This window comes from Fistularia commersonii, chromosome 4 (assembly GCF_037954325.1).
Source record: "Fistularia commersonii isolate RoL2024-O1a breed Wild chromosome 4, RoL_Fcom_v1.0, whole genome shotgun sequence".
Lineage (NCBI taxonomy): Eukaryota > Metazoa > Chordata > Actinopteri > Syngnathiformes > Fistulariidae > Fistularia > Fistularia commersonii.
In genome coordinates, this window is record NC_141287.1 from 10197496 (window position 1) to 10341674 (window position 144179).

The following is a 144179-nucleotide window of genomic DNA, read 5'->3' on the forward strand; positions in this document are numbered from 1 at the left end:
AGCCCCATTCACACCCACACACTGCTACCCCAATGCACACACACACACACACACACACACATCCACAAAAATACAACATCAAAGAGCCGACACCACTGAGGGATTACTTCAGCCACACACTGGTTCCTCAATCCGGGTCTGTGCCTCCTGTGGAACCCCCCTCTCGATTGGTTGCACTTGGTACGGTCCAAGCATTCCTGCCAAGTAGCTTTCACACATGGAGGCAAAGCTTGTCTCAAGCAATTGCTGACAAGCTACAAACAAGACAACCTCCCTTTTCCCTCTCTCACCCTTTTCCTCTCCCTCGTTCCCCTGCAACCCAGCTCTGCTTCATTTCCAGCGGCCCTCACTCTCTACGCCCTCCACGCTCTTCATCCCCTAGTCTTTCTCCTCCTCTCTCCTTTCTCCTTCTCCCCCTCACCACCCCCTCTCTGAGAATGTGGGGGCCCCTCTAGCATAAATTGTCAGCTGTTCCTGGGCGTACTCTCCATGGCTCCCTAAACTCACATAAGCCTACATATACAGTTGCTGGTGCTCCGAGGGTAACCCAAGTAAGCTGCGTTGGTTATGGGTCTGAAAAAGTATACTGAGGCCCCCAAATAATGCTGCGGCACGAAGGCACCGAGACTCTAAATGCACTGCAACAGATCCAGAGGCTTTTGTGAGCTTTTTTTTTTTTTCAGGCCAGCTCATCAGATTGTACCGGTTATTTCATCTCACTTTATTGCTCATCACTTTCCGCAGGTTCATTTATTCAAAGATCAATAGAGCGGGGTCACTTCATTTTGACCTTTTGAGTTTAGAATGCTTGAACCCTGATTGTCAATCCTTTTTTGAGCCATTTTTTCATGAAAAGTGCATGCTTTTAGGGATAATTAAAAGTAACCATCATTAGGGTAATTAGTATTTTCATGTCTTGCCAGAAGTATTGTGAATCCACTGGCAGAGGTAGAAGTGCCTTGATGCAGAGTGCTTTCCAGTGCCAAGCCTGACCCCTCAATAAGCTTTATTCAGGATCCGGACCAAATCCTAATCGTTGATGGAATTATCATGGCAAAAATGGCCATGGTTTTTCACAAAAGCCCATAAATTGTTTTGGGAAATGAATACAAATGACGATAGAGACGCTGAGAAACATTTAATGAATCTGACCAAAATTGAATAGCTTCTTCCTCAGTGTTCCTCTTCCCGTACGGGCAGCCAAGGAGGACAGATAACGTAGCCTCCTTGGTGGAAACACTGATCACAACCTTCTCATTTTTCTCTGGTGCTCACATACCACTCATTGGGGGGTTGCTCAAGAAGTAATGGTTGATATGGCTGGAACCATTTTACGTTCTTGCTCTATTGTTACTGAGCAGCTGTGGTCATCTACTAGTAGAGTCTGCCATCTAGCAGCTGATTTTGGTACTACTGTCATAGCCACGCACAACTCAAATATTGTGTTCGAATCAAGTCAATTTTGAAATGACCTAACTTCTGAATTCAGGAATCTGGAACTTATGCACTAGGGCCATTTTTACCTGAAACAAAATCGAATATTTCTGCAATTCTGGTTCAATTTTATCAGCCGTTCATTTCAGCCGTTGAATGTCAGAAGTTTGAAAACATTTCCCCACTCTGAGTTGGGAGCAAAGTTAGCCTCAATCAGATGGGAATTAAATGAACATATACTGCATGATAACTTCCACAACTTCCCATATACTATGCTGTGAGACTACTGATTCCACATTTGGCACATTTTCAAATTAGACAGTTTGACCAAAATAACTAATAGCCCTTCAAATATAAAGAAGATGCAACAGACTGATATGTGCTGATGTGTTGCAATAGCCATATATTTCAATAAATCAGAAAAAAACAGAACGACAGCACGATGGCACAATGGTTAGCGTTTCGACCTCACAGCACGAAGGACCCTAGTTTGATTCCGACAAGGGGACCTTTCTTTGTGGAGTTTTCCCTGTGTCCGCGTGGGTTTCCTCCGGGTTCTCCAGTTTCCTTGCACATTCCAAATAAATGCAGCAGGTCAATTGGAAAAAAATTGGGAAAATTGCCCCAAATGAGTGAGTGAGCGAATGTTGTCTGTCTTTGTATATGGCCCTGCGATTGACTGGTGATCAGTCCAGGGTGTACCCTGCCCCCTGATGACGGCTGGGATAGGTAGGCTCCAGTGACCCTGAGTGCAGGATAAGTGGCAGATGATGGATTGATGTTAAAACCCAGGAACAGATTTCATGGCAATTTTCTATGTAATTCGATCGTGATCGTCAGTTGGATCTTCTGAAAAGCACCTCCCAATTGAGTGACATTTTCTACTTGATCACACCTGAGAGATTCCTATTGTACTCTTATCTCTCTCCCTCTACCCACAAATTCATTTATATCACAGGTGGCCTTTCTGTGTGGAATTTGCATTTACCCCCCCCCCGTCTGCATGGGATCCGTCCGGGTTCTTTGGATTCCTTCCACAGTTCAAAAACATGCAGCAGGCTATTTGGCGAACCTAAATGAAGTGAATGGTTATTTGTGTCAATATGTGGCCCTGTGATCGACTGGCGACCTGCTCAGGGTGAACCCCACCTTTCGCGCAATGGCAGCAGGGATTGGTTTCCAGTCCCCCCCTGCAACCCTGAGTGCGGGATACCCGGCATAGAAAATGTTTGCAAACATTTCTCCTTTGCCATAATTCATTTCCTGCAGCGTATTAATCTGTTCACAGGATTTCTTTTTCAAATATGAGACATCACAGACCCAAAGGTGTCACATGTCATTTAAAAAAAGGGGATTGGCCTTTTGCAGGCAGGCATATGCATTTATTTAAATGCTGTTTCAACAATATGTCACCTTAGGTGTTGGCTACAGCTATTTTGGTGCACTTATTTGCTCATACAGATATTGAGGTATGTGAATAACTGGAGAATCTCTGCACCTAGAAGTTTGCAACAATGTGAGATAAGCTATCTTATGTGTATCACCTCCAAAGATATTAACCCGACTGCTGTATGTATGGATGGACATTATTTGGTTTACATACAAGTATGTTGGAAAATCATGCTGTGGTTTTTCTAGGTTGTTGGAGAGTGGTGGGTAGGGCACACTAAATGGAGAGTGGATATGACTGAAAATCATCCGAGGGAATAATTGCGATGTTTGACACCAGGGCGAGTTTGTGTCACATTGTATACCATTTGTTGATCAACCTGATGAAGCTTCTCTGCATGACAGTCCTCATGTTCCAGGATGTGAACACAGTCCCTGCAGGCTAAAACCTTCTCAGCCTCTTTATTCAACAGATGTGATCCGATTTAGCATCCACAGCATGTCTTGGATAAGCATTGTGGTGTTTACTCTAGTGAGTTTCTTAAAAAGGCTGTATGGCCTAAATTGCACTTTTTAGGTGTTAGCTAATTGGGTTCAGCTTATGTGAGGTAAGGCCCATTAGCCAATCCCTTTTCAAAAACCTTGGTGGATATTGAATATGAGTGAATAATACTCTACAAGTCATCCCTATATGATCATGCATGCTTAAGTGTACTGTACTGTCTTAAATCAAACACAAATCTCAAAACATTTTCTCTTATATCTATTCCTGTGGGAATGGTTTTGAGAACATATCGAGGGTAGTTAAAAATCTAATTGTTTCGTTTTAATAGCTCTTTTCCCTCCTGCCTGCAGTCCAATTGTACAATACGTTGTTCCACTAAGTGATGTCTAATGTTAGAAAGGTCATCTGTCAAGATGTCTGCCTTCCTCCAATTAGACATTTGTTTAACGGTGCTCAGCAGAATTTTTTTTTTAATCAAAACAGAAACAGCTCTCTCCAGAAATCATGGTCTTGCTAGTCAAGATTATTGAATCTTAGATGAAAGCACTTTCATACCATGAGAAGTTGGACAAGTAGAATCACCTGCTTTATCCTACTCAGGGTCGCGGGGGGATGCTTGAGCTTGTCCCGACTACCATCGGGCAAGGGGTGGAGTACACCCTGGACTGGTTGCCAGTCAAGTGCAGGGCCACATATAGAGACAGACAAACTTTCACTCTCTCATTCACACATCTGGGCAATTTTTCCAATGACCCTGCTGGATGTTTTTGGACTGTGGGATTAAAACCGGAGAACCCCGGAGGAAACACAGGGGGCAGACACAGGGGGAACATGCAGACTCCACACAGAAGGGTCCCCCGTCGAACTGAGTCTGTTTAACAATTTGCTAGACAATACAGAGAAGGGCAAGTTCTCTGAATTAAATAATTTTCCGACTAAATGTTTTATATATTACAACAGCAGCTTGTAAAACCGTAATAGCTTTTTGCTATTACGATCAAACAAAAACATCACCCGCTAGCCAAGATTTATAGAATAGTCCAAGCTCCCTTTTTATATCCTTGACATTCATTATGCTTAGTATGACCAGTATATAAATTGTTAAAGTAAAGCAAACTTGGAGGATATAAAAGGCAAAATTTTATTCAGTCTTAACAGATAGCAAGACAGCTCATTATTTTAAAAATGTGAAACATAAACATCTCTTCATGTGCACACATTGCATTTATTCAGTAGGGGGGTAATTCGAAATGGAACAAGATGGATGACACATCTGGATTAAAGTGGGAGAAGAGATCAGTAAAATACCTGTGATGAGGCAGTTGCATTCATAACTATTTAGAAATTCACATTACAAATGAGATATTTCCCTTTTTATAATTGGCAACCATAGAAAAGAGACTACAAATGGGCTGCAAATATGCATGCAGTGGTGTCGCAACAGTCACACCCTCCTCCCCCAACACATGAATTATGGGGGACTAGCAGTACGAAGGGGGGGAGGGGGGCAGACTCATCAAGTAATTTAAAAGTTAGCACACCAAAGACAAAGACCCACTGACACACCCAAAGGACAGTCGTGATCCCCAAACACACCCTATTTCAAGTACTCCCTCCAGCTCTTGTCTCACTTCTTCAAGTATTCCCGCCATGGACTCTTAACTATCAAATTCTCACCAGCTCTTAGGTTTACAACATAAGCTAAAATATAAGTGCACTCAAAATTAATATATACATAGAAAAATTATAACAATAAGTAGTAAGAGTTATAGCAATAACTTTACATTTCATTTTATTCTATTCACAACTGTGATGAGAAATCACTTTATACCGTGGCATCTCATTCCCCGCCCCCTGAGAGTAATGTTCAAGTTTAACCTTATATTGGTACGGACACACAAACAGAATCATTAACCTTAGTTTGATTATTTAAATAATTTAGAATTAGAAATAATTGATTCGAATTAGAGGAATTACACCTTCCCACTGACTGTTGTGCTTGTGTGTGACGGATCCATTATGTACAAGCTGCTGACGATCATGTGCCTCTTTCTTCAGTCTGTTTGCTGGTGTCAGACTCTCAGCCTTCATACTGAAAAAGGAAAGCAATGTTATGACAAATAAATAAATAATGCAGTATATATTTTCATTTCATGCGACTATTTAGCACAATATCATTTGCAGTGCACTGTAAGGCATCCACAGATTCTTTTTGAGCAAAGTATTCATTCCCACCATGGATTTCCACTAGTATTAAAAACCTCCAAGTGTTTACAGACCATCTAAAACAATTACGAATTCATTTTTAGCATCTATTCTTTGCCCATTTTGTCAATAAATCTAAAAAGTATTGACTTTGAAAAGGCATAAAAACTCCAAATGCTAAACTTGGACATTGTTTATTTGTAAACACTATACAATTGTAGCTTTTATGGTACTTTATATATACATTTCAGGTAACTGGATAGAAGATGGACATATTGCTGACAACAAGATTAAACATTTACTTTTTGTAAATATAGAACAGCCTTATAGAGCACAACTTTCACCTGCCTTAGTCTCTCTGGTGAAGAATATCCTTCGGATGGTGAACTTGGCTCAAGAACCGGCAACAATACAGCTCTTGCATTTATACAACTTGGGATCATGGGTGCGAATGTGATTTCGTACATTCCTTAGTCGAAAGAAGGTCTTGCTGCAGAGCTAAAAAGCACACAGCAGTTAAGACAAAATGTGAATAGCATAATGGTAAGGATGCACCTGTTGAACAGTGGTCCGAGCAAGATTACGTGTTCTTCAATAAAAGAGAACAAAACTAAATGAAAAACATCATAACCAATGTTTAAGAATACTATATTTTCTGATACTTGAGAAAGGGATTTTGTTGCTAGAGTGTGTGTTGATATGAAAATCATTAATGTGAGAGAGCTATTGAGAGCAAAATCTTTTTTTCCTTTTGGCTCATCCCGTCAGAGTCACCATAGCAAATCAACCTCCTCCAACTAACCCTATTCTACATATCCTCATCTCTTTGATCCTCCACTACGCCTAAAGCCTGGCCATTCCAATCCCAGTATCATTGTACAAATATATTCGCTATCCCACCTCTGTATATGACCAAATCGTCTGTGCCTGGCCTCTTTGACCTTATCTCCTATTGAGAGCAAAATACTGTACAGTTAATGCAGTCTATTTGAAAATCATGACTTAGTCAGTGATATGCAGTCTAGTACACTACCGGTTGGTATCAAAAATAGCCACGATGGGCCAATGTAGTTCTGAAGACTTGATGCTTTTAATTATCTTCGCTATGCGAATTGTAATTAGTTGGGTGAAAAGGGAACTTTAAGTATTTTCCATCATTGTGGCTCACTCTCAACATACTCAATACAATATAATCCATAATCAATGCACAAGCTGTCAACTAGCAAGCTGACCAATATGCTATGACATAGTTACATAGCTGTGCTGAGAGTGTACAAGATTAGGTTTGGAAGACACTCTGCAGGACAAACTACATCTTGTCTGTACTCTGGCATCATGTGGTCCATACAAACTGAAGACATAGCTAAGACCCTGGATATTAAAAATTAATTTCTGCCCTGTATACACAGCATAAGTTCAATCACAGCCAAAGTATGATGTTACACATGACAAAAAAAAAGAAAATACTGATAGACTACCCATAAGAATGAAAAACTCAAGATATCTTTTCTATCTCTTAGTCTCCAGAGTTATGCGAGTCTGGATTAGCCTTTAGGAAAGTTGCTGCTTACCGGACACGGCCAGTGCTTGCCCTCAATGTGCCTGAGGCGATGCATGATTAGAGCATCACAGTCTTTGTAGGTGGCAGAGCACTCTAGACAGGCGTGGGCTACCTTTGGGACTTTAGGGGCCTGACTACGTGGTCCTCGAAGTTGCTTTAGTCTTGCTCTACGAACAGAGTCCAACACCATGCAGCTTCTGCTACTAACAGGGAGGTGATTTCCTTGCAGCTGTAAATTCATGACAAATAGATCATCAGATCAGATGCGTATTTACTCACTCTTTGTGGGTGCAAATATCAAAGTATTTATCTCATGTAAATGTAAGTAGGACTGTTTTAAACATAAGTGAGCAAAAAGAAACAGGTAAATACACATCAAATGTAGTAGTAGCCCACATTATGTATGCTAATTTCAACTCCCGCAACAGAATGTTCTGAGACACTAGCCATATATCTACCTATAGCTATAGCTACCTTTGGAATGGGTTGCTTTGCCTTTACTCCTCTCGATTTGGTCAGATGAAGAGTAATGTTTCTTTGAACCCGGTTTTGGCTCACACTCCTCTCCTCCCTCTCCCTCTTCACCACAGGCATCGTGGGTGGTGGCACTCTGGCTCTCAGAATCCTCTGGTTGGATTCTCCTACTGCGAATGCATCCCCAACTTGTGACACCGAGCGTGTCAGACAAATATCCACACTCTCCTCCTCTTTCTTTAGTCCGGCTATAGGTGGGCCTGCTGGCCGACAGAAGCTAAACAGAAAGCCTGAGTCTAGTAATTTAATGGGAGGTTTGCTCTGGCGCTTGCCCAGGTCTGGTGAGGGAGGATCAGGATAAGGTCCACCAACTGGCACAGGATCAGCAGGCTCCTCTTTAATTACTTTGTACAAAGGATGGTCGTAGATGGACTGTAGAGGATCATGCTCTGATAAGTGAAGCCCGTGAGCTTCATTTACCTTTACTTTCTGCATAGTATCCACAACCTCCCTCAGCTCCTTTCTCCCTTGCTCTTTATGCTTGCATTTGGTCTGCCTGGCTTCTTTTGCACTACCTTGCCTGAGCTTGTTCTTCAATGCTGGTCTGCTACTGTTGTAACGCAATGTTCTTACTGTCTCCACAGTACTATTATTTTTGGCTTGTTTCCTCTGTGAAGATGTAGATCTATGGGCAGTGTGGCTCTGGCACCTGTTTGATGGAAGACGGGGGGCTGTGACTGAGTATTCAATGGGTTCTGCCTTTATCCTTACTGTTTTCCGCACAACATTTTTGTTGGCGTTGCGTCGTGAAGGACGCTGTTGTGGGAGATGGACAGTGTCATTCCTCCTCACTGATCTTCTGAGTTCCCTTCCCCCATAGCCAGACCTTGATGAAGCCTGGAATAGATCTGGTAAAACTACTTCACTTCGCATGCACCTGTCACTGGGAGGGACACGTTGAGCGGCCGTCTTTTTTCTCTTCTGTGTCACTTTCTGTGTATCCAGAGGACCACCGAGTTTAGCCCTCAGTGATTTGTTGAGGAGGAGACTGTTAACAGGGTTAGTGAGTGGAAGTGATAGTGTAACAGCCCCATATGGGAGTGCTGGGGAGGTGGAGCGGGGTTTTCTTCTCTTGGTTAGTGAGTAGTTGTTAGCCTTCAGCTTCCTGAGTCGTTTTTTCTGTCTCCATCCAATCAGATCATCTGGTCTGGGGAGTAGAGCTGTCCTCTGTAAGCCCAGAACATTCATCAGTTTATACTTCTCCTGTGCTCTAGCATAATCCTCTTCATCCTCTGCAACCTCTTCAACTTCCTGCTTCACCCGAGCAGAGCTACAAACCCCACCAGGCCTTGATCTGGAGGTGCACGAGTTCCGAGAGACAGGCTTCGATTTTGGTTTTCGGCGAGGACTTTCTGGCATCGGCAGCAATCTCTGAACTTTCTGGGCTGCTCCAGGAGTGGAGCGGAGAAGACGGGTGTGTGATGTAGATATAGGTGAGTAACTTGGTGATTGTGGGTTAGCGATGGCATTTCTAGGGGCAATGCCCTTCTTGGAGGAAGGACATTTAAAGTCCATGAGCTTCATCCTATTTGATGGACTCAGAGGGAGGCCATTTTGGCCTCCAGGTTTTGTCACTCTTCGCAAATTGTGACTTGGACTTTCTGTCAAAGACTCATCTGTGTCATCCAGTGTTAGAGAGAAATCACCAAGAATACTGGTTTCTAATTCTAAGCCCTTTTTTCTTCTGCTTTCCCTATGCTGACAATAATGCTTATGGCGTACATCGGTCTGGGCTAAAGTTAAGTCCCTGCAATGACTGATGTTCTGTTCTTGCTCTTTAATGAGAGCAGAGCAGGCTTCCACTGCTGGCCACATGCCAAGGTGGCGGGCCATAGTCAAAACCTCAGGTAGGTCTTCCCGACGAACACAAAGGGTAGAGGAGTAGGAGAAATTCAGGAGAGACAAAAGGCTCTCCTCACTGAAACCTGAAGGGGAAAAAAAAACACGTCATTATTAGATATGCTGTATCCTGATGGGTCAGAATACTGGTTAACTGGACTGAAAAGGGATCAAAGCAACTTGGAGAACAACTAGACTAGAAGAAGTGGCATACGAATATAGCAGTTGAAAACTAAAAGGAACCTATGATAATTACTTATGATAATCACAGTTGACAACACAAAACAAACATTTAAATTAATGAGTTGAAAACTGGTTTCTTGGTCAAATACATTGCATTGTATTGGACTTGTTACAAGTGAGGATCGGTCTAATAAACATTTTGATATAAATTAAAACCATTATTCGTCTTTCTTTAATGGAAGTCAGCTCAAAATCAACTCTCTTTAAATTGAAGATGGGGTAGAAAACTTTCATTCAATACCACAATGAGGCAAATTTACAAACTAGTCAAAGCCAATATCTTATATAACTGGGAAATTTTGGAGCCTCCACAAAGCTAACTAACACACTATTGTAAACAGCAACACCAATACACTCTTGTGGACTTGCTTTTAAGAAAATCTAAACTTCAAGTCCACCGGTGGCCGGGCATTGTCATTTTATTTTTGACCAATTCAAACTATGATAATGGAATTTATGTGTATAATTTTGGATAATGTACCAGTAAAATTTAAACTATTACATTATCTGAAAAAATGAAACACAGACAAGAGCTTAGATGATGGGTGAAATGGGTGGAAACAGAGTCTATGAATCATCCCGTCAGCTGTTTCTTGACACTGCCGCTACCTGCATTTACATTTTTTTACATCACACTACATCATCAATTAAACACTGAGGTATGAATTCGGCTAAAGGTGGAACATACATAATTTGTAATGTAGTTTAGATTATTCAGTTCATAAACTCAGAACTGAAGAAACCTCTCTGATGAGGGGTGAAACATCCTCAAGTAAAGAAATTCAAGTCCAGCTACCATGACAAGAAGATTACGACAAGAATTCACCATGACCTGGATGACTGAGAACCTCCAAAGACATAGTTAAGCTTAGTCTACATTGAACCGTTGCCTATTTTTCAACATTTTATGTTTAATTTGTCTGTCTGCTGAATACTCTAAGTTACTCGTACTTTTCCAAATGCTCCCATGCATTAATATGTATTGCACTGGTGTAACTTGCATTGATTTTTGCACCTTATTACTATAAACATGGTTGTTTAAGCCAGCATTGCTCATGAAGCGATGGGTGTTCTAAATTGTCTGATTTTCTGATTGTTATATACTATTTGCATGTACAGTACTTTCGAGTTGACTTTCTGATGACAAAAACTTACTATGCGTTTTCCAACTTTCCAAAACGATTAGATGATATGAAACAAGCTAATTGAGAAATAGAGCCTCCTTTTACCACAGAGGTATGACAAATCAATTGATTTACCATGTTTAAATTTCTGTAAAGCACAACTGTGGCATACACTAATAGATCTACTCTTCAACCTAGACACTTTAATCAAGAATTGTAGGTGTCTGCTCTTAGGAATGACTGAATCAGAGGGACAGAACATGTTAGATGCTTTGGAGATCAGGTCTGAGAAGCCAGATTGAGATGGTTTGGTCATGTGCAGAGGAGGGACAGTGAACGCATCGGCACAAGAATGCCGAGGTTGGAACTACCAGGCTGGAGGCCGAGGGGAAGACCAAAGAGAAGATTTAAGGATGCGGTGAAAGACATGAAGTTAGTTTGTGCAAGAGAAAAGGATACAGAGAAAAATGTTAGTTGGAGATTGATTCGCTGTGGCCCTGTTCCCTGAAGGCAAAAGCCAAAAGGACAAGGAGAAAAAGGTGTCTTCTCTTACCAGTGAGATCTATGTCTGCTTTCATACTGGAGTCCATCTCTGTGAAGATTTCCTGGAAGTGATCACTAACGGCAGCCAGCACAGCCCTGTGTGCTGAGTAGGACTGACCGTTTGTCCGCAGAGTGATGTCACAAAACATCCCTGCCTCCCTCTGACTCCTCAGCTTCCTTAGCACCTCAGCACTGTGTGACACTATTGTCTTGGTGACACATCCTTTGCCACCAGTCTCCTGAAAAGAAAAACAGAATAGCTGTGCTTGTTATTAAAACAGCAAACGTGAGAAGGCAGAGGACGTGAGAAGTGTGAGAGCAAGATGAAGTGACAGTGAACAAGTGTAAACTCAAAGGTGTGACCTGAGGAACGTTTTGACTCAATAACAATAAAAAAAAAAACATGAGGTTAAAGGAGAAAACAAGAAGAAAATTAAAAGGCTCATGAGACATTATTACTTTGCACCCTTACTTGTGTTTTCTTGCTGAACTGGCTCTGGCATTCTGTGCAGCCCTGAACAAAGTCTCTGATCTGGAAATACATCCCTGCGAAAACATTAATGATTTCATCACCCAGTTGCTGACAAAACACACAGGTTGGAAATTTTACCAATAATTCTCAAAAGTCCTGGAGTTGAGACATAGAGCGAAGGTCTCAAAGGAGTGGGTCAAAAATCAGAACAAATTACTAAGATCTTTATTAAACTAATTCTTTTCCATCAAATCTAAAATATTTGTTCTTACAAAATAATGTATTGATTACCATTGGAAAGTGTGATCATTATGATACACAGCAATTGCATTTCTGAAAAAACAAAACCAACTCTATTGTCATATGTAAATACTGGTAACGGAATTTCTATTCGATCACAGAAGGTCATTCACCAAGACAATACTGTCCACCCTGTCAGTTTGAAAAGAAGTAACAGGGTTCATACCATCCCACCAATAGTTTTCAGCCACACATTTGTAAGTCTCCTCTAGAGAGAGATGGTGCTGGCCAGGCCGTCGCCGGTGAAAAGTGGATATGGCCTCATGCCTCCGGTCCTCATCTAAAACCTCCCGGTAGTTGATGAAGCCCCTTTCCAGCTTCTTGCGATACAGGAGCCCGTCGATGACCTCAAAGTTGGGTGAAAATCGTGTAGGGGATCCACGGCCTGTCGAGCTCCCGACTGATTCCGTCCATCTAGCTCGGTCTTCATCAACATTCCGGCGATGCTTGGAGCGGCAAACCGTTTCTGCGTAATGTGCCTTGATGTGAGCGCAATCGCCGGCCATTTCAACCGGCTTTACTATTCCAGATCTAGCGCGTTAACTTCGGCCTGTGTATCAGGAGCGTCTTCCCGGCCGAAGTTATCAACACCCCCACTCGTGCTCGACCTGGTGCGGCGTGGAAGTTGTGCGTCGCGGCGGGTAGCCGAACTTCAGCTACCGCCTGGATACAAAGTCCACGTGATTGTTGTGACAGGAGGGAGCTGACCCCTGACCCGGACGGCCGTCCTAGCACTCACTCTGACACGATGCTAGTGGCCTGACGTATCACATGAGGCGGCAACGGCGCCGGTTCGTTTAAGTCGCCCGTTTAACACAAATGGATTGTACATCTAAACAGACACTACAGCAGAAAGTCACCATCACGGGAGCTAGCAGCATTCCAGCTTCGTAACCTAGCTGTCAATGCAGGCATCACTTTTCATTGCCAAACAGTTATGGCGACCATTCTCATTCAATTAACGTCATTAGTATTTCTGTTTGACAATTTTTTTTTTTAAATACCATCGAGATGAAAAATCCTGCCACTTCTGTCGTCATGCAACATTAACAGAAATGTTTGCCTGCCCATCCAAATGTAAATAAAAAATGCAGCCCGTGTAAAGTCCCCAGTTTCACGCCACCGCGTTAGCAAGCTTCGCCGGCAAGCTCGTATCCTTAGCCGTCCTTTTATCATCGAATTCATGGGCCGGGAGTGGCCTGCGGAGCCTGGTGGCGGCGGGCAGCTTCGGCTCTGGCGTTAACTTGAGATTTCTTTTCGCCAACTCGAGTCGGAAGCAACATGATGACGCAGCTATCAGCTCAGCATCGCTACTTCAACGACCTAAAAGCGAGGTTGCCTCGCCAGCAGCGAAAATTGTCGCAAATTACCACCGGGTCTCCTCGAAAGTGGGTTAACAACCTCCAGCCGGAAACTCGACGTAGTTAATTCCGCCGTAATTGCAGCAAATTCCAGTCTAGTGGTCAAATAATCCAAAAATTTAAACTCGCAACCTTCTATTTGTTGCTGGTCAACAGCCTAACTGAGCCAACTCTTCCCCGCCTTCATACAAAGGCCATTAGGAGAAGCTTTAAAGAGCCACGGTCAGGCGGGATATGATTGGCTGAGCGTGCTGTCACTCACTTTGCTAGTTTCTTCATAGCTTCAAGTTGGGTTGCCTGCACACGAAACCAATGTACTAGAATTTGGTTCAATTGTAAGTCAAGTGAAACATGAAACATGAAACACGAAAAGGATTTTAATCCAGCGTGAATGCAGTTTAAGAGTGACCAACATTTGCCCCCTCCGCCATTTACCCTAAATATACCAATAAATAACGTTGTATGTTCTAATGTATGCTGCCCCCATCAATGATGGCAAATGTACTAATTTAATGGCTCATAATTGCGTTTTTACAAGTGTTGGAGCACTTTAATTAAAAAAAAGAAAAAAGTATAATAAAGCAAAACAAAAAAACTTTACGTGCCAATCTTATTTTAGAGACAAAAATTAAAATATCTGAATCCTATGTGTAGTCAATTAAATTAAAATAGCGGCACATTTCTAATTGTTTTTTTTTTACCTTTGACTTCAAGACGTCAAATTTCAGATAGCTTTGGTAAAATATGCTTCATCATCAGTTTTTATGCAGAAATAGATACATTTTAATATGATGCTGCTTAGAAGGGTAAAAATAAGATAAAATGCTTGAAACATTTATACATTCTGCATACAGTGATCTGGGATTAGTTGTTCTTTTAATGCCAGATTTTGGTATTTTAAAATAAACATGCAATCAATTCTTACTTTAAACATTGGCAAACTTAAAATCTTAAAAGATTTATCTGAATATCTTAGGCCCAATACATATTGTAAATTATCTCTAAAGTGTAGTCTTGATTGGTACCAGAGGGCAGCATTCGGAGTGTCATTTGTAGAGGCAAACTTTTTTGAAACTGCTAACATTGCTGTCTGCATAAATGAAAAGCAGCTGGAGAAAGAGGGGGGGAAAACATTCTTTTGGTGTCCGTCAAAACATAAAAACCTCTGTATTTTCTTATTACTTCATTTTTTAAAAGTAATTCTTCATATGAATTGTTGTTACATTGGCCTTATATGTCATCTATAAACTGATTAACATGGTTTCTAAGGTGACATTATGAAAAGTATCTCGTGGAACCATTTCTTAAAAACTGACTTAGGAGCTGCTTGTAACTAAACACACATGAATCCTCAATTGATATGTTAACAACTAACACATGTATTTTTAAGAAAACAACTTTTATTAAAGAATGAAAGAGGTCTTTTTTTAAAAGTTTAATTTTTAAATTTCATAAGTTGCACTAAACAATAAGTGCATTTTGCTTTCGATAACGCTCACTTTTTCATGTTACAGGGTATTTTTCTCTTTGGACCAATATCTAAGTATTAGAATGCAAAACGATATATCAATACACAATATCAATGATCATACAGCTATTAAACGTACAAAAGTCAAACAAAATAATAAAAAAAAACATTCAAGGATTTAGACTGTGTTTCTTTTTTTGTACAATGCCATATGCAACTGTTTTTAGTATACACTAATCCTGGGTAAGGCTACTCTTTGCTGTGGTGTCCGTGGTCTTTTGGCGTTTGGACTCTGGAGGCTGGCAGAGTGGGTCAGAGGGAGGAGATGGACGTTCTGGTGGACAGGAAATAAAAACTTTAGTGATTGTGAAATTGCTAAACCAATGTCTTATGTTCATATCAACAAACATACAAACAGAAGAGGGAGACTACAGAAAGTGATTTGTGTATTTAATTGAAAATTGGGTCAATTTGTCTAAATCTGATTTAAGATCTTATTAGCATGAAGCAGGATGGAAAAGGTGGAGAAGAGTATCAGGGTTATTATGTGATAGACGATTATGAAGCTGTTGAGGTTCTCTTTGGGAGTGATGAGGATGGATAGGATCAGGAATATGTCTATCAGAGGGACAGCACATACTAGATATTTTGGATATATGGTCAGAGAAGCCAGACTGAGATGGTTTGGTCATGTACAGAGGAGGGACAGTGAATATATTGGTAGAAGGATGCTGGGATTGGAACTGTCAGGCAGGAGGTCCAGAGAAAGACCAAAGAGAATATTTATGGATGCTGTGAAAGAGGACATCAAGTTCGTTGGTGTGAGATAAGAGGATATAGAGAATAAAGTTAGATGGAGGAGGTTGATTCACTGTGGCGATCCCTGAAGGGAAAAGCTGAGAGTGAAAGAAGATGCAGCGTGAATGTGACTGACAGCAGACATAAGTCCCAATCTTTATCATTTGTGAATCAGCACAGGAATGACTGAAGTCCTGACTCATTTGTACTTGAATCTGAACTTGTCAAAGATTTTTGGTTTTGTTGATTTTGGTAACAGACCTTAATAATTAGGGTTGCTTTCCAACAAGCTGCTTTTCTCATGATAAGGTTACAATAAAACTAAATATGCCCTTTTTAAAATAAATGTTTCCCCCTATATCTTGACATAACAAATACATGATTTTAATTGCTACTTATTTTGGTTTGTGTATCTCGCCATATCCAACTTTGGATGTCAGTGGTATTGTAGACATCGAGACAATTCTCTTGGGCAAATCCTTGTCTCACTCAGTGCAATGTAAGCTCAGCACCAACAAGACAGACTAAATATAACTGAATGTTTCAGATCAGCTGATTATACTGCTTTCATGAGGGCCGTGGTTTGGACTAAACACTTGACTGACACCTCTGTCAAATTACCATCTATTTTAATGCGTTATGCATGAGACACATGGATACATTCAATTTGCTGTGAGTTGGAAATCTCAAGCCCCAATACGATTTCTGACTACAAACTACTCATAGGTAGAAAAAGACAATAAATGAATTGATGATTTTTTCTTTGTTTCATTTTGTCCGGCTCTTATAAATTTTGGTTTGTTCAGCACTTTATAATTTTAATTATTGATAGAATTAAGTAATAAGCTAGGGACCTGACCATTATTCGCTTGGTATGAAGCTACTGCTGCTGGTCAGTCTTCTAATGTTATACTCACAAGTTAGATAGGTCAACAAAACCTTGAGTCATAATTGGTAAGTTTACATGAAAATTAATAATAATAATAATACATGGGATTTTTATAGCGCTTTTCATGACACTCAAAGACGCTTCACAAGTAAAAAAAAAAAAAATTTAAACTAAGTCCTGTGGGTGTCACATCTGTGATATCCTTATGGCCAAAGACCTTGTGTAAAAGGGAACCTCAGTGTAAAGAGACCTCAGTGTAAAAAGGGAAATGAAGAGTATAGTTAAAGAAAATACAGTAATTGGCTCATAAATAGCAATCTCAGTGATATAGGAATTGAAGGTGTAATTAACTAAATTGTAAAGACATGAAAAACACAATAAAACAAGAAGTAGATGCACACTGATCATCTTAAACAAGGATGAAACATTTTGCAGGCAGTATCATGTTTTTCTACTATTTTGTAATGAATGAAGGAGTTCTGATACGATTTGGCCTTCACTGACCATGTTTGGCCTTCTCAGTGGATAAGGGAGCAGGGAAGAGTGCACCGGTAGGATGAGCAGCAACAGGAGTTAAACACACTCGCCTGAAAACAGAGGGGAGAGAAAAAAAAAAAAAAGAGAGAAAAAAAAAAAAAAAAAAAAAGAGTACCAGCAGAAGAGTTACAAATATTAACTATAAAATCAGAACCTTCTTTTGTTTTTGCCAAGTGTACTTTATAAGACCAGTCGAGGCAGACCTCTCTAGATATGTTACAAAGCAAAGACAAAAGCTTTAGCAGACATGCTATTGTCTACAAGCCGTCTGCCAGAGTGATTACTATTTTATAGTCAGTGGGGGGTCCAACGGATCCCCCAAACCAGACAAGGCTTTGTTATCAGGGCAAGAACTGAACAAATCTAAACCAACAAAAATCTTGTGAGCCTGTTGATGGTATTTTAGTTTTCCCTCATCTTATAACATTGCATTTTTTTTTTCAGAAAAACAAGTTTACACATTTTACAACAGAGACATAATACTTTGTGAGAATCTCTGTGAGCTGAGGTAATACTTCAGCCACTAAGGAGGGGAAGCTGGTAGATGCAGAATGGGTTGCTCAGCTTGACTACTTTCAAAACATTATTCAAATTATTCCAGCATTTTCATTGCATCACATGCAGCTTTGTTTGAGAGTGCACACTCACAGACACTGGTCATTACACTCCAAACATCTCCAAATCATCTCAATTACAGACTTAATAGGTAACAAATGAATGCAAAGAAATTTAGATGTAGGATTTGCTTGAATATATTTTTTGACAATCCCCATTACTTTTATAGTTTAACACATGGCCATTTTAACAAAGGTGGTGACCATATCCTGTTGGTCCTTTTTGACCATGTCTTTACTGTCTTGACTCCCTGTTACATAAGCTAACCCAATGCGATTTCACAAATCCCTTTCAGTAGTCAAACCAAACACTAACCCTCTCCATCTCAATTAGTTTTCTGAGGTGTATTGCATCAAGTTATCTCGGCTTACATTTAGCACTTGTAAGTATCTTTTACTATTAGTAAGAAGCCCTTAGCTGCACTGATTATCATTACCAGCATTTAGGTGGTTCAATTACCGATCTATAATTATATCTATCCATCTGATACTCCCAAAATGGCGTTAAAAAGTACCAACTGAATATAGCAAAAACATAAGAAATCTGTTCATAGGCTCATTTACATTTGAGGGTCCATATAAAATCAACTGTCTTAATTGCGAAGCACAATATACACGTAAATACAAAAAATATCAGTGAGTTTTTGATGTGGAAAACATCAATCAGTTAAAACTATTTCTAAAAAAACTTCCTCAAATGTGAGCACTTTGTGGTTTTAATTTTACTATCACAATGAATTTGCCATAGCTTGGTTTTTAGTTCTTTGGGTTTCCCAAGGCTTCAAAAATCTATCCATCTCTGTGACTATAAGCAGACTTCGTATCCAGTGTCCAATAACTGGATTCCATTTACAATATCTCACGTATCATTACCTGGGAGTGGGTCCCTTTGGAGTAGTTGCACCCTTAGGAGTCGTGGGCCCAGGAGTGTTTGCGCTGTTAGAGGCTTTAGGGATAGACGGACTAAGGCATGACAATGGTTTAGATGAGCTGTTTGGAGTAACTGGGGTAACACGGGCCTGGGGAGTTGAGGGGGCGCTTGAGCTTCCTGATTTAGGGGTCTCAGGAATGGTTTTCTTTGGGGTAGTGGACTTGCCCCAGGCCTCAAGGGTATTAAGGGTGATCTTGCGGGGCTTAGGTTTAGACATAGGCCTGGGGGTGCTCTTTTTCTCTGGAGATGTGACAGTGGAGGTATCTTTAGCAGAGTCGTTGTGGGATATGGTGGTGGAAGCTGAGTTTGATTGCTGCGACACAGGAGACGAGGTCCTTGCTGCTGATGACTTTTTACCCTTTTTTTCAACACCACTGTTTGGGGTAAAGATCTCTAATATAGGAGGCTCCTTCAATGGCGTGCCTAGCTCCCCAGGAGAGAAGGACAAGAAGGTGCAGTACCCGTCAGTTGAGGACACAGCGAGGAAGGAACCGTCTCCGGACCTAAACAGGACAGAGACAATAGGAAGAACGTCATTCTGTGCAATATGAAAATACAACATGGCTAAAACTAAAAGGAATAGCTATTTTTATTGATACACACAGATGTCTTATATGTAGATAAATGAAATAAGTTGATACAATAAGATTTATCTAATTAAGGGAGGAAAACACCCTGAATGCACATACTTTGTATACTGAAATCTGTATTACAGTTTTCTGAGGGATTTCTGATCATTGATAAAGTAAACTCAGACAGAGAGTAGCATAACTTTATGCTAGCTGAGTTTTGTCTCACAAAGTATATAAGAACCTGACCCAACCAGCAGATTTAAGAATGCGAAAACAGCTTCCTGTTGAGGAAACAGGTTTTGTGCTCGACCAAAACAAGAATGTACAACATTACAGTAGAATACTGCCAGGCACACAGGTGGGTCCAAGTACAAACGCAGTTTTAACAATGTGGGCACCAGGCAATAGAATGATAACTGAGTGAGTCTGAAACTAGTAGTAACAGTAACAAAGTAACAGAGGACTGGCACGGGTGCTTTCATAATACAAGCCATACAACCACTGTAGAATTGTTGTGTAGCTGTTTTTAATTCTCATTCCTGAAATGTTCTGTGCAAAGCATTATACCTATTCAAATATTATGCTCCAGTAATCATTGCAAGTTTCTAAATTGCAAAGCTAAAGAGTGATACAATAGACTACAAGTATGCCTATTTACCATGTGAGGTCACTCAGTGTGTGATAATGAATGTTGGACACCAGGCCAAAAGGAAGGGTCTGTTGTGTGTCATACAAGATGACTGAGTCCTCAGATGCCACTGCAAACACCATACGATATGGCAACTGGAATAAGTTAGGGAGAGTCTCGATAGAACCATCTGTGATGAAAAAGGAGGGAAATTTTAGTGGACAGCAAAAGGACTGTCATAAAAGGAGAGGAGATTATCTCTGCCTTCATTTTCATCACCATTATTTTTATTAACTATGAAACATTTGAACTTGCCTTCTCCCTTTTTGGTCCTTAATTCAAAGTAAATAGGACAGCAGCGTACTGCCAAGGTAGCTTTAGATGGGAATGGCAAGTGGGCTATTGGCCTAAAAGACACAGGAAGATTATTTTGTACATCAATAAGCACTGTTTAAGATAATCATTCGAACACAACTTATGAGGCATATGAAAGAATTTACCGCTTGAGACCCTTCCTTGAAAACATGTATGTGGTATTCATTGTGTTTTCACCTATCTCCACGCACCCAGCTGCAGAAAAAAATATATAAATCATAAAAAAAGAGACGAAGGAACAATCAATGTATCTCCCAAAACAAATGTAAGTTACAAACACCATAGTGAATATGCAATGTATGCAGGATATGCATATGCAAGATACCTGGGACGAGAAGGAAAGACCCATCTGGTGTGAATGACAAGCGCCGAAAGAACGACCTCATACTATCGTCATGAAACATTCTGTGCTGCTTGACCTTCAAAATTAGAGAAATACAGTGTTGAGAACAACTATGTGAAAAGGTTTCTTTTCTACATGTCATTTTTATTACAATTTTACTGTAACAAACAGTAAGAAAAGTGTTTGGGAAATGTCAAGGACAAGAGACTTCTAAAACATACTCATCTTTTTGGTTTCATTTTAACAGCTCCGTAGCTCAATAAATGGCACTTTAATGAGTGAACTGAAATCACTTAATGTATGAGGTAAAGTTCTTTGTACTGGAAAGTAACATGCAGAGGTAAGGATTTAACTAGACTGCTGTTTCTCTGCTACTAAACAGATTCATCTTCATATAGATTACAGGCAGTGCATCTGTGAGTACATAATGAAGCAAGTGCGATCATATCTAGCTGGTTATATATCTTGATAAAATGAAAAATGATAATGCTGTATTGTTACTTCTTCAAACATTGACTTCTGGTGACTTGCATTCTGACTTTACAGCACAAACAATTAAACTGACCTCTCCCTCTGTAGTTGACCCAGAGCTCATCTTACTTATGCAGAAGACCTTCTTCTTAGTCTGAGTGCTGAACACACGCATCACCCTAAAATATTGAAAAGGAAATCAGCATCTTGTTGATTCACAAGACGTTTGCCATTAAAGAATAGTGCTATGCAGATTAAGCAAATATCAGTTCACAATATAAAATTTGTATATACCTGTCACAGCTAAGTGTGGCAACATATTGTCCCAGGGGATCCCAGGTTACCCCCTGAACGTAGCTTTTATGATCATTTAAGATACACAGTTTGTTTCCTAAAAACACAGAGGCAGCAATTAACATATCTTAAGTCTTGATATACACTTAAATGTACCACATTATGTGCAGCTTTAGCAAACCTTTGTTGATATCCCACATAATTGCAGTGTTGTCTACAGAACCAGAGACCAAGAAGTTTCCATCCTGGGTCCAGCTGATATCATATACATCTGCGATGTGGCCCCTAAAACAAGTTGCATTAATTTTTTTGTGTAAAAGTCCAAAAACAAAGAATGACAAGGCACTTGTCTCGCACTGAGCCTTCGGAAAGTGGTTAAAGTCTCATAAAATGACAGACAAATATAACATCATTAGCTGTTTATAAAAACAACACATTTTCTTCTTCAATTGTCTGACAACAATTGAAAAGGTTTTTTTAGAAAGCTTGAGAAAAAGTTGAGTGTCCACAGGGGACCTTTTGCTTTTTTCTCTCTTTTGCACCTATTTCTATGCATTTTAACAGTTTCACCTCATAGCAATCCATTAAAGGCAAGTAAAAGGAAAACTGACTGAAAAGTTTCAGGCAAACTGGACAGAAGTTGTAAGATAAACAAGTAAGGCCGTAGCTGCTTTTTTGCACCTTAATGTCTTGACGACAGACCAGCTTTCTTTATTGAGCTGAGCATCTTCATCCTCTTGAAATACAGGAACCAGCTCTGGCTCCTTGTTATCATTGAGTTTCCACATGAGAATCGCTGCATCTGTGCAAAAACAAAAATTAGGACAGAGATTCTTAACTGACTACCTTAAAACCTAGATACTGTGCATCTTTTTGATTTGAGGACAGAATTATTAGTTTGGTGCAGGAGGAAGAGCAATCTTCTTTGCTATCGAACATTCCAGATTCAATTCCCAGCTCCTCCTAGTGTGTCAAAGTGTTGTTGAGCAAGACACTGAACCTCTAACTGCTCCCCTGGCGCTGGTGGATGGTAGCCCACCAGCGCTCATGGTTCATCCATAATGGGTTAATTGAAGAGAGGGAATTTCTCCACAAGAGATTAATAAAGGATAAATTATAATAAAAATGATGAGCGACATACCATCTCCTCCAGAGGCGAGAAGCTCTCCATTTGGGCAGAAGCGCACAACGTTGACAGACTTGGTGTGTCTAGCCAGATTAGATAGCAACTCTACAACCGCCTTCCCATCAGGGCCCATGTCTACCCGCCACAGCTGCAAATAAAATCCAAGCATTTAATAAAACATTCAATAAAAGTGCTCTGCTGACAACCACATAAAGCAAAATAAATGCCAAATTATGTATTTTGCAAAGGAACTGATTTAAAATTTGTTTTGGAAATGCTAGTTTTCAGACTTTAGGATTGAGGCTCTGTGAAATCTAGGAAATTTCTATCTTTCTATATTCAGTTATATGACTGACAAAATGATGAAGAGTAAAATAATGCACAGCACCACAATGGCCTAGAAAGATGTGTTGACACAGCTGTAGCTCTAGCAGTGTGCTTGGTGCAACTGTTTGCAGACTGTTTTCGTTCATCACTGGGGATTCAAAATGATTTTTACATCAAGTAACTGATTTAGAGAGTTAGAATTGCAAGCTGCCCAATACTGTTATATTTAAAAAAAATGCACAGGTTATCTTCTACTTTCTTTTAACCAGGGCCCTGAATTAAACAAATGTAAAAAATAATTACTGGCCTTTTAATAGACATTGCCAATTAGCAGTAGAGGAAGAGATTTGCTGAATTTTTGTTGCAGATGTCAGACCTACCCCTTTTCATAGGCAAATACAGAAAGTAATGCAAGAGTGCATATACTATATATATATATTCAAAGAACTTCCTTTCAATGCAAGGTAAACAAAATAGTTGACATAAGAAACTTAAGGTCCAGAATAATTCGTTTGAGGAAATTTCTATTTCTGTAAGTCTACTAAGGCCAGTGTGTGCCCTGAAAAATGTCACCTGGGCTGTCCAAAAAAACACAAACAACAGATCAGAGGTACAATGACTTACGCGCAGAGAGCATCAATGCAGTGTAACTACGTGGTCTATAAGAGCCTGAACCAGAATAAGCGTTACGACTGTTTTTTGGTTATTACAAAGATTCTGCGATCGGCCTGGGGCCCCTGTGCACTCACTCGGACGGTCGTGTCGACTCCAGCTGTGGCAAGACGGTGGCCGCGTCCGTCACCGTTGTGCTGGAAGTCCAAGCTATAGACTGGCTCCTTGTTGTGCCATGCAATCTCACACGTTACCACCTTCATCTTATGACCTCAAGACGGCAGAAAGGCAATACTTTAATCGAAGATAATTTATAGGGTTCTCTCTACGGGGGGAAACTCGGACACTATAATCTTAACTGAGCTGTGTCTGGATAGCAAGACGTAGCATGAAATTTAGCAAGGCTTGTATGGAGCTAATGCTAATGTTACGGCAAAAAGGTAGGGTTGAACGTGGTAGTTGAATGTACGTTAAAATATAAAAAAATAGTCAAAACATATTAGAGTTTTAATGAATTATTCGAAAACGAGTCTGGGCCTTTTACCTGCTGCTGTTTAGTTGAAGGAACGACTATTTTCCCGCGTACGTCTTCCTACAAAACCTCCGGTCCAGTGAACTATTCTGATTGGACGATGATCCGGAAGAGGCGGGGACTAGTGGCCAAAACGCTTTACGTCACAAACGCGTCTCTCTTGATTTTAAGCCATTACCCTGATTGTAGAAAAATGCTCCCCGAATTTTACCTTCTTTATGAACGATTTTGAATTATAAAAAAAAAAATCCTTAAAACTTATGGAAAAATCCCAAAATTAAAAAATATACGACTGAATCAAAAAATACACAAAAAACACAAAACGTATGTGGCTCATATTCCTGTAGATCCACCGAGTTAACTACATAATGTATTCCCCTTTCCATTTATTTATTTCTATTTTTACTTTTCTATTGTTATTAGTGATTAAAGTTATTGGTTAAAGTTATTAAAGTTAATTGATTGCATACAAAATGAATGTCCTCATGTTACCTCATGCCGGTTTATATAATTGACGTTCGATTATATTTAGCCACTGTTTGTGGCAATATGTGCTCAATAAAAAATATTAAAAATAAATAAATAAATAAAAAACGTCAATACCCTGATTCCTCTTTTAACGTTTCTTTTATTCAATTGTGTTTGTGTGTGTGTGTGTGTGTGCGTGTGTGCGCGCGCATTTTTGTACAAATGTTCAACAATTAATTACTAATTATAATTACTTATAATTACTATAATTACTTATTAATTGAATTCACTTCTTTCCCCATAGCTGAAGCTAAAATGGTACCATGGGCCTACATCTTGAAAATGATTACTGTAGCCATGCACTGAAAGAAAGAAGATAGAAATGCCTTTATTGTCACATACAGCTAAACATAGATCACAAGATCCATGAAATTTGCATTTTGGTGCAGCTGCATTTATTTTGTTAGAGGGATTCAAATTTGAAAATTATTTCTCCACAGTTTAATAAATCTATGTGTAGTTGATAGGGGAATGTTACTTGTGTTGTTGTTGGAATATTCCTCTAGAAGGAAAGATTGGCCTAGTGATATAATTCCTGAAAACAAAGGATGATGGAGAACATTAGGAGTTGACATGTTGTAAGTGACGCTCCTCGGACTCTGTAATAAACCACATAAGTGTGACTTCGTCGTTAACATTCTGTTGTATGAGAGACAAGAAAGTACATCTGGTGACGAGGATAAAACCAAAACAGTTGCGTCAAGAATAAACATCCTGTGGTTAAGCAAACCCAGTGACATATTCTGGGAGACGGTAACATGACATGCACCAGTGACATGTAATAGATGAACCTATGGTGAAAGACATTAGGAAGAAGTCATGCTATTTAGAGAAAAGTACCGTTTCTGTGTGCAGGACAGTCCATGGTGTCTGGATGGAGGTACAAGCATTTAAGTGCTAGAACTGAGAAAAAAAAAAAACAATCTGCTCATCATATAAGTGAAACTCCAGGGAATAAGTCAAGTGATGAAGAAGAGCCAAACTGAACAGAAACAAAAACAGCTAGAGTAGACCCCATTACCAGACAGCTTAGCATAAATGAAAACATTGTTACTTTGAAGTGGACATTGGCTGGAGTGTAAGATTTCTGTCTAAAGGAAGCCGGACTTTGAATAAAGTGCAGCAGATGTGCTTTCATGGAAACGGAAAAAGAGTTCCTAGGACACCAGGTTGACGCCTCTAGGTTGCATCGGCTACCACATAAAGTCAAAGCCATACTGGAATAAACAGCACCAACCAATGTCGCTGAACTTTGAGCATTTCTGGGTTTGCTCAACTACTAAAGTCAATTCCTGGCCAATCTGCCAACCATCTTTACATGTGCTGATGAGAGAGGAAAGCTAATGGAAACGTGGGGCAGAAGAACAAAGAGCTTTTGAAGAATCAAGACAACCCTTGCAGTTATGTGAGATGCTTGTAAATTGTGACAGCCAGAAAGATCCGATCTTGTCCTGTTATGCGTCTCCATATGGAGTAAGCACGGTGTTGGTGCATCGTATGCCCAATGGACACGAGAGACTCGTCAGTTTTATGTCAAGGACATTGACCACTGCAGAAGCAAACTATATGCAATTAGACAAGGAAGGCCTCGCTGTCATGTTTACGTTTTCATAAAATCTGTATGGAAGGATGTTTGTCATTTGCACCAATCACACACCCTTGCCATCACTCTTCAGCGAGATGAAAGCTGTGCCTCAAATGGCATCCCCTCGTATTTAGCACTTGGCAGTGACCTTGCCAGTGTATGATTATGAAATCATTTCCATATGATGTAAAGACCACGGCAACGCTAATGCCTTGAGTCAGCTCCCTCTGCCTCATTAACCTGCGAAGGAAGAGCAGGAGGAACGAGTGATGATCGATAAAGGGCCCCTCTTCTTAGCATTGGAAAGCAGAGTGGCCGAATTCAACCAAAATGGCTGGCCACGTCCAGACCCAGATCCAGCATTCCAACCATATGCTTTAAGAAAAACCGAGCTAAGTGTGCATGATGGTTGTGTACTGTGGGGCTCTTGGGTGATGGTGCTGTCTTTGAGATGGGAAGCATCGTTACAATAGCTACAACATGATCACATTGGTGGAACAAGAACAAAAGCTTTAGGGTAGAGTTATTTCTGGAGGCCAAAGTTAGCTGCAGACATTGAGGCTATAGTCAAAAGATGTGCCACATACCAAGAACGCCATAACTCACCAGCTCCAGTACCACTTCACCCATGGGAGTAGCTTAGCAGACCGTGGCAAAGACTTCATACTGATTATGCAGGGCCATTTATGGGACAAATATTTTTGATCATAGTTGATGTCCATTCCAAATGGGTGGATGTTTACCCAGTAACCATTTCGACATCTACCCTCACAACCGAATGATTATAGAGGAGTGTTAGCAATCATAGAATACCAGAATATTGTGTGCAGAATCCAAAGAATTTATGCAAAGAAAAGGAATCGAGCACATCACCTCTGCACCTTATCATGCTTCATCCAATGGCTACGCTGAGTGCACAGTGCAGGCATTCTAGGCAATGATGAAGAAGGCCTATGAGGGAAGCATCAACACCAAAGTTTCAAGAGTGCTGTTTTTTATTGTATCGAACCAGGGTCCATCACGGGGCAGTTAGGAAGTTAAGATCCAAGATTTCCAGGGTCATAACCAAAACCACAGTCTCCTTTCTATTACAAGGTCATGCTGGGAGATAGCAACATTATGCAGAAATGTGAGCCAGATACAGGCAAGACCTGGAAACAATGATGTGACAAAACCAAAGATCAGAGAGCCTTTAGGACTGTGGCCAGCAGCAAAAGGAGCACCTTCAAGAATACCAGGCCAGAGTAAAGCAGCTGTGTTCCAGAGATATTTGAACTCCTCCACTTGGGGCAGAACCTCTGCAAAAACCAGAAAAGTTTTTGCTACTTTTTTCATTGCTGGAATATTCCTTCGGGGGGGGGGGCAGCGATAGAGACTGAAACTGATGGGCGATTGAACACATTAGTAGTCAACAGGATCAGTTTTATTTTAAAGCAGTTGTTTTCTTGAACACAATTAGACAATTTTCCAGGTATGGCTATGTATTTTTCAGTTTGTTTGAAAAATACAGATATGAAGAGGAATTCATCAACTTCGATAATAAGATCTAAAGCCATTGAAAGATGGCTTACAGATCTTAGAATTAAGAGGATGTATTTCATGTCATATTGTTTATTATAATTTCTTGCCCTGTCTTGTAAAATACATTTTATGAAAAAAAAAAAATGAACACTTACAAAAAAGGAATCTGATACTTAATGGGAAAATAGTAATAACAAATTAAATGTATGACAAACCCATTTAAATGATAATTTTTTTGCACTGATTATATTTATGACGATTAAGAACTGTTAGGTACCATTGCAAGGCTTGCTTTCTCCTTCTTTTTTTTAAGAGACGTGTTGGTCAGCCTACACTTACTCCAAAAAAATCAAATGACCATGATTAAAAGATTGTCATCAGAGAAGTATGAAGGACTTTTTTTTGTGGTTAATTGTGGAGGGTAACGTTGAGGTGTTTTAATTAGTTTCAAGCATGACAAAACTCATAAAATTTACTGCATATACATTTCAGTTGTAAATCTGAAAGATAATACACCCTCAAATAACCACTACAAAAAATTTCACTCATGAGACTGAATTATTTTTGCACCAGTCGAGTTTCACAGGTCCAGCAGAGAGCACCTGTTCCAGTATCTCATCGATTACATTGCATTGGAAATTCACTTGGCCGAGATCCAGATCAGGCATGCAGGTGATGAGAATACGCCCGACATTCTGACGCAGCTCAATCAAACTGGGAGAGAGAGAAATAGAAGAGAACCTCAAATGTATATTGCCATTGTTTTGTATAATTGAGTATAAATAACACAAGGGGATATGCATCAATAATTTTGAGATAAAATACTAAGTAATTTATAAACCTTGTCAATGTTTCAGAAATTGTCGAAGACGTAGCTGTCTCATCAAACTCTGCTGGATTTGCTTCTTGAATGTCATTGTTTCTCACATTCGCTGTATTTTCTCCTTGTTCTTCCCTCTGCTGTTGTTTCAACCTGAGCTCTTCACACTGGGATGTAAGGTTTGCTTTTTCCTCCTCCAGACGAGCAACCTGGTTGGGAAGCAGAGAAGAAAACCACAGGAGAAAAGGAAAAGAATCCACAACAATCAGAAAAAAAATCTCATCGAGCAATTCAATTAAATTCATAGTGTCATCTTTTCTTTCTATGCAGCATCAGTGAGTTCGTCCATGAAGAACCAGCTGTACTAACTATCCATTAGCTAATAGTCATCATTTGAGAGATGTATTAGAGTAAGCCCCAAAAAGCTAAGGTCAATTGCTTCTGGAAGTATGTGTATCAAAAAATAGGTATGCATCTAAAATCCAGAAACATCATTACATTTTTTCAAATCATTTTTAACACATGGGGACTTTACATATCATTGTATATAAGAACATATTGAAAAGGACTTGCTTTTGCTGATTGTCAAAGGCAGATAGGAAAGGCAGAAAGCAGTAATGCACAAGGAGCCTTTTCACTACGAGATCAAAATAAATCTGTACCTCATTTGGTTCTCACCTTGGCATACAGTTTATCCATCTCCGTGTTTCTTCGTTCCTGTTGCCTGATAATATGGTCAACTTCAAGTGCAATCTCATCTGTGTCATTTTCCACAATGTGAGAAGTACTCCGTCCATTCCTATATGCGGCAAGTGAAGCCTCTTTGTCCTGAATCAGCTCAGCAACTTTCTGATTGGCCTTCTCAAACAGACTTTTGTAGTCTCTCTCCTCTGTTTCTACTGTCTGGCAGGCTTGGTGAGAGGTTTCCTTCTGTACACGTATGAGAAACTTATCCCCAAGATTTCCCAGCTGATTATTCTGTAGCTTGGCCTGCTCTTTAAGTGAATCTCTTTTGAGAGCTACGGTCTGTATGAGCTCCACTTGCAAGTCTTGCTCTGCTTGGACCATTTTACAAGGGTGATGTGGCAATGAACCTGCCTCGAAAAAAACATCTGCATAGGAAGGCCCAACTTCTTCATCACCATTGAGATAAGGATTGATTTCATTCTGTTGTATTTGGTTCTCACTGTGGGGGTACCTGTTGATTTCTTGTTTAAATGAGCTTTGATCAGTATTTATACTTGCATCTGAAATATGTTTTTTGCCAGTTGTGTTCGATGTACTATTCCCCACTCCTTCAATTTCACCTTGGTTGATTACTTTCTCTGTCATTTCTTCCTTAACCGAAGGAACATCGGTCTGGGTAGTAGTGCTGGTCATCTTTAAAGGCTGGGCAGGTAAGTAACTACATCCAGTCTCAGGTAAACCCAAAGAGACTTTTGCCACAGTATTTGTTTCAGAGATGTCATCTACATCACTGTTAGAATCCAACTCCTGACTTATTACAGAATCAATTTTGTCTTCCTCAATATTCACTGTATTTAAATTAAGCCCATGAGTTTTTGCCTTGGGGGTGCTGCAAGTCTCAAAGGTGTAAAGGTCGTCATCTGTTTCGTCGTCTTCTTCTGGAGGGACTGGGGAGGCGACAACAGCTTTGGGGAATAGGACTTCTAATTCTGCTGATGAAGTTCCATCTGATGTCTCTTGATGGGGGCCACTGACCTTTGCTTTTTTGTGTGTTCTTTGTGGGTTACCAGGATGTGTTCTTTTTCCACTAAAGTGTACACAAAACAATGTTAATAAACATGTTAAACCTAGAAGCATGGATATTATAAAAAGACAGTCCACTCTCTGATATCTCCAGGAAAATCTTGAGAGGTGGATGTATGTTCTGGAAAGGGGAGGAATGATGGTTAGTCACAAGATAGAATATATGTGTGGGAATGAGAGGAACACAGGTGGAACGGTGAGGCTACAAGGAGTACAGATCGAGATGTTGGAGCGCTTCAAGTACTTAGGGCCAACAGTCCAGAGCAACGCAGAGTGTGGAAAAGTGGTAGAGAAACAGGTTCAAGCAGGTTGGAATGGGTGGAGAAATGTGTCAGGGGTACTATTTTGATAGAAGACTAGAATGAGCCAGAATGAAAGGAAAGGTGTACAAGACAGTCGTGAGACCAGCGATGCTGTGTGGTGTAGAAACAGTGACAATGTCCAAAAGACAGAAGGCAGAGCTGGAGGTCGCAGAGATGAAGATGTTGAGGTTCTCTTTGGGAGTGACCAGGATGGATAGGATCAAGAATAAGTCCATCGGCGGGACAGCACATATTAGATGTTTTGGAGAGAAGGTCAGAGAAACCAGACTGGGATGCTTTGGTCATGTACAGAGAAGGGATTGTGAAAATATTGGTACAAGGATGTTGTGGTATGAACTGCCAGGCAGGAGGTCTAGAGGAAGGACAAGGAGAAGATTTATGGAAGTAGTGAGAGAGGATATGAAGTTAGCTGATATGAGAGAGGAGGATACAGAGAATGTGGTTAGATGGAAAAGGTTGAAGGTTGCGGTGGTGACCCCTGAAGGGAAAACTAAATGGAAAAGAAGAAGTCTCTATGGTATCTCCAAAATGATACAGTAAGGGGGATTCACTTGACATTTTTTCTTATTTTGGAATAAACAGACCCTTTTAAACAAATAGTGGAAAAAAATTTTAATCTAACCTCTTGTATGTTGACAGAGAGTATATTTCAGAAATAACTGGCAGACCATTGGTGGTTATGGGGCTGCAGTCTGTAGAGGGAGACATTTGTTATTGCTTTTATTGCTCAAACTTAGCTCGCTGTCACACAAACATACACACATACATATCACCTGCTTCTGAAAAGATGGAAGCTGGGGTTGGAGTTCTGGGAGTCGAAGGGGACTGGGCAGGCTTAAGAAAAATGGAAAAAAAAAATTATTAAGAGAATTTTATTTGAGACTTGGCTTTGTTTTGAGCGATTCCTTTTTTTGAACATACATTTCAAACAATAACATGTATTTTTATCATCACAAGCAAAAAAAAAAACACCCATTACTGTATAACAAATCAATTAAGCCACTACATTAATCCATCTTATCTTTGTCAAATACACACTGATTGATGGTGTTGGTTTCGACCTCCCTGCTGTTGGAGCTGCTCATTCTGCCTGGCAAGTTGCTGCTTTTCGTGAGTCCTTTGAGCTTCCTCGATCTAAAAAACATTTCAAATCCAAAGAATGACCAAAGAGAGAGGATCAGGTGACAATCATGGTGTGGCCATACCTGTCTTTGCTTTTCTTGCTTCTTATCTTCTCTCTTTCTGTGTATGCAACAGTGAGAAACATAAATATGAATTAATTGTTTTATGCTGCAAATACTGAAGCTAATATATTCTCTACATATACAAGATGCATTTTTAAGATTAATACATTCTATATATACCAACAATGAAAATTTTAGACCCCACTGTGAATTGACCTGACTGTACATATGTATACGTACACACACACACACACACACACACACACACACACACACACACACACACACACACACACACACACACACACACATACACACACATACACACACATACACACACACACACACACACACACACACACACACATTGTATATGTTTGTCCATTTCCTCTCATTGCCTTCACTATCTCACAGGCCACTTTACTCATTTGAGATACTACTTATTTAAATTGCACTTTGTATCATGTCCATTACCTGTTGTCCAGGCATGCTTCATCTTAATGTCCGTAGGGTCCCTGTGCAATTTAATACCGGAGCCAAATTTTTTCTATGTATTAAGATACTCCACCACGAAAGTGGATTCTGAATTTGGTTTTGATCCAAAAAGAAGAAGCATGTTTTTAAAGTAAATAGAACCCACTTTTGTTTGTAGGTTTTTTGGTATGAAGTTTGATCCTCATCCTCAGGCTCCTCAGGTACAAGGCAGCTCCTGGTAACACAAAGTTTAAAAAAGTAAGGTGCCTCTTTCATCCAAATGGCTTTAATAGAAGCAGCAAAGGGCTCTGTTTCCATCTTGTGAATCTGTGTATGGGTTATCATTGCAATACTATCTGGGTCAGCTATGACCAAAGAGAAAGTTAAGTGGACTGGCTGGTGATTTTTTTGACACTATAATGTTTAAACTGCAAGATGGAGTCACCAAATTTGAGAATTATGTAGTTAAACTCAGTCTAAGGTTGATGATAGTAGCTGTCCAAACTACAAGCACCAAAAACTCAACTGGTGATACAGCGATAACTGCAAACTTGTAAAATTGACGTGCCATTCTCCTGTAGTCAAGATGTGTCTATTCTGGTGGTCAGTCACTATTTATTTGTGAATATTCATGGCTACGAACTTAAATTCATTTGGCACAAATCTATAACATATAGTATGTGTTGAGTATGGGTTTCTGGTTTTGCCAGTCTTCTTCAGAGTCGGTGGTTTGCAGGCCCAACATACAGCAATACCATTTTTTATTGATCTATGTCTGAAAATAGTAGTACTCCAAGCACATTAAATAATTTTCACAATAACTGAAAAGGAAAAAAGGAGATGAGGCAGCAGTGTGGTGTGTGTTGTTCATGGTCTTTTTCTGCAATACATTAAAATTGAAAGTACTGGTACTCATAACATTGTAAAAGCAATCTGTGCAAAGCAGCTGCTACCTTCGACATGTTTCAGGTTGGAACATATTGAACATAATTTTTAACGTCTTGATGGTGGGATTGTTCTTTTGCACTTTTCAAATCATCAAGTCATCAAAAGATTTAGGCAGTTTTACTAATAATTTAAGAGGACCAGTCATAAACCACACTGTTCAGCATTTAACTGCAAATAAAATTCTGTAACTTAATGTTGATGATGCAAAAGTCCTTGGTGTGCAATTATGATTACTGCTTTAATAGTATAAATGATACTACACAAGAAATAGTTTTAATTATATATTTGTAATTTGGGATTTATGGGTATGTCGTCCTGTTATAATGATATATATCTAATATAAGATGGACTTTATTGATCCCACGACGAGGAAATTCATTTGTTGAAGGACAATCGGATGCTTAGCTCACCTGAATTGGGGATCAGGATTCAGGTAGCAGGACCATTTCTCTGGCAGCTTGTCGCAGTCAATTTCATCTGGGAGTTTGCGCCAGGACAAACAGTCATCACACTGCACCCAGTTCTGATCTGGTTTCCTGTTTACATTCAGACAAAAACTGTCAAACTACTGTTACATATTTTTGTAAAATAAGATGATTAGGCAATACATAACAGGCAAAGTACTAACGAAGTATCTTCCACCGCTTCAGCACGGTTTGGATCCTCTTTACTTTTTGTGTAACGGATTTCATTCCAATATTCCTCAAGTTTGATCCCCAAACTGGTCATGGTTTTCCTGCAAATTGAGCTATTTAGCTTTTTTGGTTTTCAGACAACATTCAGACCAAAGAAAGACTACAACCTGTACTTGTCATTCTCCATAAAGTTCTGTTTGTTGTGGGTAGGATCCAGAAAGTTACATTCTATGACTCCAATGACTCCAACACCTTTGTTGTTGGCCTGTTGAGTGAATGAGATTCGATAATCATCTTCAATTCCACATACCATGAAAGAGATGGTTCAAAATGAACTCACCTTGAGCTGGCAGCCTACACGTTCATAAGCTTTTATGAGGCGATTCTTGTGATACATCATAATGCCATAATGGTCTTTGTTTTTTGTGTTATAACCAAAAGTAATGGGAATTCCTCTGGACTACAATGACACTTAAGGAAAATAGAAACAGCTCAGACAAAAACACTTGGAATGCCTTTTATACAAAAATCACTACCTCCCACATGTAAAAGTGCTTCTCATGAAAGGATACCAGAAAAAGGGGCTTGTAGCTGTCCTTTCTAGTTTGAGCCAGACACTTTGTGATAAGCAGTGTTTTCACCTTTTGACCACGTATGATGATTTTCATCCGAGGCTTCAGGTACAGTATACAACAATATGCCTGCAACCATTGAAAACACTTAAAAAGAGGAGGCAATTTCAAGTAATATCTAATACAAAGTATACATATATAAAATTGTATTTGGAAAGAAAAAAACAAGAGTTAAATGCAATTGGTTCAGCTTCACCAATTAAAAAAGAGCTATATGTTGATATAAAGAGATGCCAACAGAATACTTAGGGTTCTTCCTCCGTTCAATAATAAGATTTAACACGGTATGGGATCATGATATAATTTTTGCCGTATAACTAGTCCTTGCCTGTGTTGCTCTCGGGTTAAAGGTATGCAAGAATATTTCTTTATGTTTTCAAAGAAAACTTGCAACAGGAAATAAAAGGTATTCACCTATACAAGTTTACAACTGACAATTTTAATTTTCTAGGCCGTAGAATATACATTACGCCAGTCTAAATCCATTCTGTTGCAAATAAAGATTTAGGTCTGGGTCTTAAAAAGGATGCAGTCAGCTAGTTCCCATCATTTACTTAGTTTATGGTTACCCCGTAGCTGCCCCATCGCCTCACCAGCACGAAGCCTTGATTTGCTATTTGCTTAGAGAACTGGTTCTTGTCATGCAAGACAAGAGAGGGGGGCTGCAAGCGTGTCTCACTACTCACAGTAAATCCCAGAAAAGGCCTCAATAGTGTAATTTTCCCACTACTGCAGAAATCACATTCGACTTGTTCACAAGTTCAAAGGTGAAAATATTAAGATAATCCTTTCTTAGTACCAAAGCTGGAAAACAGCCCCTTTATTCTCCAGAAAGACTGATTAGTGGAGCAAATTATTGGCTAGACATTCAATTTTGATTGATCTTTAATTATAAAAATTAGATTCTTATGTGCAACAATTTGTATAAATATGCATTCAATACCCGCAGTGAGTAATGACTTTCAGGAATGTGCATTTCACTTTTTTGCTTAGTTTGAGGAGTCTGTATCGTGGCATCACAGATGTCAGTGGCAAGTTGGATATCATACTTGTCCGTCTGAAAGTCAAATTCTGGTCCAAATAATGTCCTGTTGAATAAAAATGTTTAAAAAAAAAATCAATTGTTTGCTGCTGACAGAGACAAATACATGGTTGTATCACATTTAAAAAGACACTTCACTATCACATATCAAATAATGAGAAAAATAAGGCAATTTCATTAGATTAATTATATACTCCAGGAGTTTCAGAGACCAAACATGTAAATGCAAAATCATAATAATGTTTTGTTATGCCCAGCCTCATAATAGGATCTTTGACTGATGAACATTGTTTTTAATACAAACACAATAAAATCAGTTGTGCACATATATTTCATATGTGCACATCGTTGTGCACATATATCCCCCCCCCCCCACACACACACACACACATATACACACAAAAGAGAGAGAAATCACAACTATCTGACCTGCGAAGATTCCAGATGATGATCCGTGTGCCAGTTTTTTTTGTGTGTGACATTGAAGTGATTACATCGATTTCAGTTTGCAGTTCCTGCACAGACTTAAAGGGAGAATGGCACAGAATGTCCTGCAGACTGGCTCTGTATTCCTCTTTTACAAAGAGTAAAATGGACATCAAGGAAATATTATTGAGATTATATGTGTATTAAATGTCGATTTGTGACATATGTCAGTTGTAATTCAAGATGTCTAGCTAAATGTAAATTAAAATTAATCAATAATGAATGACTCGATCCAAACTCTTTTTTTTAGAAAATATAAGATTGTAAATAAGATTCCTTACATGAATTCTTGAGATTCATTATTTTCTCTCTAAGTGTAAGATTTTCTTTATAAATGAAGCTGCTTTCACTTTTGTAGTTAAAGGATATAGTCATTTGCTTCTGTTTTCTCAAAGCAGGCAATAGGTACAAGGATTTGCTGGGCATGTATATTTTCCAGGTAGGTCTGAGAGAGCAACCCAACACATGCGGTGTCCTTTGACTTGGAAAAGACGATGGCGTCTTTGCCAAGACGCATCGACCCAGACTTGAAACCATTGCCGTAGACACCGATGGGCTGAATGCCATTTACAGCAGTCTTGTCACTGTAACCAAAGCTAGAGAAGTACATAGTTTTTGTGAGTTAGTGACACATTTCATGGTTGTAACTAGCCAAGGTATCATGGCAACCATATCTATAACTTGTATTTAGTGACTGCGCAATCTTCCGATCATTCTAATACCAAGGATGACTCTGCAATGTAATCAATAATCTCAAACGTCGACCAACAGATCCCTTTACCTGAGCATTTTATGCATCTTTTCATGATCCAGACCATTTCCATCATCCATGAAAGTCAGACAATCTTTGTCTTTCATTATCGTATTATCAATCCAGAATTTGGTGGCTCTGACATCTGGGTCGATGGCGTTGTCTTTCAAGAGAAATAGACAGACTCATATATCCAAAGAATGTATGTTCATTGCACTGAAACATTTCCAAGCTGGATTGATTTAGAACATGTACAAACAGCTACAGAGAAGGAATTTAACAGAACACAAAAAAGAAATTGTAGATTCATTGTTGTTTTATTGCTTTTTAAGATACATTTAGTGGGATTTACATTTACCTTAGTCTTTTATTGAAGAAAAGACAACCCAATTTAGACAATCTTGTGGATAAAAGATAGTCTTGCTACATACATTTGAGCAATTTGCAATTCCAGTGTTAAGTGTTAATTCTGGTAATTCAACAAGAAACTGGTCTCAGTCCTATACAAAGGGCCACAGGATTAAATAGTCCCTTGATTCTGATTACATAAAAGAAGGCCCAAACATTGCAAAGTCTTTTCACATTATAATGTCAGAGCATATGGCTCTCTGAGTTTAAGATGGATTACATGAAAATACTGTTTCATTCATTTCTGCATGGTTTAGTTGCTTTGGCAGGGCTGTGTAAAGCGGTTTTTTGGTAAACCGAAATAAAACTTGTGTTTCTCCGACACTGAACATCATGATGATGACTTACCTATGAGCTCTGCAATGGCACTGAAGGGCCAGGTGTGGCTGGTAGAATTGCTATGAAGGTATTTGGGACAAAGCTACAAAGGGAGCAAATTAGGACATTTGTTATACTCTGCATGCAGTAGATACTCATGATGATTAAACAAAAACCTTCCAAGACAAATAGTTTGTGGGGGATGACTATGTTGAAGGCAGAGCAGTAGTCCACAAAGAGCATCCTAATGTCGGAGTCTTTGTTTTCAAGGTGTGAGAGCGAGTAATGGAGGGTGGTGGCTAAGGGTTTGTGCTCTTACCCATCTTAGTCAACTCAAAGTTACTTTTTAGGTAAAAAAACATTTGACCAGTGACAGAGCTATGTTACCATTTGAGGTAAACCGATCAAGGAAGACATTAACATTCTCCGAATGACCTCCAGGCAGATCATGGTGCCTGTTTGATGTCAAAATATTTTTACATAATCAAGATGGCGTCAACAGAATAATCTTTTACATGATCATTTTTGACAAGTTTAATTAACTTAATCAAGACTTTAACTTAGTTTAATGTTTTAACAATAACTTAATAATTCATAAATAATCTAGATTTAGTTTATTCTAGAGTATGTTTCACTTCTCATCCAAGAGCCTTCTTTGGTGTCAGTTGACCTATGGGAGGTTTCCAGGAAATACTGTAACTGCTGGGGTTGGAGTTGGACAAAGCTTCAAGTTAAAGAGGGCTTATGATGTTAGTGAGTGAAATGATTTACAAAAGAAACTCATTATTTCCCATATGTAGCCTCAGCCAAACTGCTACTTAATAAAGGGAAGCATCCATGGATAGTTATCATATCTTTTTATTTTTAAAAAGTAGTAGATTTTACTGATCTTCTATGATATGACTCAGGGGAACCTGCTCTTATTTCTTGTAGAAAACCCTATTTTTTGTTCGTTTTTGGTCAATTATGGGCTGCTTAAAAGAAGGGAATGCATAATTGTGTGTTACTTCTTTTCTTCAGCACAGTAAATCATCTGCCTCTATCAAACCTCATCTTGCGCACCCTCTTCTTTTACAACATCTAAGTTCATGTGCTCATCTACTACATCTAGAAGTCTCCTGTTTGGTCTTCTTTAAGGCCTCCTGCCTGGCAATTTCAACCTCAGCATCCTTCTATCAATATATTTACTATCTCTCCTCATAACTCATTTATTAAACATTAGCAAACATTACCCCATTCCAATCTGCTTGCAAATGTGTCTCTATTTCTCACACTCCCCATTGCTCTGGACTGTTAACCCCACAGTAAGTACAGAAAATCCTCCATCTCCTTCATCTACTCCCTGGAACCTCTACATTCAATAAGGGTCCCTCTAGTTACAATATATGATTCTGTTCTGCTGTATATAATCTTCATTCCCTTCCTTTCCAAGGCCTATCTCCAACTGTCTAGATTTTCTTCCACCTACTCCCCGCTTTCTCTACAGTTCACAATGTCATCTGCAAGCATCTTAGCCCATGGAGACTTCTGTCTAACCTCATCTGTAAACCTGTCCATCACCATAGCAAAGAACCACCTCCACCTAACAGTCCTCTGTCACCCCTATGGCACATTTCACCCCTGTTTTACAAGTGTCAGACATGTCCTGCACCACTCGAACACACGTCTCTGCCACTCCAGATTTCTTCATACAGTGCCACAGTTCATGTCATGTGCTTTTTCTAAATCTAAAAATGCATAGTGCCCGCTGACATTATCTGTGCTTTTCTATCAACAATTTCAAAAGCAAGGACTGCATCTGTAGTAAGCCTACTCTTTGTGGCATGAAACCATTAAAATGTTACTTCCACTCCACTTCCACCAGAAAGGAAGGGCGCGTGCCCATGAATCGTTATGATACGTAGGACTGTGTGTAGGTGCTCTTGTATTCCCTGTCAATGTGACATTGAGATATGCACATCGAATACAGTAAGTTGTTACATTACATTACATTACATTACATTGCATTTGGCAGACTCTTTTATTCAAAGCGACTTACAATAGAGGACATAGGGACTGCAAATACACTTGCAAATACACGATGCACAGGAAATGTACAGAACAGTAAGCTTGGGTTAGTGAGGGTTTTTTTTTTTTTGACAGACACACAAACGTACACACACACACACACACACACACACACACACACACACACACACACACACACACACACACACACACACACACACACACACACACACTGCATAGCCTAACTTGCTGCCAACCTGATCTGGGGCATCAGCACAGTAAAAAGTCCTGAAAGAGAAACGTTTTTACCTATTGTTAAGGTTTATAATGACAGTGATGGGCTTTTAAAGTTTCACAGCAGTAGCCCTTGTGGTCAAACCTGTTACTCAGTAATGGAAATAAAACTCTCTTGTTCAGAAGGCAAAATTGTTTAGTACTTGTGTGAATAAAACACCATTAGAATTTGATGAATTGACTGTAGGTGTAAAACAGTATGTGCCCATGCTTTCAATGAGGCGCTGGAGTTTTATTACGGACCAAAAATAAAACTGCCAAACTGCCAGGCAGCAAGATCACCCATTGCAAAACCAACACAAGCAAAGCTACTTTGGTAATATGTGGTAGTCAACCACTTTTTTAAAGGCCCTAGGCAATGGCAGTATTTTTTTGCATCATTTTGCACCAAGTTGTGCTGTAGAGTTTTCAGGCCAAGGCGTAAAGCTGGAAGGGACAGTAGATTAGCCGAGCCCCAACACTTCACTGATCTTTCATCTGCAAATCTGTCAATTGCAGCAAAATGTCTAACAGCTTGAGAAATTAACAAATGTTTAACAATGAGTCGAGTTGAAGAAGGCCCCGGGGTTACGGCAGAGTTGAGTACGTAGAGCTTTACTCTTCATGAAGATCAGCAGCCTGAGCTCTCCCACAGAACAACAATTTCAACAATTTCCTTCGGGATAAATAAAGATATTCTTATTATTATTCTTAGAACAACTGGGTTCACAATATCCCAACACTTTTCTTTATACACGTCATGGGTCAGTGTGGTGTTTTCCTCTGACCAATGAGCATCTGGACACAGCTTTTTTTCTGTTTTAGGTGTTTTCTGCTCGTGTTATGTCCATCTCTCCTTGACCGCTACTATTCTGAACCTCAGTCATATTGGTATCAACTTATTTTGGGTTTGGCTGCTATTATAATGGGTTCAGCTCCTGAGAACTATTGACCATCATATCAAATTTGATAAACATGTTACCCTTGTTGCGGTCAGATTTTTTAATAGCGTCTTCTTCTTTTCTTACTATTGTAGAATAAGAAAATTACCATCATCATTCTTAACCTGTAACCTGTAACCCTATACATCGTATCCTCTCTCCCACCAACTAAGATGACCTTCTCTCCAAAACATCTAACATGTGCTGCCCCTGGATTCATTTCCGATCCTATCCATCCTTGCCACACCCAAAGAGGACCATAACATCTTCATCTCTGAAACCTCCAGCTCTGTATGTTGTGTTTTCATCATTGTCACTGTTTCTGGGCTATACAGCGTCACTGGTCTCAGTGGTCTCACTGGTATTATACACCTTTCCTTCCATTCTGGCAAATTGTAATCTATTGCACGCCAGATTCATCCGGGCTAGCTGGTGATCTTATTAACGTGTTTTGTGTACTTTTTGACGTGAGCTAAGACATTGAAACAAATAGCACGATATTTTTGTCACTCATCTGTCTAATACTGCATGTTTGTAACTCTTCGGTAACTCAACAGTCAAGTTTTATATTTATGTGTAATATCAAGAAAACGAAACTTACCGTGCTCAAGGGTACGCCCCGATCAGCTTGGGCAGCCATGTTTCTGATTCGACGGAATCGAAACTTACGATGTCAAAGTCGGAAAACGAATTGATCTTACGCCGAATCTATGGAGTCCAGTGATCTACTGACAGGGCGGAGTGGGAGGCACTTTGCTTGTTTGGGTTTCTTTTCCGGTTCAAGCGTGATTGGTCAACTCTATGACCAATCACGCTCCCTCCTACTCACACTGAGCAGGAGAGTTGGTTAAACACTTATGCAATTTATCCTACAAGCAGCGTGGTAGTCATTATCAATCTATACCTGGGCAGCCTTCTGGACTGTGAGTCGCTCTGGAGTATGACTTGCATCAGTCAACAAATGCATAATGACGAAGAAAAAATAATAATTAATACGTCGTACTGGACTAGAAGTCAAATTTTGGGGGGGAACTTATTTTATAAAATGACAGGCCGAGAACAGACATTTCATCTTGAAAGGAAATTAATAGTAATTACAATAGAACAGAGAACAACAGGCTGAATAGGTGTCTGGTATGTTAATGTAACATATTAAGGATTATTCAGATAACTATAGCACAATCAACGCAACATTACAAATTTACTAAACTCTCGATCTCACTCCAACTCACTAAATCCATTGAATTCTTCATTCTCTGTGCCACTTCTCAGCAACTCTGCCAACTCTGGAGGTAGATGGCACGCCACTTCTTTTGTCTGTTTTTGGGACATTGTTGTCTGTGCTCTGATAGAGGCGGTTGTGTTGTATGAAGCGGTAAAACCAAGAAGGTCCTCCCGCAAAGTCATTTATAGTCATCACCTTGGCAACTACCTGGGCGTGGAGATGACCATAATTGGTCGACCACAGGACATTCGGTGGAGCTGGGAAAAAAAACATAGTTGACTATGACCTATGACCTCATATGATCTATCGATCGATCCATTGTCTAACGAGGCCTATTTAGGCAGCAGTCATAATTAAATTGTCAGGAGTCATCAATCAAAATTTTGACGAAAAGTATGTCAAATATTCTCTCGACAATGAAGTGACATGAAGTTTGTTGGTTTGAAAGAAATTGCAGAGGACAGGGTTGGAAGGAGGCAGATGATTTACAGCGACCCTGGAAGCAAACAGCCGAGCTGAATTAAAGAGGGCTTGTAATGGTAGTAACATACAAATTCCACTATGCTTTTTCGACCTCTCACTTGGACAGTCCAAACAGATCAACATGCAGAACAAATTAAAACCAATGGACAATATTGGACAACAAAACCTTCAGGAGCTACTGTGGTTCAGTGTCATGCCACTGACATGCAGACAGGATGAGCGAGGATTGAACAAACAACCTACCTGTTGGGGGAACACCTGCTCCACCGACTGAGCTACAGTCACACCCATTAACCCAGATATCAAAATTTGTAGAGCTGTAATGGGACAGTTGAACAATAAAGCCAAAGTGGTTATACTTATTTAATGAGTCTCCTTTCTGTGAATTCAAAACTTGACACAGTCCTTTCAAAACATTCTAAATAATTCAAACAAAGTTTTAAACATTACATTATCATTCAGTACAGAGGAAAAACAAAACAGATCCTAAAAACTGTCCTAGAGCAATGAACAGGAAAAAGCTGATTTCCCTGGAACACCAAAACTTGCAGGCATGTATTTAGTGAGGTATAATTTTTTTTTTCCTTCCAAGGATTTCTTGCTTTACACCCTTCACACTCAATAGCTTACATTAAAAGTCTAAACATGGATTTTTACTTTGGATCCAGTTACGTCATATCATAAGACATTCAAAAACACAGTTTTTACATTTTTTAAGTCAGACTAAAGACAAGGCTCATGCTAGAGAACAACATTGAGCGCAAGGTATGAAAAAGTCAACATTCTTCACAGTGGATCTGTAATACTTTTTCAAAACTATTTTACAGGAATGACTGTCATTAAAGGTAGAAGACCTTTGTTACTTCAACTTTTAACTGAAGTTGATTCCATAAATAGGCATTGGACAAAAAAAAAACTACCTCACTGTTCCTTGGTTTTCCCAAAATTCATGATTCATTGTGAAAGCACCTCAAAAGGTACATGTAGAGATCAGTTAAAACATTAGAGAAAATTGAATTCCAAAAGCATATCCCTCATTTTTTTAAATTCAAAATACAGTGCTAAGATAGCTCATGATGGTGCTTGTTGATCTGAGGGTTTTAAAAGCTCAAGAAAACGACTTAATGAAAGTTTCAATGTTAAAGTTCTAACTCTCCATGGAGTTCAGGAACTCCTCCTCTGTGATGCGTTCTAGCCTCTTTAGGACGATGTCAGAACTGGCTGCAGGGTAGTCCGCAACTGGGAAATGGGATGAAGAGTGGCCGTTGGTGGGAGAGCCCTGAAAAGAGCAGCACAGGGTGCGAAGGAAAGGCAACAGCTGGGTGATGGAGGTCAGGGACCTTTGAGTGAGGAGGGGGAACACCAAATCCTCAGTGCATGACTCCTCACTCAATCCATTCAGTGCCTACAAGACAGGATAGGACATTAAAGAAGGATGTTGGGGCTACGACAAAAAATGTACAATTGGGAACATGGATCATGTTGATTTAATTTACAGGACAACATCAACATCATAAATTTCCTGCTGTGATGTTGCACTCTTGGTTTAACTACCGGTATTTTAACATGGGAAGAAGCACTTCTTCAATCTTGAAAAATGTTATATGATATACGATTGTTCAAAGTTGTTGATAGAATAATGGAGCAATCATAATGACCCCCCCCCCAAATAAACAAACAAACAAACAAATAAATAAATAAAAATCAAGTCTACCAGAATTAATTTAAAACAGCAAAGAAAACTGTATAGATATTTAGAAAGTATTATTTCTTTACATTCAAAAGAAAAGAGGAAATATGATAGGGAGTCATAGCATTTGTTATGACTGTTTTTCATTAGATACTCTAGCAAATAATGGTATATACAGTACATCAGTAACAAAAACAGTATTCTGGGTATCAAATTATTCACACTTTTCCTTACTGTCCAGTCCTGGGTAAATTAATTACCCCACTGCTCAGTTTTTCTAAAATGATAGTGCCGTAATCACTGTTGTAGTCCAGCTTTCAATAATGAATATGATTCTCAATTGAATAGTGATGAGTTTTAAATGAAGACAAATCTATTTTATAATAATTATACACGGACGCTTGTTACTGACAGACTGGTGACGAGTTCATGTAGCAAAGAAGTTAGTTTTACTCACCAATAAGTAATTCAAATTACAGCCTAAACCACTGATTTATTTCTCAAATGATCACCAAACCTTGTTCTAAATATTGTTTATTTGAATAACAATAATACCAATAACATAGTACATCCTGGGGAATTTATACAGCAGAAATTTAAGCACTATTGAAGTATCTCTCCAATTAATGGTATTGATAAAGAAATATATTTCATTTAGGTCACAATCATACCTGCTTTTAGATTTTAATTAGTCACAATTAAATGTTCCAACCAAATACAGTCTTACCCCGTATCGCTGCTGTATTCCCTCTAGCATTCTGACAACATGGGGCCTGCATTCCTGTTCACTCTCTATAAGTGCGGTCTCTGGTCCACCATAACGGTTAACATCCACTTCGGGGACAAATGCCCAGCGATACCTATACAAAAGATGACAGAAAAATTGTTCTAATTGTTCTTCATCAATACTTTTTGATTCAAAGATGTAAGGTTTCTGTTTCAAGGTCTCACATCTGAAAAATTGGTATCCTCTCAACAGGAAAGGCCAGGGAGGTGTCCAAAAACTTGCATGCTGACAAATACATATCCAACTCAGCCAGAGAGAAATTAACAGGTCCATTTTTTTCAGGGGCTCCACGGACGACCTTAGTCAGCCTGTAAGGTGCACAAGCAATCAGAATGAAAAACAAGCTCATTTTAAATCCATATAAATTAATGATTAACAAACTCACTTTGACACTTCTTTATCTACTTGCAGAGTTTTCTCAAGTCGTGCAAATATGCGTATCTGTGAAAAAAAGGTTTCAATTGGCACAATAAAGTTCCTCTGTGCAAAAACGGACGTTATCAAAAGGTATTCTTACAAGTTCTGTGACCATAATTGGCCATAGAGATGTCAGGTGCTGCGAGGATATCCGCAATAAAAGAACACGAAACATCAGAAACATTTGAGCCGAAACAGCTGGGCTGGGATTCATACGTAACGCTTCTGTCAGACGCTCTGGAAGAGAAACAGTTTCCAGCATAATCAGAAACTATATACTTTTTGCATCAATCAGAACATTGTTTACTTTAGTACCACACCTTGAATGAGTGGTAGGTAGAGATGATACTGATCGAGTTCTCCACTGAACATTGCAAATGCTTGCCGTTTCAGCAGCATGGGTTTCTGGTCTGCACTAGCAAACAGTTTCAGGGAGCCACTCTGCATGCCTTTAACAGAAATAAATGGAGGGTTTTAATCCAAAATAATCAAAAATGTGCAAAGCTTGAGTATAATTCTATCTGGCTTATTTGCTCATCTTGAATGCTCAGGCTGTGCCTCCCTTTTCTCACAGCCCTGTGTTATTACATACACTGCTTCATTGGCCAATTTAGGTTGTAAAAATTTTCATTGCAGATTTCAATAGTTAACTCACATTAGCCTGCTAAAAAGACTTGCATATAGCTTAAAGGTTATGCAGGGTCAGAGAAAGAGAAAATCATTCCTTGTATGGGAGCAAAATAAAGAATGCTTAATATTCTTCATACAATGCATTTCTTAAGTGCTCCTTTGATGTTTTTTCACAGGCTGAGAAGGTCAACTTGGTAGTGGTTTGGGGACAGATAAAGCAAGTACAAAATGTTCAGTTATTTAAATGACAACACATGTCCCAGCAGCCCCAAGTACTAAAATAACACATTTTGCAGCCAACCAAACCCAACAAGAATGATATTTACTAATGCCTGCTATTTGCAGTAGCCAGTTCCTCTTCTGAAGTCTTCTTTTAAAATATTGATGACGTGATTATATGCTTTTAAACTGATTCATTCTCAGTAGCCCGCCTCACATGAATATCTGCACTCAGAGTCAAACAAGCATTCATCTTGGGAGTTAGATTTGTTTACTCCTCATTCTTAGATATCAATATTATATAAGGGCTCTTCCCATTACAGTTACAGTATTACAAACATGAACTCACTCATGAGGTCTTTAAACATTGTCTTCTCATGAGTCAGTAGGTGGTCAATTATGGATTTCCAACTGCAGAGACACAGGGAAGCCAAGCATAGTTTAATAAACATTGGAGTCAGTAGTACTCATTTTCAAATTCTTGAAACCTCATTCAATTTCCTAAAATTTGGTTATGCTATTGTGCTAAGTATAACTGTCTTATAGACATACAACTATTAGCGCTGCTTCATTCCAAAAAAAAAATGTAATTTGGTAGCAGCTACATAAGTAGAGAAATTACATAGTTTTTAAAAACTCTCCCATGTGTCAGGAATAAATGATTCCTGTTAATTTTTTTTTAGATTCTGAAAGAAAATGTATAAATCTTAGCTTTGGGATCATCTGGCTATATATATATATATATATATATATATATATATATATATATGTATGTATAGAGAGAGAGAGAGAGAGAGAGAGAGAGAGATAAAAGATTTTAATAACAATGATAATGCTGTAACTCTACTATGGGGTATGTGAGATATTTGACATTTCAAATATCTAGTGTTCAAAGATTTCCTCAATACCATATTTCTCAAACATCCAAACCTGGGTGCACAGGAGGCATCCATGGTAAAGAAAAGGGGGTCCATGAAGAGCTCAAAGACTTCTTTCCTCCAGGCTCTTTTGGTATATGCATAGCCACTTAGACTGCTCAGCAGCTGAGCGCCTGCCTCAAAGCTGGGCATGTTGTAGGCACTAAAGGGAATTTGAGTTTTATTAACATCCAAAAGATATGAGACAGTTATATACAACTTGCCTGAAATGATGATTACCTATGGTTCTTCAGGTAGGGGAAAACATAGTAAAGGAGCCGTGAAATTAGAGGAACTGCTTTTTCCTTTTCATCACTGCGGTAAACCATGTCAAGAAGTGGAGCCAAGATCTGGAGAGTAGAACAATTAGTTCTATTACGTACAACTTATGGTAAGCACACAAATGTTCACTTTGTTAAATTTTCATGAGGAAAGCAAAACCCTTACCTCAGCAAGAAGTGAAAGAGCCTGCACACTGTAAACTGAGGGAGCAGAAGAGGAAACCATGGTGCTTACTTGTGCTGCTGACTCTGCGGAAAGAGAAGAAACACAAGTTGATGAGCATATTTTAGGTAAGAATCCTTACCTTTTCAAGAACGTTCAGTAGTTCTAGACTGTAACATGAAGCACCATCATTATAGAGCTTGCTGGAAACGGGAAATATTTATAATACCATTAGAAGTAACAAGAGCAAATTAAAAAGCAGAAGGGTTAGAGATGTCACTGGTGAGATGTTAGCCCATCAATGTCAGTTGTGTTATTGTAACATAGCAATACCGAAATCATGAAAGCAAGTTCTTCTCTGCCAAAAATATATGCAGAGGTATCTCAGGAGCTACCAGAGACAAAAGTTAAGAGATAGGGATAGAGATGATTTAAAGTCATATGTGCAAGTAATATTAAGATAATCAAAACTTACCATACTGATCACCATCCATATCTGCTTCTTCAGGTTCATCTGCTTCAGGGCACACCTGTGGCTGAACTTTGACCTCAAGGCTGCGGCTGAGCCAGCTTGTCTGCTCAAGAGATGACCCTGCAATTCCGCCCACTGCCTCGAGGATCCGCTGAGTAACCTCCTGCAAATATTGCCATCAACATGCTCACAAGTATCACAGAGAAACAAACACGGACACACTCACAATCTATATCAGGCAATTGAAAATATGTAATCAAACCTGCAAATCTCTGGTATCCTTCTTATTGTCCAGATTAGGAAGTCTGTTAACCACATCATTGAGGATTCTGCAAAAATACAAACGGTTTCTAATCATCAAATCCCCCTGCAAAGGCCACACTATACATGGAAATATGTTTGAAATGACGGCACATTTACTAACATGGGCTACTTTGAATTATTAGATTTCATGTTGTGTGGCATTCATACTGTCTATCTTGGTAATGCAAATAGAATTATAACTTGTTGGAGAACAGATTTAGGTGTGGATGTGTGAAAACTGACCCCAGCAGTAAGAAGTGTCCAGGTGGAGCCAAATTAAGCTGGACCGACTCCCGTAAAAGATTGAGGAGATGAGCCACATTCTCCTGTAGAGCTTGAGCTGTAATGCTTTATTAAAGGTATATAATTTTAAGTATTTTCTCACTTTTCTTTACAGAAATTACTTTACATTACATTTTGCTACATACCTCTTGATATAAGTGTAAACAAACTGCAACATTGGAATGTCTACCAAGGTTGACTTCTGATGGAGAAAGGACAATAGGATATGACAGACAAAATTTGTGAAAATGTATTAATTGCACCTTTCAGAAAACAAGATTTGAATAGCTGCTCATTCATGGGCACTTCAATACCTGATCTCCTTTGAGCTGATGGGGCTTTTTAACCACCTCCTTTACTAAGTGTAGGATGGTATCTGTGTGCAATGTGTTCATTGATTTTACCAGATCTACGATCGTTTGACAAGACTCACTTGCCATAGGTAGAACCTGAGGAGAAAATTTCAAGTAAGTTTTTTCATAATTGAAGAAAAGGGTTCTCTTTCTTTAGAGATTATAGTTATTACCTTGTTTTTATTTCTCCTCTTACTCTTCCTGCTTCTCCATGCTGCTCCCAATGAAGCCATGAACTGAACCCCATATTGCCCAGTTAAAGGAACCAGGAATTCCAATATCCGCTGTCTGAGAATCTATACATGTACACACCCTTAAATCCTGCTCATTAAATATACATATAGAAAAAAGATACACATTCATATATAACTTTTTGGCAAACCTTGGTACTTTTGAAGTAGACAGAAGTAGAAACATGTTTGCTACTTTGCAGAGTATCAGGCGCTCGCCTCTGAAACTCTTCTTTCATGACTATGCCCCATAAAAACGCCATGGTACTGAGGATGTGTGGCAGAGCCTCAATCACAGCACTGCGTGCATTACGGATGTCCACGGCATCACAGGCAACTAGGGACTGATAAGAGAGAGATGTGGATTAGCATGCGCAATCTGAAAGTTGAAGTACATGTCTACATGTATTCCTTAGAAGTATTTCTCACTCTCTTGTTGTCCAACAGGCAGTGGTGAGTAATGTCGGTCAGGCCTTCTAGCAGAGTTAGAGGGTAATCAGGTGCAATATTTTCTCTCCTCCCACTCAGGCTGATGAAAAGAAGATATTGGAGATATTCTTCTTGTATTAGGTAAGGTTGCGTTAGCATTGTCAGTACAAGAAAAAGGACTGATCATACAAAAAGTCCCCATGTAATGTTATACATACATTTCCTAATCAAGATGTAAATGTTTTAAACTTTACTCAGCTATTAAAATCAATGACCATATATTTTATGAATGTCATTTTTAAAAATGTTTAGAAAGGTATACAATGGCCAACAGATACGAATTGGAGGTTCATTATGCAAGATATTACTTAAACTTTATTATAAACAAGACAAAAAATCAATATGAATCAGTCATTGATCATTATCAATGATAAACCCTATTTAAGTTGAGAAAACTGTACCTCAGACTTGTCTTTCCTCCATCATGCTCGGAAAGCTTGACCAAGTCATCCAAGTTCTTGCATAATTGATTTATGAATGGTGCAACAATGATGGCTAAAGAGCGTCCCAAGTAGGGCAGAGAGGAACACAAAAGTGACACCCAGTGGGGGTGCAAGGCAATGCCATATTGTGGCTGGAGAGCCCTGGCTGCAGCAGAAACAAACATTCCCTGGGCGGTGATGGGATGGCTTTGCACGTACAGTGCTGCCTTGATGGACTGTTGAAAAAGGACGGCAGTTTGCCACTCACGGGCAAGGGGGCTGCTTCCAGTCTGGGATTCGCGGTATTCTCCAGACTGGCCAGATACTCCACTAGATCCAGCAGCAGAAACAACCCCATCTGGCCACACATTATATTCCAGGACTATGAGAGCTTGTATGAGTTTGAGCAATTCCTTTTGCAAGGAGTATTGCTCCTGTGCTCCCCCTGCTCCAACATTCACAAGATTCTCCTCTGATAGGCCTCCCTCCTCATCCAACAATTCTGTGCTCCTGGATGGAGTCTTTTCTACACTCCGCTGGCTGATATACATGGATGAAGAAAGAGTGAGAAGAGTGTATTGTTGGACTTTACAGCCTGCAAGGAGTCTGCGGATGCACTCCAAGCTGGTGCCATGGCCCTCTCTTCTTTTTGCCATGGAGGCAAGCTGGGTCATGATCCGGGTCAGTACCTCCACACTCTTCACCTGAACATCCCCGTTCCCCTGCAAATCAGGAGGCCCTACACTTAGATAAGATGGGTAATGAGAGCATAAAATTCGTAGACATAAGGACACCAGCAATTCAATAAGCAAAGATGGGGGCACAGATGGAGAAGAGGCGGGGGAGAGTAAATGCCCATAGAAGCCTTTGCCATCCTGAGCCTGTTGGTGGCGCTGCAAGAGGTTTGAGACAAGATTTAAATGTGCTGCAGAGCTTGTGTCCAGCGATGTGGAGGACAGAGCATCCACCAGAGGGCACAGAGCATTGCTCTTGAGCAGGCCATCCAGCAGTGCCAAGCCTTGGAGCAAATGGCCCCAGCCCCCCGCTACAGGATATAGCAGCATGTGACGGAAGAGAGATTCAATGGCCTCTTTCTTCTCACGCTCCTGTTTTAACAGACGAGATCTGGCCATGGCCTCCAATTCTAGATCCTCCTCATCCTCACTTGACAATGAATCAGAGGCCTGTGTGCGCTCTGACTCTGCCCTCTGCAGTCCATTGATCAAACTTCCATCCTCAGTGCAACGGTAGGGGGCAGAACCAGAGCTGGAATTCTCGGTTGAGACTTGGGCACCACTGGTGTCAGCTGACTCTGTGTGTTCACTTTTCACCTCCTCCTCCTCCTCCTCCTCCCTCTCCTCTCTATCCTCCTCAGTTTCTTCACTCTCACTTCTGGATATAACTAACGTCTCCTCCACTTTGGACATCTCTGGACAACTTTCTAACTCTGCCCATAGGGATTCACGGTCTACGATGCTCAAGAAATTCAAAGTAGTAACTTCTGTGGCCAAAACATCCATAGAAGTCCCTGTTTTCCAGGAGCATCGATTTCTATTGCTCAGGACCTTCAGATTACCTTTAAAACAAAAAAGCATATTATTCTTACAAAATGTCACTTTTGACATATGACAGAGCTCAAGAAATTATTTTTGCTAGATTATCTTACCAGCAGTGACATTTTGTTTGATGGCCTGAATGGAGCAGCGCCGAGTGGACGGATGAAGGAGCAGTATCAGAATTGGTTCCAGGATCCGAATTATATCATTTAGAGACAGAGCTCTGACCAGCCAAGACTGAACTGCTGAACTTATTGAGCCATCTCTACAGTTTAGACTTTCAACCACGACACACAGAGACCTGACAGAGACAAACATTTTAAATTGATTGCTTTAGAGAGCAAAAAGATTATGGCTTCACATGTCATTTCGATTTAAACAGGTACAAGTAACCAATCCAATGGTTAACGTCCATGTGTGCCATACATACTCATATTCTTGGGCTCTGATACAAGGAAGTAGCGTTCAGGACCTATATCAAAACAAGTTAGCTATGATTGCTACCTTTAGAATTTTGAATGTTTTTTTTCAGTGTGGAACTAGTTATAGGTGGTTCACTTTTCTTTACAATGTTATCAAATGAAAGATAAACTTAATCACAAACTGAAGCCACTGTCGAATTAGTTTCTCCCGTAATATACCATGGAGCAAACTTAAGTTGTATAAACACAGGAAAAAAATAACAATATGGGAAAATTAAGGAACTTGTGATATTTAGGAACCTTTAATGAAAGGCAAACTAAATGCTAGTCAGGCAAAGTGACCAAGGAAAAGACTGTAGAGAAACTCTTCTTCAGTTTTCAGACAGCCATTAATGGGAGTCCCAAGGTATTGATGGACGGATGACAAATATGGGAAATACAGGAGGCTCCCTTATCAACTGCTCACTAAAATGTTTACCAATAAAGGTCAGTTACAAAATGGTATTTTTAAAGCATATTTCTTTGTGTCTGTACACGACCCAAATCAGGTACACAACTCAAATCTGGGACCTCATTCCGCAGTCAATGGATATGTTTTCATATTGTTTTGAATTTCTCTCATGTTATTTTTTTTCTCATTGTGTAAAGTTGTGAATAACAATGTAAATGCACAGAATGTGAATGGCACTGTCCAATTTGCTGATGTTACTGTGTAAACCAAGCATGATAGTCCTTCTTCAATAAACTATGTACTAACCGGTCAAAGCAACGGCTAAGTGACATGGTCCTGTTGGTGTGGACCTCCCGAGTCAGGTGCCATAAAACTGTGAAGCGATGTAGGGCTTCTAGCCTTACAGCCTTTGGCAGAGAAAGAAAATATAGCTCAATGACAGAATCAGAAAAAAAAGGTTAGAAAAATCTGCGATTATCATGTAGGTATACATACTTAGGTATTTTGGTATATTTAAATATATTTAGGTATATTTACCTTATCTCTGTGCAATAGTGCTTGGCAGATAATGTCTTCACAAATGTATGCAGATGGAGCTAAACAGTGGAGCCGGTAAAAGAGATCCACACAAGAAATGTGTTGCTCTCTACGATCAGTGTCCAATTGGTTCCAAAGGACCAGGGACACCCTCTGGGATAAGATAAAAAATATATCAGTACATTACTCCTTTGAACAACACAACTATTTTGCATTTGGAAGCCTTAACCTAACCTCATAAAAATCAGTTCTTTCTACTATAGCAGAAAGCATGGCAGGACTGATTGGTGCCAAAGTGACCATCTGCAGTCGTCCACCCAGTGGGTTAGAATTAGAAGCCTTGTACCGTCTGTGCTTGTCCTGGATGACTAGTGCTAAGGACTGGGAGTGGTTGATGAGCTCTAATAGAGAGGCCACAGCGGTGTGCTGGATGTTGTAGTCACTTGACATACAACTGAGTATCATCAAGGACTGTAGCCAAACTGACAGATGTCCCTCATCAGTACCTAGAAAATGTAAAAATTTGGTTTATAACTTTGTGAAAAGCATGTACTTCAGAGTAGTATCACTTAAACTGCATGAGTTGAAGTAAAAAGTGCCTTGACCTGCGTGGCCAAACATGACTTTATAGAGGGCCAGTGCCTCATCTTCCTTTAAATAGATGGGGAGGGTGCTGCACTCCAACAACAGGTGACAGGTGCTTGTAAAAGCCTGACGGCAAGCTTCTGTGATCTCTGCCTTCGCCCGTGGCATGTAGCCAGCTGTCCAGTCTGTTCGCCCAGAAAGGCCACACACTTTTTTACCATCTGATGGAGCTGCTGAGATCTGGGCCTCAGAAGTCTTCCTAGGTTTAAGCCTGTTTGGATTGAAGAGTTCTGCAAAATTGTCCTTGAGCTCCTGTCCCGCTTTGCTCATCATCGTCTTCTTCTTTCCTACGGAGCCAGCTTTTTGGTCTGGTTCTGGCTCCTCTTCTCGTCCCCTGACATCCTCTACCTGCACCAGCAGGTATCTAAAACATATGTAAAAGACAATTTTCATCAAAAAAAAAAATGAATAGAAGTGGGCACTAAGCATTAATTAGTGATGACAAAGTTAACATGAACTCGTATATCTACCTTGTCGTTATGAAGGCCAGTATTCCCTGTAAACATTGGGTCATAGTATGCACACTGCCTCCCTTCCTCCATGCGCCCTCACCCTGTTTCATTCCATTTTCATTTGCCTGCATGCCTGATGGGAGATACTGCTCTGATGGTGAGGCGCTGATCCCCAGACCACTGTCTTGTGATCTGAGTTTGGAGTTGATACCACTTGCTGGCACTGACTCAACTTTATTTCCATTTAGTTTTTCATCATCATCTTGTTCACCAACTTGACTGGTATTGCAATCTTTCTCTCTTCCTTTCTCAAAATCCTGAAAAATGTACAAAATGTACATGATTAAGTTTAATGACCTCATGCTTCAAAACCTATGCTCCAGTGATAAAATACATTTGGCCCTTCAGTGACATTAACAACGATATAGAGAATCATAGTGAAGACTCTCACTGAACCAAATGGTATCATTTGGCCATATAGAAATCCCACTGAGGACATAAGCCCTAGTCATCTGAAGCAAATCCTTGCCTATTAGTGTTTAACCGAGAATCTTCACAGACATAGCTCTAAACGCCAACCTGGGTGTCTCTCTCTTCTTCTGTTCGAGCTTGTGACTCCATCTCATCTGCTTGTGTCCCAGTCTCTAGATCCATGAATGCAACAGGCATCTGAAGCTTACTTAAGACCTTGAAGCACATGCGCAAGCTTTGCGTGACATCTTCCAGGCTAACAGACGCAATGTGGTTGTGCAAGGTCCACAGCATGGTGCCCAGCATCTCAGGGAGAAACTGGGACTGGATATCAGCATGAAGCTCCTTGGGGAGAATACAAATTTGTATAGTGTACTGTTTACAAATATTTGTAATGTGTCCAAAAAAGATGCACATTTTTGCAGACACTTAACATTTAGACTTTGGTGTCACATTAAAGGAAACTATTAACTAACTACTACCAGAGGAAGAACGTCAAGCAAAAAGATGATCAGAATGGATATTTCCTTTACGGATGGAGGGTGGCGACTACAGTGCTCCGGAGGATATGTTCGTGGCCCATCTTTCTCACTAGATTGAAATTTGAATAAAAAACATAAAATGTTATTCATTCATACTTGGTTCAAAAGAAAGCCTGAACAAACATGATCAATATAGCAATTATTAGTACAGTGATGTACTCATGTTGTAGCAAAAAGTTTGAAACTAAATTTTTATATTTCTCGAATAGAGTCAATACCAAATATATTAAGGGTTAGATATGCTGTATTCAACATCATGTTTAAGGATATGGAGTCTCAATCTTTCCTGCCTTACCTGAGAGAGGAGCAGAAGCATCTGGTCATGTACTCCCACAGGTATTCGCTGTTCATTGAGCCCACGAGCATTGTCATTGTTTTAATGATCTCGGATGCAATTTTGTTGTCTTTTATTTTACTAAGAAAAAAAGACAGTATAATGCAGATGCCCATTACTAAGTCTTTTGGTTAGCCAAACTTGTAGAAAACAGCTGCTGTCCTTGCTTATTTTGGATCAACTATAGCCCTCACCTGGCTAGCTGGACTCCAGTGAGTTGTGAGCTATTGGTGTTTTCTTCCTCTAGCGTCTCTTGACAGTATCTGTAGAAGGCTCGTACGACCTCAAGCAGCACATTGCTCAAAATTGCTGGACCTGCACAGAGGCATCAAGGTACCACGTACAATAAGATAATAAATGATGATTAAATGATAAAAAATAAATACTGTGATGTTAAAGGGCACCACATTTTTGCTATCACTGGGTATTACATTGTGAAAAATAACATGAGATATACAACACAAATAAAGTAACTCAGTTTGTGGAGAGGTAGGAAACATCTAATTTTAGTTTATACAATAATCCAATCCATTTTTTTCACACACCTCTGTGCTACATACCTAGTTCTGGTTTATCCAGCAGGCTGATGATGATGCGGAAGGGCCTGAGGTACCCAATCACATTGTTTTGTTTGCTTTCTATATCCGTCCGTTTGAGGATGTCTATCAGAGCCTGAAGTCAAAAATGCCAAGAGGATGAAAGTCAAAATGGAAAAAAATAATACATTATTCAAACAGATATACCTAAAAAAAAATTGTAATGCTATTCAGGACGAAATGTGCCGAGTTCATAAGTCTTTTTGAGGTTGTGTTACCTGATTATTAAGGTACATTAATTCATTCTTCGAAAAATTATGCATATTTGCAAAAAGATCAAGAGTTATAAATTCGACAAAAAAAAGTAAATTTTATGGTTGCGAGCAAGCATACAGTGAGGAAAAAATAAATTACAGCTATTGACCCAGCCAAGATATAACCATCTGAAATATCCTGTCAGTAAGGATATCATTATAATTTTCAATATTCACCAAAATATGTGTTGATATGTGAGATGGAACAAAATCATGTGAGCTATTGTACAGCTTCAAGCGAATGTACTGATATTATACTTTTATTACGTGCGCAAGCAGACACTAGTCTTCCCTTTGGCTATTATTTTTAAGATGATAAAAAATCAAGTCAACCTTCTTCTTCTGCTTCTTCTTTCGGCTTTTCCCTTCAGGGGTAGAACTGCTAATTATACGAATAGCTTCAGTATATAACTGTATATAATTATGCCTGTAATAATTAATAACAATTTACCATACTAGAATAATTCAAATAGTTAATAGTAGATAATATAATTCAGTATACTGTGTCATGAAATTGTAATATAATTTCAACAACTGTTTTGTACAGACTTAAATTTAAGAATCTCCATTCAACAAGATTGTATTTGAGAGAAGGCAGATGTTTTCACGGCTCATATCTTTAAATATCAGCAATTCACACAAAATAATTTAGACTGACAAAGAAGACTACAGAGAAGAGGACACTATACAGTATATATTTTCCAGTAATGTTGTTGATTTCTTTGAATCAGTATATGTGCTATACAAAAAAATGCAATAACCTGCACAATAATATCTCTGGAGTAAGTGTTAAAGTAGTAAGATGCATGATCCTCTGCAGTTGTGGATACGGTAGGATGCGGTGCCACCATTTCTCCTTTTGTGTCAGTGCCTGTGAAGAATATCACAAGAAGAAATTTATTAATAGCAAACTGTTAAGATTTGAAATACTACTTGATATTGGTTAAGAACAAAGAATCTATATGATGTTATAACCAACACCTAAAAGCCAGGCGTAGAGGCGTCTGTTTAGAGACATATCTCGACGCAGGAGTGTGAGTAAAGCTGCAGAAACCACAGATGTCATGTCTTCAACACTCAAAGTAATAGTGGACTCCGCTGGGTCCTAAAGCAATGACATGGCGAGTAAGTAGTTATACAATACAAAATGGACTAAAATCGTTAGTGAAAATCAGTCTTAAATGGAATATGTAATTTTAGAAATAATTGTATAGTTTCAATCCTCATGCGCACTGAGGTGTTTCAAAACCTAACGTGTTTTTGCACTCACATGACAGACTCTACTAATAATAACTGATTTAACTTCTGACTTGGAGGGACATAAAATAGATGATTTAGTCGGAACCATTTAATCCAATCGGAAATATAATACAGCAGATTAAATTTGATTTCAGGGACTTTGCATCTTAAATAAACTCAAATAGTTACACCAGGCTTAGAAAAGCAAACTCTAAAAACATCTGCAAATGAAACTGAGGCAGAAAAAAATGTTATCATGTCTAATATATGTTGCAGTAAGAGTAATGGAAATTTCTTTTTTTTTTATTTTTCTTTGATGGGTTGATGCTTGCTTACTTTTGGTTGGAAAAAAATCCTTGCCATCTTGCGCTTTCATTTTTGCAAGATTCATCGCTGCTTAAAATTAAATAGCCGTAAAGACTATTCAAACTTCTGATATGAAATAACTGAGTTTAACCATTATGATCTTAGAATGTAACCTCTTAGACAAGGGAAATCAGACACAAACAGAGCTGATTATCATGCATGAAGCCACATTCTAGGGCTTAAAACTCCCATCCACATGCAAATGAAGGCACTCATTGTCTGCTACTTCAGATCAGCTTCCAAATCAGGTTTAAAGAACTTCTTGAAATTGCAAGAACTTTTCTGTCAATCTCAAAAAAAAAAAAAAAAAAATCACTGCTGTGAAAGAATGACATGGCATTGATAGAAAAATTGATCCAAATTGACAAGAAGAAAATAAAGTAAGTGGCTTATGACAGTCTATTCTCATGGATATTTCACAAATTGTACCTGGGAAATGTTTTTCACCATTCATGCAATTGTCTACTTTGTTTTGATGATTGGGGAAAAATAAATATTTTTAAAACCCTTTCTGTCAATATTTGTCTGACCTCTAGAAATATAATGGCCTCCTTGGTCATTAGTAATAAACACATGTACCTAAAACCAAAGTTGAACTGAACAAATAAACATTGTTTATTGTTTTACCTGAGCAAAATATATTATTTATTTCAAAGTTACCTAACAAGTAGAAAATTCCTATAATCCCATGGAGAAGTTCAGAAATGAAGTGTGTTAATGTGTCTACCTACGAGGCATGAAGCAAAGGGAAAAATAAAAAGCAGAATTTCAAGCATGTTCCTCTGGACCAGGACATTTAGGTCTTGAAGAGAAAGACGCACTGACTTCACCTAGAAGAAATTTCTGTTAATAGATGTTGGTGATGCGCACGCAGAACATGATTCTTAAATGTACCATATTTGAGCGTGCCCCATATAATGTTTTAATACATTTTTCTTTCCCACATATTCAATAAGACACTCACGACTGAGCAGTAGTCATGGCCAAGCATGTGTTTCTGCTGGTGCATGGGTATGGTGCGGTCAAAATGTGTGACTATAAAGACAGAAGCCGGAAATCGCACGGCAGGGCTGACCAGCATACTGCCCCACAGGGCATCGTAGAAAACCTGCTGACCCACAAGCAGTGACAGTTTGAGCAGCAAGGCGTCAGTCCTGAAAGAGAGGGCAAAAGATCACTGTAGCCACTGTATTGCATCAAACAGTTAATCTAAATTTCTCAGTTGGCACGCTTCAACATAGAGTACTAAGCTGCAATTCATAAAATATATTTTTTATATTGTCATATATATATATATATGACAATATATTGTTATATTGTCATATACACACACATACATATATATATATACACATATGTATATATATTTATATAAAATTTCTACTTTTAAAACTGAATTGCTCTTCTCTGTTATTCCACTTGTCAACAGCAAATGGGACAATTCATTGTTCTAAGCCCCGATTAATTGGTAAATTTGTGCCAAACAATGTAATGATAAAGTTATACAGTCTTTTGCTGTGAAGTCAGAGTACATGGGAAACTTAGATATGCTTTTCTGTATGGCAAAGAATCATTTGTATTGGCAAGTAAAAATAAAATAATCCATCTTCTCCACTCTTAATGCAGCACACTAACTTAATTTTGTACAGACATGCAACCAATTGGCCGCTTGTTCCCTCTTATGGACAATTTAGAGTCTTCAATCAATCTCGTGCATGTTTTTGGAATATTGAAGTAAGGAGAAGAGCTCAGCAGGCAGACAGAGAACATGCAAACTTCTCACAGAAATAAGAAAACAGTTGGCAATTGGAATCAAGCCGACAATCTTCTTGATCCTAAGTTGAGAGTACACCATGTGATGTCCTCCAGTATTAAGTTTAATTCAACTTTACTGTCAATACTGCCAAAAGTTTCAGACATCCAGAGGACTGAAATAACTTTTCTCTAAGACCCACGGCGCAAGAGCAAACATAAAAAATAATATAACAGACAACATCAAGTTACGATGAAGAAGCAAGGTTATTGTGAAGTCCAGAAAAAGATAGGTACAGTAAACCCTCGCTATAATGCAATTCACCTTTTGCGGCGTCACTGTTTCGCTAATTTTTTTAGTGCAGTTTTTTAACACTTATTTTTTACAGCACAGTAATGCTGTGTTCTGCATCCTAATTGACTAAAGGACGGTAGACCAGTGTCAACAATCTCCGCGCCTTGTCTCTGTACAGCTTGCCTAATTTACATTTGAAAATTTTCTCCATGACAAAACCCACAATGTCGACGAAACGTTCTGCACCGGCAAAGGCACCTGACAACATGCCCAAAACGAAGAGGAAGACATTAACTATTGCAGAAAAAGTTCAACTTCTGGACATTCTGAATGAAGATAGAAGCTATACGGCTGTAGGGTGCCATTACGGAATGAATTAATCTTCGGTATCGTTACATAAAGGAGGAAAATAACATAAGGACGACAGCAGCAATAAATTTTAACAAGAATGCAAAAAGGGTTTTGACTGTCCGCAACAAGACCATTGGAAGGATGGAGTCTGCTTTAGCTTTGTGGATTAATGACTGCAGAAAAAGAACATGATGCGGGATACCAACGTTATCCTCACAAAAACTAAAAAACTTTATGAAACCTTTGGTGACAGCAATGACATTCATGACAGCGAAGAGGAGGAGGAGTCAGGAGAAAGAGGCAAGTTGAGAGGAACTGTGAAATACCGTGAGTCAAAATGTGTCCAACCTCATATTGACTATTAAACTTATAATTTTACTGTACAGTATTTCTAAAAACTGTTATAGTTATTTGTAAGACAACATTTATATTTTCATTTTCAAAAATGCTTGGGCTTGAAAACAGGTTTCGATCTTTGGTTTCATTCCACAGTACAGTATTGTATTCTATAATAATTGTAAAAAATAAAGCTGACTACTGCGTGGATTTCGCCTATTGTGGGTTATTTTTAGTGCATAACCGCTGGAATAAACGAGGCTTTACTATATACAGATTTGAAAATCCAACTTGAATGAAAAACAAAAGACAGGTTTGCTGTGTACCTGTCATTGACTTCCAGTCCCTCCTCCAGGCCTGGAAGAAGTCCTGTGATAAAGGCCTGAAGACTAGGCAGCAAAGCCCTCTGGAGTGGGAGATAGTATCGCTCATATATGGTGAGCAGGACAGGCTTCACAGACATGGCTGAGTGGCCCAACAGTGGGAACAATCCTGAGCTAAAACCAGCAGTACAAACAAGTTACACTGTAAAAGGTTATAGGCAGAATACTACCTGATCACTGCTTGAAGTGTGAAAATGTTCAGAATATTCACCTGTAAATGAAGAGGTCTTTGGCCAGCCATTTTGTCCCTATTATTTTGAAGATGATTTCATACGTTTCGAGAGCCTTTAGATGCACCCCGCTGGGTAGAGCGGGGTGCAGGCACTGCGCCAGTCGCTTACCTATGATCAGCCTCTTGGGCAAGAGAGAGTAGCGCAAGTTGCTCTGCAGGGCCTAAAAGGAATTTCAAAAATTAGGAAAGTTAGACTACTAAAAACAATGATGGATAAAAGGAAGACCACTTACATGAGAAACACGTTTATCTAAAACAATGAAAATGAGATGACATGCTAACAAAAAAAAAACAAAAAACAAAAAAATTCCTGCATATTTCATATTTCCATGTTTAAGGACTATTTTGCATCTACACACAGACACACCAGAGTAAATATGTACTCTGCAAAATTTCACTTCATTGTAGAACTGAGACTTGACAGAGCATAGGACACCCCCGGTTTCTTAGGTCTACCCAGAAATAAATATTTATCTTTATTATCATGTGTACTGTACTGCGAAAAAGAAGGAAAAAGGAAATGAGAATCTTTACTCCACAAACCCATCTCCTCTCTCTCTCATGTTTTTTTTTTTGTAAATTGAAAACTTATCAAAAAAAACTTTCAATAAGAAGAGAAAGCATTTCTATCCTTCAACACATGCCATTGCAAATGTAAATACTAAAACTTGTAGTACTGCTTGTACCACTATGTAAATAATCAGAATTACTACTTTATTGGGTGAAACCATGATACATCCTGAGACAATTCTCATTATTATTGTTTTTATTATTATTATTATTATTATTATTATTATTACATGACTGTATAACAATCCTACATGAAAAACAGAAAGACTGTTAGTATATTGCTTCACAGAAATAAATAATTAGATTGGAAATGTATCACTTGCTTAGGTGGAAAGTGCCATGTTCTCCTAAAATATGCACAACATATACTGAGGAATGTATTTCCATCAGCTTTTGAAACCGTACCTTGTTGAGCTTGCCAAGAGAAGAGATGAGATCAGCCCACTCACTCGAAGACTCAAAGTTTCGCAGTGCTTTCTCAATGACTGCTGTGTAGCTACGATAACGGTAGTCATTCTGCAGTTCCAACTCTTCGGGATCCATAATAGTTTCATATGGTCCGAGCTTAAGCACAAAATGTCTGCAATAGCAAAGAAGAAGATGTTTAAATCAAATAGGTAGAGGGCTAACTGACCAGTTAAGGAGAATAATTTCTGTGATGATGTGTGTCTCAACAAACTTGCTAGAAACCCCTCTGACTAAGTCTCATTTATGGCAAATAGAATTAGTCAATTAGCTCTGTTCACTGACATATACAAGCCACGGGGCAAAGGAGACAAATGTTGTTATTCAAGGAAACTGTTTGTCTGGTTGACCAATGTCTCAGTCTTCTGAAAGAGGAATCCCTCTAGGACTAACCATGTGACCTTGCATGCATTACCATACAGAAAAACCAAAAAAGAAGTTAAGGGCTGAGTGAGTCAGTATAATTTATGGATTTATGGGACGCAATTTTCTTGCAGACACCTTATAGTCAAATATCCACTCTCAATTTAGATCCAAGGTGGTGGTAAAAGATGAATATTTTCCAGCTAATTACTAACTTTGTCTGCTAGATGACTTTTCAAAATACTGTATAGTGTCTCTAATAAAATCTGAATAGAATAGAGCTACTATGAGTAGATGTCAAAAAAAAAATCTTGCGTAGTGAAGACCTGTAAAGGGAGGCTAAAGCAACATGAATCATCTTCTACTTTGCCTCAAGCAGAGCTAAGGAAAATTACAATTGATGGATTCTGTAACCAGCATATATTACACACAGCAATTTTGATACTTTGTAGGTCAGAACATTAATTATGGCTGCTCCAAAGAGGAATTTGTAAGAATTTTAAGATGAAATAATTTTGAGGGCTCTAGAGGTTGGTCAGAAAAAAAGCTAAATGATTTTATCAAATACACAAATAATTAATAGTGAATCATCTATATTGTCAATCCCCACAGGTTGGTTTTGTTTGTATGTGAAAGTATATGAAAATTGCAAAATCAATAGACCGGCAGGGGAATAGGAGGACAGGATTAGAGGATCACAGACATCTGGATACCCTGTGGCTGAGGACACTGCCATCCTCTACAACTCCCGAAGGCAATAGGAAGGACCCCCCACGCCCCCCCAAAAAAGTCTGAACCATAAGAAAGCAATATTTTACCTCTTATTATTGGGTAATTACCATGTCACAATTTCCATATTTCAATTGGTTGTCCTCTACACTTTGTTGTTATTTTGAGAAGAAGCTGCGGCCAAAGAGTTGTACAAATGTGTTCAAAGTTATAACAATTGCTGCTGAAATAGTTTGAACAGGTGAACAAGTTGAGAAGCACTTTGACTGATTGAAGCCCACAAAAGCATTAACCTTGCCCCCAGCTTTATTGGTACCACTGTACCATTATTACCTCAATTGTGATGTTCCCATCTATGGGGCATAGGGGATCCACAGTTACAGACCTTGTATTCACAAACTTGGGTCAGAACCCCAATGAAAAACTGCAGATTGTGGTCTTAGGTATAACCTCTCCACAGCCACAATGAATAAAAAAATAAAAATAAAATGGGTGAGGTAATCTGGTGGAGATATGTTGATGTGAATGATTTCATAAATTAAAAAGCAGTTATGTTATATTTTTTCCATTTTAAAAAATAGGAGTCTTTTTCGCTGAATATAATGCATAATTATTATTCAGTAACTGAAATGTTATCTGTACGCTGCCACTTTTAATAGCAATAAAAGTCACTTGTCGGACTGGTAATGTTGATAATGTACACACAGTTAAGTGTTGTATAGCAATTAAGACATTGTTCCTTCGATGGAAACTACATAATGTCCGTGCAGACTTCAAATTACTATGGAACCCAACTCCAAAATAGGACAGATTTTAGACATTCAAATGAGAATCTCACTTCCTCATGATGTGGGTCAGCAAAACAGCTGCAATAAGCCCACGCATCTTTACAGGGTGACAGAAAGCAACAGTGTGTGTTCGAGGTTAAAACAAAATAGAGCTCACAACAATTTGCGCCGTGGGCTCAGTCAGCTGACTGCCACCGCCGCCAGCATCACCAAAGGGGCTTTCATGGCACGATTTGTGGTGTCGAGCCAAAGGACAGACGGGCGCCGCCGCAGAAATGACAGCTGGCTGTCGCAGCTCTTGGCAAATATTCATTAACATCCATAAAACAGACGTGTGCACTGTGTGTACGCTCAGACCCTTAGAATGGACGATAGTGCACTTGCTTGCAGCCAATAATTCAAGCTACGTTACGTTATACTGAAACATTAGCTAGCTATACTGTTCCGATAATAGTAATATTCAACTAAGTGCTTACAATAGAGCTTGACCACTGAAGAAACGTTAAATTATAAATGCTGGATTCGTTCTGAACAGCACAAAAGCTAACAAATAGCCATTGTTGTTATTGTAGAGAACAGCGTGTAGATGGCATTGACATAAACAGTATTAGCAAGCTAAGTATCAGGTGCATCAGTGACTCACCAAATGCGAATTAAGCGCAAGATGCGCTAGAGCTCCGACCCTTTAAAGAAGCCCACCTGGAAGACAGAATAACCCTTCATGTTGCATCTTTCAAGCAACCACGGCTCCTAAAAGAGTCGAGGAATGTGTTATTTTTTCTTTTGGAGGGAAAAATAAGTTTTAATTACCATGTATTCCTAGAGACCAGTGTGAAAACAGCCATGAAGGGGCGGAATCCACAAACTCAGCTGATAAACACCGAGCGAACGGACGGTTCACTTTTGCAGTCGAGGGGTTGGGGTGTGGGTGTTTCTATTGTAAACTGGACATGTTTGCCCCCACCTTTATCCCCGGAAAGTGAAAACACTAGACATAGTTATATTATTTGAATGCTAGCGTACACGAATCAGATATTCATTGTGCAACCGAAAAGAGGAGATATATAAATTCCCGTTTGTCCCTGCCGAACTCCCATTGGTACAGTCCAGGCTGTGCATCCCAAACCTCTCACCTCGCTGTCAGATTTTTAACGTAGGCTAAATTAACGACCAAGAAGTTCTGTCTAGATAAGGTGACGAAGGCAAAATATAGACATTTCTATCAGCATCTATCAGCACCGCATTGATACTTTTAGCAGTGACACATTTTCTCTCTCGACGATGTCGATATCGTCTTTTGAGATCCACTTCCTGGTTTGCAGGATATATTTCCATTTCTAGGCCTGCACTAAAATGTAGCCGATCACTTTGTATTCAGTGTAGATATCACATGGGAATGTCATATTTATGAAAGGATAATCCATCCATCCATTCATCCATTGTCTGCCGCATATTCTGCACTCAGAGTCAATAGCAGGGCCACAAATACAAACAGATAACCATTCACTCATTCATCCATTCGGGGCTATTTGCCCATTTTTTTTCCAATTAACCTGCTACATGTTTTTGGACTGCCCAGGCAGACACTGGGAGAACATGCAAACTCCACGCAGAAAGGTCCCCTTGTTGGAACCTTCATGCTGTGAGGCTGAGAAAAGATAATGTACTTTGTGATAATGAAAACAGTTGGACTATTTTCACATTTAGATCACGCTGGACATGGTTTTTGAAAAAAAATCTGTTGATGCCAAATCTGAACTCTAGAATTCACAGAAGTTGCAGAGGGTTTTTATTTTCTTTTTTCATTTCTTGAATGCATTAGAGGATTCATGAAAGTTCTCTTTGAGACAATCAAGGTCAGCTCTCCAAGTGTAGTGATACTTTAGACCTTATCCTTAATGGGCTATATGTATTAATATATTAAATATATTAATATATTAAAATATATTAAAACAGATATTGTCCTCTTAAAGGGTTTTCATGAATAAAACGTTGTATTAGAACGAAATAAAATTTGCCAAATTATTCAAACGCCAAGACTGCCAGGGAATGATGTGTTATGATGTGTTTTTTTCAAGTGACAGTTGATTTGAGTTTCTTGACAGCCCTCTTGTAGAGGAATTGATGAATAAATAAATAACAAAAAACTTTAATTAACAACAGATATGATAAATATTAACTCAACATTCAAATGTCTAAATCTTCATTTTTAGTGATGTTTCATTTCAGTGTTTATTTTCTGTTTCATGTATTTGAGATTATCTATGCATATTTTTAAATTTTCAATGACATTTTTCCAAGGTTGTGATTCTACACAATGTATGTAAAAACTACTTTAATCCAACCAAAACTGGGAAAGATCCTGCTATTCTGGTGGGAAAATGCTTATCTCACTGAGTTGAAGTGTTTTTTGAAAAACCTCGGAACTAACTAAATGTTTGGAATTGGTGTGTGTTATTTAAATGTCTTATATAGGATGTGATTCTACAAAAAATATGTCAAAACTACTGTAATTCAACTATAATCCAGCTATGAATGTTCAAAAGTTACTTATATCACAGAGATGAAGTGTTTTAAAAATGTTTATAATTCAGTAACTGTTGGGAGCTATATAGGATGTGATTCTACACAGTATATGTCAAAACTACTGTAATCCATTATTCATTACAGTGAAGTGTTCTTTCCTGCTAGGCATTAGGCCTATCGCACCGCCAACAGCACCTGTGGCAAACTGTGCATGAGAGGGGCGTCCTCTTCCCTGAGGCAGGCCTAAACCTGATTATATGCTGCAAGGTTTTGCTGCAGGGTTTTCAGCTGAGGACCACTACTCACTGACACTCACTCATTTTGCCCCCTAACCCAAAACATTTCCTTGTGGCAGGGCAGTGAAGTAGGACATCTCTCTGATACTCCCTACAGCAAAACCTAACCGGATATTGCTCCCAAACCTTTTCAAGCAGTTTCAGCCAGAGCCGGTTGCTTGGTTTTTCTGCTTCCTCGTACAGTTCTTTGATTGATTGGCGAAGTGTGGCTCCACGTACACCCAGATCCTTGAGCAGGTGTGATGTTGACCTGCCCACACTTCTCCTGTTCCCAGTGAACCAAGTTGGTCTTCTGCTGTTGTAGCTCATCTGCTTTATGGGTCCTTGGTTGAGGTCTTCTGCTGCTGTTGGTTGTCTTCTGCTTCTTAGCCAGGTGTCTAAAAAGTCTTATGTGATGCTATGGCTACTGCAAGGCTCTGCAATTCCTTTCAACCTTCTGCTGCCCTGACTGTCTCGGCTAGACTCAACCCAATCATTTCTCTGTTATCTGTGAGCCAAGACACAAGGGGGCGGCATCTCTTCTACTTGCCATTTATCTTGCCTGTGGGGATAATGCTATTTACCAAAAAGTGACGATGAGAAGAGTTCCGCTGCCCTCTGTCTTGATTATATGAAAGGATTTTATTTTAAAAGCCATTATACAAGCCACATGGTCTCCCCAGAGAGCATTCGGCCAATGTAAATGTCTCTTTCTATACTTTTTATCATGATCGAACATGTGAGGCAGTTAAAATAACCTCAGTTGTTTTTTTTTTTAGGTCCCCCGCAGTGAATCACATGCCCGAGAAAACGTGGCTTCTACTTGTCTGTGAAGGTTCTCAGTCATCCAGATCATGGTGAATTTTTGTCGAAATCTCCTTGTTGTGACAACTTGACTGGACTGGAAAAGCAGCTCAGTTCTGAAGAGGCCTCTCGGATGAGGGGTGAAACATCTTCAAGTGAAGAAATTCAAGTCCAGTTGCCACAACAAGAAGATTTCCACAAGAGTGGCTTTTCCTTCTTTATAGATCCAATTTTAAACAATATCAAGATGTAAGTCAGCCTTCCTTTCCATAGTATCTGCAGTACTGTGCTGTAACGCCACACTTCTAATGCATAGTCTAATGCATTGTCCAGGACTCGCATCCAACATAGGAATGGGGAGGGCAGTTCCATGAAGTAGCCTTACCTTGAGGTTTAAGCTGTGCCTTTACTCCTCCAGATGTTTGCGATCTTCTGTTCTGCCTCCCTCCCCATTGCTAATCTTATGATTTCAGATCTACTGTGTCCTTTGTTGGAAATAAGGTTGACTAACTCGTCTGCTTTCCAATCTGCTCACAGCTGAACATGGATGGACTTGTGCCCTCCCTGTCTTTGTCAACCCCCATTATTTCTTTCTCGTCACATTCAGAAGAAGATCGTACTCTGGCTTGTGCCCCTTACCAGATAGTCCATCTTCTGCAGCCCATTCTTGCTGCTCCAGATGACAATTGTGTCATCAGCAGTTCTGGGTTTGTTTAATCTCTCAACCCAAAATCTACCCATCCCTTGAGCTCTTCTTTCACTTGTCCCATAATTTGCTCTACATAGAAGTTACAAATATATGGGGAAAGAACACAACCATGGATGGCTCCTCTTTCAATGCCGAGTCATTGTCTTTCACCAACCAGTGTCCTTAGTGTTGATTGATACAGCTGTGTCTTTAGAGTGACGAAGTGTTAAGGATAACCTATCTCAGTCATGGTGTTCCAAAGTTCACTATGACTGACATGATCAACACTTTTGCGTTATCATTAAAGCACATGTGGACCGGAATATTGCAATCCTTGAACTTCTCAATCAACATGTCTTTGTATAGTTTCACTATATGTCCCTTGTGCTATGCCCTCAAGAAATCTAGCTTTTCCCTCAGCAAAGGGTGTTGTATATGTCTGTCTCATCCTTCCAACTTCCAACTGTCACCTTCAATGAAATTTTACTGCTGTGAACAATAGGACTAATGGTGTTGCGGTTGGAGCATCCTCTAAAGTTCCCCTTCTTTGGCGGTGGAATGAACACTGCTCTACACCAATCTGTCAATCACTTCTCCACGTTCCAAATCGTGATGTTTTGAAGCTTGATTGGCTTACAGATCTCAGTGGGGAGATCATTGTATTAAGATGGTTTCCCATTCTTTGACTATTCCATTGCAAACTTTACTTCTTATATCAGGGGCACAGGCTACCTAATTGCTGTTGTTCTCAATAGTTTTATCCTCAGGCTTCTTTTGTAGACCACCAGTGTATTCAAACCATTGGACAGTAATCTCTGCACGCTCTGTCAAGGGTATCTTTGTCAATTGTGATGTCACTTCTTGGAGACCTCTTATTGGCTTTTTCTCTGACAACATTAACATTGTTTTTCAGTGTTCATTGTTGCTACGCATATTCAGCCTCTCTACCCATCCACTTCTAGATATTTCCTTTTGTCCTCGAGCGCACGTCAATTATACTCTTTCCAACTCTCCATTCTTGCTGCTCTCCTCCATTTGCTTTTGCCTCCCTCCTCTTTTTCACAATGTCCAACATTTAGACTTTAGCCATTGCTTTTTTTTACTTTCTTTTTCTTTGGGATGTATCATACAGATGTTTCATTTGTGATATTAATGGTCATCTTAATTTTCTGCTTTTCTGTGTCGACCTGGAGTCGTGCCAGAAATTCATTCTGTGCCACAGCAGTTAATTATTTGTGTGTGTATAAGATCATATCATATCAGTTGGATCTACTTTCCTTTTGACTTCAATCTGATTCTATATGTGCATGGCAGTTGGTGGTCACTGCCAGAGTCCACACTCTGACGTGTCTTCACATTAATTAATGAGGCATTCCATTGTCTCCGAACTAATATTCAAACAATTTGATTTCTAGCGCCATCACAAGAACTGATATAAGAATATAACCTTCTCGGATAAAGTTGAAAAACAGTGCACCAATAACCACATCACTACTTACAAAAAAAACAGCGAGATCTTGCCCCCACTCATTCCTTGTTCCTCCGCCTCCAAGCCAAACTGACCAATGTGCTTGCTGCGAGTGGTACTCTATTAAGAGTTTGCTGGACAACATTATAAAACACTTCCATGTCTTAATTTCTGGTATTGCTTGCAGATACATAGATATGAATCAGCATAGCTATCAGGTGACCCTTTAGACGTGCGATGTCCCGATCATTGACAGGATTGTAGACAAAGACTGCTGGTGCCACCACTCTGCATAACATGAAACCCACTTTGGTCCCTCCTCTCCTTACAACCAATCTTCCAGAACACAGAATTATCAACCCAAATTTGCACAGAGGACCTGCCTTGCTGATCCACCAGTGCTCTGACACACCTAAATTGCAGACTGCACTGCACCGCTTATCATGTCTGCTACTGTTAGCTCTAGTTCCCCTGGTGGCAATCCTCCGACCCTCCATGTATTGAAGTCTGTTGTTTCTCACTGCAGTCTTCAGTTGAAAACTTCCTGATAATTCAGGGTTCGATTCTCCATCGTCATTGCTGCCAGACGTACTTTAACAGGAAACCCTTCCCTCTTCCACTGTAACCTTTGACACTCCAGTGGGATATCTCCTGCATGGTCATGTGAACAATTTTGACTGAAAAGTGCAGGAGGTTCTGTACTAGTTCATTTGCCCCGTAATTGCTGTTAACCAGACATGGCATAGTTCCTCTGCTGTCAATCACCATGTAACCCTTTTGCTTCTCTCAAGAAACATGTGTACTTGTGTACATGTGTCACTTAGTTGAAACTGCATGAAATACTTTTTTTGAAAAACAGATTTATTTATAAATCTATTTATCAAATAGATTCATTTTAACAAAATTGTTAAAATGTAAACGTAAATAGTTATTATACAACATCATAATTAATCATTCTTGTGCTGTTGTTGAGAAACCTCCCAGTAACTACAATTAATTAATTATCTACCACTTATCCTGCACTTCGGGACTTAAGGATGCTGGAGCGTATCCCAGCTGTAATTTGGCATGATGGGAGGTACACCCTGTGTCGGGTACCGGTCAATCATCTGGAGACAAACAGAGAAACCAGAGAAAATCCATGCAGACACTGGGAAAACATGCAAACCCCCACAAAGAGCCCCCCCCCCAGGTTCTTCTAACCTTCAGGCAAAAGTGCCAAAAGTGCCACTGCCCACTCAGTAACCATAACATTTTACATGTGTAAGAGTTACACCATGACAGACAGCATTGAGCTCGTACCTTTCAAGGAAACATTTACCAAAGGTGTGGCGTAAAATGTGGTTGGATAAATAGAACAGCAACCTGTCAGACTAAAGGAGTTCGTTGGGCTTGTAAGGCAAAGACATTTAAGAAATATCGGACATGTGGAGAATGTTTCATAACTGAGCTGAATTCAATCAACCAGAGTGAATACTTGACGCTTCTAAACACGCTCTGTAAGCTGCAATGGCTTCCTTGGGACAGATCATCTTTTACAGGTAGGGTGTATGGTTAAAATGGCTATATAAATGTGGTGTTCATAGTCTGGCTTGAACTGTCATAATAAATATATTTCATTAAAAAAAATGTTTGTCCAAGTTCTCCACAGAATTGTGGCATTGTATACACATGCAATATAATTTCACTGCTCAAGATCATGTATTTGTAAACTGCAGTTAATGGGTACTACTTTGATTCTTTATTTAAACCATGATTGGTCACATTGCCAAAATAACGGAAGGAACAAATAAAAGACCCACTGGGACAATGTCTCTCTACCAATACATTTAGTAAATGTGTAAACAAGGATCACCGAAATGCAAGATTAAAACAAAAACAAATGAGTTATACTTATGTCATTCCGTTTTTATGACTGATGATATTTTTTCTGGTCTGTCACATTTAACAAAGTAAAAAAGTAAGCAAAACGGAGAGAGTCATGTTACCAAAAAATGGCACGAGGCAATTAATTAATTGCATGCAGCCTGACAATCTTCTAAAATGATTGACTAGTTCTGAACAAGATGACCATTAACTCAACACAATAAACCTTTCTTTGAGAATCATGGTCAAGGGAATAGTAATGCCAAAAGTTTAATTTCAGGTTGCAGGACTAGGTTTGCTCACTTCATCTCACCAAGTTAATGTCAGTTGTTAAAACTATGTCCTTTGGATGAGAGACCAAAACTTATAACACAATGCTAAATAAACTAGTTATGGCATATAAAAAGTATACAATAACCAGCTCTGAATTTAATCTAACAGCAAAATAACTTGAAGAAGACAGAATAATATCATTCTTTGTGATGCTATTGTAACTAATGATAGTCTGAAGGGTGATATGAATACGTGTAACAAACTGATGAGTTTATTTTGGCTAACTGATGTGTTTTTGTTCCCCTGCAAATTACACAAGCTGTTATGTTATGTTTTTGTTATGTTTTTATAGCATGATCATTTTCATCGTCATAGTTTCGGCACTCATTATCCTCATCTTAGCCCTGGCATTTTCAGGTAAGTGTTTGTAAAATTACATTCAATATTATATCCATTTAAGACATTTGAGTTTCCTTTCATGCAACCTATTTCATTTTCAAATAGGTTACTGATGGTTGAACTCTAGAATAACAGGCCCAGGTTGGACATTTTGCACATGGACAGGCTAGAAATGGGGCTATAATTTATTTCTTGCTACACTTGTGCTGATATTTACTGTCTGAACCTAAATAGTAAAAACAGATTTTGGACTGTGGTATTAAGCCAGGATATCCATTAATTCCGTTAAATTATTTTCAAAAATCTCAACTCACAGTGAAGAATTGTGGTTCATAATACTGATCCAATCATAATGAAATTGTGTGCCTTTATTTTGCAGGTAAATTGTCTGATGTAGAGAGCAGAAACACATTTCCCGTTGCAAACTTCAGTGAGGACAAACTTCTCAGCTGCTACGTTGGAAGAGGCAACGAAGAAACTGGACTCAGACGACTTTCAGTCATCTGGGAGAAGAAGGGACTGTCTGGAACTGTATATCGTTATGACAATGGAGCTGAAGATCTTGGGGACCAGAACGCAGCATATAATGGCAGAACTCAGTTGTTCCTTGATGCAATGCTCATAGGAAACGTTTCTTTGTTGCTGAGGAAGGCAAAGTACAGTGATGAGGGTGAATACACCTGCAATGTCAAATACACTGGTGGTGGAGGGAGTGTCACCATTCACCTAAGAATAGCAGGTAGGGCTACCTTCCAGCTGCAAATACAAATCATAATAAGGTTCAACACATAATGCCGATATGAAATTTGACAATACCAATTGGTGCTCAATTTTGTCAGTTTGCCGCAGTAAAAATGTGAATGTGAACACTGACAGACTTTCATAATATACGATCATTTTAATGTTAAAACATTTATTACCCTGTAACATAATCTAACTTCTTAAAAAGTACTTACATATATTGTCACATGATCTCTTCAACATGCTTTCATAGTTTTCATTTTTTTGCAGCTTTTTCAGACCCTACTTTTGCATTCTCAAAAGGCGTTCTAACAGCTGAAGCAAGCAGGTGGTTCCCTAAACCAAATGTGTCATGGCTGGACCAAGACAGCAATGTCTTGCAAGGGACCACAAACTTTTCAGAAGTTTCAAATGGGATTTTCAAGGTTTCCAGCAAGCTATCTATGGCCAGCATCAACAACACCTACACCTGCCGCATTGAAAATGATCTTGTGACAGCCATCTCCGATGCACAAATAACAGGTAAATGTCTATGAAGGAGGGCCGCACAGTTGTGCAGTGGTAAGTGCTTCCACCGCACAAAGGACCATAATTCAATTCTAAAGGGAACTAAAGGGTTGTCAGGATGAAAATCAGGGTTGAGGTTAGGCTGAACTTAACACCGACTATTTTTATGTATGTGAATTTGAAAACCACAATATTGTTATATTACAAATACATATATTTAATATGTATATGTGTGTGTGTGTGTGTGTGTGTGTATGTGTAAATATATACATATGTATATACACACAAACACATATATATATTTATATATCTATAGATAGATAGTGAGGTCCATTCAATGTCCTTGTATTGTGAAAAAACACATTGTACCCCACAACCCCCCTCCATATATTAATATAATCACCGTAAAGCACAAACAATAAAACCATCAATTCGGCCTTGTACATACTAAATATATGAATCATCTGTAAGAACAGTAAGAACATATTTCATGCTCACATATCTGGCTTATTAGTACATGTGTATTATCTCCCTGCTGGAGGGCGTAAGGACCCCTTTGACTAAGAGTATTGTGGAGAGTGTGTTCCATTTCATTGCTTAATGGTTTTGTATGAGACTGCTATTGTGCAAATTTTACATCTTGCGACATCATACTAAACAATAAGAGGGTTGAGGTATGATAATTGCATTTAGAAAGGTTTCAGCAGCTTCTATTGTGACTGAGTTTCTTATGTCCTATTGCTAGCCTAATTGCATAATTACCTAAGTCATGTTTTAAGGTTTTTGAAATGGAAGAAAGAATACATTTTTCAGCAAACACAAGTCTACTTTTTATTGATGCTATGACTGTAAGTTCTACCAGATTTGTGAACAATTTTGCAAAAAAAGTTAGAGACAGCAGTGATTGCATAACAAATAAATTTGACATAGACAAATTGTACGGAGAATATGCCACAACTTCACTATTTCTTCCATTCTGTCATACATAAAAAACATAAGCAAAGTTGTTTTACTTGCACAAACATAACTAATGTTTGTCAGAATGATACCGCAGTGTTAGAGGAGTAATGCTATGAAGTTATCTCAGTTTGGGCCAAAAAAAGGACTGAGGCAGTTATGCTTTGAGGCTAACACTATGGTTTAAATGTTAACAATACATACATTGGAGACGTCTCTAATGAACTCCTCATTCTCTCATATTTTTCAGACTCTGATGTTTTGAAAAAGACATTCTTTATCTTCAGTTCATCAACATCCCTGTCAGTATCTTACTTCTTGACCAGTGCCCTCTGTATCTATCACCTCATCTAACACACAAATACATGTATTGGGTGTAGTGACTACCACTGATGATTTAGAATCAAACAATACACCTCAAACTGTCCTCATTTTACTTTTCAAGAATATATTTCATCCATAAGGTCTGAAACAAAACAGCTGTTACAACATAATGCAATTTTGCTTTATGACAATGTTTGTATAAACGGTGTAACAATATATGATTTTATTTGATTTGAATGTGACCTCCTTATTTTACCCCAAATATGTAATTTGGTTTAGTCTGGGGCAAAACATTCTGATTTCCTCAGTTTCAATTGAATTTTTAGTGTTTCACATTTTTAATGTAAAGTTGTACAAAAATGTGTCTTTTCCAGCAAGTGTATCCAGATGTTGTGAATGGATGGCACAAAATTAACACTGAATTATGTAACATTGAATGAAAGTCTTCGTCTTCTTCTCCTTTCGGCTTTTCCCTTCAGGGGTTGCCACAGCAAATCAACCTTCTCAATCTGATCCTATTCTCTGTATCCTCCTCTCTCACACCAACTACCTTCATATCCTCTCTCACTACGTCCATAAATCCTATCTTTGGTCTTCCTCGAGACCTTCTGCCTGGCAGCTCCAATTCCATCATCCGTCTACCAATATACTCACTGTCCCTCCTTTGTACATGACCCTACCATCTAAGTCTGGCTTCTCTGACCTTCTTTCCAAAACATCTAACATGATCCATCCTGCTGAGAGACTCATTCCTGATCCTATACATCCTGGTAACTCCCAAAGAGAACCTTATCATATTCATCTCTGCAACCTCTCGCTCTGCCTCCTGTCTTTTCATTATTGTCACTGTTTCTAGTCCATACAGTATCGCTGGTCTCACCACTGTGTTGTACACCTTTCCTTTCATTCTGGCTGATAGTCTTCTATCGCATATTAGCCCTGACACTTTTCTTCCCCCATTCCAACCTGCTTGAACCCGTCTCTTTACCTCTTTTCCACGCTCTCCGTTGCTCTGGACTGTTGACCCCAAGTTCCTGAAATCCTCTAACTTCTTGATCTCCACTCCCTGTAGTCTCACCGTTCCACCCGGGTTTCTCTCTTTCACACGTATAATATCGAATGACATATAATTCAAAATAATAAATGATTTGAAAGATCAAGTAAGATCAACTTTAAAATGGAGCAGTCAATCCCCGGGCTGGTGGCCCAGAACCACCCCTGGTACACCGTGTAAGGCCATCCATGGAATCTGTTAAGGGGTGGTGTATCGTATGTCCCACCGACCCTGAACGCACCATTCTGGGACGTTCCGGCCTCCGTTTCAGAGGAATTCAAGTTGATGAAAAGAACTCTCGGAGGGGCGGCACGTTGACTCACGGATAAAACAAAAAAAGTTAGACACAAGTTCCCCAGGGCGACTGGAAAGGTACTGACTTGGGTTTACTTTTGTTTTCGGAACAGAAAATGTCCGAAAAGAAGGGGAACACGGAGCGACTGACTTCAAACACGGTTCAAGAGCAAATTGGAATCGGTGTAAATCCGCGGACGGTTTGCAAAGTATGCAAGCGCCGGTATGGGGAGCCGAAAATTCTGCCGTGTCTCCACACCTTCTGCGTCGACTGTATCGGACAGCTGGAGCCGTTCTCGGTGTCCGCTGACGGTCCGGAGGCGGTGGAGAACATACGGGGGAAGCCGGAGAGGGACGTCGTCACGGTACTCTGCCCGGACTGTGACTCCGAGGTGGATATCCCCGCTGCCGGGCCGGCCGCGCTGAGCACCGACCACCTGACGCTGGACGAGGTGTTCCTGGAGACGCTGGTGTCGGACTGCCCGCTGGGATGCGACCTGTGCGGCGAAGCTAGCGCCGAGAGTCGCTGTGAGGTTTGCTCTGTCAACCTTTGCGAGTTCTGCTGCCAGGCTCACAGGTAGCGTCTCCTAAAATTCTATTCTAGTCTTGGTATTTTCTTTTGCAGAAATGTTTGACCTAACTTGAATATTTTGCCATTTACCCTCCAATTTGACGCATCGTGAATAATTATCTGTTCAAATAAAAGATATTTCAACTTTTGTTTGTAGTGCCCTCTGTAAATTTACTTTCCAAATATTTTTTGACAAATACCACGGTGAATGCCAATATAAACCACACCAGTGTTGGATAGGACAACCTAACTGATTTATCCACTATAAAAAGCGCAGGATCCCTGAGGCAATTTTGGAGGTTGCTCAGTTTAACGCTATGGAGGAAGAAATCAAGTTCAGTTGCCTCTTCATGTTTTAAGTGGTGATGGGCAGGTTGACAGTCTCCATGGTCCATGATGTTAGCAGACGACATTGGAACTTGTAGTGACAGCATTGATCAGGTGGGGAAGGGGGAAGCCTAGAGAGGTATAGGTTCGCTCTGCAAATGAGAGGAATGAAGGTTGGTCGTAGCAAGACAGAATATATGTGTGTGAAGGAAAGAGACCCAAGTGGAATGATGATCCTACAGGGAGTAGAGATAAAAAAAGGTGGAGGATTTGAAGTGCTTAGGGTTAACAGTCCTGAGCAATGGAGAGTTTGCAGAAGAGGTAAAGAAACTGGTTCGAGCACATTGGAACGGGTGGAGAAAAGAATTGGGGTACTATACATTAGAAGAATATCAGCTAGAATGAAAGGAAAGGTGTGCAAGGGAGTTGTTGGATCAGTGATGCTGTATGGCTTGGAGACAGCGGTATTGAGAATAAGACAGGAAGCAGAGCTGGAGGTTCTCTTTGGAAGTGAGGAGGATGGAAAGGATCAGGAATGAGTCTATCAGAGGAATGGCGCATATTACATGTTTTGAAGATAAGAGCAGATAAGCCAGAAGGAGATGGTTTGGTCATGTACAGAGGAAAGATTGTAAAAATAATGGTAGAAGGATGCTGGGGTAGGAACTGCCAAACAGGAGGTCTAGAAAAAGGCCAAAGAGAAGACTTATTGATGTAGTGAAAGAGAACATGAAGTTAGATGGTGGGAGAGAAGATACAGTTAATAAGGTTAAATTGAGGAGGTTGATTTCCTCTGGTGATGCCCAAGGGAAAAGTAAAAGAAAAGAAATCAAGTTCAGTTCCCACAGGGAGGTTTGACAAGGACTAACTATGACCTGGATGACTGAGTACCTCCATAGACATTTTAAGCATCAATTTAATTGTTTTCTTTTTTGTTTGTTTTTCTTTTTCATTTTATTTTCTGTTGACATTTTAAACTGAAAAAGAAAATTAGATCAACTACAGTTTCTCTGTAAAAGAAATTTGGTTGCGCTAGCTTTGAATGCAGCTTGACAACACATTTTGTCTGCTCTGATTTTGCTAATTCTCTGATTTCAGTTTGATTTATTTTTCTGCTCTCTTATACTAGAATCTATTCAGTTGTGTTCAGCTCGACACTATGTTAATGCATGACCCTTTATATTTTCATTGCAGGCACTGCCAGTAGACTGTTACCCATTATATCTGATAAATGTTTTTAATCATGCAAACCTTTTCTCTCATGTCTGAAGACGGCAGAGGAGAACAGCATTGCACTCTGTTCAACATCTAGAGGATCTGAAGTCCAAAGGTCATCTTTCCCGTCCAGTCTTTTGCTCCATCCACCCTGGACAGGAGCTCCGTCTCTTTTGCCGCCCTTGTGATCTGCCAGTTTGCCTTGAATGTGCCGCCACGCTGCACTGCGACCACCGTTGCTGTCCCACACATGATGTCATCAATCATCATGGAGACTGCATCCGAGAGTTAGTCGCAATACGCCTTCGACCACGCCTGCAGTGGTTGGAGGAGACCATGCAGAAGGTAAACTGCCGTCTGCTTTGAAAATTGATCCTGTTCTCTTTGGTCTCAAAATACAGAGTCTGGTTCTCTGGTTCATTGCAATTAGCTGACTACAGCTTGTGACTACAAGTGCCAGGTGTTCTTTCCATGATTTATAGGTGGAAGCCTCTAGGGAGACTTTGCAGATGCGAGTCGAGGAGACAGCAAATGAGGTGAGAGCATTTGCTCGAGGCTATGCCAGTGCTGTTGAGGCTCACTGTCTGGCTTTGCTACGACGCTTGGAGGAACTCCACATCCAGCGCAGGTACAACACAGCACAAACATTTTATTACAAGACATGGATTTAGTAAGAGCTCCCTGAGTTGTCACTGGATTCCACTGATAATAGTCTGTTCTACATCTCTGAAACTAGAGTAAGATTTACCTAACATTGCAGGATATGTAACACTGCTCATTTTCTCATACATTTTAAGTAAGGAACATAGGGTCATTTATAAGCGCAGAAGTAGGAGCACACAGGTAGACTACATCTTTTACAGACAATGTAACCTGAAAGAGGGATGGGATGAATTTGGTGACAAGGAAGATAAAGAGTGCAAAGGCAGAGAAATTGTACGACTGGCACCGTACTGCGTACCGTAGGCCTTTCCAGTATTTGCGCTGCCTTTTTTGAAAACAATGTATTACCAACTCCATTTGTCACAGTTCAAAGCTTTTCATAAAATGAAAACACCAAGAAGGACCGCCTCTAAATTCATTGATGTTCACGTTGCTAGCTAGCGCTGTTGCCTTCATTCGAATAGTGTTTGTAGAGATGCTTCTACTTGTTGCTCTCTGTTCAACAACCCACTTTTCGAGTTTGTCCTCCAACTGCGGCCATCTTGCTTTGTTTCCTCGGAAACTCCGTTTAGAGTTCTTTACTTGGTGCAGGTCATCTTGTTGCTTCCTCCTCTGCTGTAGCATTGATTCATTAATATTGAAATCTCTCGCTGCTGCTCTATTTCCATGTTCTACTGCGTGACTGATCGCCTTGAGTTTGAACTCTGTGTCGAAAGCGTGTCTTTTGAACGGTGCCATTTGAGGTCATTATATACACATACAAGTGGCGTGGGACTGGGATTCCCCTTTACCACTTCTTCTTAGGCGACGTGCCCTGACTATGGTAGCCATAATTAACCAATATTGATCCATATATAAGGTGCATCAGATTATAAGGCGCGCTGTCAATTTTTAAGAAAATCAGGCTTTTAGGTGTGCCTTATAGTGCGGAAAATGCGGTAATCGGTACAGGAAGTGTTAAGAAGAAGTAATCTTTATAGGTGAAATATGTTTGGAAGTTGGAAGTAAGGGAACATTAACCGACAACCAGCATAAATGTAAAACAGGAAGAGGGTTGTGAAACAGTTTTGCAGAACATTGTCTCCTTCCTGTAGGAACCAACTCCACCTGCAGAGAGTGCAGCTACAACAGGCCATAAGCGATGTCCGTGATGCTGTGGAATTTGCAGAAAGACTGCTCAGTTGTGGCTCAGATGCTGAGATCCTCAGTGCTAAAGGAGTTACCATAAGAAGATTGAGCACCCTGGCAGAAAGCAATCATTATCCCCCCATGGTGGCCAGCGTCCCTGAAGAAAGCAGCAGCATCAGTTTTATGCCAACTGAGCCGGCAGGCGAGGTGGAGGGTTACCCTGTAATTGGAGTGATCCATTCTACAACAATGGATATAAGCAAGTGTACCATTGAAGGGGAAGGTGAGGTATTCCTAATATATTTATATCATTGATGGTGGAAGGAACATTTTGTTTGATATTACTGATGTAGGATATTTCTATTCCACCGTGGATAAAAGCAAAGTTAGTATTATCGATAATCAACATTTTGGAATAATTTGGCAAATTAGATTTCCTGCTGGTTTAAATTGCCCTGGTACCTTTACACTGTCATGACATCATTAGTTTGAGATTGAATTAGCTCCATGTTTTTAAATTTTCAGTTCCAGTTTCCTGCCCGCGTATAGTTCTTATTTGCAAGATGAAGATAAGATAAGATAAAGCATCAGGTGATTCCTGAAGCTTGGGAGAACTATGGAGGATATAAATGAGATGAGATTGTTGAGATTTTCACATTGCTTTAAAATCTGGGAGACTCCATGACTGTTTAAACACCTTAAATTACCTCAGTGTTGAGAAAGAATGATTCAAACAAAAAAAAAATCATCCTGGCAAATGATTGGTGGTTTTACTGTTAACCTCCCTCCTTTCTCTCTCAACATCTCCCGGTTTGAAACTATGTCAGTTTATTAACTGTCCACAAATCAATTTTTATTGAAGAGCTTCATAATGCATATTTGAAGCTAAAATTAATATTGCAGTTTAACTTATGAAATAAAGAGTTAGTCAAGGCGCAGTTCAAACACTCTGATCAATATTGTGTCCTCCCTCATTTGTGGCACCCTCTGCCATCTATGATGATTAAGTAAAGGGGAAGTCACAAGTCAAATGCTGATCTGATTGACAATTTCAGCACATGTCCATCTTTGACCTTTCCTGTCCTGGCCATAGGTTTGCAGCAAGGCATTGAGGGCCGGCATAGCTGCTTCACTCTGGTATGCCGTGACTCATCTGGAGAGCAGATGATAAAAGGTGGAGAGAGTGTTCTCGTCAGCATCATTCATAAGGAGCAGAAGAACTGGTGAGTGAAGGACTCTGCCAATATCTGTGAACCTTCTCAGTCATCCAGGTCAAGAGGTCTTGAATATTAGAAGCCGTGAATGATTTGAGATCTCAAACATTTTAAATGTTTTTTCTTTAGCATGTTTTTTTATTTTCTGAATTTTAGGTAAGTTCTCATTATTTGTTAGAAATAATTATTAGGTTGTTGTTAGCTAGAATTTGGATAATTTCTTACAAAATATTAGTGATCTCTTCTGAATTTGCACTGGAAAAAAGGCTGGGTACAAATAAAAGAAACAACAAACTTTAAAAAAATAATAATAAAAAGGCAAAACATTTGCACCAGACGGTTTGTGAAATTATGTTAAACTTTAGTAAAATGTGTTGTCATTGTTTGTATGAACTATTACTTAAAGAGGCTACTTCTAGTCAAGAACATTAACCCTGATTCCTGTATATTGACATGTTCAGATTATTTTTTTTCATTTAGCACAGTGAACGTGACTGTGGTTGACAACAATGATGGAACATACAGTGTCTCATACACACCTGAAGTTCTTGGAAAGTATTCTGTGTGGGTTTGTGTCAGAGCCCACCATGTCAAGGTATGGTTAATGCCGTTTGCCACTTAGCCGACCTTGCTATCATTTAATTAAGTTTTAAATTTTTTTTTGGACTGACTTATTGTCTAATTGTTTTGTAACAATCATAGTTAATATGAGCTACAATATATCTATTATTTGAGAAAGGATAATCAACTCATGAACTTTATATGAAGAAAATTTAACCCCTGCAGAATATGCGGTAAAAGACCAATAATTTTAAAATGATACTGGCAAATTGCAGGGATCTCCATTTTCCCTAAATGTGCAGAAGAAGTTCAGGTGTCATACGGGCAAGTTTCATTGCTGCTCCTTCTGCTCCAGCGGAGGAGAAAAGGAGGCTCGCTGTGGATGCCCAGGAACTATGCCAGGTAAGAAGACCACCTTCTGTTCACCTTCCCTGAGCGTGAATCAAACCTGCTACCGTCCTTATTGTTTTGTTCCCCTTACTCAAGGAGACCTTGACATGTTTTGAAATTTGGATGTGTATTCACACATTGACATACTGGCCTCATCACTGGCAATGAAAGAATATTTCATTTGTCAGAAATAAAGCCAGCCCAAGCAGCACATCCAACTTGAATCCCTCTTTTCCCATTTCTTTAAAATCTAGTGACGTGCCCTTGGTCTAAGTTCTGCAACCCCTTCTATTTACCATTCAAATGCTCCCTCTCAGTTGCAGATTTACCCTATCAAGATGGTTGTTGAAACAATTTTCTGCCTTTTCACTACCACGGAACCATTACTTTCATCAAGAGATAAGACAGCAGTGCGGCACCTCTATTAGCGCTCTGATTATCTTTTTGCCTTGAGACTGATCGACCTGTTAACCAGGTCTGTGAATAAACAGGCTGAAATGTGGAGTAAAACACACTGCAAAAGCAGTGGTTAAGAACAGAAAAAAAGGAAAAGAGATAAGGTGAGATAGTGGAAGCTTTTTGAGAGAGGATGATGTCAGCCGTGTCTCTCCTGTCATGGGAAACGTGAGATTCTTGGGAAACAAGTTTGATGAGCTCATGTTAGTATCAAAGAGTGGATCTGTATTCTCAACATCGAAGTTAGCCTCATATTCCAAGAGAATTCTGTCATGCCCTCCTGGTGGCTGCCTATATCCCTCTCTCTGTTGTTTTTTTTAAGGTCAAACTCAAAAGCATTATTTCAAAATTGCCAATTCTGTGTACTTTTGATTCCTACTGTGTATAGATGGATTTATCTTTTTCACCTTTTATCTTACATAACTTTTTTATGGTGAACTTGGGTTTAGAAAAGCACTTACAAAATATATGTAATATTATTTTAAGTTACCATTGGTTAAAAATTAGGATATGTACATTGTGGATATTCGCTTTCAGAGGTGAAAGATGGGAGGAAGGATAGGGTGATGTTTCTTGTCCGATCAGCTGACAACACCAAACTACATTCTACACTTTGGAATGTGTCGGAGGAATATGTAAATATTTACTATAATAATTGCCTTTACTCCTTGTTAAGTCTATTTTTAAAAAGTTTCCTGAAGAGTATAGACCAGTATTGTGTGGAGTCACATGTTTATTTAGTTTCTCATTATTCTCCTATTCATCTGTCTCACTACAAATAAGTAACATTACACAAGTGTCAATTGACGTGTCTTTACCTAACTTTCTTTATCACTTAGTGACTTCAAATCTTCTTGCTGTTCTTTCTGACTCTAGGAGGATTTAAAGGTTGTGGTCACAGCCACAAGGGTCACCCTGGGAAGCCACACTGGTCCTGCTGCGGCAGCACTGTTGAGCAGTCGGAATGTTTGCCTCAGAGTGTGATGGCAGCAGTTTCCCCTGGCAGCCATCTACGAACTGTTGAACTCTGACAAGATGTCGAGATTACAGCTGTTGAGGATACATTTCAGCAGCCAAGAGCTGCAGGAGACATTTAGGCAGACATAAAGATCAAATAACAACACAGAAGGTATGAGGAAAGAAGGGATAGCAAGCAGTAAAGAGGAGTTTTATCAGTCCATCCAGTTGTGGTCCCGCAGCCAATATAAAAATCTATCAGTCTGCTAAGTGTGTCGTTAAAAACTCCCCAGCTATATTTTATTGACGTTTTCACCCCACTTAAGCTTGTCGCAATACATGCAGAAAACCAAATGGACCATTGGCTCTATCTCATCTGTTACTTTCACAAAAACAAACAATGGTCAGTCGCTCAGCATCGTAACTTCCTTAAGTTAGCGTGTTTAGCTGTAAATTTACAGTGAGAGAATGTAATCCATCCCTTCTCCCTCAACCTTGTTTTTGTTTTCTCTCCTGCTGATTTTAACCACCAAGATAGTATTGATTTTAACAAAGGCAGAAATGTTATCAGATGTTTATCTTACAACCACTCAGCAGTTGATGCTGAATTTGTTTCATTGGACCTTATAATTCCTCCATTCACTACTGTCGTAGACAGGTAAACAAGTAAATTTTCCATCTTTTCATTGGCATTCGCCAACTTGGCCTTTAAAAACAAAGTGCCATGCATTTATGGTGGACCACTGCTTAAGTATTAATATTTTAAATGCTAGTTCCCAAAGATCTCAAAATGTCTGTTTATCATAAACTAGTTTGCCAAAAAGTTTATTTTACATTGCGGTTGTCATCACCAGGTGTTCTATCTTAACAATATTTCATTATTGCACAGTTATCAGAAACTGTATTGCATTGAACTAGTGTGAGTTTGAGTTGAATCATACAGTGTCTACAAGTTGTGGGTCCTTGTCCACACAGTTCCTACTGCACCTCAGAATGGACAAACCAGCATCTCAAGATTTGGCTTTTTATTTCGAACTGTCCTTGTGATTTTTTTTTCTTTCTTTTTTCTACATTTATACTTCTAACTCCTGCAGTCATATCTTTTCTAAAGTTTACAGCTATTGTTTTCTTTCGTTTTCACCACAAACAACTAAACTCTTAACACAGGTTGACAAATAAAGCTCGACACCCAGGATACACAACAAAGAACAAAGCATTGGTTGGAACAGCATCCATCCAGTTAAAGTTATTGGACATGCTATAAATGTCAGCAGAGATTGCAGCAAAGACAGTGTTCATCTTTACGATGCATCCCAGACCCCCACAAGTACAGTACATCATCAAAAATCCCTTTTGGTCTCAGTTGGTAAAGGAAATACATTTTGGTCCTCATCTATTTTCAAAACATGAAGTGCAAGTGTGGGTGGATATCTTACCACAGTGCTTGATAGGGAGTGTCTTGGGAGTGTCTTGTCACAGTAATTTTCTTGTGATCTTCCAAATTGTGCTGTAGTTAATCAAAGGTACTTCTCTTTATATGGGCCAGTGATGCTAAAACAATAAAGGATCCACATTATAGATATTATATATGATGCATAAGTGATCCTGGAAGGTAATGTACAATTTCCTTTGGAAGAATTCAACTAAGAAGTTACAGCCACTTGATGTCAGTCTATCCTTCACAATGGTTCTTAAAGTAACATGGGGAGTTATAACACTGGTGCCATATCATTGAAAAATTGCAATCGGACAATCAATCAAGTTCTATTTGTGTCATTATACATTTCAATTCATAATTATTCAATGTGTAATGTTGTCATTGTATGTGCAGTAATTTGGGGAAACCACTGCTTGTTCTCACATGGTTAAGTTTTCATATTGCAATTATCTTCTCCACTAGAGGCCCTCAAACACCGTTCAGGTTTCTTAAATGGCCCCTTGTAAAAAGGAATTGCCCACCCCTGTTTTACATGGTCAGGTATGAAAAGAATAGCTGAGGTGAAAATCAATATACCATTTCTCACAACCCAGAATGAAAAATATCAACTTGATATTTTCCAAAATAAGCTTTCAGGTAGGAATCTTAACTGTTATAAATGTGAGAGATTAAGACATCCTGTCATACCTCAGTCATTGTTCTGTTTTAAGCGAGAGCTAGCAACAGCAAACATGGGCGTTTGGGGCAGCGTATCTCAGTTATTTTGGGGTAAGGTGACACATATGACAAGTGTCATAATGAAGCAATGCTTTCTTCTTTGTAGTTCAGTTCAATCTGGAATATTGAGTTATAAGAAAAGGTGAAACAGGCATTTAGGGCTTAGAGCCATAGCCTACATGCCAGCAGTTTCTAAGGACTTAAATCCAGTGCGTGTGGCAAAATATTTTGCATTAACGTTTGTTCAGTGGCCATGTTCAGTGGCTTTTTCGAAGCTCATGATGAACATTTTCTGTTCCTGACTTCAATTTTAACTGCTGCATAAATATGCACAACAATAATTTTGTCCTTGTTTGATTCATTGAAAAATCCAGTGTGACATCTTAACTCATATAGTGAGACAAGCTACCCCAATAGTGGGGCAACATTAAACATGTTCACACTATTTTATTAGTAGTAACTCCTGACTGACACAAGATATGAAAATGGCACGAATAAACAATGTGTACTTGAGACTTTGGTCTTTAATCTGGTACACATTTTCTCTTTTTATGATGTGTTGATTCAAAGAAATATATAAGTGTTTAAAAAGTGTGACAAGTCCTACTCTCCCCTACTTGGTATTCAGGAAATTAACATGGTGTAATTACTAGTATATAACTGTCATATAGCAGATAATTAGAAATATTCAGAGTAATTTCATTATGAATTGTTTTTTTTGTTTGTTTCATAGTATTTAGAAAATATGTGCCAACTGTGAACAATCCCATAGACATTTCTCATATCTGTGTTGGCTCCAAAAGTATAGGGGGGGTAAAAAATAAACAAGAAAATGTATGTTACATTTTTGGAAAAATAAAAGAAAAAAATGTTTTTTGAAATACTTACAAGTGACCAGTTGTTTATTTGCTATGCCATTATATCATACCTAATTGCTTGTTACAATTCTTGAGGAATCACACTATAGCTTGTTAGAGATATTGAGAGAGTGGTGGCGACCCCAGGAACCGCGGTGAGCCCTCCTCATCATCTCAGTCCAAGGCTTGGATCCGGATCTCCTTGCCGATGGTGGTTGAACCCAATTGTATCAGAGGTTAGTTCGTTAGTCCCGGGAGCGGTGAGAAACAGAGACAGGGACTGTCTGCTTTTCCTCCAGCAGGACTCCCAATTTATTGGTTATAGTGAGCCTTTTTTTATATAAAGAGAGAACAATGCATGCCTTGAGAAGTACAGAACTTCACTTACATAAGAGGTGTTACACATAAAGAAAGGAATTTGGAACGGTACCGGTCTTCAAGACTGGTGTAAGAAGGTACCAATCTCCCAAGTCCCTTGCAGAACCTTGGGGTGATATAATGGGAGTGAAAGCATCAATTGGACTGTCATTTAGAGAGAAGTCGAAAATTACATAGAAATCTTCAAACAATAGGATGGTAACAGAAAATTGTCCAACATTAACCATATATATAAACAGGTAGGAATTGTATTAACAAGTTGCACATAAACATTATGACAGTATAAACAAAAAACGTGCAAAAGTCGCGACTATCTGTGAACAACAGCAAAACTTGCTGTGGTAACAGTACAGTAGTATCACCTATGGTGTCAGAGTGAGTGGATGTGTAGGAGAGTGAATGAATGGACATTTGAGTAGATGAATGAAAGAGTGAATGAATGAATGAATGAATGAATGAAGAAGTCTATTGAGAGCAGAACTGTGTGTTACATAGTCGAACGGCAGCTGGCAGGACGGATCTGTGGAATCTGTCCCTCACACACTTGGGGTGAAAGAGTCTGTCGCAGAAGGAGCTGCTCAGTGCCGTCATGAAGTTCTGCATGGGGTGGGAGACATTGTTCATCAGAGATGATAACTTAGCTAACACCTTCCTCTCTCCCAACACCTGCACTGAGTTCACGGGACCCCCCAAGGCAGAACTAGCCTTCCTCAACAGTTTATCAAAATACATCCTTGTGAGAGCTGGAACAGCCAGTCAACAACTCTGCCTGGAAGAAGTGTGGCTCACCTTTAGGTGCCCTTGATAGCCCCCTCAGTGAAGGAGCATACGTAGATGAGATAGGGGCACCTAGAGGGCTTCCAATGGAATAAAAACCTTGAAACCAAGTTGCAGCTTTCTTTGAATATCTTGCTTTTTGAGTAATCTTAATTGATCAGATTACTAATATTTACAGTACTGTAACCACAAACACTATAATTTTCCCTTGAGGTGCAATAGCAGGTTTATATGATTAGAAAAAAGCCTGAATACATGGAACAGGCTGACACAAGAGTGTCAACAAGAATGTCAATGGACTATGTTTACAGATGGCAGAGAGCAGGTGGAGGAAAAGTCTAGGAAGGTGAAGGTATGCTCTGGAAAGGAGAGAAATGAAGGTTAGTCGCAGCAAGTCAGAATACATGTGCGTGACCGAGTGGGGCCTAAGTGGAACCATGACACTACAGGGAGTGGAAATAAAGAAGGTGGAGGATTTTAAATATACAGTGGCACTAAGGAAAAGCTTGCAGAGATGAAGACATTGAGGTTCTCTTTGGGAGTGATGAGGATGGATAGGATCCGGAATGGCACCATCAGAGGGACAGTACGTTACATGTTTTGGAGATAAAGTCAGAGAGCCTAGACATAGATGGTTTCATCATCTACAGAGGAAGGATAGTGAATATACCGGTGGAAAGATGCTGAGGTTGGACCTACTAGGCAGGAGGCCTAGCAGAAACTCAAGAGAAGATTCATGGAGGGAGTGAGAGAGGACGTTAAGGTAGTTGGTGTAAGAAAAGACGATACAGAGAACGAGGTTAGGTGGAGGAAGTTGATTCGCTGTGGGGGCCCCTGTGGGGAGCAGCAGAAAGAAAAAAAGTCTAATTACATGGAAGAAAAGTATGCAGAATGTTTGCCTCCTCTTGTTGTACTGTCAACACCCAACAACATTGCTCGAGATCGCACGTTTTCATGTTTTTATAAGTCCAAATGTTACCCACCGCTAGTTTTTTGCTGTTGTTTTTCCTGTGTGATCTTCCAGAAGTAATGAACCAACTCCAGCACCTGCAACATTAGCGCATTACTACAAATCATTCATAATCAGGGGTTTCAAAAGCCATCTGTACCAGAGTCATTTCACGCTTAGAGACTGCCAATGAAAACTGCATTACCATAAAGAATCTTTATCAGTTTAAGATTGACTCATTTAGTATTAATGTTTGATGAATGGGGATAAATTTAACTACAACCCACAATAGATTAGGTTACAACAGCAATGTCAGTGGGGATACTGTTTAATTTAACAGTAATTGCTCACTTCACATTGAAAGTGAGTTATGTCTTTTAGAACGCACACACACACACACACACACACACACATACACATACATACACATACACATACATACACATACAATGACAGCTTTTATGGAAGGCCAGATGAAGTTTAAAAAATGAAGTTGCTCATAGCATGTCCTGATGATGGATATATCACATTTATCAGCACCAAACTTACACGGTCTAGAAAGAATTGAGCCATCTAACACTTTGTAATGGGTTTAACAGAGACTTAAGGAATGTTTGCACAGCGGGCTGTCATGGAACAAGACATTTAATGTTAAGAGGAAATAGATTGAAGGTGGACACTATGTGCAGAGGCTGTCCTGAATTACTTTTGACATCAACTAGTGTAGAAAAAAATATATGGTACAGCAAAATTGAGTGCTGCAAAGTCATTTTGGTTGAGCAATAACTTTTCACTGCTAAAGGAAGCGGGCAGGAATCAGAGCAAAAGGTAACGGAGGAAATTTTGAGGATCTCTTTGGGAGTGATGGGGATTAGGAATGAGTAGATGTTAGATGCTTTGGAGATATGGCCAGTGAAGCCAAACAGATGTCTCAGTCATGTACAGAGGAGATATAGTGAATATATTGGTAGGAGGATGCTGGAGTTGGAACTGTCAGGCAGGAAGTCTTTAGGAAGACTGAAGAGAAGATTTCTGGATACAGTGAAAGAGGACATGAAGTTAGTTGGTATGAGAGAAAAGAATACAAAGATAAGTTAGTTGGAGGTTGATTCGCTGTGGTGACCCCTGAAGGGAGTAGCAGAAAAGAAAAAGGAGAGGATGTAGAGTCTTTCTGTCCATGTTGTGAAGTCTTTATTTGATTCTGTTGTTGTTGGGCAGGAGAGCGTCCGCTCAGGTCTCTGAATGCAGGGCTCAGGCTGAGATCAGGGAATGTGTCTGTGGGGTCAGGTCAAGCCTTTCTGTAAGTCTTCCATAAAACCACCCAGGTAATAACTAGGTAACCCATTTAACTTAAATAATCTAAAATCAGTCAAAAACAGAGCAGCATTTAGCACTGGGTTACTAATGTGCCTGAAAACGCAACTGGCCACTTCCCTCCAAATGAAATTAGGAGCTCCTACAAGGCACCTCTGAATAAATTCTACTCTTAATGTGACTGTTCTGCTGGCCAGGTGGACAAGGCCCTGAACCCCCTCATCTCTTGTAAAACCAAAACTGACAGTGGCACCCGATGCAAACTATTCTAAAAATTGGCCATTTTGGTCTGTACTTGGACCAGGACACCTGATGGAGTCTCCAGACAGGCTAGCCGGTGACACAGTAGGGAGGCTACCAGATTATTCTCACCTCCATGCGTCCTGCAAGGAGCACCCAAGTCACCATTAATCTATTAATCTTCCAAGCACTCTCAATACCACTGTACAATTCCTGGATCTTAGCAATGAGACTAGCGCTGAACCTGAGCCTTGACATAGTCTTCCAAAGGAAGTGGTGTTCACCATTGTCAAAGGCCTTTTCTTGATCAAATGAGATCAAGCTCATGCATACACGCGATGAACAGGAAACCTCCAAAACATCCTGAATAAGTTAGGTGTTTCTACCATCTACCATTGACCTGTCAAGCATACAGAAGATCTGGTCCTGATGGATAACCTGCTCCGTGGCCTCTTATAGCTGCATGGCTGAGGCTTTGGAGAGGATTTTTTAAACCGTGCAGAGGAGAGACGCAGGGCACCAGTTATTAACTCTTAATTGTTGCCTTTTTTCAGCAAGACGGTAACGATTGCCCACCTGCATGACAGTGGTAGTGAACCCACAGCCAGACTTTTATCAAAGACATCTAAAACGTCATCGGCTAAAATGTCCCGATACCTTTGTAAAATTAAACTGTCAGCCCATCAGTGTTGGGAGTCCTGTGGCTCTGCACATTGTGGAGGGCAGTATGTTAAGTCCTTTGCCCTCAGCAGGGATTTTAACTTGGAGTTTTACGGCAGAAAGTTGCGGTAGTCCTCTGCAGAAATCCTAAAGCAACTTGTTTTAAAGTTTTAAAGTAAAGATCAAGGCCAAAGAAGCACAACTTTAGGTATATTATGTGACATGTGACAGTGTGCGAATTAGTGATCATTACTGGCTGATCTCTCTACGCTAAGTATGCTGCATCTACAGCTCAACTGAATATGGTGCACTTTACACAGTAAACTTGAATAACTTCAAATATAATTTATACAAGCAGCAGAGTGGCAATGTAACAAGTGCTTCCACCTCCTCCCTCTCCACCCGTGTCTGTGTGGGTGTCCTTCTGGGTTCTCTGGTGTCCTCCCATCATCCCAAACCATGCAGAAGGTTAATTGGAAAATTGCCCAGATGTGTGAATGAGAGAGTGAATGGTTGTTTGTCTCTGGCTACCATTCCAGGGTGTACCCCGCCTCTCACCCATGGATAGCTGGGATAGGCTCCAACATCCCTGTGACCCTGATTGCAGAATAAGTAGCGGATAATGAATGTATGAATGATAATTTGTACCTCTTAACTCCATGGCTGAGGTTTGATATAATGCTTAATTAGTTTGATTAACGTGTACCCTAATTAAAACCCATTTGCTATCCACATTATAGAAATTGCACTGTAAGAATTGTTTCAAGATCCGATGTAGTTTACAGGATTTGCACAATCTTTGGCACACCTAGACTTTCAAACCAACTGTAGGGAAGAAAAGCTGAAATAAACACACTTTAAAATATTATTCATAACTTGAACTATATTATTTAGCATACTGTTGTTTAATACAATCCATACAATAGTACCATGAAACCATCATCACAAGTATGCCAAAAGGCTTAAGAGTGAAATTTCAAGAATAAGCATAATCTAAAGTAAATTTTAGGCGCATTTACAGATACAAATACAGCTCTTGTGACTTTTACAAGGGACTCTAGAAAATGTGAACAAATTTTCACCTGTCCATAGCGACCACATTCAGTTTGAACATCGCACCACATGATGGTCAGTAAGTACATGTCAGAGATGGACGTGCACTTCCTCACGACCACTGCAGACATAATTACTGAATATATAACGCATGTGGGTAGGATATGTATTCATTTATGAACACTTGTTTTTACATTTTTTTTCATTCAGTTTGAAACCATTTAAGACCTCATTAGGCTTCAACTCATCATTCTTGTAAAATAAGCATGTGTGTTAGATAATGGTCAATAATGGTTTATATGAATGTCTCTTTCGTTTCTGAGTTTACTGGGTCTTGTTATAGAAGTACAGGATTTCTAGGGTAAACAAATCTTGATCAACATTGTTTTGCGAGTATGAAATTCAGCCAGTCTTTGGGCCATCACCTACACCACAGGAACATGAGCTATAAAACAGAAGAGGCTTTGCTGAGGTTTTAACAAATTACACCCCCAAATTACACAACTTGTGTAGAGAGCCAAGCAAGCTCTTGGCTGAGAGTGTGCTCTTGGCCAGGATGAAATGAAAACTGCTCAGGGAGTGGAAGGAACGGTCCTGAAAGCAAAGTGACACCTGTCTCATATTCGGAGACAGAATACTTGTTATCAAGGCTAAAAAAGGAAATAAAGATCTCAACATACACTAATATCATGAGCTTCGGTTTAAGCTTCGGATAAAGGAAACAACGTAGGGCTAGTATAACTTGATTTTGCCAGATGATAGTTTGTGATGGTTGTATCCAAAAGCGCAGTTGCAGAGTTGTAAAAGTGAGTTTTAAAAAACTAACTGAAATCAACAGAATTAAATGTTCAATCATATGTTTACTAAATGTATATTCAATATTGTTGTTTTTTTCCTTTTTCCAATAATTAAATGGTATGGTTATGGTTTTAATATCATTCTTGATTTCAGTTTTTTGAGGGCCTGGTGTTTGAGCCAGTACCTGCACAAAATTCTAGCTTAGTCTTTGGTGGAATAATGTATTTATATTTGCTTGTATTCACAATGTCATTTTTTAATCTTACCTGGATCTTGTTATCATCTGTGAATATTTCAGCATAAATACATTTGGGCCTTTGCTTTCTTTCTCCAGCTTTTCTTCAGAATCTGTCAAAAAGAAACAAACAAAAGCTTCACAGCAATTTCTGTATACAACTACATAATGACTTAGGAACGTATAACCTTGTCCATCCCGAGCATCCCACAAGAAGCACCCAATAGACTTAGACTTTAAATTAGACAGACTTTATTGTCATTCTGTACACTGCAGATGTGTACAGAGCGAAATTTCATTTGCATAGGCATCATTTTTACAGTTTCCTGATGTAAAACACAGTAAAGTGCAAAAAGGTGAGGTGCAAGTTGTAGATGTAAAGTGCGCATTCTCAACGGTGAACAGCGGCAGTTGTATGGCCTTGCAGTAAAAATAGATAGATCATGGCTGTAAGCTTTCAAGAGGTCTGCAAAGTTCAGATTCATGTAGATTAGATGCGTAAACTTTGACAATCCCACCTCACACTGCAAAAAGGAGACTACCCAATACACTGTTCCATGAGCAGAGAGATATCCCAATATATTGTTTTAAATTAATTAAGGGTTTGACATGTGTGACGTGCGCTCTCAACAAAACCCTCGTGAACGTTTTTCCTGTGAGTGTGAGCAGTAACATACTCCAGTGGTTGAAGCGCAATCTCCAGGGATACCTATTAAGAAAGGAAGTCTTTATTATGGTCTTTCCGACCATCAACAAGATTCACGAGACACTAAAGACATCTGTCTGCAGAGACAATCCTATAATATCCAGAGCCTTCAACTTTTCACTCCCAGTTTTCCACCTCCTCCTTCAACCACTGTATATAAAACAAGTCCAAAAGCTGCAACCATGAATGGCACTGTCGATTTTCTGACTACACTTCAAGGCCTTGAATGCGCCCCATTCAGATTCACTGTCATGTGACTTATGGAGCCTAAGGCCAGAGCTATCAACCAGATTCTCCCATTTCCCTCTTCCCACCACCACTTGTTTTGGTTTGCAAGATGTGTTAGACAAACACATTTGGGCCAGCTGTCCATTTTCAACAAGGTGATCAAAAGACACCTCTGCATAAATGCATTCATGATTTGTTCATATAGAAAATGATGGGCCTGATTGTTGCTTGAAAGTGGCATTTGTTGTGGGGAATCCCTGCCCGATGAAGAAATCTGACCATAAAAAGTCTGTTTTGGATCAGAAAGTCATTGCCATCCATTTCTCTCCATTGTTCCTCATGTGAGGACTCACATCATCACTGTGGCATCACATAATCATTACTGTGACAATCAAACTATATAAGGCACAAAGACACAAGGAAATGACAGAAACTATGTAATTATCCTTTTTTATTTTACAACCTAATTGTATCTTTGGGTGGCGCAGTGGTGAGCACTTTGGCTTCACAGCATGAAGGACTCTGGTTCGATTCCGGCGAGGAACCTTTCAGTGTGCATGTTCTCCCTGTCCAAATACATGCAGGTTAACTGAAAAAAAAAATGGAAAATTGACCCAAATAAATGAGTGAGTTAATGGTTGTCTGTCTATATATGTGGTCCTGCAATTGACTAGTGACCAGTCCAGGGTGTACCCCACCTCTTACCCGATGACAGCTGGGATAGGCTCCAGCTTCCCCTGTGACCCTGAGTGCAGGATAAGTGGCAAAGATGGATGAATAGTATCTATTATCAAAATATAAAATATGTTCAGTCTCAATGTAATACATCTCGCAGCTACACCGGGTAGCCAAACCAAGCCAAAGTGACAGCTTTTGCCAAGTTTTGAGTAACTGCTCATAGATTTCAAAACAAGGTTTACAGTTGTAATACTCTCTGCTTTTTGCTTGAAGAAAGCAATAAGGAAATCTCTATATTTTAATGCCTACTTGCTTTGCTGTTTCTTATTGATCAGAAAAAGTTGATAGAGGTCCAGGGAAACAAAATATTGCAATTGGTTAAAAAGAATATTAAAGTCTTCTTCACTGTCAAGTTTGCTTTTCTCAAGCTTTAATGCATTAAAAAGGATATACCAACTTATCAATTTTGACAAAACCAGACAGAAAGATGGATTCACTACCCATATGATTCTGGAAAACGGGAAACATTTCTTACTCTGAACAGTTGAGTCATTCATCCCGAGTTGCATCTGAAGAGCTTGGATCAAGTTGCTTTTTACACATCATCGTAATGATAGATAGACTTGATATGCATATCAGCATGAAAGTTTTACAGAAACAAACAACAGAAGAATAACCTTGCAAGACATACAGTCGTACTTGCACAATAGAATTATAAACTCCTTTCCTCTCTGAATCAGCCCTTCTGTAATACTGAGAGATCTATGTAAGTCACGGTGAGACATAAAGATAAGTTTCATAATGTCTGTGGAGGTACTCGGTCATCCAGGTCACGATGAAGTCTTGTCATAATCTTCTTCTTGTTGCAACTGGACTCTATTTTCTTGCTTCTTCAGTTCGGATTGAAAGACCTCTCAGATGAGTTTAAATGTCCTCAACGGAAGAAAATAAAGTCTAGTTGCCAAGAGAAGAAGATTTTGAAAAGAAGTTTCATAATATTTTATTGGCCAGTTATATCCACATTTAACTGTTTTGGCAGTACACTATATTATTTGAATGTTGTTGGAAAGGGGAAACCGCATTCCCCTAATACCCAATTTTTTTTTCAATTGCTTTTCCCGATTGTTTATGTAATGAGCTCCAGAAGAAAGGGGTAATTACTATGATAAAATATACTATGTGTCCAGTTTAGGGCTTTTTAGTTTATCTGCACTGAAAATGACTGGATAATTTTGTTCTCTAAATAGCCTAATTTTATATAGTATCACAAAGTACTGTATATACATATGCTGTATCAGTCTAACATTCACACTGGACATACACTTACTGTACAAAAGTATTGTGGCGTAACTCTTGATCATACTCTTCAGATCTTTCATTCAGACCCAGGTAGCATTTAGCCATTCAGTCTCCCTTTAAAACATTTGTGACAGAATGAACCATCCACAGGAACTCATTGAATCCAAGGATTGCTCTCTTTGTTCCTACAAAACAAAAATTGGACCTTATGAAATACGGTTACATGGAACAGCAAATATATACAAGCATCACATCAATAAGCAAAATAAGAAGCACTGGATGGTTGTGTATAAGCCATGAAAGATACAAAACTGTGATGAGACCAGCGATGCTGTATGGTTAACAGACAGTGGAACTGAGGATAAGCAGGGCTGGGGTAGCAGAGAGGAAGATGTTGAAGGTCCCTTTGGGAGTGACAAGGATGGATATGATCAGGAATGAGTCCATCAGAGGGACAGTGCATGTTAGGTGTTTTGGAGACAAGGTCAGAGAAGCCAGACTGAGGTGATGTTGACTTATACATAGGAGGGATAGTGAATATATTGGTAGAAGAATGCTGATGTTGGAACTGCCAGGCAGACCGAGAGGAAGACCAAAGACAAGATTTATGGATGTTGTGAAAGAGGACATGAAATAAGTTGGTGTGAGAGAAGAGGATACAGAGAATAGGGTTAGATGGAAGAAGCTGATTCGGTGTGGCCCCCACTGTAGGGTGCAGCCGAAAGAAGAAGAAGACTGCTATAGCTGGCAGAGGAAACATGATTTGTAGCGTGATAATCAAGTTTCTTTCAAACAGACTGGTAAAACAGACCACCCATCTAACTCTTCTGTAATTATAACGGCTGGGAATCAAAATATGTTTGAACATATTGTGTATGCTGTGAAATGCAAGCATAGTAATGTGGCTTCATGAGTGTCATGCTATCCCAATTTATTATTATTTTTTGATTAAATAACACAGATATTTGTTTCAGTTGATGAAAAAAATAAATCGTACATTTCATTTAATTAAGATGAATAATATGACCAACCATTTTTTTTCAATTAATTTTTTCACTATTTTTGTCCGATTTTATGGCATTATTTGCTGATCACAAATAATTTACTTTAAGCTCTGGATCAGAAAAATTTAATAAAGCAGGCAATTATTTTCTTTTCTCAAATGAGAAAACAGGAGGTCAGTCATTCATGCAGGAATGAAATTACACGCAAATACACACACGCATACACACAAACATACATGCACAGATGCGCACGACACACACACACAGACACACACAGACAGACACACACACACACACACACACACACACACAGATCAGCCATAACATATTGACCACCCACTGATATGGTGGGGGTTCCACTTTTATTACCAACCGTTATGGGCCAAGTCAAGAAATACATTGTCACCCAGTGAAGTCACCCACAAAGCTACGCCTTATCAATAATAACCATACTTTTCAGAAGTGGAAATCGTGCACTAATCAACAATAACATAATGACCATCCACCTGATATGGTGGTACCCTGCCTACCCCCTTTCACTCTGAATAATTATGGACCACTGAGGCATGGCCATGGCATGGAACTCTGAATGTGCTTTGTAATATACAGCCCCACGTCATGTAATGCATAACGACATTATTTTTGGAAGGACACAACCACTGAAAGGGCGACACAGTGACGCAGTGGTTAGCACTTCTGCCTCACAGCCTGAAGGACCCTGGTTTGATTATGACAGGGGACCTTTCTGTTTGGAGTTTGCATATTCGCCCTGTGTCTGCATGGGTTTGCAGAAGACAATTGGAAAAATTGGGAAAATTGCTCAGATGTGTGAATGAGAGAGTGAATGATTGTTTCTATATGCGGCTCTGCGATAAAGTGGCAACCAGTCCAGGTTGTGCCCCACCTCAGCTTGATGTTGTCCCCTGTGACCTTAAGTGTAGAATAAGCAGTCGAAAATTAAATGGATAGCACAACCAAAGAGGACCAGGATAGGAGATGCAGTTTTGTGCCGATAAAAACATCAACCCACAAGTTTTGGCTCTGAAAAGTCTCATTATTATAGACATACTTGTGTATTAAAACATACACACACACACACACACACAAACACACACACACGCGCACACACACACGCGCACACACACACACACACTGTTGTCTCCACCATACCACATCTTGAGATTATTTAAAAAATACTATAATCAGATGGAGTCATTCATTTACATCAAAAACGAGTCGCCAAGCACTTCCATTTCGAAAGCATGATCTTTACGAGAGAATGCATTTAAACCTGATTTGTGAATAACTGTGCGTGATGGTGTCAAATATCATCAATCATGTAAATCATTGAAAAGAGCAACTGTGAAACTAAAGCGTCTCTGCTTTACAATATCGAATAACCATCACTAATACAGTTCAAGGGAATATCCTCAGGCTAGGTTGTTTGTGATTATAATAACATTATTTCCTTCTTACCAAATTGTTTTAAACGCTTACTCCACCTAATGGAATTGCCCTACTGTCCCTAGCAAGGGAAGGCTGAGTAGATGATACTGGATCAGCGAGCAGCTGCGGTGGCGGCAGCTACAGTCGGTCGATCCATCGCGGCTGTCTGACAAAACGGCCAGTGGCCAACAAACTACACGCGTCTGCAGAGCGGACGGATACCGCTGTAATACCATCGCAGTCATGAAGACACTTGCCAGAATGACTGCTTTGAATTGGGATTGCTGACATCGATTTTCACAGAGACGATTTGAGCGGCGGCGATGCAGCAAAGCGGCAAATGATACAACAAGTCACCTCTCTGTTGGTATCCAGCTAGCTGGCGTTAGCAGCGTAGCCAAATAGCTAACGGAAGCAAATTAGCTGGCTGGTTTGTAGGCGCAGTCTACAACGCTACCACCCAGGGACGGCGAAGATGCCGGCAACCTTAAGCGCCCGTGTGGATATTTTCCAATATGGTTCCTATGTTTCTAAACATTAATCGTCTGGTAAGTTAATGTAACCACTATTTGATTTTCAACAGAGGTTAGCCACTGCGAGCCTTACGTTCGTCTCCTAGCTAGCTTCAGTATCGGCTATTCACCTCATCCAGTGTAATATTGTTATTGAATGAACTTGGTTTTCTGCATGGTGAACCACTCATTGAATCAGACTCGATATGAAACATCCGTAAATATGTTTGACTCAATATGTCTGTAAACATATATTAAGTAATACAATGAACGCGCATGTTTGTGTTAAATGTAGCTAGCATCCCACCCTTAATCTCAGTCCATCCTCAGCGTTAGCATTTGGACTAAAAGCAATTGCTAAGCGGAACCAGACCTTTGCTATGCGTCCAAAAAAAACATGCAATCGAATGTCGTAAGAGAATCAAACACGTGAACAAAAAATATCCATGAACAGAGCTGTTTTAAAAACATTGAATTTAAGATCTGCATACAGTCTGTTTAACTTGCTTGCCCTTTTACACTTGCAAATAGATTGCCTTATGGTTGTGATTTGTCATTCGAATCGACCCTGTTCGAGGCAAATTGCGAAAGGATATTAGATGAAAGGTGCTTTGTGAGGTTGTGAGACAAAACAAACAACACAACTAAAAGGAGGTTGTATTGTGCAGGTATTTGCAGGACATGCATGTGTAAAGGGCATTTTTCAGGTGATCATTTTGAACCACCTCTTGATTAATTAAGCTAGAAAAATAAAGGTTACCACTTTTGTCATGGTGCAATGACAAGTATATTATTTTCATATGACATATAATGTTGTGGTAATTTTCTTATCTGAAATTGGAATGTAAATATAAAGTGTTGTACTTTTGAACAGGAAATTTTTATTTTGATAATAGCCTTGGTGCTGACATACCAGTTTCTTCAGTTGTCAGCATCTGATTGTAGTACATTGCATTTTGGCGCGATATAAGCCTGTGTCAGTCCTTGGCTATATGACGTTATTGGTCAATGAGGTATTCTGTCATGGTTGAGAATGACAGCTACGGCTGTCACCATGCAGAGTATGGTGCACCTGACAGACTTTAGAGCAGTGTTGATGTGTTAATACATTGGATACAAATAACAATAGAAATAATTTTTGAAAAAAAAAAATCTCCTCAAACTGAAATTCACTGACATATACAAAAAACTGCTTTAGTAACTGACAATTGACTAATATTGGGCTTAATTTTCCTTCTTTTTCCAGAATCAACATGACCATTGTCCTGTTCACCAGGCACTCTTTTACTGAGGGACTTGAGCCATTTGTGCATTCCTCACGAAGCAATGCAGGGATGAGATAATAACGTCACCCAGCTGGTTCATGCTGCTACAAAACCACCTGTGGCACTTGTAAACCCGACCCACTCTTCCCCTCAACCCTTCCCCAGGTGAATTTAATTTCAAGAGTCAAAACATGACAACACCAGCTCTTCTGCCACTGTCGGGCCGCAGGATACCCACTTTGTCGCCAGGCGCCACCTCTTTCCCGCACCACAGGGCAACATTGAGGCTCTCTGAGAAATTTATTCTCCTCCTCATTCTCAGTGCCTTCATCACCTTATGCTTTGGAGCCTTCTTCTTTCTCCCAGATAATTCTAAGCACAAGCGCTTTGACCTGGGTTTGGAGGATGTGCTTATCCCCCACATTGACTCACCCAAAGAAGGGAAGCATTCCTCTGGACAAGTGGTCATACACGGTCAAGGAGGACATGATGAGCACAGACACAGGTACAAGTGGTTTGCTTATACTTTACATGCAATACTTTGTCATTTTTATAAATCGTCTTTTCTAAAATCCAGGATAAAGGCGTTTTTGCGTGTTGAAATCGCCCCTTTAGACCAGTGGTCCTCAATCTTTTTTGTGCCACATGTTGGTTTCATGTAAGATGAATCTTCTACAGGCTGGCCTTCAAGGTGTGGCAGATTAACGCAAGGATAAAATGTTCTGTCCCTATAGAAAGAAAAAAATACAACTCAACATAATGATGTATAAGAGGGAACCGTGAGTTATTATTATTTTTGATGGATTGTTTATTACTCATTTTAGCAAGCATGCAGGCTTTTTGAGATGTCACCATTACAAATGTCAAATGTCAAGAGGCACAGTTGGATGTAGTTGGGAGAGAATGTGATCATTTTTAGAAATCTTTCAGCATTGTATATATGAATATATATATATATATATATATATATATAAAAGCATTAGTAGTCTGTCTGATTGGTGCAGAGCTGAATTACCCACAGATTGATAGCAATCAGTGGCAGATGGTTGGGGACCTCTACTTTACTTTAGACAATCAAAGCAAATAGGGTCTGGTCACTCCACAGTCTGTCATAAGAATCTGATGTGTGATACATTGTTGTTATACACATCAGCAGCTATTGCAATTAATTTTTACAAGTTAGGCCATACCCTTCAATTTTTTTTTCTTTGCACCCTGTTTCATGACCATTTCACTCTGACAGATCATTCATATTGATGGTAAAAACAAAATACCATCCTTTCAGTGTCATTTTTAACATGGACCATGATGGAACAGAAAAATTACCAGAAAAAAACACGTTTTTTATCAGAACTTTCACAAGAAAGACAAAAACTTAAATGGTGGCCATACATAGTTTTTCTTTATAGTTTTTACACACTTGTGGATTTCTTGTGTGGGTGGGTTTGTGGGTGAAACTTGCTTCAATTGTTAAGTCAGTAATTGCCAGATATTAACAGGTATACTTCAAACAAGTGTTGACTTTGATTCAAACTTGTATTAGTGTCATTACATCTGATTTTCAGTTCTATTTTATGTTAATTTTGGTAAAATGAATATATGTGGTTCAATTTAATCCCATGTTTCTAAAAACAAAGAGCCAAATGCACTGAGGAGAGACAGACTTAATTGACATTGTTTTCACAGCTAATCGATAAATGTATTTATCACAGTGTTTAACAGTGATATCAGATGAGCAGCTTCTCCTTTGTCTTTGAATGTGATGCGTAATCCATTCCTTTGGAAAGTTGCTTAGATACATCAGGCAGTTTGTTGATCATCATCATCTGTGGCTAAATGAAACACTTAGTCTAATCTACTACTTATTTCATCATATTTGTTGTTGAGGTTGAGGTAGAATTATTATTGGTTGGGAGAAATCATCTTACCTCTGTTTTCCAAAAATAAAAATCTTTGAGGAGCCTCCCTGTTAGCAGTCAGCTGTTCAACATTAACAACATCATTATGAAAGATATAGGTATAGATTATTTTTCAAGCAGTGTTTTATTTATTTAATAAGAAATCACAGAATACTTAGGTGAACAGTTGTTGAGGATTAAAAGCTTGAAAGCTGCATCTCGGTATTGATTTTTTTTTTTGGTCTAGTCTTTGATATCTTTCATTTCTTGGCTTTTAAAACCAGCCTTTGGTCACTTAGCCTTAGTTCTTGCTCTCCAGCCCTTGAATGGCCATTAAACGTATTTAGGATGTGCATTTCTGTCTCACTGACAGGAACTTGTAAAATTGAAACTGATTAATGTTAGGTCATGCTGTGAATTGAAATCGAGTCTAACTATCCTATCAGCAGATTTTTTATTATTGTTAGTTATTGTTTCTTCCTGTCAACCCATGGCATTTTTAGTGCTTCCTTGCAAATTGTAAATATCAGGTTGTTTTCCAACCTAAGTCCTGAAATCTATATTCAAAGAATATTTGTTTGTTACAAACAGGCAACAAAACAAATAATAAAAAAAAAAAAAACAGAATATGATTCACTCTTTAAGAGCCAAAAGAGCGCTTTCAATAGTTCAGCCTATGCCCTCATGAATTTTCTTCTCTACCGAGACACTGAGCCATAATGCTCAGATGAGTCTTACCAAATTGTATACAATACAGTGTTCATTTTTATATAAAGTGCTCTCATCAGTGGTATGTTTGAAACTAAGGTGGTTTATTATCCCAGTAAATCAATAGAAGAGTCATCGACATGCACAGGGTGACATTGTCTGCAAAATATGTATGTGAATCTTCCTATGAGGCTTCTCACCTCAGGTAATGGACTGAATTTAGGAAAATCATAGGCGTTGAAAGCCTTTTAGTACAATTTTGTGTACCTTTTGGTCCAGTTTTGTGGTTAGTTTTAGTCTGGTTCAAAGGTTTGGCTTAACCTGACTACTCATCACCTGAATTTTTTCCTCCAACATGGATACTATTTTCTCATGCCTTTTGGTTAATTGAGTTGAATGAGTGCTGAATGAATGATCAAGGAACAGAAAGACTGGAATCTGTCCAGTGTTATTTGAGATTACTTTGGTCAGAAACAGTTAACCAGCTGTAGTGCAATAATAGTGGTGCATCAAAGTCTCGTCCAAAATTTCCTATATTTTTCCCTTTGGACAGGCTTAGATTATATCTTTTCTTGTTATCACATAAAAGATTCCTGCAGAAAATGAAAAATTTGTGCTTCTTGGTCTGATGCATTGAGGGATGGAGAAGCCACACACCAAAATCTCACAAGTGTTGTTTTTACATGTGATAATGGTTTCGTGGGTGAGTCACTGTCCCTGGCAGATCAGAGTTATGTGGAGCAACACTGAGCTCACACCAAATGTGTCACAGACCCCTGCAGGTTTTCTGGTGACTCACATAGAAGTGTCTGTCCGTGCATAAAACCAAAGTTGTAAGTCTATGAAGGTTCTCAGTCATCCAAGTTGTGGTACTCGTATATTCTAATCATAATAACTAGACTTGTTTCTGGTCAGTTTCTCAAAGACGTTTCAGCTACACTCTGAGGAGCTTTTTCAGTTCTAACTGGTTTGGTTGAGTTTTTGATTAAAAAATGTAGAAGGGATGACCGTGGGCACTGGTCTCTATAGGATTGGGTTTGGTGGTTTGGCGTGTGATTTGTTGGGAAGCAAAATAAATTGAGTGGGTCTCCTGAGTTCAGGTTTGAACAGGGTACATTAGGCTTATTTGTGAAATGTTTGGAATTAGACAGACATTTGGAGGGTAGCCTCAGTTTGTATTTGAATGGGGCTTGTTGAGGTCTGCTTTGAGTCACTGACACCTGCAAATGAGTTGTTGTTACAGATAGGTCTGTAGGTAAATTGGGCTTGATCTGTCAGGGGTCACTGTCAGGGGTTGATCTGTAAGGGAATCTTGGCCCAGGACACTGATCACGTTAATGATTTCCCACAAAATTTATCAACAATGATTTAAAAAGGTAGGAAACATCAATAAGCAACACTTTATTTCTATATATCTCAGCAAGTATTTGCATTTTCAAATGACCACTTCTACAACATTTCTTGGAAATCACAATGTCTCATTTTCACTAGCCACTGCATTTTTTAACAAATCCAGCACTATGTTGCACCATGTTTGTACAATTGATCAATTATGTAGCAAGCAAAAATCCGCTTTCAGATTTTTAATAAGTCCCATCACATTTTAAACCTAACACCAAATCTGCTGCCAACAATTTGATTCTGATAAAATGCATGCAGAACCCCTTATTTTTGACTGTTTTGATGAGAAATATCTTTCGGGAGGTACAAAGTAACCGCTCATTGAAAATATGCTTATATAACAGCCTGATATAATATTAAAGTTATCATGTAGGCATATGGCGATCTGATTATCAATCACAGACTGAGAAGATGAGCAAGGTTTTTTTTTTCTCTCTCTTTCTTTCCAATCTTACACACACAGCGTTGGATGAGCTGGTCGGCGCTCAGATGGAAGTTAATTCTTCTTGTTTTTAACTCTACAAACGAAGATTAGTCTTAAGAGAAAGAAAGAGCAGAGCACACCTTTGTTTGTCAGGGGAACCAGCTTGACAGCGCAGCAGTCTCTTTCTTTGAACAGAGTGAAGCAGTCCATCAGGTGTTGCCTGAGCTACAAACACTGTTCCCTATATGAACAATCAGTCATAAAATGCATAGAACCTGTGGCTTGTCATCACACGGCAATGCTTGTATTAAAGTAGTTTGGTTTGGTTTAACGGCAACTGATGAGTCTGTGGGTCAGTATAGAACTGCAGATTGTCTACGTGTCCCTATTCTACATGATCTAATGTGAAACTTTTTTAGAAATATTGTCATTTTCAAAGTTACATCAATGCAAGTGTGATATTTAAAAAAAGAATTGCCCAAAAAATTAGCTCACTGGTAAGTGGCGCTTTGGTGATCTATCTTTAGAACAGGCCTGCAGGCGAATCATCTGGTCCATGTAGGTGGCCTGGTGCCCGTGGGCACCATGTGGGTGACCCCTGATCTAGACGGTAGTGTAAGTCAAACAGAGAACATTGGTCAGTATTTAACTTTCTCATGGATCCTTTGTCTTTTATCATGCAGAATGTGCACTGCACAGTCAAAGAATGTCAATTTATCTGCGCCTCTCATACCCCATGAGAAGCGAGACTTTTGCTCTCTTGTTTTTTTTCCTTTGAGGTGACAGGAACAAAAACAAACTTCTTTCTGGCCATTACATTTCTTACTTCATAAGAAACCCCACTGCAGAACTCCTGAGAAGTCCTAATTGGCCCTGCCCACTGCATTACAGTCACAAATACTATGCATTTGAGGATTCTGACCAACACAAGAACAATTTAACAACAACACTGATGATTGCAGAGTGAAATATTCATGTTCATTTTTGTTTCATTGTGTTCAAACATAGAGCTACTGCAGTGAGGGATACAGTACTGGGATTGATTCCCTTCCTCCTGGGTCACAACTATCTTTTCGTGCTGTTTGGTCTTTGCCTTTGTCACAAAGAGATTGCCATCTTTTGCGACTCAATTTTTCTTTGTGCAATATGTTCTGGCTACCTCTTTTCTTTGTGTCGCTTACTAGAAGTATAATGTAGATTTTCATACTTTCTCACTGCCTCAGCCAACAGACCCATTCCTGTACAACCTTCTACATCAACAGAAAATGAGAATGACAACACTTCTGTTTTTCCGCATTAACCTTGCCCACAAATTTCTGAGCAATCACACAGTGGATCTCGTACACCACACAAGACAAAAGTTCTGACCTAATGATGGGTCGACAACAAGCTTTGAGAACTCTTGAATCAGGGCTGATGTGATTTTGTTCTCACAAAAGAGAACAGGAAAGAGAAGAGGTTACTTGCTTATTGCTGAGTATCTGTAGGCCTTTATGTGACTGTCAACTCTGTTAAGGTGAACTGTGAATACTTCAACCTGGTTTTGACCCAAGCGTAATTCACATACCTGAACTGATTGGTGTCACTGTGGTCTGAAAGAGTGCTGTACTCTCCCTCTTCCATGTGAACAGTAGCGGGGTTGGCCTTGAAAATGATTGACCAATTTTATAATCATGGAAAAATGTTATGGAATATTTGGAAAAAAAAAAGGTGAAACACTCTGAAAAAAGCTGAAATTGTCCTTGAATTTTTTTCCTGCTCCATTGTCTTCATTGCCTTCTATGTGAATGCAAATGGTTTCAAACCTATGCGGATGCATGTTGTCATGCTGTCTTCAGTGGGCAATATTGAGATACAGCATTTCTCAGTCTCTGGTCAGCACAGTGCCCCACATGACATGACCAGCCGATCAAATTTGTTTTGATTTCCTCACTAGATTAATCGTCTTTTCGTTACCCTTTTTTTTTCTCAAAAAATGTAAGAGATTAATTTGTAGATAATTTATAGCCATATACAATGCGTCTTCTGGGGCTGGAAGAGGACTTCAAAAAGAAGCATTGTGGAAAATGTACAGAAAATAAGGTATAACTGGAAATAACCCTTCTGCAATGCATGGTGGGCAAGACCTGATGACTGGTCTACCATAATGCAGAAGCTGAAAAAACTTTGCTAGTGTTTGAGATACGGGCAAGAACATTGCACTGTTACATTTCTGTATGAAGAAACAGCCTTTATATTACTAGTATTAAGTTTTTTTGCCATTGCTTTTTATGATAAAGGTCATAATAGAGTGATTTGTGTATTATTTGGTCCTTCTCATTGCTGTAAGAAATTGTTTCTTCTCATCTTAATAGTGGGGGGTGGGTTTGAAAACTGTTTGGTTTCTTGTTCGCTTTCACGCTGCACTTTTTTGTGAAACACCAAATCATCTGAACAATATCATGTGGTTTCAACAATGGCATGCCTGTAGTGGTAATACATCCTCCAGCTGGATTACCATCCGTCGATAAACGGCAAAGCAGGGGGGCATCGAAGAAGAGAACAGATATTCCCTTCCGCCAAATGAGCGACAGTTTTTCTTAACCTTTAAGCAACACTGTTCAACTGTGTGATTAAAACCCACTGGAAAAAAAGTCCTCACACCAAGAGGACTCCAATGCAAAGATAATTATTTCTGTCTAACTTTTTGACTCACATTGGCTCTTTTTCAGATGCTTAGCAAAGAATGTTGAGCGCCACCATTTTAAAAGGTCAAGCATATGATTCCCCACACCTGCTGTCCATCATTGATAAATATATTATGTTCTTCTTTTCAGAGATAGGACCCAAAAAAGATACTCTAGTTAATTGGGCAAACATTTCCTGTATCGTTAGTGCCACCAGATGAAAAGAGCATTTATTCAGAATTTCATACCAACAGTCACAATAAACTTCATTGTCTTTGGTCAGCATGGGGGCTTTATTCTTAGTCCACGTGGGATTCTCTTACCTCTTAGTTGCTCAGTGTTATGGCATGGAGATAAAATTGCTCCCCTGTCCTGCAGTTTCGAGAGGGTAGCGCAGATCATTGTGATCTATCCTGTCGCGTCTTTTGGGGTTTTATCAAATAGGGTTTCCGTCAACACGATGTGGTTATAGTCCCGTACAGTGAACACGAAAGTCTTGGCTGGTGGTGGTTCCTTAACTATGATGTAGTCCCAATCCCTGCTGCATTGGTCCATGTAGAAGGTAAAAAAAACAAGTATCAACCCACAGTCATCAATTTCTGCAAAACATTGTCTTCATACCATATTTCAATCAAGCCATTCACCTCTGTCAATGCAATATGTTTTCACTCTGTAGCAGCAGGGACCCGATTTATCATTTAGACAGATTTTTCCTGACTCCAATGATGCACTGCATTTTGCTATGCTTCCACTCTTTGATCTAGACTTGGTCTGTTTGGTTTCTGACAAAAAAAAAAAGGACCACACCAGAGTTCAGTTGGAAGCAAACCGACAGCCATCTTTTCCAGAGAACCAGACTTTATTTCTTTGATTTGCACCAGAGTCTGGTTTTGGCATTTTCACAAGCCTGACTGTACTGGTCTATTGAAGAATTCGTGCCAGAGTTCTTTTCAACCTGACCAAGCAACGATCGCATCAGTGTGACAAAAAATTTCACGGCCACCAAAGTTCTGGTTGAGTTCTTACAAAAACAGTCATGACATTATACTCATTGTTTGTTGGTTGCTGTTTATCAGTTTCTGTTTGTGAAGGTTTTTCCACAATTGCCCCCATTGGACAAATAAAGTTATTTGAATTTGAAGGTTTAACATGTTAGAGAAAATAGGCTTGATAAGGTCTTGAAGATTTTTCCAAATAAGTAAAGTTAAAGAAATGTTTTTTCCAATTGTCAGGAATCAAATTTATGAAAGTAGAAATAGAACAAATATGATTCATTCATATTTCAATGTCAGTGCTTGTAATCAGGTGAATTTATTAATGGCATGGTATTTAGTTGTGCTTGTGTTAAAGCAATGTGTCGCACAGCACAGAATTCAAAAACATCAATATTAAAACAGTACAGTATGGTAGCACAGTTATTTGCACCTCCAGCTCACAGCTAAAAGTCTCTTGGTTCAGTTCCAACTGGGACTTTCTGAATAGAGTTGGGATGTTCTAGTGGTGTCTAATACTTGCCCCCTACTACAGTTAAAAACATGCATTACGTTAAATGAACTATCTAAATTTAACATAGATGCTAAGTGGATGTATGCTTCCATATTTTGCCCCATGATTGGCTCATGGTGAACCAACTGCCAGTTGGGATTAGCTTGAGCATCCCCACGTTAGCCGGAGAAGAGGTATTGAAAATGCATGCATGACAATATGTAAAACATTGCAATTATGTCTGTAAATCACTGTTTTTTATCAAAATGCAATATTAATGAAATTTTAAAATAAATTCCCAATTTTCTTTTTTATTACTGTTGTCATAGGATTTCAATTGATGTATTGCTGGACCCGTAAATAAAGTGAGTCATCAGTAGACCCCTTTTACTCATGAAAATTCTGACATTGGATTATAAGAAGGATTTCAAAACTCAAATCTGACATCCTATTTGACATTTGCATAGGTAATCATATCTATTATCATATAAAAATAATTGATTCAAATAGGTATATAACCTATTTATAACCAGTTATATATAACTGCTTTAGCTGTCTGTAGCAGTACAATGTTAAAGCACTGATTAAAAAAAAAACAACCTTTCTCTTCCTCATTTCTCCCTTCTTTTTCAGTCAAAACTCCCACAAAATGCTCCACATGTGACCCTACACCACACAAAGAAACTAAATAATAAAATGAACAAAAACTCCTCCAAAAACGCCAAGTCTTTGGAGGATATCAATGTCTAGCAAGGTCCGCCTGTAGAGCCAAACCTTCAACATGACTGCTTAAAAAACTAGCAAATGAAACAACAAATCTGATATCTTCTTTGTAGTCATTTTACTCATGTGCTTTTAACTTTTTAGTTTTATTTTGTCAAGCATTTTGTAAGTCAGCCTGAAGGTTTAATCATGTTGTTTTAAACATCTGCAGAGAGTTTATGGGCTTTGTGATTGACTGTGACTTAAGTGTTCTTTTAGTATTACAAAGTTGAGCACTAAGGAGAGGAATATTAACACTTAAAATGAATGACAAAAAAAAAAGGCCTTGCCCTAATGCTAAATCAATTTTTATTTGTCATGTAGGACCCGTTTTTCTAAATTCTGTCCCGTATTTGACCCACTCTCTATTTTTCAGATATTTAGCTTACTCATCAGTTCATCTCTTTAGTGACTCCTAGGCAAAGCCTGGCAATAATATGCACAGTGCAACACGTGCAGTTTGCAGGTTGTAGATGCAGGGGGGAAAGTTTGTGGGCTTAACTGAACAATGGGCCGAACCCTTCGGTAGATGAGATGAAAAATGAGGGAGCATGAAGATAAACATATATGAAGTCCATTTCCAACTTTTGAATGAGTAAAAATCATAATTTAGAAAACGTCTAACCATTGGTGGACTTCCAAGAGAAGATTATTGATGTCAGGACTGATAGGCATCCACTTTGGCATTCTTCTTTGGGACAATGTTAAACTGGAGACTGATCAGTTGTAATTCTTGCTTAAGTACTTCATCATATACTGATGGAGGACATGACACAAACATAGAATCCTCCCTGGTGCTGGTTTTGCAGGCTAATGGACTCCCTTGCTTGTTGAGGGGCTTCGACTAACATTGGTGATGGTAAGTACACAAATAGGATAGAATTTAATCGTGGTTATTAGATACATCTTGTGATGCAGAATATTGGACTCACATCAGTGATAGTATCTGGGATCACAGGGGGTTTAAAGTCTTTCAACATCAGACCTGCTCACCCAGGCGACCCAGCTGGGAGTGATCAGCTCCCGGCCTGTGTCCAAGAAGCGCTCATCCACTCCTTGTCCCTCTGTATCTACAGCCATCGTGAGGTTCTCTCAGCAGTCTCTGAAGCTGAGTCGATGGCTCTTCTCTTGCGTGCAACTGTGATGCCGAGGAGACTGTAGGCCTTTCAGAGTGACTTCCCTGCGAAGCCTCCTCCCTCGACCTCAACAGGAAAGCATTATGCACACCACGCCCATCTGCGGCAATCCTCCACTAGTTCTGCGTACTTTTCCCTCTGGCTTCCTCCATTCTCTCCTCACAGGGCACTATAAGCTCCAACATGATAACTTGCTTGGATGACTCAAAGTGCTGGACAATGTTTGGCCGGTTTCTATGATGTTTTCAGGGAACTTCAGTTGTTTCCCCAGGTCCATCCTTATGTCAGTCCTTTGCTGTTCCCAGGAGACCTATTTGGGCCTTCGGTTGGGGAGGAGGTTGTTCTCTAGCTCTTATGGATGTTATTCCATGCCTCAGTGGTTGTAAGCTCTTGCTGTAGTTGATGGCAGTATTGATGGACTAAGAAACTGCCTTCAACACCCGGTCGTAGCACCATTGATAGCAGCCATCTTCGAGCGCTTTAGGACAGCTGCTGATGATGTGCTCTGGAGTTCCTCTTCCTTGGCGCAAGGGACATGCTGGGGTTTCAACCTTGCCTTAAAGGAAGAGGTTTGATGGGCTGGGCAGGACATCGTAGACTGTCTGGATGAGAAATCTGATGCGGAGGGGTTCAGCACTCCACAGCGCAGGCCATGAGATCTTCCTGGCCATGGCTTCTTCCCATCTGGTCCAGGCGCCTTGTTGCCTCAGCTCCACTCATTGGCTTGCACGCTGCTTTTCGACTCCAGCCCTCATTTCGAGTTGGACCCAATCCCGCTTTTCCTTGACTAGAGACCTGGATTTCTCTGGCTTGAAACACATGTGGCCAAGGCAGCAAGCCTCTCCAAGCCCTCGAGGATCCATCTGCATCCTGGGACTGACCTTGTTGTTACTGCCAGATCTTCCATAAATGCACTGATGGGGGGCTGATGGATTCTGGACTTGGTTGCTGGCCTTTCCTGCTCCGGTGGCCGTCTTTCTGTGCTGTCTGCTGTCTCTCCAAGCTGTCACCACTTAATTCATGGTCATCAACTAGTCTATTCCTGGATGTCGCTGGCTTTGCCAGAATGACATGGTTATTAGATACAACTTGTGACGCAGAATCTTGGATACATCATCAGTGATAGTTCCAATCAAATCAGATCAAATCAAATGATGTGTTTATTCATTTCTTGTTTATTTACCTATTTGTATGCCAGTAGATAACAGAGTTTGTGCTGCTGTCTTGAATACGAGACTGATGAATAAAAAGGTTTCCCTGAGTCTCTTGAGATAGTTACTAGCCTTTTAGCTGTAGCAGCTCTTCCTTCAGATAACAAGGTGGTATCATAGTTAATAAGTTAAATGTTGTATTCCTTCTTGTCCTTGTTCCTCCCTGTCTTTGTTTGAGAATCGGCTGAATACCTGCCTTTTTGAACAAGCCTCTAATTATGTTGTTATCGGTGCACTCTGCTGAGGGATATCCCAGAATGCAACTTTGTCATTCCTTCCCACTTCCTATCCTGCCTGCACTTATGTCCCATCACCAATGTATGATTGTAACCTCATATCTTCTTATTCCATGGGCTGTCTCATTTTGCAGGTTTCCATGGGATGTGGCTTAATCTAACTCTGCAGTCTTACTAGGCGTCCACCATTGTTAATCATCTATTTCATCTATTGCCTTTTTTTTTTTTTTTTTTTTTTTTAGGTTATTTTGGATTTTGGTCCCTCAGCATCACTGAAAGCCCGTTTTTCATTTTAGCCTCTGCATTTTCAAGTTTTTGTTGTCTATTTTTCTTTTCAGTGGAGGTAATTGCTGTTTTTCTGACGCTAACAGCCTTCAAGACACCCAAGAGTACACATGGTGTTACCTCTTCATTATTCTGTTGAAGGGAGTGATCTAGCCTTCTTGTTAAGGTGAACTGACATGTACGTAGGGCTATGATTTCTTAGTACAAGACACCATTTCACAATTGTCCAGTCTATAGGGGTCTTTTTGGAACATATGAATAGTCTGAGAACAGATATGTGCAGGTGAATACTGAGTGTAATCATGAGTGATTGGATTTATCTCTCTCAATGAGTCCCACAGTTCCTATTTCTTATCAGGCATCAAAAAGTTAATGTTTTTACTAATATTTTTGTGTAGGATCTTCCCTTTGAGGAATCTCATTTTAGATTAAGTTGAATATTGAAATCACCCCCACATATTACTATTTCTTAGGTCTAGGTTGACATTAAATTGAATGCGCTGATAGCGTGACTAGTCACTCGCAGGAGGAACATACATGTTAAAGAGGCTCACAAAAATACCCTCTATTTTTCCACTGTCTTTATCCTAATATTGGATATATCTTTATAATTTTCAGCTCTTTTAGGATAGCCAACCCTCTCTGCTGTGGAAATTTATATATTTGAATCCCATTTTAATTCATTTAGCATGTTATGAGTCATCAATTACTCCTATGAACCAATCAGCCCCCCCCCCCCCAGCACACACAACACCAGAACAGTGAGAACAGCGGGGAAAGTTTAAAGAGACTGCATACGAAATTGTGCAGTCACTAACATAAATAGTGACCCCCTATGTAGACGTCTAGCTACTGGACCTTACTGAGCCTCCCAAAAAGTCACTCTTGGGGAAAGCCCTCCTATATCTAGAACAGGGAAGTCAAACTCATTGTAGTTCAGTGATCATATACAACCTAATTTGATTAGTAAAATCATAGTATAATTAATTTATTTAACAGTAAGTTTGGATTTATGCTTTGTTTTATGTTGATGCATTTTATGGAATTGCATTAACAATAGGAATACATCAAATCCATTTCTTTTGTAGCGAAGCTTTTGACCAAAATTAAATTGCTCATGTTTTTACCGGTACCACATCAAGGATTCATTTTTAAAGAACTCAACTCTTTATATTGCAAAAAGTAAAAAAGTATCTCAAGCAGAATTTTATAGGAGGTAGTCTAGACTGCTTTTGTTTTTACTCCCAAGACATGGCATCTTCTAGCCTGCCTAAGCGCAGCAATATCAGGCTTCACGTCCTGAGTAGCAGCCAGTTCCAGAATTTCGTTAAAGTGCCTATGTGTCAGCCCTGAGTGCAGTTTTGTTTTATTGATGTTCAGTACTGAGAGAACTTGTTCAGGTAGTTAGTCCCAAACATGCGCAAACGTTTTCCAGCCTGAGCTGTAAATTTCGTATTACCCTGGCAAGAGATACGGATAAAATGTGCACAAGTCCACTGAGGCAAAGTTGTCCCTTAAATCCAAGTCACGTTGCGTTTTTTTCTGGTTGGATGTAGACACACATCAGAAGCTTTAACTGTGAAGGCTGAGCAAAAAAATGTGAATTCTCTCAAGTTCACCAAAGATCTGAAACCGTTTCTCATACTCCGGTAGCAATCCTGCAATCTTGTTTTTGTACAGTGTCAAGTCCACATTAATGATGCAGTTACATCTCCTAAGACAGTGGAAATTAGCAGGGTCACCACTTGCCAGCTCCCACAAACTCAGCTTCAACTTGAAGGCATGTATACTGTCAATGTAATATAACAACTTTTTTGCAGCCTTGCAATCTTTAATTTTTCTGACTGATTTCCCTTTGAAGGTCAAAAACACTTCAGCCTAGCAGCTTGGCTTAAGATAAGATAAGATAAACCTAATTGAACTCCATAGGAGAAATTCCTTTGTCACAGTGGCATAACAGTTGTAATGTCAAAAATGAATATAAATATTTATGTAAATATAAATAAAGAGACAGTTGAAGACAGAAGATGCAAGACATCCATGAATAAAGTCCAGGATAGGTTTGTCCTTCACCCTCCCCACTGCCACCAATTGAAGACGGTTCATTCCCACCACTGAGTGGTCTTTTCTCACTATCTTGTTGAGCCTGTTGACCTCACCAGTCCTGGCACTGCCCCACCAGCACACTATAACAAAGAAGAGTGCGCTGGCTACCTTAGACTGGTAGAAGGTTTTGAGGAGCTCGCTACAGACACCAAATGACCTCAGTCTCCTCAGAAAGAACATCCTGTTCTGACCCTTCCTGTCGAGTGCATCCAGTCCACTTTATGTGTTATGTTTATGTGGAACCCAAGGTACTTGTTGGAGTCCACAATCTCCACCTCTTCACCCTGGATGGTGATTGGTACCTGCCTCCTCTGATTCTTCTGGAAGTCCACAACCACCTACTTGGTCTTGGAAATGTTGAGTAGAAGGTGGTTGTGGTTGTTCCACTCAACAGACCTTGCAATCAGACCTCTGCACTCCTTGTCGTCATGGTTGATGCATTCAACGATGGACCACCTCGTGTCCATCAATTAACCACCTCAATTCAGTATGGTATGCAGGCCATGGGTAATGTTATAGTCACTGTTGAGGCAGTCAAACTTATGATGATTCTGATTCTGGCTTGGATGAAATTCGAAAACAGTTCGTACAACTAACTCCATGATGTGATCCATTTTAATGAATTTTTGCACAATGCCTCCTGATGCAAAATGGAGTGATAGTGGATCAACTTGTCTATTGGTGGCTTGTACGTTCTCTCTGAATTTTGTCACAACCCCAGTTTTTTTCTCTATCTATGGTGTGCCATCTGTAGCAAAGCCGACAGGGCGAGACCAGACCACTCCGACTCTGTCCAGTGCGCAAATGAGGGCAGAAAATTCCTTCAGCTATTGTGCTGTCCATCTGAGGCACCAACTCCAGGAACTCCTCCGTGACGGTCAATGTCACATTGGCTCCATGAATAAATATGGCCAGTTGAGTAACGTCTGTAATGTCAGTGCTGAAAGAATCTGACTTTTGTTACAGTTGGTGATCCAAATATGCCAATACTTCCAAAATATTCTCTACAATTTTATTCCCCATCAGGCTAATGTTGGCAAGAGCTTGTCACTTCTTGTGGGACACAAGTTCTGCAGCCTTCAGCATGCATGTTTTAACAAACTCCTCTTTGCTGAATTGCTTTGATGTTCATGTTATTTCATCAGCAATTAGGTTTCTGGCTTTCTACTGGTAATTCACTGAAGTCTCGGCACCGAATAAAAACAGACAGCTCTTTGATCGACCACCAATTCATTTATCTTCTCTCTTTTCAGTTGTCCATGCAAACTGTTATATTATATATTTGGCCGAGTGGAGTCTCCACAGTTGTACTGAATACTATATTTCTTTATCACCGAAAATTGCCTCATACAGACCAAGCAAACAGGTTTCTCATAACCTCTGTGAATAATGAGGAATCGGCCAATTTATGTTGTAAAACTTTACACTCTGTTTCCACGTTTCTCAGAGTATAAAAGTAGGTAGAATACAAATAATAACAAACACCACAGGGAGGGATTCTTAGATTGATAATGCTTTTTCTATTCTGTCCGTAACAGTGCATCCATTGCGGATAATTTATGAGTAGCAGTTTAATGAATTTCTAGTTCATGTTGCTTATGTATTCTTTTATATCAAATTCATCCCGTGAGCTGGTTTTGGTGAGGCTGGCATTGGTGTAGTATGATCAAAATTTACATGTTCCTGTCATAGCAGGGCCCGTTGCATTCGGAACAAATTGCAAGCCTTGGAGACTATCCCTCCATGAGTCTTCCATCACCAGGGTTGTATGCAGGAGGCACCCTGCCTGATGACATCAAATGTGGCTCCTCTCGATGCACAGGACTCCAAGGTGATCTACTGTAATTGGGGGAGGATCTCATCCCCAGCACGAAGAGGGCACTCTACTTTATTCCATCTTAGGATCATGGTTCAGATTTGGAGGTGCAGATTCTCTCTCCATCTGCTTAACACCCACCTGCAAACTCCAATAAGCATGTTGGATGAAGCCAACAAAACCACATAATCTGCAAAAAGCAGAGACACAATCCTGAGGCCACCAAATCAGATCCCTCAAATGCCCTGGCTGTGCAGTTCTATTCAAAAGGTCACAGACAGAATAAGTGACAAAGCGAAACCCTTGTGGAGTTTAATACTCACTGGAAAACGACGCACTAATCTGACGCGGGTTGCACAGGGACTGACTGACTCGTATATCTGATATGACTCATATCTGGATGAGGCAGGATGAACTTCCATGCAACCTCCAGGACACTAGTGAGGGTGAAGATCTGCTCTACTGTTCCATGACAAAAACTACACTGCTCTTTCTGAATCTGAAGTTTGACTTTAGTCGACCATTGGGGTTAATATTCTATTTTTCTGTGTGACAAAATAAACTGAGACATTTTACCATTTCATGGAAAACTGAGTTCATTTTGAATCATATGACAGCCACAAATAATTTAGCAATCCTACCATCTACAGTGTACAATACCATAAAAAAATTCAGAGAATCAGGAGGGTTCTAAGAGAAAAAGCTGAAGGTCAAAACTGGATGCTTGTGATCTTTGTGTCCTTAGGCGGTACTGCATTAAAAACAGGATTGATTCTCTACTGGACATCACTGCATGGGCTCAGGAACGCTTCCAGAAGTCACTGTCTGTGTACAAAGTTTGCAGTGAATCCACATACAAGCAAATGCAAAGGAGAAGCCATATTTTAATATAATCCGGCAACACTGTCGTCTTCTCTGGGCCAAAGCTCATTTTTATGGTCCGTGGCAGAATGGAAACTGCTCCTTGCTGAGATGAATCTAAATTTTAATTCTTATTGGAAGCTAAAGAGGAGAGGGACAATCCACCTTATCAGTAGACAGTTAAAAAGCCTGTATCTGTGATGGTATGGGATTGCATCAGTCCCTATGGGCTGGGCAGGTAACACATGTTGGAAGTCACCATCAGTGCTGAAAAGTACATTGAAATTTTTAGAGCAATGCATCTAGACATCCCTTTCAGGTAAGGCCCTGCATATTTCAGCCAGATAATGCATAAAAATAAAAGTCCGCCAACAAAGGCAGAAGACTGTTAAGCAGCTAGAATCCTGTATCAGACAAGAAAAGGGCATTCCTCTCTTAAAATTCCCACTGAAATGGCAAAATGTCTTATTTTCTACATCTGATTTGTGGTTTATGGTTTACTGGGAATGGAATATGGGTTTATGAGATTTACAAATCCTTGCATTCTGTTTTGATTTACATTTTACAAGGTGTCCCCACTTTTTTGGAATTTGAGTAATATATTCCAAACAATTACAAGCCTCCGTCCATTGTCTACCGCTTATCCTACTTGGAGTTGTGGGGGATGCTGGAGCCTATCCCAGGTGCCATCGGGAGAGAGGTGGGGTACTAACTGCCAGTCAATCGCAGGGGCACATAAACAGACAGGCATTAACGTTCTCATTTGCACATCTCGGCAATTTTCCCAATATTTTCCAAACTACTGCAAGTTTTCAGACTGTGGCAAACTGGAGAATGTGAAGGAAACCCATGCAGACACAAGGGAGAACATGTAAATTCCAGACAGAAAGGTCCCCCTGTCGGAATTGAAGGGTCTTTCGTGCCGTGAGGTCGAAGCGCTAATCACTACGCCACCATGCCGCCCTGATTACAAACTGCACAAGTTAAGGTACAGACATTGACAGAGTGTCCGTCCTGTTCTGGGGACACAGAAACCTCTACCAGGGTCTCTCTGGCAGACCGACCTCAACAGCTGATGGTTCCATCACTGGCAACTGAGGGGGAATTACTGACTCTGAGCCTGTGCAGCATAAATAGTCATTTTATTAAAATCTTCTTTCATGTGTATATTGATCCTGTCTTTTGTTTTTTTTTTCTGTCCTACTGTCTCTCTTGTCTTTCTCCCTTCATGTCTGGACACAGCAGGTCCAGCTTTGACTTGACTTGACAGCATCCAGTTGTAGTCTGTGGTATGAGGTGGGATTTAAACAGGAAATGTTAAAAGCTGAGTACTGAGAGAGTCCCCTTTCATCCGCTTCCAGCCTGCTTTCACTGTGACAGCAGCCTGCTCCACCAGTCCATTTGATGCTGGATGAAAAGGAGGTGTTGATATGAGATGAATGTCGTTCTCTTGCATGAACTCTCTAAACAGCTCACAGGTGAACGTCATACCATTATCAGACTGTGGACTGTAAACACTTGCCTGAGTTTGTTGATAGTTGTGGGGGTTATGAATTTGCTCTTGATATTGGCCTTAATCTGTTTAGAGTATACATCCAGAACAGCATACATTCTAAGAAACCTCTGTCCAATAAAAGAGCCAGCAAAGTCCAATTATAGCCAAGACCACAGGTGAGCTAGCCACTCTTATGGGTGCAGCAGATTGAGGTGTGTTTTTATTACTCTGATGACACCTTGTCCTCCAAATCCTGACCAAGTCTTGGCCACCACCCATAGGATCTTTCAAGGCTTTACTAGGAGACACCTAGATGCGACTCGTGTAATTCGTTATCAATTTGTGAATGGTCTGGGGGGAGACAATGACATTGATGAGATGCAGCCATCCTGCAAACTTTGTCCTTTAGGATTAGGCCTAATATCCTCTCCTTACAGCACACTTGGCCAGCCCTGTGAAAGGAAAGTTCAACTTTGGAATGGACTGGGTCCCTCTTCCACTGCTTTACCTTGGATGCTTTTCCAGGTGTCTCTGACAACCTCTTTAGTAAGAAAACAGTCTCTGGAGACACATAATGAGGTGTCTCAGTAAAAGGCAGACAACTCCGTGCATAAGCGTTTGTATTATCTGTACTTGCGTTGTACACTACTATGTACTGGTAGGCTGACAGTGTGAGCACTAAGCACTGCATCCTGGCTGGGGCAAATGGTGGAATGCATCTTATCCCACTGAACAAAGTCACCACTGGTTTGTTGCTGCATAGATGTAGACACATGGCCATAGAGTAATTCATGGAAGCGCCTGACAGCGAACATTATGGCCAGAGCTCCTTAGTCCAGCTGTGACTGCTGCCATCAGGGTAGGCTTCTCTGATCCCCATTATATGTGACAGTAATGCCTCAACTCCACAGGGCAATGCATGAAAGAATAATTTCTTATTTGGGTCATAGCGAACAAGTAGAATTACTGAGTGGGGGGCATATTACATCCTTCCAAGCGACCGCCTCACACTCCTGCACTTAGTTTCATTGTGAATCATCTTATATAGTGGGGCCACAACCCTTGTGAAGTCTGGCATAAATTTTCTGCAATAATTCATCATACCCAAGAATGATAGATTTGTTGCTAGGAATATCAGTTTGTTGTTTGTTCCATAGATGCACCATAGGATGTTGCTTCTGAGCAGTTCCTCAACACCTGTTCTAAGTCAGCCAGATGCTCTGCATCTGTGGCCCCTTTGATCAGAATATCATCTAAGTACACTGCCTTATGTGGTATCCCCTGCAGCAGTGTGTCAATTAGTCTTTAGAAAATGTCAGGAGCTGAAGTCATTCAAAACAACAGGCGAGTGTACTCAATCAATAATCCCATACACTTTTCACTCCTTGTCTAAGTAGCAGCTGATGGTAAGCCTTATTCATGCCCAGCTTTGTGAATAGCTTTTCATCCTGCCAGGGTTGCAAACAGGTCCTCTACACACTGCACTCGGTACTCCTTCAGACTAGAGACTGGATTCACTGTTAACGTATAATCCCTGCATATCTGTACAGTTCTTTCTTGTTTCAAAACTTGAACAATTGGTGCTGCTCACCTTGAAACTGGATTGTCTCAATTATGCCCAGTCTTTTCCAAACATTCAAGCATTACGTACTGCACACAGTAATAGTCCCTAAAACTCATGTTTTGGTCCTGCTGCAATGGAAAACTGAAAACACTTGAGTTTTTCCTTCAACAAAGGTAAGGTTGACAGCTCCCTGGATCCATTGTGGATAGCATACCATTTTCTTACATGAGGATTAGCATGTTGTTCTGGTCTGGTTAGAAGTGGAGGAGATACTGCTATTGGATGAGTCTTTTTCAGTCTGTTGGGCCATTACCATGAAAATACATTTATTTCCTGTCGTCCCTTAGTGACCTGGCCTATGCTGACTACCTCTCAGCAGTCTTTACCCTCGAAATCTCCAAGACAGTGAGATGGAGTCTTTGCCGGTTTGAGATGAGCACCCTTATTTGGTCCCCCCTTTGTAGCGGCTCTGTCTTGAAGACATGGTTAATTAGATTCTAAGGCAGTAGTGTCAGCACAGCGTTTACCAGGTAACCCTGTTACCTTTTTGCAGTGTGTCAAGTGGAACCAGGACCATCTTTTTCACCAATCTTAAAGGCAATCTTAAAGCATGAACATGCAGTCGCCTTCCCATCTCTCTTGAAACAGCCTTCCATCTGCATCAACTTTCCTCTCTCTGGACATTTAGGAATCATTTGTATTTCTCCATGTTGAAAATCCCATTGCAATCTAATGGTGGGATGCCGTCACTTCACAGGTAATGTGATCGTCATGAATTGTGGAAAATGTCGTATACGGTCAATTTTACTAATTTATTTTAACATCAGACCTTTAAAGAGGTTCTCGCGGGCCACTTAAAATGATGTGAACTCAAGGTCCATGGGCCACATTGAGTTTGACACATGAGGTCTATAATATTTATTTTGGAGAAAGCTGTCTTTGACTTAGGAGTCCAGTTTATTTTATCACGTGCAGCCATGGGTGTATAGTAAATAAGTTGTGACAGTGGTGCTGTCTGTTCTGCATAATTTGATTTAAAAAAATTTTGATTCCTCAAAATGATAACATTCATCTCTTATTTATGGGATTTGGTGCTTTTTGGATGGATTATTTTCACTCATCTAGTGAATGCCCCTTTGCAGATAAATTTTCATCTAGCTATTTCACTTACATTTTCTATAACCACCATTTGTCTCTGCTTGTTTTATGTCCCTGTTCTTTTAAAAACTCAAATAAAGCTAGTATGAACTTTGAACATACTGAGGTATCATCAACATATTATAGAATTTGACTCCCACATGGCGGTTCAAATTTCGCTAAATCAGCTGACATGGCTTGTGATGATAATATACAGTATTTGGATTTTCAATATGTTCTTGAGGGATGCAAGTTCATGTACATTTGGTTCCTCTGAATAAAAATGGGACCAATATTTGCTTTCTTTTGAAATTGGTATCGAGAAAAGTACATTTGCCAGATTGACTACAGAAAAATTCGTCTTCTCAGGCTGCAGATCACTTCACAATGCATGCGGATTGGGTACCACAGGTGCTCTAGGTATTCAAGGTTTAGTTGCAGCTCGTAAGTTTTGTACCTTTTCCTATCCTATAGATTGCACAGTCTTTTTTATTCGAAAAAGTGGTATATTACAGGGCGAATCTCCCTCATTTGCTCCAGCTTTATATAACAAGTTAATTCCTGGCTGCATGCCATTTTCTGCTTCATTCTTTAAAGGATACTGTATCTAATGTGGTCTGAAAGTAGATGTCGTGACTGGTTGTTTTCAGTACATAATACAAACTTAAACTTTTAACTGACGATGCACAAACTGAATCTATTTTGTTTTTTTTTAAGGCTGTGACTGTCTTGTCTTTTAGTTAAAGACTGAAGAAATAGTTTGATTTGCTTTTGCTCTTCCTAACAATAACATCTGTTATTTTTTTGGCTTCCATATTGTTGGGTGTTGGAATGAATCCTATGCAAGGGTGTGCAATTAAGTCTCAACCCAATAAGTTTGTTGGAATTTTTTACAATAAGACAAAGCATCAGTATGCCATTTAAACACTTTCAGGCTTTTATAATTCTATAGGGGATGGCATATTTTCAAGATAAGTTTTACCATTCGCTCCCACATAAATTAGTTTGATTTGAGATGAACATAGTTTCAATTTTCAGATTCCAGTTATTACAGAACTGCCTGCCCCTGTATCGCATCGGAAGGTTATTTCCTCTTTTTCCACAAGTTTGACAAGAGGCTTTTCTTCCAAACTGTGTAAAATTTCCACTGCCTCTGCATTTAACATTTGTGTTAATCCCTCTCCTGCTGTGTGTGTGTGTGTGTGTGTGTGTGTGTGTGTGTGTGTGTGTGTGTGTGTGTGTGTGTGTGTGTGTGTGTGTGTGTGTGTGTGTGTGTGTGTGTGTGTGTGTGTGTTTTCTGCGTTCTGCATGACCGTATAATATGTCATCAGGTCATGTTGTCTGGTAGTTGTATCCTTCTCCCCGTCCTCTCCCCTGGGCGTAGTGTGGATTTGGGCAGTCTCGAGTCCACTGTCCTTATTGGCTGCATTTTTGGCATGCCCCGTCCTTTGTTGCCATAGGTCCTCTGCTCCTCCATCCTCTTCCTCCCAACCCACATCTGCCCCTTCAATCATTCCTTCAGAACACTATTTCATCAGCATTAATTCCAGATGTCACGTATACAGGAATAAGATTAGCCTTCTTTTTTATCTTTTGACGAAAAATGTTTTTCAGCCTGACATGCAAATGCTTTAGTGGCAGCACATAGGTTAATCTGAGGATAGAACTGTTGTTTCAAAGGGCTTATTTTATGTAAGTCCTATTCCATGGTCTGTATACATCTATTATTGGTGAGCAATCTTCTTCCTTGGCTTTAGGATTAAATACTTCAATCATAGGATCATTTTCTACATTAAGAGGTGAATTAAATTAAAGCTCACCTGACCAAGTTGTGCTAGGGAGACCAGACTGGCTAATTGAGACATCAGTCTTCTGGTCTCTCATCATATGGTGAAGACGGTTGGTCGATGGGGAGAGAGAAGGCAGAGGGCTCTGGAGTTCAAGCTAGAGCATTTTGAGAGTGTGTGCATTGCCAGGGTAGGGAGGAGGAGTGGGAAGGGGACCAGTCTAGTTCATCTCCGCTCATTCTTCTCCTTGCACATGTAAAGTCTACTGCCACTTAAATTGCACTCAGATTGCACTCATCCTTGCACCTGCACTTTGTGAGTTGCACACCAAGCTGCACTCAAATGTCTTATTGCACTGTCACTGTTCTAGTGCAATGTTCACATTGATATCTATAATCATATCTATAATAATGTTTACACTCTTCTACCAGCACATATGCCAATGCACTGCGGACAGCAAAGTAGGAATTTCACTGTACAGGGAAACACATTTCTACACTGTACATGTAACAAATGCTTTGAATCTTGAATCTGAAGATCTTTTAATTCTCACAAGAATGGATCATCACCACATGCAACACAGCATATTATTCATCCATGGTGGTTTAAACGCAGAGGAATTTCCTGTAAGAGATCAATAAAGTAAAATAAAATACGATGAATAGGGGTTTAGAATGAAAATGTTCACCAAACAAAGATAAACACAGTCTTTATTCTCTCACCCAGGCCTTATTTTTCCCCTTCAGTGTGTCACCCTCATCCCTGATCACATTACTGTACCACAGTAGAATGTCTTCAGTTCTGCATGCATGCTTCACTTCATGACTGTTTAATTTGCAATGTCAATCAAGGCCAAAACACTGGTGCCTGTGCTTTTAGCAACCACTTGTCTATTCTTCTGCCTTTTTACTCTGCCAAAGTGTCTGCATAAAGCACCCCTAAGTGAGGAATGGGTTGCAATGTATAGGTCCTGAATTTGAGCTTTGACGGCATAAGTCGTCAGTTAGATGACTTACTGACGACTAATGCAGTAGACCTGCCTTAGTGTGTACCAGACTGATTAGTGACTACCAGTCTAATCAGTTTTCCCCAACACTGGCCTCTCTCTCCCTTTTTTTTAGTCTCTGCCATTTTTAGCTAAGTGCTGCTGCTGTCTATACCCCCCTCTCCCGCCCTGCAGCCTCTCTGTATATCTTTGGCATTATTTGCAGCCATTTCCATGCCTTGGGAAATTTCCAGGGCTTTCTCTTGAAAGTTATTTCCCATTTCTTAAAATAAATATTGTCCACAAAGTAAGAATTCTTTAGAAATTCCTCTAAACACAGTCAGCCAGTCAAACTTAATGCCGATTTTAAACAGCTGTATTTAACAGGATTTACTGCACAAGATGGCTATACACCACTTTCAGAAATCTGTTTTAACTCTGTTTTAGCAGAAATGAAGACACATTGGTAAAATGAGCACACCAACACAGGCAACTATCCTTTATTCATTTATTTATTTATGTTTTCCCTTCCTGTCCCAGCATAACGTGACTTCACCATGCCCTGCCTTATTTCGCTACTGTACTAAGGGGGCGGGGGCAGTAATGCGATGTGTGTGTGTGTGTGTGTGTGTGTGTGTGTGTGTGTGTGTGTCTGTGTGTGCGTGTGTGTGCATGTGTGTGTGAGAGAGAAAGAGAGATTCCCTTTGGCCTTTAATTATTGAATCACAGAACATCGTGGTAACTTGTTTGTCAGTTTTACAATTAAGAGCAACAATGAGAGGAGAGAGAAACATTGGAACAAAGATTTCATGAGATTTTCAGAAATGTAGTAATTATTTAAATTAATTTCTACCACCAGAGTAGCAGTGGTTGTATTAGCACTATTTGTATGATGGTGCTTAAACAAGTATTAGTATTTTTATTAAATGCATTGCTTTCTGCATATTTTGCAGTAGTTGATTCTTAGCTGTTTGTACACAATACACATTCTGATTGTAGCTACATCAGATGTGTTAGATATATTTCTTTTTGGCCCTTGACTTTGTCAGGTTACTTTGACATTAGGTGAGCAAGATAGTTTTGTGTTATTTTTCTTTTTTTTTTATTTAGCTCTACCCTTTGTAGAGGAAAGAAGAAACTGAAAATGCAGGTTCGATTACTGGTATATATTACTAATTTTGATGAATCAAGATATGATGCCCCATTCTGAAAATGAATTAGCATTCTGCTAATGCATTTTAATTTGAATTCTGATCAATGCTTCCATTTTGAAAGCAACACTTCAAATATTTGTTTGTGTATACTTTCTGAGTAGATAATTAGCTATTGTGCTTTTGAACACATGTAATGTTTTAATTTATTGTTGTTTTTTGCAAAACTCTTTGTTTACTCTGAATTCTTTTTTTTAATTTAATTCTGAGTGACAGCTATTTCACAGCTTAATCCTCAAATATCCTGCTCTTCTTTGTGTCAACCTTGAACGACTATGTTTATGTTCTCAGAGGAGAGTATCAGATGTTTTCTTTGGCTAATTCTGAGTAAAAGAAAAATAGTATAGAATGAAAATAAAATTGCTGCCTTTTTCCTGCCTCCCACAGAGAGGAGGAGGAGAGCCTGCGGGACAAGATACGGGTAGACCATGAACGAGCACTGCAGGAGGCAAAGGAGAAGCTGCGGAAGTCACGTGAGGAGCTACAGGCAGAGATTCAAACAGAAAAGAACAAAGTGATGACAGACCTGAAAAAGAAAGATCTGGGGCCCAAACCCTTGCCACCTGTCCCCATGCCCAAGGTTGTGGGTGTCAATGATGGGGAGCCACTTGAGCCAGATGTCAAAGAGAAGCGCGACAAGATTCGAGAGGTAATAAAACAAATTCTTTTTTTCAAAAGTTATTTCTCATCTTGCATCATGCAGAAATAGCTCCTCAAGTAAAACCAATATTGTACTGATCCAGGTTTCTTCATCATTTAGTTATTTAAACACATGAACTGGTATAAAGCTGTGGTTCAATACTGCATTGTTGTACAATTAATGGTGGATACAATTATGTTGGACTATGTTTGCCAATTTTGGTTTACAGATCTGGATGTTGACTTTGTATGGTTGGTTAGTGGCAGCTAACAAGCCATCAAAAACAATAAAGCACAAAGTTCTGCCCTAGAATTTGATTACAGAATTGAATTCTGTAATTGACCTCAAATGCAGTTAATGCTATGATGCCATGCAAATGATTTACTTGCAAATTATTTACATTTAGGTCAATACAATGACATACATATCATGTCATTAAATAAAATGGAACAGCAGTGGAAAATATGTTACCTTCAAAGGGATGGATTTTTTGGAAATGGTTCTGATTAGCCATCTAAAGTGATCCTTACAAATCATACATAAATGTGGATGTTGGCTTGATTTCTGCTCGTTGGATCTTTTCTGGTGCCTGTTGGCCAACAGCAGAACCAGAGGGTGGGTACCAAAAGTGTTTGACTTTCATCCATTGAAACTGGGATGTCTCCTGCAGCTTGCAGCAGTATGGATGGATACTTGTGGAATCCTGAAGTTCATCCATGTCACAGGTTTCCCCAAACTCTTGTCCTTCCTCCCAAGCAAGAAGCTGCTTCTCTCTTCAGCCAGCTCTTTCACAGCTGAAAGTTTGCCTTATGAGTGTAGAGGGGAGGCATTCCTCTGGGCTAAATTATAGGTGCAGATTCAGTGCTTGCTGATGATTCTGGTCACAACCCCTTAGTAGTTTGGCCAGCTTTCCTGCTGTTCCTTTGCAGTGGCTCTGATCCCATTTTGTTCTTTGTCCGTTATTGTCACCAGGGATAGCGCTTGTCTGACTGTTTGGCCTGGTGATTACCAAGTCTTCTAATCAAAGAGCCTGCTACTTTGAAGGGACACAGCGGTAAACCTAGTTGTTTTCAGGAGTGGCAATGGTTGTCTTATGTTCACCCAGGGGCAAGAGGATGTCACACAGTTTCAGTGGCCCTACTCTCATCTAGTATAGAATAGTTTTGTTTAATTTTTACATGGACTTTGCATTTCCAAAATGCCCTACTTGAAAGAATCTGGTTATGATGACAGATGTATGAAGATTTCTCAAAGGAATACAACTATTGTGTGAGCATGGGATAAACACAACACCAACTCTTTGTCACAGTGTGTCTTTTTACATTAGACTAATGACCTACTTGTTTGCTGTAGCAAAAGAGTTTTGAGTTGTGTTATTGCATTTTAAATGCTTTGTGTGTGTGTGTGTGTGTGTGTGTACATACCATGTATATATATATATATATATATATATATATATATATATATATATATATATACACATACCATTGCCTTCTTAAAATAATCTTTTTTCAAGTTTTCCAGAAAACAAAAAAAAATTGAGCCATATGTTGAATCAGCAGTTGATTCACAATACTCTTGTGAACGGCAAAAAAAAAACTATTGAGTGGTATCAGCCTGTCTAAACATGTTGATTGATTGAGCCAACATCTATGACTGTCAATAGCTCAGTTCAAGAGACATGATGTAGGATTACTCCACTTCAGGTGAAAACAATTTGCAGTCTCTTTGCTCCAACTCTTATCAGAAAAACCTGCAAGACAGACAGGATGGTGTCTGTGCAGAATGCTGATGGTCTTATCTGGTCTTGCTCAATAGACACTGAACCAACCTCAGCCTGTCTCGCCTGTATAAATACCTCATATTTTCACTCTTGCAATGGCACTTTGAACAGGAATACCTGCTCTGCATGAGTTCCGGCCTACTCACTCCAAACTTCTTTTCTGTCTAAATTTCATATTTGTTCTCTTCATAACATCCTTTCAAAGGGAATATCCTGCACTCCTAAATAAACAACTGTATGGGCTACCGGAATGTGCGCTCATTTTTTCTTTATTGCTCGTTATTAGAAACCACAATGTTATATTCCCATTTAATTTCTTTAAGAGTGACCTGTTTTAACTTAATCAAAGAATATATATTTTTACGTATTTGAATATTAAAAAGCGGGCAAGGTACAATGAGGTGTGCAGTGGCATGGGAAGGACATTTGTGGCCCATAAAAATTAAACCAGTACAGATTCCTCTTCACAAATAACAATATAATGGGAGCACTAGCACTGTCGATTTTTATCAGGTCTGTGGTAGTAAATTCACTGAGAAACTAAGAGACAAGGATTCTGGCAAAGAACATTATTTGTGCCTACCTGTCCCAACAGTGCAGGTTGAACAGTATATGTATATGTAACCGTATATTCCAATTCTTTACTTAGGAAAATGTGCTCATTTCCAGCCCTCGAAATGAAGTATGTACATTTTTCAGCATCAAGTTTTTCTACTTTTGAGCTTTGCATGTGACCTTACCCCCTCTTAAAGTAATGTTAACTCAAAGTGCATGAAATGAGGTTGTAGCTATAATCAAGTATTGGGAGCTATGTTCATTTGATTGCATAATGGAATTTTGCATTTCTTTAAACATAAAAACTTTTGCAAATAAAAACATTTCTTCTGAAATAGTACATACCGAAATGTTCAAAAACATTTTTTCAGTTTATAAAAGGTGAAATTCCATGAGTTCTAATCATAGTGTACTTGATAGAATAATGGTACTTTAATGGATAGAAAGATAGTTTTGTTGAATAAAATGTATTGATATGAAAATGTAAAAAATAAGATTAATGTACTTTCATCTTCAAACGCTTAAACACCATGTTTTCGGGGATGGCGGGGTGCAGGAGGTAGAGCAATTGTCTTTGGAACCAAACATTCTTGGTTCAATTCCCAGCTCCTCCTACTGTGTCAAAGTGTTCTTGAGCAAGACACTGAACCCCTCACTGCTCCCCTGACGCTGGTGGACGCTAGCCTACTGCATCATGATGGGTTAATTGCAGAGAACGTATTTACCCATGACGGATTAATAAAGGATAAATTATTATATTTATCATTAATATTATACCTTGATCCATCAATTGAGGATTAGCTATTCAACTCTTTATAGAGATTTGACTGAAACACTCTTTTGTGAATAAGTCAGTCCTGCCATTAAACAAGGTGCTAAATCCTAGATTAAATGCACCCTTAAGGAAGTTGATCTTGTCCCATGACTGACATGTTATGTAAGTGTCTTTGTCAGATGTTGTAATGTGTTACTTATTTGTCGGGATCATTTTGTTTTTCTTTTCTGTTTTGTTTTCCTATGATGTCCCAATTTCCGCTATGAGGATGCAAGAAATTTTTCAGATATGATCTGACAATTAGGCTTATCTCTGAACTTTCCATGAGCTGTCAACGTGCATCAGTAGCATGATAAGATACAGCCTCAATGTTGACAGGAGTTCAGAAAGTTGGGACCTCTTTTGAATGATTTATCAGGTAGAAATGACAGCCAGGCTTTGAGTGAAGGCTGCTCTGTTCCAAACAAGTTTCTTTCTACATTTTAATCTTTTATGTATGATTTTCCCAATGTCAAGAAAGTTTCCCAAAATTCCGTAATTATCAAGCAGCTAATGTCTCATGTATAGTCACAAAGAAAAACAAACAATTCCTGTTGTTGCCTGAGATTGATGCAGATTTTAATGTTTTTGTCTCTTAAGTCTTTCACACTGCTGTAATGCGACCCTAACAGTGGGACCATAAACTACTTGAAAAATGAACATTTTGCCATATACAGTAGTCAGTATATTTTTGAGAATCTCAGTGATGAGCAGTGTAATTAATATATTTTTTAGAAGAAAGAGAACTTTTAGATAGTTATTAATTTTCTAAATAGTTATCTTCAATTGAAAACATGACTGAAATATAAGCATAAATAAATGTAATGAGATAAAAGATAAAAACAAGTAATGGCGAAGATTGGATGAAATATCCATATCTCCCAAAGTGTGCAACAAGATTCAATATTTTCTTTTTATTTTGCTCTCTGTGAGTGATAAACGGTTTGATTATCCTCATCATATGTCAATGAACAATTTATCTAATATAAAAGTTATCTGTAAGCTTAGTTCAAGTCACTTTCAAGCCAAAAGAAATTCTGAGCACCAGCCGGCTTTTAAATTGTGTAACTCTGTAGCTGTGTCATATGAATGACTCTTATGAATGATTAAATGATTTAAGATTTCAAAAATATATTGTATCTTCACTCAAACCATTATTTAAATTCACTTGATGCTGCTTTATTCTTTAAAACACAGAATAGGGTTTTTTAGGCTGGGTGAGGACAGGAGTAAATTTTGAATCCTGTAAGACTGCAGCATTTTTTTTTTCCTTTTGCAAGCCACCCACTCAAATTATTCACATAAACTACTGTGGCTCAAGCCCCAGTGGAAAAAAAGTAACTGCTGATAATTGGGAAAAAAAAAACAAACCTGCAGATATGATTAGAAAAGCTGAGTCATCTTGGGCAGCAGTGTAAAATTGAGGATATCAGGCCATGTCATGTCAACACTATGTTTATTATTGTAAAAAAAAATCAAAGGCAAATAGATAATCAACAAATAAAGAAATCATAAAATTAATTAAAAAAATTAATTAATTCAGGTAAATGTAATTTATGGACACCATGATTCTTTAACATGGTATAGTACTGTATTATATTCTTCTTGACTACTTCCTTCAGGGGTCACCACAGTGAATCATCTGCCTCCATCTAACCCTATTTTCTGCATCCCTGCTCTCAGACCAACGTACTGTACGTGATGTACTCTTTCAGTATCTCCATAAATCTCTTCTTCATCCCCTGGGCCCCCTGCCTGGTTGTCCCAACCTCAGTATCCTTCTATAGCCACAACCCCTCCTTGTACATGTCCAGACCGACTCAGTTTACCCTCTCTGAATTTATCTCCAAAACATGTAACATGTGCTGTCTCTCCAGTTCAGTGGCCCCAAAAAATTTTGTGCCTCAGATCACTTTCATCCCGGATAACATTTTTGTGGACCAAGAGGGGAGTGGAAGGGGGCATGTGAATCACCTGTTGTAGTGAACCTCTTTAAGTAAGATTCTTGGTATTCAATTTTAAATGCAGCTCTTTTTGCTGGCACTCAAGGACCCTTCTGGTGTCATTTGCTTTTTCTCCCTTGTCAAATAAACTCTCCAGTGAAATTGGTTTGCGGGCCATTTTAGTAAGGGTTAGCTTGGCAACATACTTGTCTAACCCTTTGACTGAGTCAGCTGCAAGAGTGAGGCGTAGTAGCAATTTTTCAAAATAAGTACCAGGAAGACGAATGAAAATTAAGTTAATCTATTCTTTAACAACTTTATTCTTTCTTTGCGGTCCTGTACTAAATGATCCACAGCCTGGTACTGGTCCACGGCCCGGTGGTTTGGGACCGCTGCATTAGTGGATTCATTCCTGATCCTATCCATCCTTGTGACTCTCACATTTTCAGCTCTCCTGCCTCCAGCTCTGCCTCCTATCTTTTCCTCATTACCACTGTCTCTAAACCATACAACAACTGGGACATGAGTGTGAAGGATGAGAGGGTTACATCATGAAATATCTCTCAGCAGACTAATTCAATGGCTGTATGATGATGGGATAGTCCCAAGTCAACCATAACTACTACAATTATAAGCTTTCTCAAGAAAAAAGGTTTTAAGCCTATTTGTAAAGAAAGGGAATGTTAAGATCTGAATGGGTGATTGGCTTCTAACAGTTCTGAGATATGATAGCACCTGGCCATTTAGTGCCACATAGGGAAGAAGAAGGGAGCCAGAGCAGAAAAGCAAATACTGAAAAAATATGCTCCCTCATATAGAACGAGTGAAGAAGTACTCTGAATTAGCTTGAGTCTTTAATGACTTATTAGGACAGCCCGACAAGACAGACGCACTTATCCAGTATGAAAGAAACAGAAGCTTGAATTTGTTTTTCCCCATCTTGAGACAGATTAGGCCTCAATTTCAGAATACAAGTGCAAGTTGTGGGAGCTAAATGGCAAATCCTGGTAATAGATAATGCCCAACTTTCTAACAGTAGACATCGTCTTGTTGAAACCCCCATTTCAAGGGCATTTCCTCGTCAGCATGACCTGGTATTTTGATTTATGCAAACTGATCCAGGAATCAAATTATAAGTAAGGTTAGGCATGACTACAACCTGGTTTTTGCTGATCTCTGTTTGACTTCATCATTTCGGGGCTGTTTTTCTCCTTTACTAATAAATTTCAGGCTTGGAAATAGGAGAGTCCACAGCAGAGTCCCTTGACTCTACTACCTTATTGTTGTCAGGATTGAGGAGACCATGGGAGTATTCCTTCCACCAACCCACAATGCCCCAGGTTAAGATAAGATAAACTTAATTGATCCCCATCAGAAAAATTCCTTTGTCACAGCAGCGTAACAGTTATAATCTTCAAATAAATAGAATAAATAAATATAAATATAAATAGAGAGACAGAAGGTAGCAAGGCATCTACAAATAAATGCACTGCAACAACAACAGCAACCACATCAGGGATTATAATGTACAACATAAAGGAAGATACACAATCTGAACTAAACGACAATATGAATAGAGTGGCAATAGCAATGAATAAAATAAAGAAACAAAAATAGGCAGGATGTGTGAAGGCTGGGACAAACAAGGGTATGAAAGACAGCAGAGTTAGGGCATGACATGTGAAAGACAGAGGTAGGAGATCAGCAGCCCAACATCTCCGCTGTACACAGTGTTGAGGGCTTACTTCTTCCTTCTCCTGAGCCACCGGATAGTGGACCAGAATCTTTTTGGCACCTTGGTCATTCTCCTCACCAAACTCCTACCATGCCTGAGTTTTTGCCTTTGCAACAACAACAGCTACATGACTCTTGGTCTGCTGCTATCTGTCAGCTGCCTCTGGAGTCCCACAGGCCAGAAAGGTTTGGTCGGAATCCTTCTTCAGTGTGAAGTCATTCCTTACAGCTTGGGTCCTCCAATGGATTCGGGGGTTACCACCTCGACAGGCAACTGGGTCTAGGACCAGAGCCATGGATCGAGATGAGTGCTACTATATCTAACCAAAACCTCTCAGCCTCCTGAGGCACTGTAACATCAACCCTGGCCACCTTGAGGCACTAGCATCTCACAGACCAGCCTTGTGAGCTATTTACAACAAATTAACTGAACAAATCCACAACATCTTCATTGAAAGGAGGACCACCAGACGTGCATGACGACACCAACAGGCAGACCGAACACCAGGATATGCCTGTTCCATCTGTGGATGGGTGAGCAACTCAAACATCGGCCTCCATAGCCACATGAAGTGGCATCGACGGTCAACAATGTTGATGACGACCCCCCCACCCCCCCCAAATTTATACCAATTAAAATCAGAAGTTGGTATGAAACTAGCAATTAGCAGATGGCATTCACTGAAATAGACAACTTATACCTCAGCATAAGCTCCAAGGTATGCCAATGTGTTGGACTGACACAAAGTGTGTCAGATTAAAAGATTTAACAGTGTTTAAAAAGCCATTTACCACTGGCTTGCCCTTATAACAGATGTGAATATTAAAATCTCTGACAGTCCAAATCCTCTCATGATTCAGAATTTAAACAGATAAAACGTCTGTAGATTCAGAGATAAAATACTCCTTTTACATTAAATAGTCCTTATTACAAATTTGGGTGTGTTTTAAATCTCCTAAATTAACACCACAGAAGGCTTGAAGAGCTTTTATTCAAAGCTTTTGGAGGGAGAGTTCAGAATCTGTTTGCCTTTCAGTCAGTCTTTCAAAATTGAAACAGAGCTCCCTGTGGAAGATGGTGTTGGTAGGACTCTAGCATGCTCCAGCATGGGTGCTAATTCACCCTTATGCAGCCATGTCTCCATGTATGAACATTGTATCCAGCTCCTGGGAGTCAAAAAGAGTCACAGAGGATCGGACTCATTCGATAATGACCAAACATTTATCAAAGCCATCCAAACTAGTGCGTGCTCCTCTGCAGTGGTACTTTTTTAGATAATGAAGGTTATTTCAGCAAACAACACGACTCCTGCCTTCCTCCCCTGCAACCAGTGAGGCTGCAGGGACCCAATCAACTCCTGAAACGTAGGGTAATCAGGAAGTATCGAGTGCTGTCAGTAAAACAATCAAGTTGGCCGTGCAGATCCTTTTTCCACAACCACTTTTCATTATCTTTAGCCATGTTCTCAGTTTCTTTTGCCTGCCAAGTGTTTACAGCAGGCATATCTCCCATGAGTCCACCTCAGATAAAGAAACTGACCTCTAGTGCCCTTAATTCATCCTGCATTGTGGACGCTCAGTTGTAGAGCCATTGCTTCTGCTTGTCACTTGAGCTTGTTCAGACATGTGACACCTCCTGGGCACCTCCTGCTAAAGCTCTTCCATATATCAACCTAGATAATGATTTTATATCATCCCTGGCCCGGGAATGCCTTAGGGTACTGCATGAAGAGCTACAATGTGTTGCAAGGGGCAGGGACACCTGGATTCCCCTCCTTAGTTATCTGCCATGTGACCCGGCTCTGGATAAGCACTTGGACAATAAAGTTTTCCAGACTCTGTAACCACGTAATATAGTTGATGAGGTCCCTTTCTAATTGTCGCAGGTACTTGCCACTCACAAACTAATGCCACCTAATTTCTGCCTCTCTCCCTTGTGGTTCCCAAAATGCTGTTTACCCGACAGGTTGCTGCTGAATCAATCCCATTTTTCTTGTGGCTAACTTTCTGGTCAACTTTGTCAAGCAACCTACACTGCTGTACTTGTCCTTGGTATTTGTGCCAATCAAATCCATTGAAGAATCCAACCAGCATGTATCAGAGAGAATGTGCCTGTGTCGTGGTCTGTCTTAAATTGATTTATATACGTGATGTTTGTGCAACGTTTGAACAATGGCAGGCCGAGACCACAGTAAATCTCCCGGCTATTGTGTTTATAGATTGGCTGTGAGCAAGAGAGGAGGCTCTAGACAGTCATACTTTTATAGTGACATAAAGAGACAGGAAATTAAACAAGCAGACCTATTGACAGGAAGAGAAATTGGCATAGTTTAGTAGCAAAGCACAAGGTTGCAGAGTAGTTTGTGTTTATCACTTCGACTTTGTTTTCATCATTAACACTACTTGGAACTCCCCTTTACAGCAGAATATTCTAAGAGGATTGGTCAGGGCTCCCAGGGATATTTCCGTTTTTGGGAATGAGGATGATCGCAAAAAAAAAGTGAGGTGTTGTAGATGGGTAAGTCAGATCAAAAAGATTTAATTCGATGAGGTCTAAATCAACATGCCGAGAGAACCAGATAGTGACTGATAAGGTCACATAAAATTGAAATCTATTTTTCTGAAACTGTCAGTGCCATTTGAGCATAACTGTATTCTTAAAACAAGGATGAAATTAAAAGATCAGCTGTAGTGTTGTAAAATTTGGCACTCCTTCCTCACCTCGTAGCTCTTTCTTAGCCCATGCCAGGGCTCAGTTTCTTTTAATTGTGTTTTCTTTTCTGGAGACCCTATAGTTTGCTGTGTACATTTTAAAGTCATATGATGAAATAAACTTTTGTTTCAATATATCAAGTGAATGAAATATATAAAGTTGCTGAACAGGGCCTTTATAAAACTACAGTATGGCGCAGTAGCAGAAACAGCAAGATTCATTCATTTGATCAGCAAATGCTTGTTGAGGTCAGTTTATGGACTGAAGCAAAAATCAAGATTACTAAACATTCTGTGTGTGTGTATATTTGGGTGTGTGTTATTCAATAAGATTGTGAAAAGATGCTCCATTGTTGTATTTCCCGCACATGTTCTTTCCTTCATTTGAATCAACAATTTTATGAGTTTCAGGGCTTAGGAGCAACATAGTTAGTCGATAATCAACAAGTAATATGTTGATTTGTTTCCATTTTCAGATGATGAAGCATGCCTGGGACAGTTACAGACAATACGGTTGGGGTCACAATGAGCTGAAGCCCCTTGCCAAGAAAGGACATTCCACAAACATCTTTGGTAAGCTGGACAAACTCCTTTTCATCACTGCTGTCTCTATCTCCAGGCAGTTTTTACACATAGTGATACATTATTTCTATCAATATTTCAGCCCAGTGTATTTATTAATATGTTAATTTGTCTGGTTATTCAGTAATGTTAAAAACAGACAATAAAGATTTAACAAATGTAATTTGTGTAATCAAAAGGATACCATATCAATAATGACAACCATCAGCATGCCAGATGCCATTTTATTTTATTCAGTTATTCAGTCATATATTCTATTTACCAGGTATGGTATTTTTCTGCTTTAGTAAGATACACAGTTGCTGGTGAGCTCGCTAGATGAAGTGTATAACATCACACGATTTTGTGTGTTTTTTTTTCTCATTGGTATTCTAGTGGCTTTAGCTGTTGATAAAATTCTGAAATCAGGACTGGTGAATATTTGCAGTATGGTCACTATGTCAGATGTTGATGCAGCTGAGCAGAACAGTTGTAAAATGGTTTGATAACAGAGGGAGCTGGGAAATGTAGAACAGTAATATGCTATTAAATAGCCATACAAGAACCATACTTGTTTGCAACAGAGAAACGCATCTGAGTATCTGTGCCCTTTGATCATGGCAGTTATTCATGTGTCCTATGTCAGATTTCCCCCCTCTCCAAGCAACATACTTGATAAAATAAAGAACCATCTTAGTAACTTTCTGCAATGAAACTGACTCACCATACCAATAGGTTCAGATAAATACCGATTTACATAGATATATTGGTACGGTGTTTCCCAACCTTTTTTTGAGCCACGGCACATATTTTACGTTAGAAAAATTTAATGAAATAGAATGAAACTCTAGTCTTGGGCTATTTCTTTAGCAGCGCCAGGGCTGAGCACTTCTTCTAGGATGATTTTTAAGGCAGGTAGTATTAATGTCTCTGCCACAGTGTGTGACTGTTTGGAATTAGCGAGTTCAGCAACTTTGTAGCTAGCTTTCAGAGCTCTCTCATGCGTTTTGGTGGATTTCTTCAACAATATTGCCTGTTTCTTAGTCTGTTTATGCAGATGAGCAAAATAGTCAGTTTTCTTATCTTCAAGTGTAGGATGTTAAGTTTGCTTGGAACCATGACACTGTTGGACAGCCTCTCCCCGCACACCAGGCATAACGCAGTCAGCTCAGTTGGTTCCCCAATAAAAGTGAATCCAAACTCAATTTAACTTTTATTGTAGTGTCTCGAGACGACCTTTTTTTACTTTTCTTTGACCACTACTCATACTTGGGCCTTTATCTTTATCAGAATTTTTTTCAGGACTTTTAAAATATTTATGCATTGCGTATACTGCTGCTGTCTCAGTCAAAGCATCACTAATTATTCAGCTGTTTGAGCAGCAGCAGGTAGATACACAGGTTAATTCACTACCAGCAGCCATCTAGTGGAATAGCATTTAATTGCTCTGCCTCTCACTGCATGCTACATAGATAGCGTCCGAAAATACGATTGTGTTGAATAAATCATTTTTGGACCAATCAAGTAAAAGTGGGCATTTTTCCACGGCACACCTGATGATCTCTCAGGGCACACTAATGTGCCATGGGACAGTGTTTGGGAAACACTGATATGGTATATGTCCTGCTGTTTCGTACTGGTTATTCACTAAAGAAGAAAAAATCATGCTTGCATTGCATCAGTATAACAACGCTGAGTTTTATTTATATATAGTCATAGCAACCATGTGAATAGAATAGTGTTTTTACTTCATGCCAGTGAATGGAGCAGAAGATATAGTTCACTATCCTTTTTTCTTTGCAAACCTCTGAGTGCTATGACAATAATTGTTGCGCCAGTCACAAATCTTGTTTCTATCTCCAGAGTTGGGCCAATTAAAAAGTACCGTTGTGAATAAAGATATAATGTGTATGGTAAGTTGAGGGATGATATCTGTTTGGACTGATTTTTTAATTTAAAAGTACAACATTTAGAAGTACATATGAGTATACACATATAGAGACACATATAGAGAGGTGGGTGAGGGAGTTGAAGGAAGGGCAGTAATATCAGAAGTAGAAAATGAAGTAAGTTGTTGTAGAAACAGTTACATACCTCTATGTGAATATGAGTCATTATATTTGTATGCTGATGGGGAATAAAACAACTCAAGGTTTAATTCAGTTTTCAGTTAAATACACAAATGTTTGTTGCTGTGACCTGTCTTCCTCATGCTGACATCATAGTCACTAGGGCTTTATCTCCATATGAGATTACTGGTTGCACGTGGAAAAATATTGTTTTTCTCCACAGCTTGAACATTATGATACACATAAGGGATATCATGAACACAAAGAATATGAGGCATTTTCAGACTTCTCATATTAGTCTTCTCTCCAAGGTTTAGACAATGCAGAGTCACTTGTCAGAGCAATTTTTCAATACAAAACCAAACCAAAACAAACACTTTAAACTTTAAGGCTGATGTCTTATATAGCTATGATTTGCTGATGGACTTTGATGTTATACTAAGTAGTATTGAATCAATTGACCCGTATGGTTTTAGTGCAACCTGCTTGTCATTTCAACTAACAACAATTTGCACTTCCGATATGTGATGAGCTTCCAGGTTATTGAAAAGCTGCCATGGTTTTCAGGGATGTTTGGGCATCTTCATGTTGAAGTCTGGTTTAGTTTTTATCAACCATATTAGCATACAACCCCAAAACTACTTCTTCTGAAACTTTTATCTTCCAAAACATGTGGTGCCATGTGAAGACCTATGTGTGCATGATTAGCATGCAATTTGCCCAATTTTAAGCGAGTATCAACCTTGGTTTGCAATTGATATGTTATTCTATTTTTTGTCATAGGTTTTGGGTCAATACTGGCCAACTGCTCATTTTATAGTTGTTCTGTTTGATTGTCCAGAGCACTTTTTACCTTTATTAATAAAAGGTCAATGTATCAAAAAAGGTAATGGACAAGCCTAGTACTGTACTTCAATGGAACCCATCGATGTTTGTGCTACATAGGCATTAGATAGGATGTTGACAAATGCTCATACATACGGAATTATTATTATTACCAGTATTATTTTAATAATATAATTATTACCAAAAGCCTTTTATGTCAAACTTCAATGTATTGTGTGGTGAACTGGCTGATGCAGGTCCATGTAGTTTTTATTAGCTGCTGCTAGATAAATGTTGGCAGTGTGTATTTCCATTTGTTTCTGTCTTAGTATTTTATCTTCAGTATGGCAGTGTGGTGTGTGTGTGTGTGTGTGTGTGTTTCATTCTGCCCCTTTGTTATTGTTTAGTCTAGGTAGCTCCTGGTTATTAATCATATGGTGGATAACAGAACACTAGAGAGTTGGGGGGGGGAATTCAGCCTTGCAAAACACATTCATTATTGATGAGGGTATCTTGTTCTAACACTATTGAATATATTTATTCGTGTGTGTTTTGTTTGTATGTGTGTGTGTGTGTGCAGCATGTCTTTATGATGTAACTACTTGGATTATTTAAATGAAATGTGTATCAAAGGCTGAGAGATTGTATCGAAGAGGGTATGTTATTGACCCCAAAACCCGATCTGCGACAATGCTCTATCATTCATTAAACTTGAGTTATCAGACTCACTACAATTACACCAATTTTCCAAAACTGAAGTTGTGTGTGTGTTTAATTACTTTCCCTGTATGGATATTCACATAGTGTAGTTACACATTGTAAGAACATAATGGTCCCCCAAGGCAATTGAATGGAAGAAAAAACAAAGGGCAAACCGCAACAATGAAGCCATTAAAGCTGGCTTGCACATAAGCATGGAACAATACAAATAGTATTTATTTGGTTGATGCCTTTAAAAATTAAGCCAACCCAGGTAATGATATACATCAGAGAAGATGTCTAGTGTCTTTCACCATGTGTTGCTTTGTGTATTATTGTCTCTGATAAGCATTTCCTTCATTTGTTTGTTTTTTTCTGCCTATAATTGGTACTGACTGCTGTGTCAGATCTGTCCGAAGAATATAGAAGCCTTAAAACTCACAAGAGAAGTGGTACCAAGGAATGATTCTTACTATTGTTTCTTGCTCTATTGACAGTGAGAGGAGCTGATTTAAACAACCAAAGCATTATTGAGAGGATCTATAGTCCAGGCATGGACAATGCACTACAGTGTAGGAAAAATGTTGGGCGGGTTTTGCAGTATTCAACCAACTGCTTGACCTAACTTCTTTCAGTAGGTCAAAACCAAAATCTAATAGGACATAATGAAATGTACCTTTTAAAACTTTTAAATGAAACGATGTATTGCATTTGGGCACTGTAGGAGACATGTACATAAAAACAGAGGAAACCTAAATGACAAAACACATGCGTGTGTGTTCATGTGCTTGCATTGAGACTTGCAGTTCTTTGCAGCCTTTTTACTTCCACTGTATTTCTGTTATTTTATCCTAAGTGTTCAGGGTGTTCATATACTCAAAACATTACTTTTTTTGTGACGTGAATCTTTGGTTGGAACTTGCAAACACATTTAATTTTAAAAGGTAGTAGGTGGTTATTGTTATGGACATAATGATGCTATAAAAGCTGATACATCTTTATCCCTCCCTGGTGTTTTTTTTTTTGCTGTACAGGCAAACATTGAACATGACTTTTCACAAGGAGGATTTGTTTTCATTTAAGGTATTTTAAATTATTTGACATCCTATGTAAAACCTAATGGCAAAAGAGTTTTTAAGTTCATAAAATGTAAATGAAAAGAAAATTCGATGATTCTTGTTGAAATATTCAAGGTCTTCCATGATCGAGATGTCTGGATGGTAGCATGTGTTACTCCAAAACCTCAATGCTTCTCTCAAAATTGATTGTGCACAGATGTGTAGCATGCCCAGGCCATAGGCACTAATGGAACCCCAAACCATCAGAGATACTTTTCTGTCTGTTACCAAGGGGGAAGGTCTCCGTCCATGGTTTCTAAATAGAATTTTGAGACAGGAGCTTGAAAAAGCACTATTTTTAAAGTTTTAAAGAATCAATCAATGGAATTAAGACATGGCTTATTCTTGTGACTTTAAATAATGACAGGTCAATCCTAAGACCTGCTTAGAATGATAGATGGGTCCGGTTATATGTGTTTTCCTCTGTCTAAACCACACATTCTTTTGCCTCTATTGATTCTGGCTGAAAGTGTTTGATCTCTGTGGAACCTATAGCTTTATTTCACCAAATGCCATGATTATCTGGCAGGCAAAAAAGCCTTGTTTAAACTAGATCAAACTTGGTTATTGCCCTACAGACGAAGCCGAGCTCCTTGTCAGTCCCTCACAGGTCTGCCTGAGGCCAACATGGACTCACAAATTGAACATAAACATGGGAAAGGAGTACACCATGCGCACCATACACCTGCATTAGTTTTATTTTGGAGTGGATTTTTTTTTTTCTCCCTTCTTAAGCTGCATCCTTATTGCATCCTATGTATTTCCAAGTAGTTTTCCATACCAGATTAGCAAAAAGGTCATAGTTCTTGCTTGTCTGTATTATATATTTGATCTCGTGTCCCAGTTAAATTGTGAAACTTTTCCAGTTTACTTTTTACACAGTCTTTTTACACAGTCCAGCAATGTTACTTGTGACTACAACAAGATCTGGGTTGTACCCATGTTTTCTGAGTGTGCTGAGGAACAAGTGCGTAGTTTGGAGTCATTTGATAAGTTGGTCAGTGTCCATTCAGTCCTCTCCTGGTTCTCTATCTCTTATTCATCCGGTATAGCTCCCATGGCTACTGTGACTTAAAATTGTCAATGATGATCTGTAGTTTGCTGTGTACTTTGGGATTGGCCTGGAAACATTTAAGTTCAGGCATGGTCCTCTGTGTAGTGGGTAGCGTAGTTTGTACTGGCCAAGTGTCTTGCATCTCTTACTGGTGGTAGTGATAGTATTTGAAGTAGCTTTTGATGTTGATCTTGTTAGTACTGCCAGGGCCTCCATATGAATCTGCCTATCATGGCTCCATGTTACTGGGGTAACTGTCTAAGACCCAAAGTATCAGCTTTGTAGAAGTTGTGGGAGTAGAACGATTCTATAATATTCTTCTCCTTACCTAAAGTTTGGTAAAAGAACAGAGTAAATATCTACCATACAAGTCAAAAATACTTCATGAAAGTGCTCACAGTATAATTACATTATTTGCTTCTGGCTAGACAGTTAATGTTAGACATGCAGTCTGTCATATTTCCCAGTGAGAAATGTATGTTTAATAGAATTTCAAACTTTAATGTCTAATCCATATACAGATGTAGTGTTAATTACTCAAAGTATACTGAATGTCTGTGAAGATCATAAGCCATCCTGGTGACTACAGTAATGTGGAGGAGCCTCTTGGACAGGAGCCAAACCATCCTCAGGAGTACAAGCATTACATTTTTCACAGAAAACTCCAAATTCTCCAAAAAGTGAGATGGAAAGTTTTGTTCCTCATTACTTTACGTTAAAACAGAATTGTCTTCAACCCAAGCCATATTATGGCATGCTGAATATCAAAGCCCTTAAAGGCCAGTTTATAACACATCTTCTTTTTCAGTTTGCCTGTAGCAAGGCTACTGTGGTTTTGATGAGGGTTCACCAAGCTGTGTGGTCCACAGCCATTCTTGAGGCAACTGCGATGTACTGCCGTGTCTAGTTGGCAATTTCTATTAGCTAGAATTGGGGATGTAAGCCCCCTCCTATGTTGTTTGGGGCTTTGCCCTGAATGAGCAGCTTTTCCAGGTCATTGTGATGAGCAGCGTGGCCAAAGGAGGTCATTTTCTTTTTGTTTTCTACTAAACAGAGCATCATTTTGTATGGAGTTTCTTTAGCACCCAAGTGTGTTTGGTGCCTTTTTGATGGTATTATTAGCAAGCATATATACGCCTACATCTCCAATGCATTGCCCTCCTCCTCCCCTTGTTTGGTTATTGTCCATGATTCAGATCTGAATGTCAGGATAGTAATTACTGTTGTCTGATGATTCTGAACTAAATGTTGTTGCTAATGGCTTTGCTCTTCCATATGGTGGTCCTGCTTTGGAAGCTTCTCTTGGCCATGGCTAGCTTTCAGGTGGTCTCTAGTTTGCTGTTGCATTTGGTGTTAATAACAGAGGCCAGCTATGCAAAGATAGATGTTGCATACATGTTGTATTGCATTTGTAACACAGCCAGTATTTGTGTGTTTGTAGGGTTGATTTATATGTTTGTTTACTTTCTCTTGGTTTGTTTAGACAGTGAGGCCACAAAACTGATGAAATTCCTTTTTTATACTTAAGCACATTTTGATCATTCCGAGAATGCTAACCTTGCATCATGCTGCTTTCCTAACCACCTGAACAACTCAGTACAGCAGTGGCCTTCTGGCTGAAAGACAGCGTTTAACAGTTTTTAGACTCAAAACTGCTTGTTGAACTTCAAGAGAAAGTCCTGCTTCTATCTCCTGTGCTGAGTGACCCAGTCAAAATTGAATTGCACTAAGAACAGGTTCACATTACAAATATATTGAGACTAATTTTAATCCATCATTTTTTTATCTCCATGCTCATTATGCCCAAAACATATCCTCATTATAGGGCTCAGTGGGTCTAGATTTTGCATGTACTTAAACCTATACTGTATCTTCTTTTGATTGGAGCATTCATTATACATTCATGCTAAGTCTGAGCAGACCAAGAAGTCAAAAGAAGGGAAACACTGTGAGGGCAATTTGATATTTATGTTGAGAATGATTTCAGGTGTATATACATGATTTAGAATGCATTTTTCTGTTCAATTAAGTTTCCTCTAAATTAATACAGTATTTTCATGATTTTACTTCATTTTCTGTTTGTCTGACTTCCTGTCCTGCTTCTTAAGGTATCATTAGTTG

The 144179-nt window shown here is 39.4% G+C and overlaps 7 protein-coding genes and 1 long non-coding RNA gene across 10 annotated transcripts in view; 3 read left to right on the forward strand and 5 right to left on the reverse strand.

The window, feature by feature from the left end:
* Positions 1-4450: 4450 nt before the first annotated feature.
* Positions 4451-13678, reverse strand: LOC147234651 (uncharacterized). Its single transcript, XM_086145228.1, has 7 exons — positions 12316-13678; positions 11850-11923; positions 11388-11616; positions 7569-9553; positions 7105-7323; positions 5882-6031; positions 4451-5420 (listed from the first exon to the last, which is right to left on the reverse strand). The coding sequence occupies exons 1-6, from the start codon at positions 12653-12655 to the stop codon at positions 5927-5929; spliced, it is 2952 nt and encodes a 983-aa protein (XP_086001354.1). The 5' UTR covers positions 12656-13678; the 3' UTR covers positions 4451-5420; positions 5882-5926.
* Positions 13679-14972: 1294 nt separating this feature from the next.
* chaf1b (chromatin assembly factor 1, subunit B) lies at positions 14973-24112 on the reverse strand. The gene is made up of 14 exons (XM_086144565.1): positions 24040-24112; positions 23633-23766; positions 22572-22704; positions 22112-22232; positions 21612-21715; positions 21431-21527; positions 21231-21315; positions 20648-20741; positions 20448-20517; positions 20263-20354; positions 19978-20137; positions 18690-19250; positions 17170-17252; positions 14973-15312 (listed from the first exon to the last, which is right to left on the reverse strand). The coding sequence occupies exons 2-14, from the start codon at positions 23756-23758 to the stop codon at positions 15212-15214; spliced, it is 1827 nt and encodes a 608-aa protein (XP_086000691.1). The 5' UTR covers positions 23759-23766; positions 24040-24112; the 3' UTR covers positions 14973-15211.
* Positions 24113-27205: 3093 nt separating this feature from the next.
* Positions 27206-41407, reverse strand: morc3a (MORC family CW-type zinc finger 3a). Its single transcript, XM_086145248.1, has 19 exons — positions 41275-41407; positions 37483-37555; positions 36757-36889; positions 36345-36571; positions 35919-36075; positions 35391-35535; positions 34388-34516; positions 34156-34275; positions 33983-34080; positions 33809-33916; positions 33591-33716; positions 32399-32467; positions 31780-31816; positions 31613-31708; positions 31348-31408; positions 31197-31266; positions 29160-30255; positions 28503-28690; positions 27206-28375 (listed from the first exon to the last, which is right to left on the reverse strand). The coding sequence occupies exons 1-19, from the start codon at positions 41311-41313 to the stop codon at positions 28207-28209; spliced, it is 3141 nt and encodes a 1046-aa protein (XP_086001374.1). The 5' UTR covers positions 41314-41407; the 3' UTR covers positions 27206-28206.
* A 1324-nt stretch (positions 41408-42731) lies between these two features.
* Positions 42732-65037, reverse strand: dop1b (DOP1 leucine zipper like protein B). 2 transcript variants are annotated; one of them, XM_086145246.1, is made up of 39 exons: positions 64976-65037; positions 64809-64864; positions 62226-62400; positions 61230-61411; positions 60962-61132; positions 58866-59055; positions 58633-58731; positions 57278-57401; positions 57058-57167; positions 56007-56118; positions 55641-55761; positions 55408-55527; positions 55053-55161; positions 54679-54915; positions 54118-54416; positions 53608-54011; positions 53237-53508; positions 53003-53155; positions 52772-52872; positions 51703-51893; positions 50016-51612; positions 49555-49654; positions 49278-49469; positions 49069-49191; positions 48857-48991; positions 48689-48744; positions 48504-48608; positions 48220-48286; positions 47961-48120; positions 47489-47571; positions 47282-47391; positions 47055-47204; positions 46474-46535; positions 45596-45724; positions 45376-45512; positions 45244-45299; positions 45023-45166; positions 44799-44931; positions 42732-43786 (listed from the first exon to the last, which is right to left on the reverse strand). In XM_086145246.1, exons 3-39 carry the CDS (start codon positions 62361-62363, stop codon positions 43529-43531), a joined length of 6930 nt encoding a protein of 2309 aa, XP_086001372.1. In that variant the 5' UTR covers positions 62364-62400; positions 64809-64864; positions 64976-65037; the 3' UTR covers positions 42732-43528. The 2 variants fall into 2 exon arrangements, with proteins under 2 accessions (XP_086001372.1, XP_086001373.1); XM_086145247.1 differs by lacking the exons at positions 64809-64864; positions 64976-65037 and adding an exon at positions 64323-64460.
* Positions 65038-71324: 6287 nt separating this feature from the next.
* Positions 71325-75403, forward strand: vtcn1 (V-set domain containing T cell activation inhibitor 1). The gene is made up of 5 exons (XM_086144566.1): positions 71325-71467; positions 72418-72482; positions 72844-73203; positions 73476-73727; positions 74920-75403. Exons 1-5 carry the CDS (start codon positions 71436-71438, stop codon positions 75021-75023), a joined length of 813 nt encoding a protein of 270 aa, XP_086000692.1. The 5' UTR covers positions 71325-71435; the 3' UTR covers positions 75024-75403.
* Positions 75404-76328: 925 nt separating this feature from the next.
* On the forward strand, positions 76329-86834 carry trim45 (tripartite motif containing 45). Of its 2 annotated transcripts, none has more exons than XM_086144567.1 (8): positions 76329-76918; positions 78511-78799; positions 78937-79082; positions 80212-80528; positions 81339-81468; positions 81940-82054; positions 82296-82422; positions 83743-86834. In XM_086144567.1, the coding sequence occupies exons 1-8, from the start codon at positions 76458-76460 to the stop codon at positions 83895-83897; spliced, it is 1740 nt and encodes a 579-aa protein (XP_086000693.1). In that variant the 5' UTR covers positions 76329-76457; the 3' UTR covers positions 83898-86834. The 2 variants fall into 2 exon arrangements, with proteins under 2 accessions (XP_086000693.1, XP_086000694.1); XM_086144568.1 differs by having other exon boundaries at positions 82323-82422.
* Positions 86835-94622: 7788 nt separating this feature from the next.
* Positions 94623-96296, reverse strand: LOC147234657 (uncharacterized). The gene is made up of 3 exons (XR_015106034.1): positions 96179-96296; positions 94879-94918; positions 94623-94762 (listed from the first exon to the last, which is right to left on the reverse strand). It is a non-coding gene; the product is annotated as an uncharacterized LOC147234657 (long non-coding RNA).
* A 2411-nt stretch (positions 96297-98707) lies between these two features.
* The window catches only part of man1a2 (mannosidase, alpha, class 1A, member 2), a 74261-nt gene continuing 28789 nt past the window's right edge, over positions 98708-144179 (forward strand). Inside the window, exons 1-4 of the mRNA XM_086145249.1 lie at positions 98708-99148; positions 100359-100882; positions 125939-126200; positions 136209-136305. Coding sequence (XP_086001375.1) covers positions 100569-100882; positions 125939-126200; positions 136209-136305 — 673 coding nt within the window. The 5' untranslated portion in view covers positions 98708-99148; positions 100359-100568. The remainder of the gene's footprint in view (positions 99149-100358; positions 100883-125938; positions 126201-136208; positions 136306-144179) is intronic.

Coding starts and splice junctions, on each gene's coding strand:
- LOC147234651 (XM_086145228.1), bottom strand. CDS start 12,655: ATGGCCGGCGATTGCGCTCACATCAAGGCACATTACGCAGAAACGGTT. Junction 9,554..11,387: donor AGCAGACATAGATCTCACTG/GTAAGAGAAGAC, acceptor TTTCCCCTTCAG/GTTTCAGTGAGGAGAGCCTT. Junction 7,324..7,568: donor CAAAGCAACCCATTCCAAAG/GTAGCTATAGCT, acceptor ATGAATTTACAG/CTGCAAGGAAATCACCTCCC.
- chaf1b (XM_086144565.1), bottom strand. CDS start 23,758: ATGAAGGTGGTAACGTGTGAGATTGCATGGCACAACAAGGAGCCAGTC. Junction 21,716..22,111: donor TCTGTCGTCAAGACATTAAG/GTGCAAAAAAGC, acceptor AACTTGTTTTAG/GGGCCACATCGCAGATGTAT. Junction 21,316..21,430: donor GCCACACTTAGCTGTGACAG/GTATATACAAAT, acceptor TCAATATTTTAG/GGTGATGCGTGTGTTCAGCA.
- morc3a (XM_086145248.1), bottom strand. CDS start 41,313: ATGGCTGCCCAAGCTGATCGGGGCGTACCCTTGAGCACG. Junction 34,081..34,155: donor GTGTAGGCTGCCAGCTCAAG/GTGAGTTCATTT, acceptor TTCACTCAACAG/GCCAACAACAAAGGTGTTGG. Junction 32,468..33,590: donor AATCCTGATCCCCAATTCAG/GTGAGCTAAGCA, acceptor TTGTGTTACCAG/GAGCTGCCTTGTACCTGAGG.
- dop1b (XM_086145246.1), bottom strand. CDS start 62,363: ATGGATCCCGAAGAGTTGGAACTGCAGAATGACTACCGTTATCGTAGC. Junction 54,417..54,678: donor AAGAAGAGAGAGACACCCAG/GTTGGCGTTTAG, acceptor TACATTTTTCAG/GATTTTGAGAAAGGAAGAGA. Junction 49,470..49,554: donor GCCTGTTGGACAACAAGAGA/GTGAGAAATACT, acceptor CTCTCTTATCAG/TCCCTAGTTGCCTGTGATGC.
- vtcn1 (XM_086144566.1), top strand. CDS start 71,436: ATGGCTTCCTTGGGACAGATCATCTTTTACAG. Junction 71,468..72,417: donor GGACAGATCATCTTTTACAG/GTAGGGTGTATG, acceptor ATGTTTTTATAG/CATGATCATTTTCATCGTCA. Junction 72,483..72,843: donor CTTAGCCCTGGCATTTTCAG/GTAAGTGTTTGT, acceptor TTTATTTTGCAG/GTAAATTGTCTGATGTAGAG.
- trim45 (XM_086144567.1), top strand. CDS start 76,458: ATGTCCGAAAAGAAGGGGAACACGGAGCGACTGACTTCAAACACGGTT. Junction 78,800..78,936: donor TGGAGGAGACCATGCAGAAG/GTAAACTGCCGT, acceptor CATGATTTATAG/GTGGAAGCCTCTAGGGAGAC. Junction 82,423..83,742: donor ATGCCCAGGAACTATGCCAG/GTAAGAAGACCA, acceptor TTCTGACTCTAG/GAGGATTTAAAGGTTGTGGT.